The sequence below is a fragment of the Podarcis tiliguerta genome, assembly GCF_965153285.1.
Source record: "Podarcis tiliguerta genome assembly, chromosome: 2".
NCBI lineage: Eukaryota > Metazoa > Chordata > Lepidosauria > Squamata > Lacertidae > Podarcis > Podarcis tiliguerta.
Genome location: NC_139535.1, coordinates 106055863 through 106166656, shown reverse-complemented (window position 1 = coordinate 106166656; position 110794 = coordinate 106055863). Strand labels below are relative to the sequence as shown.

Genomic DNA, 110794 nt, shown 5'->3' with positions numbered 1-110794 from the left:
GGTCGGTTTTTGGATCCAGGCTCAGCTAAATGCAGTCAAGTCCCGTTGAAGCCACTGGTCCCGATTTCAGGCTTCTGTTGAAAGTGTGGCACTGAAGTTGAACTAATGGAGCCCAGAGCCAACCCTTCAGAATTGCTTGCAGCCTTGGGGATTACCGTGAACACGGATGGGAAGGAAAGCTAGGATGACAGCAAGGAATGGCGCTGACCGCTAAGTAAGAGGGACAGATGACATTTCATCCAAGAGAAGAGGTTAAAACAAGATGGACATACCTTTTTATTGCAAATTCCAAAGTAAAAAGATGTACAGTACAAAGGAAATCAAATAAGTCAGACGGTATTCATCTTTCATCCCAGCTATTTTGTTGAAGTAGGTATTTTTTTATATAAAAAAAACCACACACATGCTCTTTCTCCCCTCCCCAAAACTCCTCCTTTTCCTCATTTGCTTTGTTTTGTTTGTTTGTTTGTTTGTTTGTGTGTGTCTTAAAGCAGAATAAAATCTACTGGGTTAGGGTCTAAAGGGGCTGAAAATAAAGACATTATTGAGGGGTAGGGTGGGGAACAAGCAAAGTGCAGCAAGAAAATAGTTGCCCTGATATCTGCTGGGGGGGGGGGGGAAGAGGGAGGGAAGAAGCGATAGCAGTGACTTTCTTATTTAGCAGCATTAATGGCACCATCTCACTATGCTTTCCCCTTAGTCCATGCTCTGCCCTATACACACTTAAACAGCACTTGCAGTTGTGAATCTCAGAAAAGCATTTGAACAGACGTGAATTAAATTAAGCCTCACAACACCCCTGTGAGGTAGGTAATTACCCGTTTTACAGATGGGTAAAACTGAGGCACATAGAGAGGTTAGGTGACTCTCCCAAGTTTGGGGACACACACGCACGCACACCAGATCAGCCGTGGAGCTGAAAACAGTAATCACAATAGTTCTGTTTTTCAATATTCAGCTCTTAACACCTGAAAAGCAGTTTCTATCCCCTCCTCTACAAAATGCACTTTCTAGAGACATTCACACCCTCACACCCCTCTATATACAAATGCAACATGCATCAACCTACGGCAAAATTTGGATATATATGTATCTGCGACAACACATAATTCCAAGCCAATTTCAGCCACTTTGGATATTTGGTGAAATTTTTCTTGTTGAATTACTCTATATGTGCTTCCAGATAGGGACTTACTATTGCAGATGGGATGTTGGCAACAGATTTGTTTTTTAACATCACATTTTCCTTGGAAAGGATACACCAAAATGAAAAGGGGGTGGAGAGACCATGGGCTAGTATTGCACTGTGAAAAAATTGTCAGCATGAGGAGCGCTCATCCCATATTAAGAACCTGTCTGGAAGCGTCCTACATCACAAAAGTCCAAACTTGTTCAATAGTAGAGTCTCTCTCTCTTTCACTACTAAAGGGAGACTCACAATGTTTGGATTTATTTATTTTTTTTATTAGGGTGTGGGATCTCTTCTAATGAATGATAATCCATTCACCTTCTAGAGCTTCTTCACTCAGGGTAGCCCCCATCACCCTCACATGGAGGTAATCACTGTAACTTTTGAAACACAAAATGTTTATTTTGCTATTCATTAGTGCAGTGAATTCCTCTGCCTGCAAGTGTGCCTGATCCCATATATTCTGAACTGTGGGAGGAAAACGGGGGTAAACATGTAACCCAAACCACAAAACTATGACAGGAGAAACGAACCTGCGGCATGCACAACTATCCACAACCACAGCAAACGAGCCACTTTCTGAGCAAATTTCAATGCCCCAGCTCCACCTCACTTTTTAAAAAATAAAAACAAAACAAAACAAAGCCTCATACAACAGACAAGGAGACTGGTGCATGGGTGTGATTCCCCAAATAATCTGTGAGCTTGTAGAAACACAATAATAATACAAAATTGTTTTCCTCTTAACCACCTGGCAATCGGGGAGTCATAGCTAGCGGATGAAGGAAAGGTGTCGCATCTCAGCCCTTTAAATGGAAAGATTTAAAAGTGGGGGCGGGGAGAGAGAAATGTACAAGCAGCTGATTGGAACAAATTATTTAAAGTGCAAAGCGTAGGCATATTACTTTTGTCCGGTGGATGGATTCAGAACTGCTATAAGCCAAGGAGTGGCTTTCCACTGACCTATGTGCAGCTAAAGCCCCAGCACATACTGTTTATGGAGAGACTGTTACCGATATGCAAGAGACGGCAAAAGGAGGAGAGGACATGGAACACACAGGACCACAGAGCTACCCATTTCCTGTACCAAGGCAAGTGCAGTATCAACCTGAGAACCTTCTGGCTTGGAAGGAGTAATAACATACGTAGCAGAAGAAGGCCAAGGTTGCGGACGGAACATGATTGTGAGTGCTTACCTGCAATCCCCAGGTAAGGGCCTTTTCATGCTGGTGCATAGTCTTGAAACTGAAGTCCTCAACATGGTGATGGAGACCAGAAGGATGCAAACTACCATCTATCTACGGTCTTCATCACCATGATATCTGAGCCCTTCACTTTCATGTCATTCTCCAGTTCATAAGAGCCAGTTCAGGCTATTTTCTCCATTCATCCCCCCAGAGGTGCATGTGAACTTTCATATGTTTAGACAGGCTTTTCGAACCAGCTGGTGTTTAGGAGACTGAGCAATGCTTCGGAGCCGCATTGGCACCGCAACCTTGCATGTGTGCCGGCAAACACGTAAGAGGTCACATATGCCTCGTTTTCAAACATGGCTACGTTCATACTGAAAATACTTTACAACATGAAATATGAAGCGGCCCCTTGGTCCTGTACAGGAAGCCACCTTTCAGTTCATCAATGACGAATATCAGATCATGCTGTTGCCCTGTACTGGTTGCCATGAGGCAACCAATTTCAAGCATCAGACTCTCGGCCCAAGAAAACATTCTCATTGGGCCACATTTAGGCCTGTTCATTGTACCTGAATGTACCCTGTACGACAGGGGATTTTGTATCAGAGTAAAAAATAAAATAAAAATAAAACCGAATCTCTATTTTTCAATGCTCAAGCTGGCGTCTTAACTAAAAATTATTGGCAAGATCACTCTCAGATGCCCAAGCTATCAAGATTTTGCCTTTGCTTCCCGAACTTTGAGTTACAAAGTTTTGGAGGACAGCACTAGGTCAACAGCATTTTGCTTCAGAGAATCACCAAAGGTTTTTGCGCAGTCTATCAGTGCAAGAAACAAATGTCAACCATAATTGACGATTTCTGGATGGCCAGACCCTGCTTCTTTGATAATTGCCACAACTATCTATTTGAGAATAACTGCATGCTAATTCTCAACCTAGCAGGCCCAGTTCCCTTACATTCTTAGGAGTTAATATGATTGCTACAGAAACTTTTTAACCGCTGAAATGCAGAACACACACATCAAACCAACTTTCCCATGTGCAGTTGAACTGGGAATGTTCATTTCATGTTCTTTGGCTAGCAGCGGCAGCAACATAGTTCATTAAAGTGTGTTTTCTTATAACGACTACAATGAGCCACCAAGCTATCTAATAAGGAGCAGCCAATTTATATGAGGTCAGACTATTTGCTCATTTAGCCCAGTGTTTTCTAGTTGGGCTGGCAGTAGCTCTCCAAGACTTTAGGCAGAGGGTCTTTTACATCACATCTTACCTGATCTTTTTATGTGGAGATGTCTAGGATAAGGCTACCAGATTTTTTTCAGTGAATCCGGGGACACTTTTCAACTTCAATGGATTTTGTATCGGGACTGATTTGTACATCTGGGGACTGTCCCCGGGAAATGGGGGCGTCTGGTAACCTTAGTCTAGGACTGAACTTGTAACCTTCTGTAGGAAAATAAAGTACTTTACCACTGAATAATGGCTTCTCCCCAAGGATAATTCACTACTGGCAATCTGCACTTGCAAGACGGATTACGGCAGATATGCAAATCCTAACGGGTCTATGAATCTTGAGTTTAAGATTCCTCAGCATTTTCCCTTTATCTTAAAAGTTTAAATGGGAGGACTGGGTGTAGGGTGAAACTGGGGCAATATCATTTTTGCCCCATGTCTTTACAAAATAGAGAGAGAAAAAACAGGGATATACATATGTATCTTGATGCAACTTCCCACCTGAAGAGCAAAACATTTTTCTGCTTTCTAACTAAAGCTCCTGATTCCTCCTAGCAGAAACAATAATATAGAGATTGGATTGCACATTTTTGCACTGTTAGAAATATTTGAAGTTAGGAGTAATTTTTATTCTAAACCCTCAATAATAAAATGTGTCGAGAGTAAAAGCAGCAGGATTTCCTTACATAATACCCTCCAGAAAAATTCCACAGATAAAAGTGACAACAATGATCAGAACAATACTTCCTGTAACACTGGTATTTTGAATTCTAGATTTCCCTCTTCATGCACAAGTCAGTTTTGATTATCTTCTCAATTACATAGTTTTACTAAGCATTTCTGCATCATAAAGTTGTCTGTTGGTTAAGGAAAACTTGAATTCTTGGAGTCTTCGTAAAAACAATCCAAGTAGTTGAAGAAGGAAAACAAAGGAAGTTGGTCATATTATTTTAAAATATCCAGCATTTTTGATATAGGAACTTGTCACAACCTGACCACTGTTCTAAAGAATATTGTCCGAATTATACGTGTTCAAAAAATAAATAAATGCAGTCTTGAAATTATGTTTTCTTCCAAGGCCTATTACCATTTATACCATTCAATTGTATTAACAATAATACCCTCAAGTTCTGGTTTTGTTTTTTTGTGAGGGAGAGGATGGTTGGAGTGGCATGAGTTTGTGAGAAGTTGCAAGCCCAGCCATAGTATTTATGCCAAATGACTTGATGTATGAGTGTTTTCCCCCCTGGTTGCGACTTGATTGAAGATCTTCCATGTCAATTTCACAAAGCACCTGCCATTCATTGTTGGCTGATTAGAAATCTCCACTGCCCATTTAATCAGACAGCCCAGAAAACCAGATTGCTTTTTCTTACTAATTCTACCACTCCAAATAAATAAATAAATGAACATAAAAGCAAAAACTAATTTAAATATTCTCAGAAAAACAACATTTCAACAAAATTCTATACAGCACCTTTTCTGGTGGTGGTGGGGAGTACAAAATGTTGAGCTTAAAAATCAGCACTATCAAAATTAAATGTACGTTTTCTAACTGTTCTCAATGATTTTGAGATTTCTCTGATTTCTAATTTTCTAATGCTTTCTCGAAAAAGCATTGGCCATGCCTGTTAAACTAATAGGATTCCTTCTTTATTGCCAAATTCTTTGATTCTATATATCTTTATATGCTCTCTGTATGTATCAAACTACCTTTTTGTGATTGTTAATTTTTGAGTAAGATTTCCCCAATATTCCACGCTTTGCTTAAATTACGATGCATATAAAAATACGGAGCAAGTTCCACAATATCTGTGAAGTTTGGCCGATTGTTTGTTTAAACAACTGTCCCTAAAAAAGAAATGGAAAAAAAGAAATGTTGTGTAGCAACTAGAAAAAGCAAAAGTATTCACTTTAGTAGGACATAGCCCTCAGCTCTGAAGCTGTTTGTTAATAACTTTTATTTGTTAGTAAAGCTAGTGTAACGTAAGAAAGTTCAAGTATCGCTAAATAATGACCCAATGTAAATATAGATTGCAGGGCATTTTTACTAAAAATTGCTTAGTAAAATTTGACAGCACAAACACTACATGTACCGAGCTTTCCATATGGAACAATAGTCCAGCTAAAGAACAATTATGACATTTAGCCAAATCTTGCATAGAAGTGGTCAAAATATATTGCACCTCAGAACCAAAATATAGTCTAAATATTTCCGTTTGTTGTAAAGGTAACTTTGCAATAAAGCTTTGCTCTGTGTCTGTTTGGGAGGCTTTATCTCCTCCCCCTGTGGGGATGTACATAAGTTGACATTGTCTCAAAAGTGGAAAAAAGAAAGAGAAAAAAATGTATTATATATAGATATAAAATTAAACATGGACAGTGGCATACGCCAGAAGCCATTCTATTTAATTTTTTGTAGTCCTTTGTTATTTACAAAAAGGCATGCCAATAAAATAAAATGATATATTACAGTATTTATAATATTCTTTTAAAAAGTTCAACCACATTTTTCAGCTTTTGTTGTTGTTGTGCTGTTTACAATGTTGCCTGTACATATGCATGTATTTTTTTTATTTTTATTTTTATTATACACATTGTAGGAGTAAGTGGGGTAAGTCTAACAGGATAGAAATGTTTTGTTCCTTGTGGTATCTGGTACAGCAGAATTTTTCCACTGATTTCATGATAGCTAGACTATGCATTTAAAAAGTCCAACTTGGCACAGATGTCTATCGAATGGCTTGCTTTCTACAAGACCCTTGTTGCGGGCATCTAGGCTGCGAGATTCTATAGGTCAAGCCTCTGCCAGCTATCTAAAAGGCATTGCTATTTGTTTGTTTTGCTTTTGGAATATTTTGAGTGATTATTTTGTTTGTGTGTGTTTTTGCCCTTTTATAGATACAATTTATTTGGTCCACATTCAAACAGCTTGTTTTCTTTCATTGCGCCCTAAAAAAAAGTTCAGTACACCTCCCTTTTTGCAACCAGGCATTCTAAATGATTCATAGCAGCCTATGCCTTCTCTTTTAAGCTGCATGATGGAACAGAGTCTTGGTTATAGTGCAATACAACCTTTGGCCCATCAGTGAGAACTACTCCACAAGCCTGTGCCCTTAAAAAACAATGAAAAACCCACACAACTGAATTCTCAGTATGATCGACTCGTTGAAGGTGACACAATGAAACATTTCAATATATTGAGATGCCCAGGTACTAACTAGAAACACAAAAATTATGTTCCCACCCACCCCCAAACCCCCCAGGGTGAGGCTCCCGTCAATTTAGAGTTAAGACTAGTTGAGAGGTAGCTCTTTCATCCCTACCTGAATTTTGCAGGACTGGTTAAAATTATGACAACAATGTGGGATGAAATGCAAAGTTGGTGAAGGCACACGACATATAGGACACTTCCTCCCTCAGCGCTGCACCCATGTCACACGGCTACTTTGCTCATCAAACGTGTGATGTTCTACTTAACATTATGGTTATTGTTGCTAGCATTTTGGTTTGCTTTTCCTGTAAAAAAAATAAACAAACAAATGCAAAAAGCAAAGAAAATCGTGCAACGTCAAGACTGCAAGCTGCAGGAAATCTGCCAATGGAAGAACGCTAAGTAGAGGCCACTTTTCTGGGTATCAGCTTGTGCCCCATTGTTGAGTTCCTTGCTTCAGAACGATCCCAAAGGACGCAACCGTCAGCATGTAAATATGGCACACAGTGCTGTAAACTTCCCTATCGTAACCCTACCCTCCTCGATAAAATTGCTTTATAGATCTGCTGAAAATTGCACCTTTGAAAGATAACGTGCTGTTTCCGATAGCACTTTTTCATCTCTAACAGGGGAGGGGGGGGGAGTTACCTACACTGCGGAATGGAGGCTAAAGAGTAATTGCGAGTATTGCAGGAAACAAAACTACCGGGTGGGTTTTCTTGAAGCCCTGAAGCACTCTTTGACAGCGACCTTGTATTAAGAAACCACTGCTGCATGGTCTTTTTCCATCAGAAGGCTTTTAAGAGCAGCATTTCCCGTTTTTGCTGTTTCTTTTAAAAAGTGCAAAAAATATATGGCTGCATGGTTAATAAACATACACATAAACAGGTCTCCGTCGGTTGGTTTCACATTTTTGTTCTTCCTAGAGGAGGTGCATGGAAAGATCTAAGGATTGGTAACTTGGCAGAAGGGCATAGATATAGCTAAGAGTAACTCTCCCAATACAGTGTGCCGTAGTCAGTGGAGTGCCTCGAACATATGGCTTAACACAAGGCCTGGACAGCATATTGAGTGTCTTGTGATTTTATGATTCCTCATGCATGATTCCTGATCACAGCATGCCATCATGCAAATCATTTCTATGCATTGAAACGAGCACAATTTTATTTTATTTTATTTTATTTTTGGAATCAGCCTGAGCGAGTTTTGGCAGGCTGAAAACACCTGATTATCCCCATCTCCCAAACCATGGTGAAGCCCATATAATAAAGAAGTATGCAGATAATAAATACCAAAGGAACTATGATGATTAAATGACATGGGCTAAATATGTGTCGTTTCGTTTCAGCTTTTTGTCGTTGCTCAATTTGTTTTCCCCCTTGTTCTAATTTTTTTGTTTTTTTGTTTGTTTTTTTTGGTGCTTAAACTAAATGTCAAGTATGAAAATCTAGTTTTGCATGAGCAACCCAACCCTTCAAAGTGATGGTTTTTTTTTTTGTTTGTTTTTGTTCTGGGTTTCCTTTCAATAAAATGAGAAAAATAAAATCCATTTTGGCTGCTTCGGAAAAAATATATACGAATCCTAAAAGCAGCAGGTTTGTTTGTTTTTCCTTAAGTGTGTGTGTGTGTGTGTGTGTGTGTTTTATTTTGCTTGTTTGTCCTAAGTTGCATTGACTGATGTGGAACATGCAGTATCCACCTGCCCAAACAGTATAAAATCCTTTTTTTTTTTTTACCCCGCCTTTGCATTGTTTCCTGTTTTTTTTAATATATTTGCCTAAATGGGTCCGTTAAACAGGTGGTAGATCACTGCTTTGAGATGCAACATGGTCACACAGTAAGCAGACTATGTTTGGTATAGGATCTTCAGGTAAAGTGTCTCCACAGCTGTTCACTATTGATATATATTTGATCGGGAAGTTTGTAAACAATCTTTTCCGCTCGTACTTTTTTTCCTAGAGTTATTAATGTTACGGATCATCTCAATATTTGGGTTCCCTGGTGTCTCTTTGCCTTTTCGCTCTTTCCCGTCTCCCTTCCTCGGCTCGCTGTTTCTCCTTTTCGGGCTTAGTCACACTGTCATAGGATGGGAGGGACGCTGTGGACGGAGTACCTTCTTTTTTCTCCCTGTTTGTCCCTCCGTTTTCCATCTTATTGGAGACGTTCTTTCGGTAAATAAAGCCTCTCCGTATTAAGCGAGCCCGGTATGCCCTCTGGATGACCAATGCAGAGACCTCTTCCTGCTTGCGCCGCAGTGTGGTCGTGATAGGCTCGTAAGACACTTTGGATGGATTCGAAGCCACAAACCTCTCCTCCATCTGCTGCCTCAGGATGTCCAGCTCGCCGCTATCGCCCAGCACCCGCTTGGTAAAGGCAAACAGGATGTCCAAGCAGTGGATTCTATCCCCGCTCACCATCGGCAAGTCCATGGCAATGAGTTCAATAGTGTTGGGCTTCGGGACGCGGAGAGGGTGCTCCAAAGCGTCGGCAAAGTCTGCCAGCTTGCAGTACTCAATGAATTGCGTGGCGTCGGGGTCAAACTTCTCCCAGATCTCGTAGAAGGTCTCAAAGTCGTCTTCGCTCAGCGGGTCGGCGCTCTCCTCCGTAGCTACGCTGAAGTTCTCCAGAATGATGGCAATGTACATATTCACCACAATCAGAAAGGAGATGATGATGTAGCTAACAAAGAAGAAGATCCCCACTGAGGGATTCCCGCAGTCGCCTTTGAAACCACTCCCGGGGTGTTCCTTAGTCAAATCACAGTCCGGTGGCCTGTTGAGTATGGGCAAAAGCAAACCATCCCACCCAGCTGAGGTAGTGATCTGGAACAAGCAAATCATACTGTTGCCAAAAGTCTCAAAGTTGAACATGTCATCGATGCCAGCCTCGTGCTTGACGTAGGCAAAGTTGGACATCCCAAAGATGGAAAAGATGAACATAACCAGGAAGAGCAGGAGACCAATGTTGAACAAGGCAGGCAAAGACATCATTAAGGCAAAAAGCAGGGTGCGGATCCCTTTGGCTCCTTTGATCAGGCGCAGGATGCGGCCAATACGGGCCAGGCGGATGACTCTGAAGAGAGTAGGTGACACAAAGTATTTCTCTATGATTTCAGCCAAGAACATACCTTAAATGAGATTGGGGGAAAGAAGAAAAAATAGGGTTACAATTATTTCAAGTAATTACATGCCATTTGCCCAGAAGCAGGTAGCACTGGCCATATTTGAGAGGGAAATGCCATACTAGGTTCATTGAGACTGGCAGTCTTCCTATCTCCATATCCTTAGTATTTGAGTCTTTGCAAAATGCCCATGAGCCATATCAGCAAATTTCCTTTTACAAGGGCACCTCATCTTTTTATTATGACCATTATAAAATGATAGGCAGTGCTTGTTGCCTCATTATACCCCATGAATCATAAAATAGTATAATCTCTCTTCCCTTCTGTTTACTTTGCTCTGTTGTTTAGGATCAGGCTAGATGTAACATCCCGTTGTGTGTGTGTGTGTGTGTGTAAATCCCCCCCTTGTAACAACAACTTTTATACCTTGCTTTTCTATTCAACAATCCTCTAAATGGGTACCAATCGGTAAGACAAAAAACAAAATGTTAAAAACGGCAACAATCCAAATTTCATGTTCAAAGTAGGCGCCGGCGCTTTGGGCAATTGCCAACAGCAGCAGAAAATATGGAACAAAACTAGGTCATCCAGAGAACCCCAAATGCTCAACAGAACTACTGGCCAATTGTCTAAAAGAGAGCAAGGAAGAAGCAAGGCAATCCCTAGAAAGAGATTTTCACACCTTTGGTGCCACCACCGACAATGCCCTGCCCTGCATAAATGCCCACTGCATTAAAAATAGAGCCATCACACAGCGTGGGGCCTCTAAGGGAGCTCTTAATATGAAGGTGGGCTCATATGAGAGAAGGCTGCCCTTCAAGAACAAAGATCATTCAGGACCGTAAAGGTCAACACCAGCACTTTAAATTGGGCCCAGGAACTAATGGCATGAAGTATGATTAATTGGTGCAATATGCTCCTGATAACACTTTCCAGTTAATAAAAATCATTACCAAGGTCTTTGGTGGCTGTCTTCCTCCTGCATTGCTGTGTGCTGCTAGTTTGTTACTGTTTTGTGGTTTTGTTTTATTATGCTTACTGTATATTAATCTGCATTTGCTTTTAATCATCATATTTTTGTGATCCAGCATAGGACCATTTGGAGCAGGGCAGTTTATAGGTACAAATGAAAGCAAATTTGCAGAGTTTAAGCAGAAGAACGGGTGGGTGTGTCCGGGGGGAAAGCAGTTATTTCCCGACTCAAACTTCCTTCCCAAACTACCGTATTTTTCGCTCTATGAGACGCACCAGACCACAAAACGCACCTAGTTTTTGGAGGAGGAAAACAAGAAAAAAAATATTCCGAATCTCGGAAGCCAGAACAGCAAGAGGGATCGCTGCGCAGTGAAAGCAGCAATCCCTCTTGCTGTTCTGGCTTCTGGGACAGCTGCACAGCCTGCATTCGCTCCATAAGATGCACGCACATTTCCCCTTACTTTTTAGGAGGGAAAAAGTGAGTCTTATAGAGCAAAAAATACGGTATTTCCCCACAGAAATCTGACCAGCTCTGATTTTACAAGCTGGGAAGCAGTGATAAGTTAATGTGCAGTACAGTGATACCTCGGTTTTCGAACACAAGACCGTTCGAGTTCTGAAACGTTTGAAAACTGAAAACTCAATATGGAAGCCTCAAGACTGAAGCCACGTTTCCTGTTCGACTTCTGAGGCGCATTCGAAAACCGAAGCATTTACTTTTGGGTTTAGGGCATTTGAAAACTGAAACGTTCGTCAACGGAGACATTCGAAAACTGAGGTACCACTGTATTAATTGCACAATCCTATGCAAGTTTACTCGGAATCCGATGCACATCTACTCATTTTCTCTTCTCGCAAGCGCAGGCCTTTGCGCTGCATGTGCCCCGCAGAAAACACCCATATACTCACCCACGATGGAGAGAATGACAACCACAAAATCAAAAATGTTCCAGCCAATAGTGAAGTAGTAGTGACGCAAGGCAAACATTTTCAGCACACACTCGCATGTGAAAAAGATAACAAAGACCAGGTTGATCCAGTAGAGGATTTCTTCCATCTGTTTGCTCTGTGTGTCCGTCTCAACCATCATAGTCACCATGTTGAGGCAGATGAGCAGCATGATCAGTATGTCAAACGCTTGCTGGGTGACAAAGTCGAAAACAGCTCCTTGGACTCTATTCTGTTACACCGGACAGGAAGAACGCACAGTTAGGGAGATGCATGTATTTGTAGTATGGGACAATTCACTGCATACATCCTCTACTGCAGCTGATTTGTGTGTTTACATCATGTGGGGATGGGGGGTGGTTTGTTGGGTTGTTCTTATTATGTATTGCATGTTTTTATATTGTGTTTTTATGTTGTAACCGCTCCGAGAGTTGTGGGGACAGGCCGGTGTGCAAATTTAATAAATGACAATAAGAAACATATCTGGCCTCACAATCCCATTTTGTAGTGAAGGGTGAAACACACAGTGCAATCCTGTTCATCACCAGGTATGTGTGGAAATGTAAAGGACCCCTAGATGGTTAAGTCCAGTCAAAGGCAGCTATGGAGTGTGGTGCTCATCTCGCTTTCAGGCCAAGGGAGCCAGTGTTTGTCCACAGACAGCTTTCCGGGTCATGTGGCCAGCATGACTAAACCGCTTCTGGCACAACGGAACACTGTGACAGAAGCCAGAGCGCATGGAAACGTCGTTTGCCTTCCCTTAGCAGCGGTACCTATTTGTCTACTAGCACTGACGTGCTTTCAAACTGCTAGGTTGGCAGGAGCTGGGACAGAGCAACGGGAGCTCACCCTGTCACACATATCTGAAACGCCAACCTTCTGATGGGCAAGCCCAAGAGGCTCAGTGGTTTAGACCACAGCGCCACCCATGTCCAGGATGCAGATTAACATTAAAAGGCTCTAGCACAAGAACCTTCTTCCTAAGAACCCAAATGATTAAACCACCTTCGAAGAGTAGTCGCAGCCCTGTTATACTGCTTCAGGAGATCACTTAAATGTAACAAAAACATAATAATGCTGAGTATTCAGGGCTGGCAGTGACTTAGGCAATGTGCCATGGTCTAAGAGCCCTAGAAGGGCTGCTTGGTCCTGCCATTTGACCCTCCTGCCTGCTCCCAGTCCCTTGATTATGTAACAATGCCAGGGAAATTATCCACCATTTTGATTTTTCCACAGTGCCCTGATGTTCTTGATTTTTGTATCCACTCTGGAACACCGCAGGGAAATTTAAATGATGGGTTGCTTGAAGCTCATAACAATGTGACAAGGTGCAGTGGGGCAGTTTGAATGGGGCACTCTGAAGAAGAAGAAGAAGAGTTTGGATTTGATATCCCGCTTTATCACTACCCGAAGGAGTCTCAAAGCGGCTAACATTCTCCTTTCCCTTCCTCCCCCACAACAAACACTCTGTGAGGTGAGCGGGGCTGAGAGACTTCAAAGAAGTGTGACTAGCCCAAGGTCACCCAGCAGCTGCATGTGGAGGAGTGGAGACGCGAACCCGGTTCCCCAGATTACGAGACTACCGCTCTTAACCACCACACCACACTGGCTCTCGTAGCGGTGGGGCCTATAACCTGCTTCCAGCTCTGGATGTTATTATGCACATCACAACCATGTAAGATAGATGCATGTTGTTATTCCCACCAGCTTAGGGATGGGGAGCTGAGGCTAAGAGATTGCAGCTGGCCCAAGCCTATCTGCTGGTAGGTGAGATTTGAAGCAAGGGCTTTCTGAGGTAGCTTTGTGCCTCAGCCATGACACTACGCCAGCTCAAAATAAGAAGGGATCAAACCTCAAAGAGCAAGAGCTGGATGCTGGAAAAGTGTGAAGACTTTATTTGAGTGTACAAGGAGCAGCATATTGGGAATAAGCCCGAAAACTCACCAGAGGCCTTGGAATTGGCTTCTGAGGTTTCTTGGAGCCCAGTTTTTTCATGGCGTTGTAGTATTTCTTCTGCTCCTCTGTCATGAAGATATCCTGACCTCCAAAGTAAAGGAAGGAAAAGGAAATAAAGCTGGTTACAATCTGTTCACCTTTGCTTAAAGATGAAGTAGCCATTTCTTCTTACTCCATGAGGTAAAAAATAATAATAATGGAGAAAATTACATTGTCACTGGCAGACAATGAGAGAAGATACGCTAGTCCCTGGTAGTTCAGGACTTAGAATCTATTTAGTGGTTTTGAAGAAGCTATTGGATCTAAGTTCAAAATGTGGTACAATAATTGCTTGAAATGGAACTGTATGATGGCAGCTCCAAGTAGCAAGTCCTTTGTGTGAGACTGGTGTGAATGTTTTGTTCCAGTATGGTGAAAAATCACAGAAACATAAACATTCATTTGAGGGGACAAAAAAGTCCTCTCTGTGAAAAAGACACATTCATACAACCATGCCATGTGGCAACTGTAGTGGCAACCTGCATGTGTGAATCAGTTCTTTCGTAAGCTGCAAGTTTCAGGGAAATCCATGGGTTGTTTATTGGAAGTTAATTCAGAGAAAAGGGGGGGGGGGTTGAGGGTCCTTTACGCTAGTCAATATGAAAAGTTGACCTATCTTTTTCTTTTGCTGATTGAAATTGTCAATGATGACACCAATAAAGAGATTCAAGGTGAAGAAGGATCCGAAGATGATGAAGATGACAAAGTAGATGTACATATAGATGTTGTCCTCATACTTGGGCTGCTGATCTTGCTGTGTGTATAAGAGAAAACAATATACATATTTCAGAAGCTGCAATCTGTAAGAGGGATTTAACAAAGGCTTGAAAATCTTTGCAATTCATTCATTCATATTTTTGTTTAATCATTAAATATGCTCTCCGAAGTTATTGTCCCCCTAAGGGGCAGACTTTGGTAACCTTTTGTAATATAGTGCCCTGTGCGAGGCCAAACTTGGGCACCCCAAAATGGATATTCTTAATTATAGATCTTCTCAATTTTGTACCCTTCAGCTCTACGCCCTGGTCAGGCTGTTGCCAGGGACATACAGGGCTGGTTGCCCAGGAACATACAAAGACAAGGAATATTCTGATCGTCCTTTTTTATTTCATTCTTTACAGAGAAAGGCTATAGAACCCAGCCTCTTGGATAATGGCATTGTCCCAAGTGAATCTTCATGCCCTGTCTCTCCCACTTCCTCATTCATTATTTCTATGGGTGTTGCTACGTGCCCTCTGTCTTTGAGCTCTTTGCTCTCCTACTTTCAAGGCTTGTTGGGTTCTGGGAGATGGAGGGTCTGGAATGCTTTCTAAAGACACTGTGACCGTCAGCTGTCGCCTCCTCCCCCCCCCCCCCGGTGATTTCTCCTCCTCCTCTCCCATTATTTCCCAACTTTTCCCCCTCATCTGATTTTTGTATCCATTCTGGAACACCGCAGGGAAATTAAAATGATGGGTGGCTTGAAGCTCATAACAGTGTGACAAGGTGCAGTGGGGCAGTTTGAATGGGGCACTCTGAAGAAGAAGGAGAGTTTGGATTTGATATCCCGCTTTATCACTACCCAAAGGAGTCTCAAAGCGGCTAACATTCTCCTTTCCCTTCCTCCCCCACAACAAACACTCTGTGAGGTGAGTGGGGCTGAGAGACTTCAAAAAAGTGTGACTGGCCCAAGGTCACCCAGCAGCTGCATGTGGAGGAGCGGAGACGCGAACCCGGTTCCCCAGATTACGAGACTACCGCTCTTAACCACCACACCACACTGGCTCTCATAGCGGTGGGGCCTATAACCTGCTTCCAGCTCTGGATGTTATTATGCACATCACAACCATGTAAGATAGATGCATGTTGTTATTCCCACCAGCTTGGGGATGGGGAGCTGAGGCTAAGAGATTGCAGTTGGCCCAAGGCTATGTGCTGGTAGGTGAGATTTGAAGCAGGGTTTTCCTGAGGTAGCTTGGATAATGGTGTTGTCCCAAGTGAATCTCCACCCCCCCCGTCTCTCCCACTTCCTCATTCATCTATCTCATCGTCTCTCCTATGGGTGCTGCTAGGTGCCCTTTGTCTTTGAGCTCTTTGCTCTCCTACTTTCAAGGCTTGTCAGGTTCTGGGAGATGGAGGGTCTGGAATGCTTTCTAAAGACACTGTGTCTGTCACCAGTTGCCTCTCCCCCCCTCCATGATTCCTCCTCCTCCTCTCTCATTATTTCCCAACTTTCCCCCTCATCTGCGTCTGAGCTGTAACCTCCCTCAAACCCCTGTTGTAAATCTGTCTTCTTCTTCTCTGGAAGGGTCAGACTGAGAAGGCGGTCTCTACCATTCCTCCTCTGCCCAGTCCCTGACAGCCCTGTGCAGAGAAACCGCCCACAGCATCCTAAAATCCGATACTTGTCCCCTGACCCAAAGTTCCATAGTAACCCAGAGTGAACATAAAGCTCTGGCAGGATTGGGTTTATTCCACCCACTTCAGTGTTGCAGGATTCTGCGTCGTATATTCCTCATATACAGTAGCAGTCCTTGGGGTCCTAGGGACAGCCGGATCGCGATGATGGAGCAAATTTTTTGCAGCTATGACCTTGCAAGGTGGCATTCTTTGTACGTATAAAATGGCACGGAAAAACATTGTTTCAAATACCAGCTCTGTGATAACAGTGACAGAAGTGGATGTACTTTACCTTTCTAGAATCTACTGCTGCATACATTATGTCCATCCAGCCTTTAAAGGTTGCCTATAGAGGGAAACACACATTATTTTTAGAGGAAAATGATTTTTCCCATTAAAAAACAAAACAAAACAAAAACATCTGTATAGGAGGACTATATAAAAGAGCATCTCTTTGTAGGTCATTTGGCACAAAAAATATTCAACAATTTGTTTGGATATAGTCTGTGGGATAGTGACTGGCTCAAGGTCATCTTTCCTTTTCCACCTACGGTTTGGGTGAAGGCAAATTTAATAATATGGGCCCTCCTGTCGGCTGATGGTTCCTTCGATTGGTTATGCCATTTCTTATGAATCCATGTCGCTCAGATTGTGGTCAAGTTTCTTTTCTCCTTAGGAGGGAATTTACTAATGTGCTCGGAAACAACTGATTTCATGTGCAAATTCTCTTGGCCACCAGACTCAGTTCTTTACAACAAGAGCCTTCTCTGCAAACTGCATATAATATACCAGAACCGGCTTGCCCATTAGGCAAGCACCCTTCTTGCCGAGTTTTGGTGAGAGGGGGTGCATTTTGGTGCATGGCAGAAATGGTGGGGTGCAGTGTGTGTGTGGGAGTCCCATTCCCATTTTGCCTCGGGTGGCAAAACAGGATGTGCCACCCCTGCAATATACCGTATTTTTCGCTCTATAGGACGCACTTTTTCCCCTCCAAAAATGAAGGGGAAATGTGTGTGCGTCCTATGGAGCGAATGCAGGCTCCTTGGCTTCAGCGATAGCAATGCAAAGCCTCCGAAGCGCAGAGGGAGAGCTCCCCCTTCGCTCTGGAGGCTTCGCGTTGCTTTCACTGAAGCCGCCTGAAGCCCCCGGAGCGCAGGGAACTCCCGCTGCGCTCCGGGGGCTTCAGGCAGCTATCCGCAAGCCTTCGGCGCGCAGCAGGAGTTCACGCCATGCTCCGAAGGCTTGCGGATAGCCATCTGAAGCCTGAAGCCCTCCTATGGTCCGGTGTGTCCTATGGTCCGGTGTGTCCAATAGAGCGAAAAATACGGTACTAACTACGAATGATCAATCTATCTGATGCTCCTCTTCCATAAATCTACACAATTCAAATTGGTTTTACAGTGATTTGTCTGTAGGAAGAAAGAGCAGTAAAAAGGATTTATACGCAAAGCTGAGTTAAAGAAAGCAAAGTTCAAAAGGTTTATACATAAACATGCTTTTTTGTTTTGGACCATTTTCCTTGAAATAAATATCCAGTAAATTAATACAGCACACACCATCTCGGCTTCTTCACTCCATTGAAGTTATTACACATTGCTGTGTTGTACCTCATATATAGATCAATATTGGGAACCACCCCTTGGGAGTCTCCCTAGGCTACACCCCTTTCCCAATGTCACACACAACACACCATTCCTGTTCTGCATCCTCCCTGGGTGCTTCTGCCTGGCTGCAATGAGCGTTTGAACTGTGATAATGCCTCTTGCTTTCCTGGAAGGTGGAGGGAGAGATCAAGACATATTTCTGGTGTGTGTAGAAGCCTCTGACATTTGCCCCACTGGAGTGTAACAATAAAACAACGAACAGGGTGTTGATGCAATGACTACTGCATTGAACCACTGACATATTACAGGTGCAGGTATTTGGGGCTTATTCTTGGTTTTTTATGTGAGAAGATAAAAGAGTGAAGTTTTCTCTGCCAACTGCGGAGTTGGGTTGAGGGGATCCAGACTGGGAGGGTTTGGAATAGGTAGGTTAGTTTTAGGAGGGTGATCATTCTGATCATGGCTATTTTGTCTGAGAGAGTGAAATTCATGTTATTCCATCTCTTTAGGTCTTTGTTAATTTGTCGCCACAGGGGCTTGTAGTTGTGGAGGTATAATTTATTGAGGTTTCTGGTTATTTGTACCCCTAGGTATCTGAACTTGGTGTGGCAAAGTTTTATTTTGGTGACCTTCGTGAGTCACTGACATATTACAGGTGAACTCTTCATTTACCGCATTTGCTATTGTTTAAGATAAAACTGATTTGGGAAAGAAGCCACTTTTGCCATTTTCTTATAGACGTTTACAGATCATTGCCTTGGCGATGTTATCTTGTGTCAATCACTGGAATGTACAAAGGTCACAATTTCACATCCATTGCTTGGCCCACGTTTGCCTCTGACAAAGCCCACCAATGGCATGCAGCTCTCGGAAGGTTCTCCGTGGCCTTTAAGGCGGAGAATATTCCTCACTACTGATATATATTGGCTGGGATGTGTGAATGACTTGTTGGGCAGCACAGAGGGCTGCGGGAAGGCCTCTCCATGCATGAACTAAACTCACTTGATTGGATGGAAGGCATGCAAATGAAGTGGATAAAGGGTGACACCCAACTGTATTCTTCCACCAGCAGAATAGTCTTCCGCCCACACAAGGGGACTTTCACTTCCTCCTCTGCACTCTGCCCCCCCAACCCTATTTGGTTGACACTCTGTAGAAGATACTGGGGGCACAGCATGAAGGACACGAAACCTGAGTCTCATTGCGTGAACTGGAAATTCGCTTGCACATCTGGACATCAATCAAAATGTCTGGAACAGTACATCTAAAATGGCCAGGGGAAATTCTCAACCTGCCACAGTACACAAGTACAGTGGTACCTCAGGTTAAGTACTTAATTCATTCCAGAGGTCTGTTCTTAACCTGAAACTGTTCTTAACCTGAAGCACCACTTTAGCTAATGGGGCCTCCTGCTGCTGCTGCGCCGCCAGAGCAGGATTTCTGTTCTCATCCTGAAGCAAAGTTCTTAACCCGAGGTACTATTTCTGGGTTAGCGGAGTCTGTAACCTGAAGCGTATGTAACCTGAAGCATATGTAACCCGAGGTACCACTGTACTGTAAAGAACAACCCAGCCTCTTGAGTCCTGACTGGTAAATGGGAGAGAGGTGGTAATAGTTAAGCTTCTCTTCCCTCCTTGAAACCTAACTAGTCAAAAGATTAAAATTGGGTCTTGTTCTCTCTCCACAGGCAAGAAGATACTATTCGCTTCATGAATTTGCTGTTAGAATACCTGCTCCCTGATTGCAGTCATGGGATTTTTGTCTATCACATGACGGTGTATGTTTTGACTCCACAGAAGGGGAAGTGACGGAGACAAGATGTTTGTGTTACTGTGTTCCGTGAAGTGGGACTATTGTCCTTTGTTCTTTCTCTTTGCTGTCAGATGCTAGAGAGAGAGGGAGCCATGTTGCAGTGCTCCGTGTGTGTTTATATGTAAATAAAGTAGATTAGCCAAAATGCTGAGTTGCTAAGGTCTGTTACACAAGCTGCGAAGACTCTGCAGATTCCTAAGTGTACCGATGTCTATTGGCATCGGTCGCTGTGATGTTCGGCCTCAAGAAAGCTTTGGAAGCTCCCGAACGAACGACCAGGAGGAGAGAACATGCCAGTTGGGCATGTGTCTCTACCAGGGTCCTACCCTGACATTTGCATGGGGAAGCCAATATTTGCAACCATTAAACATTGAACAGAGATAACCCATTACTTCCAGGAGAAGTCAAGCTACAAAGGCAGAACTTACAATTTGCAGAAGGGCCAGGTACCCTGCACCAACATTGTCAAAGTTAATCTTTACGTTCTTCCACCGGATCTCCGTTTCGTTGGGATTCATGAGCTTCTCGCAGTCTGACTTGTTGTTGACTTCTTCTATCTCGAATCGATACTCGGACGTCTCATTAAAGCAGTAATGATACTTCCCAGCAAAAAGATTAACCCCCATTATGCTGAAAATCAGCCAGAAGATAAGGCAGACCAACAACACATTCATAATGGATGGTATAGCTCCCACCAAGGCATTCACAACCACCTGTATTAGAAGTGGGGAGGAAGGAGGAGAGAGTTTCAGTACAGAAGAGAGGATGAATTAGAAGCAAAACAGACATGCCTAGTTTTAATGGGAGGAATCAAAAGCTGGTTGCAATAAAAAAAAGATACCCTCTCTGTCCACTGTAATTTTTTAAAGAAAGACTTTATATTTCAAGAGATTGTTTGGCAACCTATTCTTTTGGTTTTGCCGTTCAGTAAAATATGTGGTGGACAAAGAAAGAGATTATACCTTATCTTGATAACATCAGGACCGCTGGCTGACTCCATCAGCTAAGTCAGAGAATGTGGAACTGAATAGGCTTAAAGAATTTCCGCCAGCAAAAATTTCCCCCTTTAAAACCAGACTTATGGAATTTATAGGCAAGGTGTATCCTACTCCCATGTAGAAAAGTGAGGGGTTTTGAGCCATTTATTTCAAATGGGAGTAGGAATGGGTATCAAGGTTGCTCTAAGGCTTAGCAGTGGCTTAGTGTAAAAACAATCAAGGCTATATTTATTGTTTGATAAGCAAGGCCAATCATATCTGAAGAGCTGAGCATGCATGTTTGCAAGCTCAAAAAGAAAAGCCATATTCCCTCCCCTGAAACAAAGCAAATGAAATCAATACTTTTTCAACTGGGCTTCCCTCCCATTTTTTTATTTTTTATTTTTTGGTCCCTGCCACTACAGATGATATTTGTGAAAATACGAATAAAGTCTAATGGAGAAAAGTTAAGCCATCTTTAACAGAGCCAGGTGAGTTGTCATTTATTTATTTTTATTAGGATTTCCTATGTTGGGAATGAATGAAGAGTTTAGGCTGCAATGCTATGCACACCTGGGAGAAAACCTTGTGGAACTGATTGCACTTTGAAAGACTTAGAAAGCTGACTTACATTAAAGCTGACTTACATTCAGTCAGACTGTTGGTCCATATAGTTCAGAACTACCTACTGTTGACTGGCAGTTACTCTTTTGGGTTTCAGACAAGAAGTCTTTCCCAGTTCTACGTGGCATTGCCAGGGATTGTATCTACCTCTACCACTGATCTACTTCCTCCCTTTCCATTTTTCTTTCAAAATGGTCTTCAGTCTTCTCTGGGTACTTTGGACTCAAGGCTCTTATCCTTTGATTAAGACGTATATATTGCTCCTCCCAGCATCTTAAACGGGGGATTAAAAACAACAACGCATGTCTATTCTATAATGTTTGACATGCATTTTGTCACACAGATTCTGAAAGCGTGCCATTCTGAATCTATGATTCCAAAGGATGGGGAGCTATTAAATGCTCATTTCGGGACCAAAGCATTTTTTTTGCTTCTTTTCAGTTTTACAGTTTCTGTGCAGCAGCTATCAAGTCCCCATTACCAAGCAATTACAGTGTCTTCCAAAGCCATCAACCAGCAGTCTCTGAGGCTTCTTTTGCAGTGAATTAGGATTAACGGGATAGCACTGACATTGTGCCAGCATTTATTTCCTTGCCAGCAGGTGCCACTGTTGCTTTACATACGGTATGGAAAAGGCAACCGCTTGCAGTGTCACACACCGCAATCTATATGTATGTGCAGCACTGCCTGCAGAAAAATACGTCATGTGTAAGGCAGAATGCGTAAAAAAAATCATCACACCCAATAGTCAATTGATTTCTCTGCATATACTTGCAAAGTAATAATAATAATAATACATACGCTTAAATTCAGAACCTTCAGTCTAAATCTCAGATCCTGATATGAGCTTCAGAATTTGTCCCTTCTATAGCCACAATTTATCTGGAACAGGGCAACTAGTGAAAATGTAAATCAGTGCAATTATTGGCCAGGCATTGTGACTTTAAAACTGCTTTGGCATTTGGGGTTGCTCTATTAATCATAAAATAGGACCTAAGTTTTCTCGCTCTTCTACTCATTCACTTAAATATACGTAACCAATATATATACTGTATATATGCTTTAACTAAACAAATGGTAAAAAATCATCATCAAGTATTATGAGAGGGAACATGGCTTTTTTCGTGTGATTGTGTGTTAGAAATTGTCAAGAAGTACATGCATGTTTCATAGCAATACTATCAACCTCCCTCCCCCAGGAAAATACAGCTGAGTACATTCTTTGAAATGTAAGTTATTAGAGCATAGAGGAAAGCAAAAGACCTACATTCAGTGCTTCTTAGCAAGATCATTTCAGCTCTTATTTTCTTTCATTTTGGCTCAGATTGTTCTTTTTTATTGTTTGAGGGGTATAAGATTGAATCAGTGCTAATAACCAGGATGGGGAAACGCTGCAAAATAGCCCAGTAAGCGAATTTTGATTTGCTAAACTAAGAAAACAACACCTTTCCAACTCTATATGGGTGAAAATCTTTTATTGCTATCTTCAGATTATCTGGCAGAAAATGAAAAACTAGCCTTCATCATATCTGTGATCCATCTAGTTTATTAACCTTTCTCCAAAAATGTCAAATATCCAGCAGTTGAAAGGTGACAGTGAACTGAAGGTGTTCTGGGCTCCCTGAAATTTCTCAGATTTTACATCCCTTCAGACATGGGCTACATTTGTGCTAAAGATGGGTTTTCCACTAGAGACACCTGGTCCTGCCTTGAAACATCTGAGGTACCGTATTTTTCACTCTATAAGACGCACCAGACCACAAGACACACCTAGTTTTTGGAGGAGAAAAACAAGAAAAAAAATATTCTGAATCTCAGAAGCCAGAACAGCAAGAGGGATCGCTGTGCAGTGAAAGCAGCAATCCCTCTTGCTGTTCTGGCTTCTGTGATAGCTGTGCAGCCTGCATTCACTCCATAAGACGCACACACATTTCCCCTTACTTTTTAGGAAGGAAAAAGTGAGTGTTATAGAGCAAAAAATACGGTAAGTCCCACTAAGAGGTCTTACTCCCTAGTAAATGGCACTGCAATCCTAAATGTGTACTTACTAGAGAGTAAGCCCTATTCAAAACAGCAGGACTTATTTCTGGGTAAACATGTGAAAGACTGCTCTGTAAATCTAGTTCAACTTCATGTCTAAGCGGGCATGGGGACTCAAAGCCTAAACACAATTGGTTGTATTATGGAGAAGCTTTAAGCCGTACTGTACTGAAATTCATGGCATTTATGCAACCACAACTTCCTTAGGATTGCCCACAATTCAGTGCATAGTTACATGCACAGATCTCATCCGAATCAATGGGGCTTAGGCACGATTAACCCTCTGCTGAATTATGAAGGCACAAGAACAATCTATACTAGGAAATAAAACACGTAGTACATAGTTTCTGGAAAGCCACTTCCGCCCAGTGGCGGAGCTTCATGCTCCAGCACTGGGGGGCAGAGAACAGGCGGGGACGGGGCTGGCGCACATCCCAGGGCATGGTGCGCACCCTGGGGGTGGGGCATGCATCCTGGGAGCAGCTGCGATGGCACCCCACCGGGATCGTGCTGCCGAGGGTGGTGCGCTCCCCCCCACTCCTCTTCCTCCACCAGGGCCTCTGCCTTAGGAGGAGGTGGAGTTCCGGGCACTCATGATGCCTTCACATGTGCAAGGGTGTGGTCAGCCCTGCGCGATGGGGGGGGGGGGATTCCCGGCTGCGTCACTGCCCAGGCAACCAAGCCAATTACTCTGGGAGTGTGGCCTGCTTGATTTAAGCAGGACGCAGCGGGAATCTCACCCCTTTTCGTGCTTCCAGCTGCTCCGGTTCCCCCACCCTCCTGCCCTTTAGGTTTTTTCATCTCTTGACCTTGCTATGGACTTTGGTTGGTTGCTGTTGAGGGGCCTGGTAGGACTTCTTCCACTTGGCAAACTGGCCCTGGCCACTTGGTTTTCGCCTACCTCATGGCAAATCGTCACAACTTTGTAAGGTTAGGCAGTTAGGCATTGGAATATTGCTGGAGAAGACAGGAGGGGAGGTAGTGCCATCACCTGCCCCACACATTGAAGGGTATTCCGTTAAAGGATTCTGGGGGCCTGGCCCTGTCCGAAGCCTGGGGAGGCTACGGCCTAAGGCACGACCCCTAACGATGGCCCCGGGGGAGCTCCTAGTTGATGTACGTCAGCAGGACTCCCCCTACTGGTGGTTAACCCTTCCGCGCAGATGGGAGGGAGTCAGATAGTCGGTTAGGTCCAATGCCTAAGCCAATACCGCTCACAATCTGTAGCCAATAAAGTTGTGGCTGTTTTTAGCCCATTAACCTAAAATACTGTTGTCAAGTGTGTTATTTAACCTTGTGGGGGGTCGGGGTTGGGAGCTTGCCACGCTTCCATCCAGGGAATGTTTTACGTGGGAGGCATATTACATAATATTTAGGATGAAAAATTCAAATAGAGAACATCTGTGGTTTCTCTGAATGGCCTGAGCTACCTGTTAATAACTTTTTTTCCCCTTGTAGAAGTTACCTATATTCTTTGAGGCTGCAATCCTATAAACACTTACTTGGGAGAGCAAATATTATTGAAATCAGCAGGACTTAATTTGCAACCCTAACTCCACTTACCTGGGAGTAAGCCCCACTGAATTAAAATAGTACTTACTCCTGAGCAGACATGGTAAAGATTAATGCCTTAAACATGCTGAGGATCATGCTAAACACTGCATCTTTCTAACCCCATTTTGGGTGTGAATAGCTCAGATCTTGAACTCTGAAATCAAACACATTTTTTAGGTCTTTGCATAGTAGTTGTAGTTCTTCATTACGTCATCTCCCAATTCTCTCCCCACCTTTATCCCATTTCTACTTTTAATGATATTCTTGCTTGACTTATAATACAGCAGATACCCATAATTCAAGGCATGTTTACTCAGAAGTAAGTCTCGTGTTGTTCAATGGAGCCTATTCCTTAATAAGTATGTTTAGGTTTGAAACTGTTGCATTATTTCCTTTGCATACAGACCAAGATGGGTAACCTTGGGCTGGTTTTGCATGAGATTATTTCACACACAAACATTTTGTTTTAATACAGCAACATCAAAATGGCCATTTCCCATTAAAGCCTGGAAATTACCAGATACACTCGGCAGCGGAATCTTCTAAAAATTTCAGGAAAATTCAGGCTCTGTGCTTTTACTTGTGATTTGTTGCTTACATCACCATGACAGGACAAGGGGACCATAAAGCATGGTAAAAGGGGAAAGGAGAATAGGGAGGGAAGCTGAACTACCAGTCAAGGCTGCCAGTCATTGACGACTGGACTGAGAACAACGAGGTGCAAACGAGAGGAATTAAACCAGTACTCTTTTCTTTTGGGATGGCTAAGCTCCTCCACCAACCACCAGTGCTTTCCTACCGCCATGAATAACCCCACGCAAGAGATAGAAGCTATATGGGTTTTCGACCTCTTCTGATTGAGACCTTTGGCCGTAGCCTTTTTTTTTATGGGGAAGGGGAGAAGAAAAAACAAGGGGCGGTTCAAATTCTGCTTCTTTGCACCTAGTGATTCTCCCTGTTTCAAAATTACAGCCAGAAAATGCCCCCCTCAGATGCTAGAGGTATCAGAAGCCAGGCTAAATAAGAGCAGCCAAGTGCCAACAGAGAATCTACAAATGACATGTGGTTTGGGCCAATAATGAGGCAGCTTGATATATCTCCCCCTTTTTTTTTCTTCTCTTCCAATAAACCATTTTAAAAAAAAGGGGGAGAAGTGTGCAGCAGGGGTGAAGGTGAATCATAAACAGAGGGAGGTGATCAAGTCAGCAGCTGCATTATGATTCTGTTTGTCGTTATGTCTTTCTACCAGTTTGATCAGTTCTAGCATGCTTTTAAAATAAAAACCCCGGTAATCCACAGGCATGCAGAAGGATCAGCTCGCTAATGGCATCTTACCCTCATCCCCTCAAATCGGGACAACGCTCTTAAAGGCCTCAAAGCTCTGAGTGTCCTAAGGGATTTAATGGCACCTAGTTCCGAGTAGCCAAGGGCATTAGCTACAAGGCTGACTAAAGAGACCTACACAGAAAACAGAAAAAAGAAAGAGAAAAAAAAAGGAAAAAAGGAAGAAAAAAAAAAAAAGAGGTTCCAGACTGTTAGAATAAATCCCCTAGCACTGAAGGTTTTTTTTTTTTTTTAAATCCATCCCCCAAAGTGGACTGCAGGCAGGCCCAAAGTCCACCCCCGTTTAGATTGATAGCGAAGACATGACCACACCAGCTGCCTACTTCACTTCACTGAAACGACCTGGAAGGAAATAATGCGGTTGAGAGAGGCATAAGAATAAAACAAAAGGGGGAAAAATGTGTGAGATAGAGAAAGAGAGAGAGAGAGAGGCAAAGACACACAGACGGAAACGGGGTCTGTCGGAAGGTTAGGAGCCCAAACGGATGACAAGAACCTTACCCTCGCCCTCTTAACAGTCTGCAGGATCCCAGCAGCTCCCATTAAATTAAGCCAGACAAATTTTTAAAGGTACCTATGAGAAAGAATACAGATAAATACACACACTGCACAAGCCGCCTTAGTACTCTCATTCAGACGGGGCAGACAGAGGGCCTGCCTTGCTCATTTCCACTGGCGTGACACGGCAGAGATTTGAGGGGAGAAGGGGAAGCGTCTAGGTTCTCACCTCCTCTGGGGGAAAAAAAAAGCCAACAGCGAAACACACTGAAAAGTGTGCAGCGGTTAAGGGGGGGGGGGTAAATCATTTTAAGCTCTTTATTGAGATGCTGGATTGCAATTCATTATTCTAGGGGGACCAGTCCTTCCAGTAAGATGCTATACATTATGGTGAATAAGAATGGTGGTGTACAATTAGAGAGACGTATTTCCTTGCGCCCCCAAACCCACTGCTAAAATGGTTGGGATGGAGCAAACCTTCATGCACTATGGAATCAGTAGGCAAAGCCCACGTATCTCTGCTATATCTCAAACATTATCAGAGGATGGTTTCTGACGCCCGCTTATAACAATTTTGATTAGGCAAGCCTAATGTAGAAGTTACATGTGTTTTAATCTCCTTTTAGCTATTGTTTATTTTCATTGTCTTTTGAATGTTTTAAAATACCTGTTTTAAACTGTTTCATTTTTAATGGAGCATTTTAGTGTTTTATTTTATACTTCATTAAACTGCCTAGAGAGGGGTTTTTTTTGCAGTCAAATGGTATACAAATTGTGTTGACTCAATCAATCAATAAAGTAACATATAATACTTTGAAACTGCATGCGTGTCAGTTGGGGGCCAGTGTGTAGATCACCATTTGCAGTGTGGCTGTTGCTTCCGTGTGGTTCATTCCTAAAAGGTAAAAAAGGTAAAGGACCCCTGGACGCTTATGTCCAGTCCAAGGCGAGTATGGGGTTGTAGCGTTCATCTTGCTTTCAGGCCGAGGGAGCTGGCATTTGTCCACAGACAGCTTTCCAGGTCATGTGGCCAGCATGACTAAACCGCTTATGGTGCAATGGAACACCGTGATGGAAATCAGAGTGCATGGAAACGCCGTTTATCTTCCCGCTGCAGTGGCACCTATTTATCTACTTGTGTCGGTGTGCTTTCGAACTGCTGGTTGGCAGGAGCTGGGACACAACAATGGGAGCTCACCCCGTTGCAGGGATTTGAACTGCTAATCTTCTGACTGGCAAGCCCAAGAGGCTCAGTGGTTTAGACCACAGCGCCACCCGCAGTGTTCATTCCTACACTGCTGTGGTACAGTCTAAATACAGGAACCATGAGGGATGGGCACACAATGGGGCTACTACCCATCTTAGCATTGCAACTACGGTTGCTGCGTATGAGTGTAATTGGGGTCGTTCACCTGTCCCATGAGGTCCTAATGGTCAGGGGTCCCTGTACCTTTATTAACAAGTATAGGACCTGATCATGCCGATAGAGTGACTATGTCTATATGTCATCTATGCCCTGTGGGACTGGAGTGGTTGAAGCTTGCTAGACACATCTTACTAGAGGTTAACTGGATGTTTTATTTCTGTAAATAACAGGTGTCGGGGACTGGCGGTATGCACCAGTGGAGGACCCCCCCCCCCCAAGTGAACCCCCAGGGGAAGAAGGCTGAGTGCCTGGGGATTGGTGATGGACTGCTGATGAATGGTCAGAAGGAGAAGAGGGAGCAGACTGGGAGGAGGAGATGTCAGAAGCCAAAGAGGCAACAGGGTTTAGTGAGCAGGAAGAGGCTGTGGTAGAGAGCGGTTCAGACTCAGAGGCAGACTCAGAGGTTGGAGAAGAAGGGGGGCAAAGAGGCAGAGATCAGGTGGGCTGATGATGAAGCCAGAGGGTCTCCCCCTCCTGATGTGACCAGCTCCCACCCCCCACCCTGGTCTCCCCAGAACCTGTGGAGGTATAATGAGGGTGGAACAGGCAAGGCAAAGAAGTCTCAGGTTGCTTGGGACAGACCCATGGGAGGAGGAGAGTTGTGGGAAGGCAGGGACCTTCAGTCCTCACAACTGGAGCAAGACCTGCTGGGAAGAGTTGCTGTGTGTACTAGGTCTCAGCTCTTTTGTTTATTTGAATAAAGAGCTAACTTCACCGACACCTTGCGAGTTATTGATGACCAGATCCTGACTCTTGCCTTGACAACAGATATGAGAATGAGGGGGTTTTTGGTTTTCTTTTTTAATGTAAGTGCATTTACAATGGAGAAAAGTTGATTTACTAAATCCTGTTTAAAGATGTTTTTTATGCTGTTCTATGATAGAAACAATACTTGCTCTCCTTCTCTCTCGCTCTCTTTTTAAGGTAACATAAAATGGGACTGTGTATGAACTGAGACCAATCTTGCTCTCCCATGTTTCCCTTTCACATGTTATGGTGATGCTGCAAGGTACGGGTCATTTACACACTAATTTTATTACAGTGGTACCTTGGGTTAAGTACTTAATTCGTTCTGGAGGTCCGTTCTTAACCTGAAACTGTTCTTAACCTGAAGCACCACTTTAGCTAATGGGGCCTCCTGCTTCCGCCGTGCTGCCGGAGCACGATTTCTGTTCTCATCCTGAAGCAAAGTTCTTAACCCGAGGTACTATTTCTGGGTTAGCGGAGTCTGTAACCTGAAGCATATGTAACCTGAAGCGTATGTAACCTGAAGCGTATGTAACCCGAGGTGCCACTGTACTTTATACAGGTGGTAAACACGCTAATGTTACAATTTTATACAGGTGATATAGCATAGCTGTCAACGTTTCGCTTTTTTAAAAGGGAAATTCCCTTATTCCGAATAGGATTCCTCGCAAGAAAAGGGAAAAGTTGACAGCTATGGTGATATAAACACAAATTTTATATGAAGCATCTCTAAGGGGAATATTATTTTTGCTTACTGCCCTCCCTACTTTTATCCTAGTCTGGGGAATGATAATTCAGTAGGCAAAGTATGCTTTATTAGGGAGATATTTTAAAATCCCACCTAACAATTCATTAATATTTATATTGAATTAACTGGTAGAAGAAGGAAAGAGGCCTTGGTTTTCTTCCTGTTTTGTCTCTTGATATATTAAAATAGACCTGTGGCTCTGGGGAGACAACAGTCTTCAGACGGCTGCCAAAGGGTTATACCTAAAGGCACCAGCTTATTGAGGACATGTACCGTATTTTTCGCCCTATAGGACGCACTTTTCCCCCTCCAAAAATGAAGGGGAAATGTGTGTGCGTCCTATGGGGCGAATGCAGGGGGGAGGCCGGCAGGAAAAGCTCCCAAAAGCCGCACACAAGCTCCTCAGGAGGGACAAGGGACTGACATGGCCAGTCAGTCCCTTCTCCCTCCTCGTGGAAAAGCCCACAGGAGCCGCCTGCTCCTTAAAGGGTGCACGGCTCCTGTGGGCTTTTGCGGGAGGTGGGGGTATTGCCATAGCTGCGTGCAGCCTCTCCAGGCTGGAGAGGTGACGCGCGGCGATGGCAGCAGCCTCTTTAGCCGCGTGCCACCTCTCCAGCTGGGGGAGCGTGCGCGGGGCTAAGGAATAGCCCCGCGACCCTCTCCCAGCTGGAGAGGTGACGCACGGCTATGGCAGCGAGGCACCTGTCCAGCGAAGCCGGGGAAGGAGAAGAAGGGTCTTCGCAGGAGAGGTGTTGCGCAGAGAGGGAGAACTGCACAGCGACCCTTCAGCCACACGCCTGCTTGGAAGCTGGAGGAGGAACAGAAGGGTCTCCTTCTGTCCCCCCCCCAGCCCCGCACCTGGGGGGGGGAAATAATTCCCCCCCTTTATTTCCCCCCCCAAAAAAACTAGGTGCGTCCTATGAGCCGGTGCATCCTATGGGGCGAAAAATACGGTAACTAAGTTTGGGTAAGAGTGCTTTGGAACTGAAAGAATAAGAATAATATGGGTTTTATTCAACCAATTAAGGAAAGCAGGAATGGGCTATGCAGTGTTTTGAGGGGGGATGAGTTACTGTAGAACTGTACCGTATAGTGAAGGCTAAAGTACGGGAATAAAGGAAGGATTTAGTAGAAATGAAAGCTGTTTTGAGGACCTAATGGTTGAAAAGTGTGTTACATATCTGAATCAATACAAGGCGGTGGGTTTTAAGCTTGCATAAGCACGAGTTTAATGCAAATTAAATTAGGAGCAGGCAGTTCAACGTGTATATGTGATACAGACAAAAATAGTATTTGTAAACCAGGGGTTGGCTGACCTGTGTCCCTCTAAATGTTGTTGGACTCCAACTCCCATCAGCCCAGAAACCATGATCAATGGTCAAGGATGATGGGACTTATAGTCAAGCAAAAAAACAAAACAAAAACAAAATATGGAGGGCCACTCCTGCTTTAAAAATTTCCCATGAAATTATAAAAGAAGCTCTACAGTTAAAATAGTAAGCTTCCCAGAATTATACTTCAGCAATGTTTTTGCAATGTCTTTGAAAAACATAATTGAAGCACAATATATTAATAGTCGGCCACATAAAAAATCCCTCCCCCCAAAGGTGTGTTCACATAGGGCACGGTCAAGCCAAAATTAAGCTCTTTTAAGTTCCATGGAGTTCAGTGAGTGAAGAAAACATACATTTAACTCTCGCTAGCTGAAACAAATGAGAAGTAAAAGTGCTTAATAAATGGATCATTTTTGTAATTCGTGAAAAAATTGTGTTTTAGCCAGTCCTGAATAGATACTGGCAGAAAACCAGAATCCCTCCAACACTAGCCTATACAGATTTCATTTATTAAATTATTGTTGCTATTATTATTATTGATAATAATAATTTCATTGATGAATTGCTTCCTATGAGGCATCTCAAGTGATTTACAGTAATTGTCCCTATGTACTTGACACTTACACTCTTAAAAAATGAGAAATTAGTTTAAAGGAAAGAATCTCTGCTTGACTTTTAACAGGAATTTTAGTTTTCCACTTGTCTTTTGAGACAATAGGGAGGGGAAGTGCAGTCGTGCTAGAGATATGAACTTTCCCCAACATAAAAACAGACAGTCAACATTTATTACTGAAAGGAAAAAAAACACTTTGGGGGAAGAAAAGACAAATAGCACTAAATATATCCAAGACAGTTCCTTCTAAAATTTTGAATGCTAGCAGTAAACTAACAAGAAACAAACAGATCATTTACATTGGCCTATAATGTTAATTTTCAGAATAATAATTTCAGGAAAAAATGCATAATGGATGGGTTTCTGATATGGAACTGAAAAGTAATCACATTTTTCCGAACGAATCAAAACAGAACAGTAGGAACAGAATGTATCATTGCTCAGAAAAAGAGACGCACAAATATATCCCACAACTTCAGGAATCAGAAAAGAACTATATGGAATAACTTTTTTCCAAACCTCAGAAATACCACTTGCACATGGTTTGAAAGAATGCAGCCATTTTAGAGATCTTAATATAATACTACAGTGGTACCTCGCAAGATGAATGCCTCGCAAGACGAAAAACTCGCAAGACGAAAGAGTTTTTTCTTTTTTTAGTTGCTTCGCAAGACGAATTTCCCTATGGGCTTGCTTCGCAAGATGAAAACATCTTGCGCCTTTTTCTTAAAACCGTCAATGCATTCCTATGGGAAACCGTCAATGCATTTCCTATGGGAAACCGTGCTTTGCAAGATGAAAAATTCACAAGACAAAAAAACTCGCAGAATGAATTAATTTCGTCTTGCGAGGCACCACTGTATTAGCAAAAGTGGGGAAACTTTTGGCTCACCAGATTGTTCTGAACTAGAACTCCCTTCAGTCTCTGAAAGCATTGCCAATGGCCAGGGATGATGGGAGTTGTAGTCCTGCAACATCTGGAGGACCAAAAATTTCAAACACCTGCTATTAAGACAGGATGCTCTTTGCAGATTTTTGTTTCACTTCATTTTAGCCAAATATAAAAATATTTTGGTAGATGTCTCTGAAAGTTTCATTTTCTTTCTTTCTAATCACATAGCAGTAGTGTCCATGAAAAAGGTATATGCTGTTAAAAAAAATAAATCACCTCACTTTCAGTTCTTCTTTTCCACGAAGAGAGGGAATGAGTTCACAAGAACATTTAGCAATCTTGGCCCATGGAGGTTGCAGGGTGTGGTCACAGAGACCCCTGCCATCCATTACAAGCAACAAGCCAAACTAATTGTTATATTAAATACATGTGGGTGGTTGCTTTTGTCTTTGTGTTGTTGAATGGTGCTGTGCTGTAGGTTTAAAGTTTTCCTTGCACTGCAGCCCTGAGAGGAAAATCGTCCCTGGTAGCTGCTGTTTTCCTAGGAGGGAAGTTGCAATCGACGCCAATCACAGCTACCCTTCCAGGGAAATAGCAGTGAGAAGGAGGGGGGTTGTGGGTGTTATGTACTGAAGTTCTCACCCTGGGCCAGCAGGGGGATACTGTAGATAGTTATGCAAATAAAGGATTGAAAGTGACGTTCAGTGATTGGATAGTTTTAGAAAATTGTTGCAGTTACGTTGTACTGGAGCTCTATATAAGCAGGGTGACTGAACCCTTCAGTTCAGTTCTGTTCTGGCCTGTGAATAAACAAGAGCTGTTTGAAGAATTGCTATGTTGTCTGATATGTTCACCCACAACTTAACAGTGGGAAAGGGGGAAAGGGCTTAAAAGCCTTCCACTGATGCCTTGGTCCCAATCTGGACCCCTGCCCCCACTTCAGGCATTGTGATGTGACACAGACATACTAATGCAGGTGCACATTTAATTTAAACTTGTCGTTTGATACTAAGCTTCCTCAAAGCTTACACTGCAACAGAGGAAAGAAGACAAGGACATGGCCCAGGGCAATTGAAGACTGGTGCACTCATCTCCATTGTGAGCTACCTCTGTGTGTAATCTTTGCAAGGATTCACAATTGGACCCTATTACACAGGGGGTATTTGCAAACATTATGGGACACTTAGAGATTGATTGCCAGTTTTTGGTGGTGTCCCCCCAAGTAAGCCTAATGAAAGCTCTGTCCCTCAGCCTCATTCAATGTGGGCTGGGCAGGCCAAGCAAACTTGGGTTGCTTGACACTTCTTACAAGGGAGGGAAAGAAATATTCCGTGCAGAAAGGATACCATTCCTCCACTGCCTCCCTGCCCCCACAGTACAATTAAAACATGGAGGGAGGCACATAGTTGAGCATCTTACAATACTTGAGGCAGATGGGTGGAGAGATGGAGAAGCTTTGGCGCAAGGGGAGTTTATCTATCATGTACTTGCACCTCCTCCGGCAACACTGAAAGAGAATCCTTGCTTTTGAGGAAGGTGTAATACTGAAGACGTTCAATTATGTGGTTCATTCTTGATCAGTACTGGAACTCCAAGCTCAAATTGGGCATTCTGGGGTGAAGCACAACAATATTCACCCAGTGCTTTTCCAGCTGCACTAGCTCCCGGCGGAGTACAGGGTCAGATTTAAGGTGCTGGTTTTGACCTTTAAAGCCCTTCACTGCCCAGGACCCTCATACCTACAGGACCGCCTCTCCCGGTATGCCCCACGGAGGGCCTTAAGGTCCATAAATAGCAACACCCTAGTGGTCCTGGGCCCTAAGGAAGTTAGATTAGCCTCAACCAGAGCCAGGGCCTTTTCAACACTGGCTCCGGCCTGGTGGAACGCTCTGTCTCATGAGACCGGGCCCTGCGGGATCTGATTTCTTTCCGCAGGGCCTGTAAGACAGAGCTGTTCCGCCTGGCCTTTGGATTGGAATCAGTTTGATTCCCTCCTCCTCTTTCTTTTTCCTTTCTCCTCCTGTGAAGAGAGGCTGCATCTTAATGTTTTAATGCTGTATTATAATCTTGGTTTTTTTAATTGTATTTTAATCAACTTGTTTTTATTACTGGTTGTTAGCCGCCTTGAGCCCAGTCTTGGCTGGGGAGGGCGGGGTACAAATAAATTATTATTATTATTATTCCTTGTTCTGGGTCTTTGGTTTGTTAAACTGATCAGATCGTTTAGATTTCAATTTTCTCCATTTTATTCCCTCATGTCCCCCCTGAATAATGCAGCATTATTGGGTGCTGACGATTCCAAAAGATATTGTCAACTGCACCATTCACCAATACTTCGATTATTGGATCTCTCTGGCAGCTTATTCAATTATCTCTTGGACAGCCAGTAGCAGCAGCAGGCAGATTTTCTTGCAAAACTATTTTTCTTTGTCTGCTGTTTCTGTGCCCTTTTCTCAATTTCAGTCAACATTCCGATTCCACTGAAAAAGCAGGCCTGAAAGTGAAAGTATGGAACCGTGCAATTTGAATCGCTGGAGCAGAGAGCATAGAACAATTCTATTTTGATGGATTGGTCCTGTTCACACATGTATACACATATAGGTGAACTCTCAACACTTGGTTCAGGAGTGGAGAAACTGTGGCCCTCAAGATTTTGCTAGATTACAACTCCCATCATCCCTGACCATGGGCCAAACTGGCAGGGGCTGATGGTAACTGGAGTCCAACAACAATGGGTGGGTGGGGGCATAGGTTCTCCACCCCTGTCGTTACTGGAGCCCAGATTTAGAAAGCTACAGGAATGGTATTCCCGGGCCTCATTTATCCGTGCAAAGGAATGCCCCAGTCCTGCTAAAACAACAACAACAACAACAACCAATGCATGGATTGGAAAAAGCAAAAATGATACCTACTGCTACAATGAGGAAATCTAGCCAGCACCAGGCATTAGTGAAGAACTTCACGAATCCATAGGCACACCACTTCAACAACATTTCGAGGATAAAGATGTAAGTGAAGACTTTGTCGGCATACTCCAAGACAGTCCGTATGGTCCTTCTCTGTTCTATGTAAATATCTTCAAAGGCCTAAGGAGTAACAAGGCAACAAGGATTATCACACTCTTTTCCTGGCAGCAGAGCGAGCTAGAAATAAAAAAACTGGGTCCAAAAACTTGTGGGAGACACGCAGACTTCTCAAGGAACGTACAGTTCACACATCTCCCAACGCTTGAAGCATTGTTGGAGAGGCACAGAAGCTGCTTCCATGTGGGTGGAATGCCATTTCCAGTCTATCTCTGTCTATCTCTTGGAAGGACACCAGCTGGATTATATGGGGGTTTTTTTCTTCCCATGCAAGTGTTGCCCAATCCTTGGGGAGGAGCAATATCGGCATTGGAAAGATGCAGGTAATTTGCTTGGACTTCATTGGTCCTTCGAGTAGATATTACCCTGTATGATCTGGCCATGCAAAAGTGGTTCCAATGCTTTTCTGGTTGTGTAGAAACTGGTTGTTGTTAGTATTTTCTTTTTCTTTTTAAAGTATTGTATCCAAGGCAATTCCAAATAAACGAAAGATCTGGAGTCACTTGCTCACTGTGCTTGCGTGTGTAGGTCCCCAGGCCACCCCTCAAATAACTTCACACATAACACGTAATTTAGTTTTGGGTTTTTGGGCACTATTTTGGCCACAACTTTATTAAAATACAAAATCAGTGAGTGGTTGTTTAGGCATTGGTTATGACTATCTGCCCCCCCCCCCGCCAGGGACAGAACTGACATCCCGAGGTCCGATCGGTAGCCAGTAGAAGGGAAAGTCAAACTTGGGGGTCATTTGAGCTAAGCGTCGGACCCACGCCGCTCACCCCAGCAGCTCCCCGAAAGCTTGCCGGCCCTGGTCCTATGACAAGGATTCCCATGACAGGGATTGGGCGGTCCTGGTCACATGACCAAGCAAGCCCCAGGAAATCGTGGCAAGCCCCAGGATTCCTTTAACGGAATTCCCTTCAGCGCAATAGGAGGGGCAGGCACAGCCTATTCAGACCCCTCCACCACCAGCATATTATAACCAATGCCTAACCGCAACCTTACAAGTTGTGACGAATTGCTGAGTAGTAGGCAAAAACCAAATGGCACAGCCAATCACCAAATGGCAAAATTCCTACTAGGCCCCTGCGCCAAGGCAGACGACCCCATGACAGGCAAAGCAAGGTCAACCGGAAAAGAGGGCGGGCGGGCGGGTGATCCGATGCACTCTGCAAAGAGAAAGAGAAACCAGAGTGCACCAATATTTAAAGACTATGGTCCCACCTACCCAATTTGCAACATACAATTTGCCCCAGCAACCCGGTTATCCAATCACAATGCCAAGCAACAACTATTAACCTGCCTGGCAACAAGAGGCCTGGCCCAGTGGCCCACACCGCAACACGTGCTCTCATTTATTGGAGAACACGCTTTGTCAAAGAGACCTAGGGTGTTTTCACAAGTAATATAGTAAGTGACTCCAGAGCTGGCATCAGCCCAAAGCATTCTCAGGCAGCTTTGGGGAGACCCAATACCCAATACTTACACTTGCTTTTCACCCTGTTAAAAGCAAACACCCATAGCAGCAAACACCCATAGCAGCTCCATTTTAAGTTTTTAACAAATGTTCCAGTAGCTGTGTTTACTTCGAGAACACTGTGGTGGAAAAAACAACACCACAACCGCTTCAAAAACATGATTGTTACTGGTACCACAAAAGTCCATAGGTCCCTTCATGAACACCAAGGGGCCCCCCATAGAAGAAGGGGGGAGCACTGGATGGTAAGGTAAAAGGTTAAGGTAAAGGACCCCGAATGGTTAGGTCCAGTGAAAGGCGACTATGGGGTTGCAGCGCTCATCTCGCTTTCAGGCTGAGGGAGCTGGGTGTTTGTCCACAGACAGCTTTCCGGGTCATGTGGCCAGCATGACTAAACTGCTTCTGGCGCAACAGAACACCGTGACAGAAACCAGAATGCACGGAAACACCGTTTACCTTCCCGCCACAGTGGTACCTATTTATCTACTTGCACTGGCATGCTTTCAAACTGCTAGGTTGGCAGGAGCTGGGAAAGAGCAACGAGAGCTCACTCCGTTGCGGGGATTCGAACCACTAGCCTTCTGATTGGCAAGCCCAAAAGGGTCAGTGGGTTAGACTACAGTGCTACAGAGCAACAACTGAATTTCCTGAGTTTGTAAATTGAGCAAATGCACCAATAGAAACTTCCATCCTTGGGTGACCAGCAGCTTTGGGGACGGGTAATCTTCCCCAGCATGCAGACAAAGGGATAACCTCAATGGTCCCAATCCTTTGCCACTCCTGACAGCAGCTTTTTAACTTTGAAAACAAACACACACTCAGCTGTTTGAAATGCTTTTTTACAAATTTCGTGTATTGTCTAGTTTGACCCCCAAAGTGACGCTAGGAGCATTACATAGAGAAGACTCAATATAATATAACTCTGCTCACCAGGGCTCCACTGCTTAGCAAGATCATGAAGATAATGAACGTCTCAAACCAGTTATGCTCCACAATAAGAAAGCATGTCTTTCGTAAGTTCCACCAAGACTTGCCCCACCCTTCTTCAATGCTGACTTGGCAGCACTTGAACCGCTGAACGCAGCCTGCAAATGTAAAATTAGCACAGGTTTTCCGAGAGCTGTAACATTTCCTTATTCCTTTTATTAAAAAAATATTAATTAATTCGACTTCGTTACAAAAAAATAATTTTCCCAGCGCTGTCATAATCATCAAGGACAATGCTCCACAAAATATTTTTATCTGTGCATAATACCTTAAATTTTTCATAGCTAAGACCCTGTAGAATAGTATTGCTCAGGGCAGATTTAATTCTCTAATAAAAGGTTGCAGCGAAATTTACTGCAGTTAGAACATGCACTGGTGGCTCCATATCAACTGGTCCAACAGTACCCTTCAAATTTCTTAATAAGACTTTTAAGAGATCGGCTGAAAAAATCTAATAGTTGTTATTTTTATTATATTCCTTAAGACACTGAGGTCCAGCTCCGAGGGCCTTCTGGCTGTTCCCTCACTGCAAGAACCAGGCAGAGGGCCTTCTCGGTGGTGGCCCCCACCCTGCGGAATGCCCTCCCATCAGATGTAAAGGAAATAAACAACTATCTGACTTTTAGAAGACATCTGAAGGCAACCCTGTTTAGGGAAGCTTTTAATGTTTGATGTTTTATTGTTTTTTTAATATTCTGGAAACCCAGCCAGATGGGCGGGGTATAAATAAATTATTATTATTATTAACAACAACTTCAGGAAATGTTTAGCTTGTTTTTGAAAGTAAAAAAAAAAAAGTGTAATTAGGCACAGGGGCTCCGCTTAACCCTAGTAGCTTCTTAACTCTGCTGGATCTGCGAGTTGCCATTTATATTTCCCAGAATGTCCCAGAGTGATGCCGAACTGGGGGCACTGAGATAAATTAATAGCCTATCTCACAGCGGCTGCCTAAGCAGCAGGGGTCTTAGGGGGCACTTTGCTGAAGGCCCCCTCAAACCTGAAGTCAGCCCTATCAAGGAAGGCCACTCTGCAGAGGTAACATGCTCTGAGTGGACGCCATATTGTTAAAAGGTCCATTTTGCCCCACTGTGTTCAAAATCACCTTCTGTGAAACATGCGTCCGGATCCAGGTATTCTTCTGGTGCTTCCACAGGAACCTCTTCTGCCTCAGGCTTTATATCAATGGTACTGCCCTCCGACGAACTCGTATCATCCAGTTTCTTGAACAATGGGAAAGAACATCACAAACACATATATTTTGAACCAGGAGAAATGAAGAGCTCCATTTTTTAAACAACATTGACATTCATGCCAATATGCAGCACAGAAAAGAAATAAAATAAGAATAAAACTATTTCCCGGTCTAACCCCTGCTGAATATCGGCCCATCTTAATATGGTACATCCTTTAAGACTTTTGAAATAAACGTAAAGAAGGAAACAATTGGAAGGAGCAAATATCTCCCAAGAACAGGGCCTGATTTAGGTTTGATGAGGCCCTAAGCTACTGAAGGTAACAGGGCCCTTTAAATGTCCAGCTGTCCTTTGTCAACAACAAATTTTCACTGTATTTTGTGTTGAATAGATGCTATATGGTAATTTATGGACCTAATAGGTATCTAAAGCCATTTGTACAGAACAAAATATGTACATCATAGGAGCCTACACAACACAGAACACTGTTGCTGTCTGCAGGTTTTATTTTATTTGTCTTTTATCTTATATTTTGGAAATGTACATCCAGTTTTTTTCCTTTAATTTTTTTTGGAGGGGCCCAAGAGAGTGGAGCCCTAAGCTACAGGTTGTTTATCTTATACGTAAATCCAGCACTGCCCAGGAATATATTTCCCCCTTTTTAAAAGTGGAGAAACATAGGCAGACTGATTGTGGTGTTAAGCCAAGCACACAATACAGAGGGCCTAGCATTCTGCTCCGTGTAGAAAGCTTATGAACACATGAGGAAGTGACAGACTAGAAAGAAGATTTATCCCTATCCAATCTGGTTCCCCATTACATGATATATGATGGACCTTTGGGCTGATACAACAGGGTTCTTTGTATGTTCTTATTATGAATGACTTAGTCATACATACGACCCATGAAAAGTCTGTGCCACCTTTGTTCTCATCTTGCCAAACAAAGTAAAGAGGACCTACTTTATTTGCACTGAGAAATTTGCTGGCTGCAAAGCCTCGCGCTCTGGCCAGAAGGCCAAATTTGCTTCCCTCTTGCAATGCAATGGGCCACCCAAAACAAAGGCATGAAGGTGCGGCCTATGAGCAAGTACGGCTCCATACCTCTTTGCTGCCATCGGGGTCGGTGTCACTGCTGAAATCTTCCGTGTTGAGGTTCTCAAAGTCAGACTCACCCACAGCTATGGGGACACGAACGGTGAGGTTAGGGTTGTTGATGAAAGACATGTGGTCTTCATCAATTATGTACTTTTCCACGCTGCTGCCAATGCCACTGGTGGTGCCATTGCCGTTCTTCTGGTAATCGATCTCCCGGTTGATGTCGGCGCCGGTGTGGTTGGCGATGCAGTTCATCTTCTTGTCATACAGCTCGTCCAGTGGCTTCACTTCATCCGCCTCCCGTTGCTTGAAGTGGGTCTGCACAAACTCGTGCATTCTGATCTTGGCCCAGGCAATGCCTTTCTTGATCCGGATGACTGAGATCTGCAAGTTGTTCATCTCACCATCATCATCTGTTGCTGCAAGGTTGTCTGCGCTGAAAGAGCTCAGCAACAAAGCCAAGAACAGGTTCAATACCTGCAGAAGCAGAAATGGGTCTGTAAGACAAGACTCCCTCTAGCCACTTTTTGCTCAGTGAATTGGCAATATCGTCCTCAAAGTGCATCCTTCTACTTGGTGGCAGTGGGCCTTGCTCTGCTGGCTCCTCCCATCCCAGTTGGCTCCTCCCATCCCAGAACCATTTCCTTCCGCAGCCATTCATGCCACCTGTTTAGCTATTTATTTATGGAATGTGCATACCACTTAATTGTAAAAACCTCCAAGCAATTTGCATTATAAACAATTGCAATCATTATGTAATAATCGGTACAACAATTTGCTTATTATCTCCCCTTTTCCTTTTGTATCATCTCTGTTAGATTGCAAGCCATTATTTTAAATTGCAAAACGCTGTGAATGCCTTGGCATGAATGTGATATACACATGGAGTAAATAAATAAAACGTGAGCACACATATACAGCCCTGAGCTTACAGACAGCCCTGTAGAATTCCCACGTTTGTTACAAAGAAGAAATCTGAAATGTTTTAATTAATTTGACTGCACCACATGGGCAAAGCCTTGCAAGTTTTTTGTTCTAAATATGGTAGGAAAGGGTACTGGTTAAAGAATCTCAGAAAGTAACAAGGAGGGAAGGCAAACATTGAGGATTTTGACTGAGAAAAGCAGTCTTATATTATGAATGTTGAAATGCAGCAGGCAAAATGGATCCCTGGTTTCTTTCTGATTGATGCCTGAACGTTTCATATACACTGAGCACATTAAAAGACAGATTATATACACACAATTTTCTGTAAAATAAAAGGAAATAGCACTGCATTTTTGAGTCTTATAGGGGTCAGACTTAATTTCACTCCTTATTTTAAGGCGCATCATATAATCAGATCATTTTATTCTCATGTTTCCTTTGCTTTTATGCGCAATTTATTGTATCGTTTGTGTGTTTTGTTTTGAACAGAACCGTTAAATTGGCAAATATCAAGTCAAGGTAAAAGGGAGGATATTTGAAAGAGTTAGCCAGACAAAATTAGTTTTTCTGAAGCATTTCAGCAGCATCCTTTTAAATACAGGAAAAATTGCAATGTGAGCAACAGTAAAGGAAAATTATGCTTGGATTTTTTTTTTCCTTTTAAAAAATGCTCTTAACTTTTTGGAAGTTTTATGCCAGTTTAAAAAGAGGTATTTCTTCCAAACATGCCCCGACATTCACTGATGCTATGATCTTAAAAATATGCATTGTAGTATATATGAGGGCCAACAAAGCTACAGAGCCATCCTATGTGAGATACAAAATGCATGTATTTTGATGTAATGTCAGCTGCAATTCCATTATAGAAATTTTCTTGGGTGCATCACATATGTATGCTTGTACTAACACTGTTAAGTCTCTTGTGGCTAAAATACCTGTAAGCGGTGGATCCAGGCCTGGTGTCAGAACATGGTATCCTCAGGCAGATTCCTGGGGCTCCAACATCCCAGCTGACACCCTCCATGAACCCTCTTTTTTATTTCCCAGAATGCCCTGGAATTATGCTGCTTTGAGGGCATTGTGGGAAGTTAAAACAGTGGTTTGCAGCTGCCTATTTGTAAGAACCTAACAACTCATAAATAATATTGTCAGCCTGCATAGCATAAATGATGGCAGTCTATTCTGCTATGGTGCCAGCGGCAGTCCCATTGTAACAGCTGCGGCTGCCTATTGCCATGGCAGAAAGTGCCCCACCAAAAGGGCACCGGAAGGGTTTGACACATCTTATTCTACCCCATCAATTCTGCTTCCACTTATTTTAAAGCCAGGAATGGGGACAAGTGGTGATGTTGCTATGGCAGTTCAGAGTCAGCTGCTTATACCAGCGCAATGCCATGGGTTCAGAGACAGTTGTGGGGTGGGTTACAGAGGGCTATGCTTGTGGGCTTCCCACAGGAATCTGGCATGTGGGAATAGGAGGCTGGATAAAATGGTTCTTTGATCTGATCCAATGGGGGTGTGTCTGTTCTTACATTAATCTTCTAGATCGGGGTAGCCAATATCGTGCACTGTAGAAGCTGTGGACCATGGCACCCAATAGCCCTGGTCAATGTGACTAATGGCCAGAGAGGATGGGTGTTGCAGTCCACCTCTGGAGATCATGATCAGACTACCTCTGTTCTAGATCATGATATTGCTTAGGATTGCAATACCTCAAAAACCACCTCTTTCCATATGAACCTACCTGACCCTGAGATCATCTTCTGAGGCCCTCCTTCATGTGCCTCCTCCACGAGAGGTGCGGAGGGTGGCAACATGAGAATGGGCCTTCTCTGCAGTAGCTTCCCATCTGTGGAATGCTCTCCCCAGGAAGTTCCCCTGGCGCCTTCATTGCACACCTTTAGGCGCCAGGCAAAAACGTTCCTTTTAAACCAGGCCTTTGAGTTGATCCTATACCCTTTTAGAATGTGGCTCTTTTCTGGGAGGGGGGTGTTATTGGGTTGTTGTTTTTATTCTGATTATATATGTTGTGATTTTTTTCTGTGAACCTCCCTGAGACCTCTGGGTAAAGGTAAAGGGACCCCTGACCATTAGGTCCAGTCGTGGCCGACTCTGGGGTTGTGGCGCTCATCTCGCTTTATTGGCCGACGGAGCCGGTGTACAGCTTCCGGGTCATGTGGCCAGCATGACTAAGCCGCTTCTGGCAAACCAGAGCACGGAAACACTGTTTACCTTCCCGCTGGAGCGGTACCTATTTATCTACTTGTGCTTTGACGTGCTTTCGAACTGCTAGGTTGGCAGGAGCAGGGACTGAGCAACAGGAGCTCACTCTGTTGTGGGGATTCGAACCGCCAACCTTCCAATCGGCAAGTCCTAGGCTCTGTGGTTTAACCCACAGCGCCACCCGTGTCCCTCAAGACCTCTGGGTATAGAGCAGTTAATAATAATAATAATAATAATAATAATAATAATAATAATAATGCATTTGTGCTGCAGTCATTAGTCTTAATCCTGAAAGTTTCCTGAATGTGCGGTAACCCTTAGCATTGGTATTTAAAACATCTAAGCAAATAGAGAATATTAGCTGAAGAACCTGCCACAGAATAGAAACAGTGAGTTCTTGTCCCAGCCCATTACAAGACAGCCATCCACTTCCCACTCAAAAGCAACCACAGATAGATATTTACTGACCACCAGATTTCCAATGACCATCACCATCATGAAGACAATAAGGCACATGGCCTGTCCTGCCACTTCCATACAGTCCCACATGGTTTCAATCCACTCCCCACACAGCACACGGAAGACGATAAGGAAAGAGTGGAAGAAGTCGTGCATGTGCCATCGTGGAAGCTCACACTCGGGGTTGATCTTGCAGACACATTCCTTGTAGCTCTTGCCGAAAAGCTGCATTCCCACCACGGCAAAGATGAAGACAATGATGGCTAGCACCAAGGTCAGGTTTCCTAAGGCACCCACCGAGTTGCCAATGATTTTAATCAACATGTTCAGGGTTGGCCAGGATTTTGCCAGCTTGAAGACCCTCAACTTGAAGACGTAAAAAAGAAAGAGAAATATAGATAAAACAGATTTATGATTAATAAAGCAACAGTCCTGCCAATGGGGACCCAGATTTAAAAAGAGATATTGATCACAACATACTGAAGGGGCATTTTTCATATGTGGTGGACCTGTGAAAAAGCTCAGGGATTTTGGGAAATGATGCATAATGAACTGAAGAAAATGTTAAAAGTGGTTATTCCTCAAAACCTAAAGTTTACATCTAGGGATAATAGGGATGGACATCCCAAAGAGGATGATTAAACTATTTATGTACGCAACAGCAGCAGCCAGAATCCTCTATGCGAAGAAATGGAAGGAAGGAGAAGTTCAAATCATGAAGAAACTAATGGGCTATTTGCAGAAATGGCAAAATGGACAGCAAAGATTAAGAGATCAAAGCGACAAACTTTTTATTGAGGAGTGGAAACCCCTTTGGGATTATCTGAGGAAATTTTATAGCCAAATCAAGTCGTGATCAGGATTCGAAATTTAAACAGCGGAAGGGAGACGACAACAGTTGTAGTAGAGGAAATTAGTATGAGAGATACGTATGCTACATAATGCAGCAGGAAAAAGGGGAGGGAATAAAAACATCATGAAGGTAAGGGTGGGAAGTCAAACCGTCAAGGGAAATATGTATTAAAAGTTGAAGTTAATTTGTTAAAATTTCCGAAATTTAAATAAAAATTCAGTACTGTACAGTGGTACCTCCGGTTATGAACGGGATCCGTTCTAGAGGCCCAGCCGTATCCCAAAAATTTCATAATGGGAGGACCGCTTCTACGCATGCTTGTGCCACTGCAGAACACTTCTGCGCATGCACGAAGCGTGCAGAGCATTTCTGCACACCCGAGAACGGCAAACCCACTTACGAGTTTGCCACGTTCACAACCCGAAGGTTACATTACCCGAAGGGGCCACTGTATATATAATAAAAGAAATACTGATTATGAACTAAACCCTGAATGGGAGATTTCTAGAGGCAGAGCTGTCAATCTATGGATTTTAGCTGGAAAGTCAGGATCTGCAGATTGCCACTAGCTGACTTAAGAGCATCAGGCCATTGGTCTACCTTCTACAATATTGTCTATAGAGACTGGCAGCAGCTTTCCAAAGATTTAGAGGGGCAGGGATGTATCCCAGCCCTGCCGGGAGAAGCCAGGGACATTGAACTGGAAATCTTTTGCATGCAGAGCACAACCTCTACTACTCTACTACCCAATACCCGCTTTTCAAACGGACAGTCCCTTCGTGTCCTCTTGACTAAGGCAGAAACGGTGGCAGGAACCCTGCATGTTCTTGGAAGTGACCACATAAGAGGTGGAAGCCTGACTGTGCTCTGCATTGGGCAATTCACCTGCCACAATCACTTCCACGCTCCAACCCAATAGAATCCTACTGCTAATCCCCACTGCCATTTTTAAAGAAAACCATATGCTGAGAGTGCATTTGGGATATTAACTGCTTCCTGAAATGGACTTGTTGCTAAGGTCTGCATGTAAGCTCTGCAGTCATTGCTTGCAGCAAGTAGCCTTCAGATTCTAGCTATTTAGAGGCAATTTTAGGCAGAATAAATGGCAATTGAAAGGGGATATAAACCCCAACTCTTGGACATGGAACAAGTCTTTATTTGCAATACTGGCCAGTAAGGATTTGGCAATTAGTCCTCCCGTGGACCTTTACTGTGGGTTCTGATATATAACCTTATTTAAAAAGTTGTATCGGGTGAAAGGAGAGGAAAGACAGGAAACTGTGAAAAGTGGAGTAAAATAAGCAAATAGTACCAATCGGAAAGATCGCAACACCGAAAGCCCTTCCACATCTGCCAGCATCAGCTCCAGCAAACTGAGAGAGACAATAAATCCATCAAAAATGTTCCACCCTTCTTGGAAATAATAGTAGGGGTCCATTGCTATGAGCTTTAGGAACATCTCAGCTGTGAAAATTCCAGTGAAAACCTAAAAAAGGGGAAAAGGGATCAGAATGTTCAAAGCTCTCACTGAACTTAATACTTTTTGGCTTCAATTGAATTAATGAATGAACAGGCCACAGTATATCAGCAATTTGGATGAAGAGACAGTCTCCCCCCCCCCTTTTTCCGTATAATCAGAATTTTTGCCCCACTGCTACTTTTTTCTTAGTATTTCACTGAATTACCGTATTTTTCACTCTATAAGACGCACCAGACCATAAGACGCACCTAGTTTTTGGAGGAGGAAAACAAGGAAAAAAATATTCTGAATCCCTCTTGCTGTTCTGGCTTCACAGAACAGCTGCACAGCCTGCATTCGCTCCATAAGATGCACAAACATTTCCCCTTACTTTTTAGGAGGGAAAAGGTGCGTCTTATAGAGCGAAAAATACGGTACCTCAATTCCAAAACTGGCAGTGGCACCAGCTAGAGCCCCCAGACTCTAGATACTTGTGGGCAGCAATGCTTGCCTTATTTTATTTATTTAAATATTTATAAGTAGGCCTTTCTAAGTCTATCTTGATATTCAAAAGTAGCTGGCAATAATTCAAGTCACTGTTTGACTAGAGTAATCAGTTAGCCAAGGTGAATTGTCTCTTTTTTTCAAGTTGTGTTTTCTACAGATCAGTTTGATTTGTTGTGAGACATTAGTGTTACATACAGTGTTAGGTTAGGAAGAAAAGAGGGGGGGGGAATGGTAAGTGGGGTTGGATCGGGGGCAATGCTTCTATTCTTCTACTTAGTGCATGTGTGGGGTTTTGTGTCAGCGTCGCTTGTGTGGTTCTCTTACTATTCGCTCATTATATTTCCTTGGTGGTGAGTGAGGCTGAGGGTAGCCTAGGGTGTGGTTGGTTGTCTTTGGTTGGCTGTAGTGAGATTTGTTTTTGTGTGCGAGGGTGTGTATTTTTGAATCAGGTTGGCCAAATTGATTCGTAGGCTGTTGGCGGATTCTTGTTGTTGTCTTGTTGGGCTGTGTATGTGATAAAAGGGAACCATACCGGGGTGAAGATGTCTTCTTCTATTTGTCCCCGTGTCCATTTCAGTTTATTGGCTAGTTTTTCTAATAAGGCTGTTTCCCATACATAAGGCTGAGTTCCCATAGGCATTGGGAACATTTTCATGCTTACCAGGTTCCCTACGGCCAAGACATGCTCAAACTGTGGGGTCATGGGATGGTGCTCCATTGCCATGAACAGAGTATTCAAAACAATACAGATCGTAATGGCTAAATCCACAAAGGGGTCGAAGACAATCAAGTTGACAATTTCTTTCAGCTTCATCCAGTATGGGTGGCACTCCCAAATAAGGAAGATGTTGGCAAATTTGTACCAGCAGGGAGGGCATTTTCTTTGGGATTCTTCTAGTTCTACAACAAAACAAGAAGGTGGGCAACTTTAACCGATTAATGTAGACACGCCCAATGAAATTTTATGCTAGGTTTAAGTCATTCTCAATTTGTTGGGCCTTGCAGGCTGTTATGTTTTAGGTTTAAGAGGTGGTCACATTTCACAAACAAAAGGAATCAGGACATCTGCAGTGAGACAGGAAAACAAGCTATGCATGAATAATTAATCTAAGAATCCATAAAATTAATATTTGGGGGTGGAGTGGAATAAAGAAAAAATTCTGCATCTTAAATCAAGTATATGTTACATTTTAATCCTGACCTTCCTTCAAGGGGCTCAGGGCAGCATGCAGAGTCTGAAAAGTAGGGTCTATGCAATCTTAAGAACAACAACAACAAAAATGTAAGATGGTTTTTAAAATTAAAGCATGGGAAAAGGAAGACGAATACTAACTTCTGAAGTGGGTAATCCCTTGAGCTAGTGGGCACAGGACCACAGCTTTCTAACACACATACCTTCTACAAGGGTATTTGTGATTACTGTCATTATACTGTTGGTTCGGTCCTTCCTTCCATAGGATGCATTCAGCTGGTCCATTGATACCAAGAGTGACCCAGTAGCTTTCTTTTTAATCTCCACCTCAGTGGTTCCCTGAAAAATCCATTAACATCCTGTTAGTATGGCCTCTTTCATGTTTGCGCGGGCAAATGTGATGGGCTCTCAGCTGCAAAGGCAGAATTTGTTTTGGGTCAAATCTTTATATATGTGGAAGATGGTGGTTTTGCCAGATAATAATAACCTCACTGGCCTCCCCTCCTTAAGGTGAAGAAAGGTTTTGCTGTTATAAAAAATGAGTTCTATTCTACTTAACACCTAACTTTTTAAAGTCAGGGATATTCTTAAGCGCATTTCAAAAACTATTGCAGTGCGTGGAATTCTGGTGTAAAAGGAACTTAGATGAAAGGCTGCAGAAAGCTGATTTCACATTAATGCACAGGATAGAGACACCCTGTATAATATTTTATGAGCTCTTTATTGAATATGTTCATCTACTCTCTGAATTCTTCAAGTTCTGTTGCTATTCCAGCCAAATTTGGAGTCCCTGGAAATCACATTAAACAAAAAAGTTGGAAGAACATGTCTTCTGTGCCTACCTTGATTGTCCCAAAACAGCACTAGCTAATCCTTTAATATGGTTTGTCTAAAGCTGACCATTTAATCATGACTGGTAAACATAAATAACTGAGAATCTACTCCCTTCTATGCTTCTTTGTAAATGGGAGCAGGGACAGACCTAGGGAACGACAAATGCTGTTTGCTTCAATCAAGCAAAACTCAGCATTTGCTGCTTTGGGTCTGAGCATATAGAGGTTTGAAATAAAATATTTACTCCATGAAAAGCCTGCATGGCTCATGTGGTCTCTCAGATGTGATGATGAAGATTAGGTGCTTCTCTTGTTTAACAACAGATTATAGCCACTGTCCCAAAGAACTATCGGATGACAGGCATCACGCAATACAGATATGTATCTTAGGTTGCCTTTCATGCATGCGTCATGCTAAAGTTAACAGTCTGTAACATTTCCATGCTGTTAGAGGACCAAGTCTGGAAAGAGCACAGTAGACTAGCATGCTAACTAGAGAAAGTGGTAGTAACTGAAGCTGAAAGTAACTAGGAAGGGTTTCAAACATTCTTAAGGAGGGAAAAAAAGGACTGGGAAGGAGTAGTTTCATTTAGTTTGCAAGAACCTAGACAAAGAGGGGTTTTGTTTTTTTAAGGAAAAAAAAGCTTGGAATTTAAGGACACAGGAATAAGGCTTCCCATGTGCACTTTGGCCAAAGACGGTGATGCTATTCATAAATAACGCTCACTCTGGAGCAACTTCCTTTGGCCATAATGGGAGCAAGTGTGTTTAGGATTGGTGGCAATGGTTTTGGCTTACAGGTGACCCTGTGCCTTTCGTTTGCCTTTATTCTCTGGCATAGTTCTAACCTAACTGATCCAGTAAACCTGAACCTGGGCTCTATCAGTTCAGATTAAAAATGGAGAGGGTGCGAGATGGGGGTGCAGGAGGATTTTGATTGGTCCTGTAGGAAAAACCAAGCCTCGCCCCAGCTCCTGTTCCAGCTATTCATATATGGGGAAATTCACCTCAAGACCTGTCACTCCACACAAACAACTATGCCCCATGGAGAAAACTACAGTCTCTTTGACATCTATGGTTTGTTTTTTTGGTAGTTAAGGGGTATTCAGTGACCTGAAGTCTCTGAAATGGTGCAGCTCAGTCACAGGTTTACTGCTTCTGACTCTGCGTGGAGAAAGTCTTGTTTCTCACTACCCTAGAAATTCCTAAACGATTTGGGTTGTGTGTGGGTTTTTTTTGTAACTTCTTTTTACACTAGAACTTGCCTTATTCATCTCGTTTCTAAAATACGGACTGAGATGTCCAAAATAAAAAGCAAGTAAACAGATAGGATATTAATACGTTGAGCAAGATTTATACAAAATTAATCCTAATTGCATGAGTGGGATTAAGAAATTTCTGGCCTAGCCCATTCACGCCCAGATGTTCCTGCACATTTTGAAACTTCTGAGGGATTTGATTTAACAAACAGTGTACTTGATCACTTCTCATTCCTCAAAAAGATACATAATTTTTTCCCAAGCCATTTTTTCTTAGAAGCCAGAAGAGAAAAGAGAAGGAAATATGTGATTAGGTTAATCTGGGAAAGAAGGGAAAGTGAAGAAGATTAAGAAGCAGAGGAGCCTGGGATAAGGGTTCAGACTATAACATCTGTTGGCTAGACAAACCAAGTTTCATTCCTTCAAAGGATCCATTTTGGCGGCATACAGGAAAGCAGAGAGAAGGGTGGGCCTCCATGCCTAGACTATCTACTCATTGACTTCCTTACGCTGTCATCAGTAGCTGCCTTATCTATTTTCACCTCAGGCAGAAGCCGTCCGCTGGGTATGTTGGAGTTTGGGCCACCAATCAGGGAGACCACGCCGTTGCAGTCCACGGTGCTGTTCCGCTTCATGTTCCGGCGGATGCTGGGAAAGATGCGGGATGATCTGCTCCCCTGGCTGTAGCCGCTGTAACCGCTGTAGCTGCTTTTCCTCTCGTGGCCCCGGATCGGGATGAAGAGGGAATCCCTCCGGCCCTCGCTCTCTTCCACTGTGCTGTGCTCGTCATCGGCAAATTCGTTTTCTGAAGCCGGGTCACGGAAACCTCTCTTGAAGCTAAAGATGCTGCTTTTGCTGTTGTGCCGGGAGAGATAAGGAGATCCTGGGATGCTGAGCAGCGACTGGAAGGAGAGAGGAAGCAGGAAGATGGAAGAGGAATGCGGACAGGAAGCTACAAAGCACCAGCAACAGGCAAAAACATAGAATTTACCGCGCAATCGGATGAAGAAGAAAAAAAGGGTGGTGGCGGCGAATTCTCCATCGTGAAAACGCCTGAGGTTGGTAGCAAAGGAATCAGCTGATTAGTTTCAATTAATATATGGATTTAATAGCACATGTCACCCTCCACTGCTTCGTGGTCCTCATTTACCCCTTGGATCGCCCAGAGAAACCCAAACTGCCATTTACAGTGGTACCTTGGTTTACAACCATAATCTGTTCCGGAGGTCCAGTTGTAAACCAAAACAAGTTGTAACCCAAGGTGTGCTTTTGCCAATGGGGCCTCAAAGAAAAGAAAAAAGAAAAAAGGGTTGTAATCCAAAAAAATGGGTTGTAATCCAAAAAAAGGGACACATACTTCCAGGTTTGACGTGGTTGTAATTCAAAATGGTTGTAATCCCAAATGGTTGCAAACCAAGGTACCACTGTATGTATCTCTACATATTTAGATAGATAAAAGTCTTTGGTAGAAAATGTCTACAGTTTTGATTTGACCTATACATGTCTCTCCTCCATTAAAACAACTCTTTTCAACAAGTTTTCAGCCTCACCATGGGAGCTAACTGCTCTGAACATGTCCCCTTTGGAATATTCATGGATTGTTTAAAGAGCAATAGGGACTCTCTAGAGCACTGACTACTTTCTCAAGACAAAGTAACTGAACACCTCTCCAGAATGTATTTGCTTTTTTGCAACGGCATGAAAACAAAGAGAATGCCCACCAAGAGATGCAATGATGTGGTCAGTCAGGCAACTGATTGTACCAAAATTGATCTGGAATCCATTTGATAGTTTGCAATCAAAGTTTTTCAATGGAAGGTAATAGGCAATAGCCAACTAAGTTTTGCTCAGAGTAAACCCATTAGAATTAGCAGAGCAATGTTTGACCTTATGCCTAAAGGTGCACTCCTCCATTGTCTCCCAAGACAGATGGATGCAAACAACATTAGCCATGTCTTAATTTCAGTGTGTCTACTCTGAGTATGACTAAAGTTGCATATAACCCAGTGATTTCTTTATTTTGGAGAGACTGGTGCTCGGTTTAAGCAGAGGCAGTACAAATGAAGCGGAATATGGCATTACTTCCATTCCGCTTTACAGGAAAATCTGTCTTCCTGGCATTTTGAATTACATCATTCCAACTGCACCCCCTTAGTGAGGGGTAGGAATGAAGGCTGGCGGGCAGCTTTAAGGCGCAGAGGCAGCTAGGACATATTGTGCCAAACGCTGATGTATATACATGGCTGCAATATAGCACGAGAAAGACTGAAAGGATGAAAATAGTGCTATCAGGGAAGGTGAGGAAGGACTCCAGTCCAGCCATTCCTCTGACACATTCCACCCAGCACCAAGTTTTCACTTGCAGGGCCTGCAAACTGTACCTGGTTCATGATGGAAAGTTTCCGCCCCAACCTGTTGTCTGGCAAGCGGAAGACCTTCCTCCTCATGCCATCTTCCGACTCCGACTTAAACACCTTCTCAACATCTCCCTTCTCTTCTCCTTCCGACAGCTCCTTTTGCTTCCGCTTCTTCCTCCTGTTCCGCCTCTCCTTGGCGCTCTTAGAGCTGAGCTTAGAGATCTCGGAAGAGCTCTGGGACATCCTTCCTCCGCCATCCTCTTCCACAGCATCTTCTGAAACTGTCCCTGCTGAAGTGGCCATGGCTGCAGCCTGCAGTGGGGGTGGGGGTGGGGGGGAGGATTAGGAAGAACCAAGATAACCAAATTGTAGCACCTTGCATGAATTCCTTCCAGCCTCTAAACACTGTGATTAATTAGACTCTAGCCATGGAGAGAACAGCAAACTCTCCAATTTCCAATGGAACACAGATTGGATTATGTGTTCATTATTAGGATTACATTAGCCTGTGCTCTCTATAAAATGAGAAAGCACAACATGGTGGGGCATGTTAGGGAATAACCTGAGCTTCCTCCTGTTGCTTTTTCAGCTGTTCCAACATGGCCTTGAATTCTGCCTCCTTCTGCTCCGCCTCTTCCAGTGTCGCCTGGTTTTGTTCTTCATAGGCCATGGCCACCACAGCCAAAATCAAGTTTACCAGGTAGAACGACCCAACGAAAATAACCAGGACGAAAAAGATCATGTAGGTTTTTCCCGCTGCTCGCAAAGTCTGCGAAGAAAAAGAGGTCATTGTGAGGTTTCCTATTTTGGTCGCTGAACCCAAGATTGGTTTGTGGCATGTTAGTTGTTAGAAGACCACTTGAGGTGCTGGGAACCCCATAAGGCAAGCAGAAACCCAGAGGGTTTTGAGAGAACATTTTACCAAGCAAAGGGTGATTTGAATTAAAGTACCCCCTTCCTCCTAGGTAAAGGTAAAGGACCCCTGGATGGTTAAGTCCAGTCAAAGTTGATAATGGGGTTGCAGAGCTCATCTTGCTTTCAGGCAGAGGGAGCTGGTTTTAGACCACAGACAACTTTCCAGGTCGTGTGGCCAGCATGACTATACCACTTCTGGTGCAACAGGACATCATGATGGAAATGCAGTTTACCTTCCTGCCACAGTGGTACCTATTTATCTACTTGCATTGGTGTGATTTCAAACTGCTAGGTTAGCAGAAGCTGGGACAGAGCAACGGGAGCTCACTCTGTCACGGGGATTCGAATCGCTGACCTTCTTATTGACAAGCCCAAGAGGCTCAGTGGTTTAGACCACAGCACCACCCATGTCCTCTTATGTGTATGGGAAGGTATGACACCACTGCTCATGACTGATGCAGTGTCATGGCTGGCCAGCTACAGCACTATTATGTGAAAAAGTGTGTCTTTTTTTCTGAATGCTCTTTGATTCTGTATACGTTAACCGTAACATCTCTCCTGTCATTGCTTTCCTAAGCTGAAAAGACTGCAACCACTTTTTGCCTTTCCTAATAGGAATTCTCTCTCTCTTTTGATTCTTTGGAAATATCAGGGTAACCAGAACGACAGTATTTATGATGCTGCTGCTGTATGTATAGAAACATGGAAATTCACGTATTGCTGGGCTGAAATATCTGCCCTAATTATTATTTTTGGCCCTTTGGTGGGGTAGCGTGAGGCAGAAAGGGTAGGAAAAGAACAAGCTACTTTTGTGGGAGGGTAAAATCTATTCATAATCGGTGGCAAGGGACTCCCCATTAAGAGAAGAGCCATAATGGCTGGTACTAATTGTCCTCCAAAAACAATAGGAACAATTTCCTACCTATTTGTTGGTTTGTTTATTGCCTTTATACCCCACCATTCCTCAAGGTGGAATACATGTTCCTCTTCCTGCCCATTTTATTTTCACAACAATCCCGCAAGGTAGGCTGGGTTCAGAAACTGAGACTAGCCCAAGGTCACCCAATGAGTTTCATGGCTGAGCGGAGATTTGAACCCTGGTGTTCCAACTCCTAGTCCAACGCTCTAACCACTACACCACGTTGACTCTTTACCTTACAACGTAGCATTATTTCCATGGGCCTGAAGGAGGGGGGGGGGAGAGACAGCTGTTCCCTTTGGCTAGGTAAAGGGAAATAACTAGAAACCTCTGCCGCATCTTCTCAAAATGGTAAGCCTTCCCCCCTGCCCCACCACTCTCTGAAAATGTAAAAATTACCAGAAAAAGAGCCCTGCAAAATATGGGGTGGGTGGTTTATGATTCCAAACTTACAACAAAGCAATGCAAAGCAGTCCCTGTGTACAGAGGGAATATCAGTTTCTTGCCTCCTTTCTCCATCTCTGTGTGTCATTTTTTTTTAAAAAAAACAACCCAATAACCCACATGTTCCAATCTACAACAGGAAGGTATCATTTTAACCGTTTTCGCTTTGGGTGCAAAAATGTCTAAGACCGGATATTTCAACACTGCATATAATATTCTGTCCCTTCCCTGAAAACCCTGCTGCCATACCTATGGTCCCCCCCCCTTCCACTCATTTGCCCTTTTGTGAGCAACACCATGCATATGTTTTCTATCCATCAGCACAGGACAAAGGGAATCTACAAAGCTATAGCGCAGGCAGATCCAGCTCCCAAGAGACTGTGATCTACTCCCAGTATAAAAAAGCTGGTGGTGATCTACTCATTGTCATTGGAGGGAGGAGGAGTGTGCATGGGGTAGGTGGATTCAGTGGCGTAGCGTGGGTTGTCAGCACCCGGGGCAAGGCAAGTAATTTGCGCCCCCTAACCCGTGGATTTGTGCCCCCTAACCGTGGATTTGCACCCCCTAACCCTAACCCCCAGATGTTGCGCCCGGTGCGGCCGGCCCCCCCTGCACCCCCCACGCTACGCTACTGGGTGGATTGCCCAGAGTTGTTGAGCATTTTGGGGGAGGATTGCATAGAGTTTTTTAGCTTCCCCCCATAACTTTTTGTACATGATAAGGATCCTGTGATCTACCAGGATCAGCTGGGGATCTACTGGTTGGACATCCCTGCTATAGTGCATTGGTGTCAGGGACTGGGCAGAGGAGGAATGGTGGAGACCGCCTCCCCAACCTGACCCTTCCAGGGAGGAGGAAGATAAAGACAGTATAGATTTACAACAAGGGGCTTGAGGGAGGTCACAGTCAGAGGCAGATGAGGAGAAAAGTTGGGAAATAATGGGAGAGGAGGAGGCAGAACCAGAACAACACCTGGCTGACACGTTGTCATTAGAAAGCATCCCAGACCCTCCATCTCCCAGAACCCGGTAAGCCTTAAAAATAGGAGAGCAAAGACCTCAAAGACAAAGCACCCGTAGAAGTAATGAATGAGGAAGTGGGAGAGATGGGGGGGGGGTGGAGATTCACTTGAGACAACGCCATTATCCAAGAGGCTGGGTTCTATAGCCTCTCTCTGTAAAGATTGAAAGAAAAAAGGACAGTAAGAAATCTCCCTTGTCTTTATACTTTCCTGGGCAACTAGCCACTGACAGCATCCTGACAATTGGGCTGGGCTGGTGTAGATGGTTCTGCATTCCCTATGTGCGTTGGTATTCTTTGTTTAGTCATGGCACACACAAACTTGCAGTCTCCTGGAGAAGGGAACACGGCCGCTTTGCTGCTCCTTCCATTCTGCTGCTGCCATGTTGCTGTGAGCTAAACCATGGTTTGGCTCAGTGTGTCATCTGAACCTAGGCTCGTGGTTTGCCTTGCTCCAGACACCCCACAAGCTGTAACCAAGGTTTGTTCTTGGCTTACGGTTTGTGGTTGGTACGAAGGTGACAAACCACAAACCCAGATTCGGATGACATGCAAGCCATGGTTTAGCTCCCAGCAGCGGGACTGGAGGAGCAGAGCTGCTTCAGTCTCCTCTCTGGGAGGCCATACGCCTGGGTATTTGTGTTAAGCCATAGTTTGGCTTAGTGTCACACTCAAGCTGAGCCAGTGCAAGGAATGCTTTGTACTCAGCCGAATCGCAGCTGCTGTTTTGATGCTAATTCATTTGACGCCAGAAAATGCTTCTGTCATTTTTCACAGGCATAATTACATACAACTGCGCCTTTTGGTTTTTTTGCAGACCGCTAGGTGGCCCCTGATGCAGGCTGAAGGAGGCTCATCACACATAGGTAAAGGATAGGAGATGTCATACTTACTAACTGATACAAGTTTTCCCAGAAATCCTGAGTCATGAGGCGAAATAAGGCCAGGAAAGCCCAACTGAAGGTATCAAAGCTGGTGTAGCCATAGTTTGGATTCCTCCCTGCTTTCATGCATGTAAAGCCCTCGGGGCATTGGCTGCAGACAAGATGGAAGAAATTTAAGCTAGTTGGCATGGTAGGAGCTATTAGACCAGAAAGAGGAAGACTCACGGTGAATGCTTTCGCTGCCCCCAATTCAACAGTCTGCTTTCAGCAAGCCTGATGTTACTTCTGTATTGTGTTGGTTCCTTATTTGAATTGTAAATGTTTCTCATTTAAACTCTTTTACCTTCCATCTTTGTGTGTGTGTGGGGGGGGTGTTATTAAAGATTTCTTGGTTTACAAACGTATGTGCTGTGCCTCTATTTTCAAGTTACATTTTCTGCAGCCCAGTTTCATTTGTTGAGACATTAGGGTTACATTAGGAAGAAAAGGGGGGAAGAGGTGGAGGGGAGAGTGGTGAGTGGGGGTGGGGTGGGGATGTTTCTAATTTTACTTAATGTATGTGTGGTGTTCTGTGTCAGCATCGTTTGTGCAGGTTTTCTTTGCTATTCGCTTGTGTTCCTTTGGTGGTGAGAGAAGTTGGGGTTGGCCTAAGGTGTGTTTGCTTGTTTGTGATTGGCTGTGGTGAACTTTATTTTCATGTGTGAGTGGGGTGGGTGGGTGTTTTTGAGTCAGGTTAGCCATATTGATTCGTATACTGTTGGTGGATTCTTGTCGTCTTGTTGGGCTGTGTATGTGATAAAGGGGAGCCATACCAGGGTGAAGGCATCTTCTTCTATTTGTCCCCGTGTCAGTTTCAGTTTATTGGTTAATTTTTCTGGTAAGGCTGTTTCCCATACTATTTGGTACTATTGGTCCCTGCTTACTCCTGACAGGTCTCTCCAGTGTCTGGCTATGATGCTTCTGGCTGCTGAGAGTAGGTGGGTTATGAGTTCTTTGTGATGTGAGTGAACATTATTGTCTTGGAAGATGTTTAGTAGGGCCAATTCTGGGGTTTCTAATACTTGCTTAGTTATTTTACATATTTCTCGTATGGCTGTTGTCCAGAATGGTTGGATTTTGGGGAATTCCCACCACATGTGGAGGTATGTGTCTGTGGAGGTGTGCCCTCTCCAGCATTTTGATGAGGTTCCTGGGCGTATTAGAACTAATTTTAAACTCTTTTACCTGAATTAAATGTATATTGTTGTTGGAACTTGCACTGGAAACCTTATAGTGAAGGGCAGGTCAGAAATCCCATATTAAGTAAAACAAATGTGTGATGGAAGAGTAGCCTTTCTGTATGACTTCATGGATTTTCTTTACATCCATGGAATAATTTTATTACAAGAGTGATTCATTCACCCATATACAGTCCCATCTGTGCAATTCATAGGCAAGTACACAAATGTAGCACACAAATGTGAATTTCTGGAATGCTAAAACAAAACACAAACTTGAATTGAACTGGCAGCTTCCACAGCAAAAATCAAGGGTTCACAATAGAAGCAGTTTTGATTGCACTTGTCTCTGCATAAATACTGCATAATTGTTCTGCAAGTGTTAACCTGCATATTCTCCAGCAAACAACCATACAGCATGGCATTCAACCAGTGTGGTTCATATATGGAATATTGCAGTTTAAGATGCACAGGAATAGTTACATCAGTCAGGATTGGTTCTGCCGGTGCATCTGCGCAGCCCTGACCTTGCATTCTGCCTTGCCCTCTTCCTTTCTGTTGGTTATTGCTGTAGCTCTGCCCTACAGGTTGAGCCACTCCTGGTATCAGCACTGACCTATCAATGCTGATGTGCTCACATGGTGGAAAATTGGGATTGTAATACATCCTCACATTTTAATAGGCTAAAAATCAATATATGTAGGAATGATTATACCACTTTGCCTGAGTTGGGGCAGTTATAACAATCTGGATCAGGCCTAACACGTATTGTTCCCTGTTCCAACACTGAAGTCCAATGTGTGGCTCAAGTGGACTTTGGGTGAAAAAAGAAGGTAGAGTCTCATTCCGGTATCATGTATAAGCTCTGTGCACATCTGCATGTCTGCTTAATGTATGCTTTAAGTAAGATACAGTAGGTGTCTCCATTAAAAAAAAGTTAAATAGTCGGGAAGACTTAAGGTGACAAGGTACCAGGTAAACCAATTGCTTTACAAATGAATTTATTTAAGTACTTTTGGAGTGTAATCCATGCCTATTGACTTTTTCTATCTTTCAAAAGTAGTTTGTCAAATTGAGAGAGATAGAGATAATCTGAATTGAGAACTTACCCTGCGTCAGAGCTGTTACCGCACAACAAAGGATCAAGAAACCCAGGTAATGTGTAAAAATTGGCTACAGAAGGTACGGGGGAGGAAGAAAAATAGAAGAAGGAGAAGAAGAGGAGGAAGAGGAAGAAGAAGAAGAAGAAACAAGAGCACAGTCAGTTAATGTGATCCACAAGCTGGGATATTAGCATTTCACAACCACAGTACCATGAGTGCAAGGTCATTTGGGACTTTAGTATTCCACAGCACAGGTGTTTGGGTAGGGAGGGCAGTTGTCATATGATTGAATTATCCTCCCTCTTTGCAGAGTATAATTCTGACACTCTGTATGCTAGCGCGATGACAACCTCTTATGTCAATTGCTACATGAGGCGGGTTTATTCTCTTACAGGGATATGGAATTCCTAAGTATTTCCCCCCAAGACCAATACTTTGTAAAGTCATTATTGAGACTTTAATTTTTTAAACAAAAAAAAAAACACCCTTTGCAAAACTGAACAAAAGATTATAAATATGAGAAGAAGAAGAAGAGTTTGGATTTGAGATCCCGCCTTTCACTCCCTTTAAGGAGTCTCAAAGCGGCTAACATTCTCCTTTCCCTTCCTCCCCCACAACAAACACTCTGTGAGGTGAGTGGGGCTGAGAGACTTCAGAGAAGTGTGACTGGTCCAAGGTCACCCAGCAGCTGCATGTGGAGGAGCGGAGACGCGAACCTGGTTCCCCAGATTGCGAGACTACCGCTTTTAACCACTACACCACACTGGCTCTCATGAGGCCCAATTCATAATAAACACTGGGGAGCAGTCTGCAGGGCAGGTTTTTTGAACAGATTATAAAAAAGGACTCTACACAGAACCAGATTTTAAGGATCATGGCAAAAGCAAAGGGGCTTTTCTATGAAAGGAAAAGAGGGAAGCATACAGTGCAAAAGAGAAATACTGGTCAAAATAAACACCTTTCCTCCAGAGAAGAACCATTTCTGGCTTTAGTAACATTTTAAGTCATGATGGTTAACCCAGCAAATCTCACAGCCATAATTATTTAGACATAATTATGTGCCAGGAAAAAACAGCCGCACACACTTACAAACATTGTTGGTGTATTCTTCCCAGTCAAAGCCCTTGGTGCCATTTTCCAGGTAGGTCTCATTGAGATCAATGGGCCAGATGACACACTTGTTCCTTAGATTCCCCATGAACAGCTGTAGCCCAATTAAAGCAAATACACTGAGGCAAAACACTGTCAAAATCATCACATCTGACAGCTTCTTCACAGACTGGATCAGGGCTCCCACGATGGTCTTCAGGCCTGAGGAAAGGGAAAGCAGTCTTGGAATTCCTGTGGAATCTTAGGGAAAGTAGCTACCTATGGGCTACATACTACATTTTCTTGACAACAGGGAAGTCAAGGAGTATTTTGCTATGGTCCTCTGCCCACCCATTCCACAATAAGTCGAGTGTATTGCCTTCTGAACCTTATTTACAGGATTCATACTCCTCACTATACAGGTATCGGGAATGTAAGTGGTTCATTAAACAGGGACATGTGCAGTTCCCTGGTCTGAGGGGAAATTTTTCCTAGCTTAAGGTGAGGCTGAAGGTTGGGTTACGTTAAGGGGATAGCACACAGTTAATTCACTGTCCCTGAACACAAACATCTAGCGAAGGCAGCTAGAGTTTGTGCAACTCCCTGATTTCATATGGTACCCTCACATGAAAGGGAAAATAAATTTTAAGAAAATGTCGAGCTGGGTACACTCAGTCTGCATTGCTGTGTCCCCATTCTTTCAGAATTTCCCTAATATTATATACCGATAAGAACAGACGATTCAAAATCTTTCTCCCCCCCCCACTGTACAGAAATTAAAAACAACACAAACCATATCCTTTTCACAGTTGTGGAAACTTTTAAACTATTCTCTGGTGGGGCGTTTTGATTTTTTTGTGTGTCTTAAAAAACAGGGAGGGTAGATCTTAGTAAAGAAAATAAATACCAGCTGTTCCCAGTCCTAACCCTGGACTCCTGATTCAAATCCTTACTTGGCCACCAAAGTTCACTGGAGGACTTTGGAATAATCACTGCCTCTCAGGGTAACCTATCACATGTTGCTGTGGGGAGGATAAATTGGATTCACCCAGTGAGTTTCATGGCTGAGCAGTGATTTGAACCATGGTCTCTTAGGTCCCAGTCCAACATTCTAACCACTATACCAAACTAGTTCTCACTTATTCATTATCACTGCTCTATTTCCAGCAAACATTGCTCTGGACCATTAAGGGGGGGAAAGCATAATCTTCCATAAAGATAAAATCAGTTTATGATAACGAACAAGGAAAATCTTTGAAATACACTCCGTGCTCTGCCTCATCTATGTGAAGCTTCAAGCGACATCTTTGCAAGATACAGCAAAGCACATCTACTATGAGAGCTTAGATTATAACTCAAAAGTAGAGCGTCTTTTACTGTGGGTCACAAGTTGTGATGAAAGGAAGCTTTGTCTTGTTCATGAATTTACCCAAATAGGCTTGGTACTTTGATGTTTTCAATGTGGGGGATACCAATAGGGTTAAATGATGAAAGTATCACAAAAGATACCATAGCAGCAAGCAAGCATCAGAAGTATGAGGAGGAAGTTTCAAAGAACAACATATAACATGACTCCACAATCTCAGGTACTGGGGTGTGTGTGTGGAAATCAGCCATTCTCCTAAACTATGTGGTAATAGTTTCTTAACTTATCCTGTTAATAAAGCCTTTTTGGCTTGAATGCGCAGAAATTCAGATTATGAGGCTTTGTTCCATTATTTCCCAACAGCATCCAGAGCTTTGGGGGAACCCCTCGGAACAGATTTAAGGGGTGCACAGAGAGAAGGGAAAAGGGGGAGTCCAGTTGCTCAAGTGAAAATCATTGTGCTGATGGGACAACTTACAAGTGCTGGTGACACCAGCATGTGCCTATGCTTGGAGTCCCCATAAACTACCAATGGATGAACTAGATCAGAAACAGCACTGAAGAGCACATGGAACATCGCGCCTGCTATAACCTTTCTGGGTGATTTGGTAATAGCGCTAGAAGGATGAAGTCAGATTAAGAATGCACATTATTTACACAAAATACACAAAATTCCCTGAATTAATCTAATGGATGGTGGACTCCATCAGCAGTGGTTCCTGGAAGAGATGTAAAATTTCTGGAAATTCTGAAACCATGGGTGGGAAACAGTTTTCCCCCCTCCCCTCCTCAGGGGGGGGGGAAAAGCTGAATTTTGGGGGGAAATGGAAACCAGCAAAATGAACACCAGCAACATCTGGAGAACCAAAGGTTCCACAGGCATGCTTTGCCCTTTCACACAGGTTTATTTCTCAATTTGATGTATTTCCAAACACAGAACAGTTTATTTCAGATGCTGCAAAAGATAAAGGTACGTGAATGGGCAAGAGGAATCAGAGGGTGTGTTGTGCAAAGGGCTTGCCACCATGTTGCAGGAGGAATAAACTTGGCACAATCCCAAACTGCATTCCTGGGCCAAATACCTACAGTAAATATGTTCTGAAAGCACCTTTCCTACATCAAGCCATAAATAGGATCAAAAGGTAGCATAGGAATTTTGTAGGGTTTTTTTTTGTCCAAATGCCTTCTTGAGCTCCCTCAGACTTCTCGGTTTATTTTGTTTCAAATGCTTCTATCTGTTTTCAATTGATCCATTTCTCCTAGTCAACATCATCAATGAACACCCTCCCAATCTTAACTCAACGGTTGTTCAACACTGATTTTTAAAGTAACCCTAAGATGTGGTACAGCCAGCAACCTTCTAATCAAAGTAACCAGCTGCACTGTTTTCTCCCCAGCTAATACACCAACCCATTTAACTCACTCTCCTTTCCTTTAATTTATGCCCATTAGTGGCATCTAATGAGCCATTAAATGTTCTGACTTATTAATTTCTTGCTCCCCTCAATCTACCACTTGATCCAAGCATTTCCAGACAATTTTATTACTCCCAGTTCTGAAATTTCAGCCATTTCCTGACTCAGAGCCCTGAGTCTCTTTCCCTCTCCAGCCCCTTGGTGCTTTCATGCAGCTGTAATTGATATTAACAACCCCCTCGTTGCTGCTTTCAAGCGTTCCCAAAGGGCTCCAGTTTATAAAGCTTTGGAAGGGGTGCTCATTCGTTCATTTTGTTCTAAGTTCATGACTCACCCCTTCTTCGCTAAAGGCATTCCCACAAGTGACAATAAAGAGCACCTTCTGATCTACCCAGTGGGATTAAGGTATACAAATAAATAGCTTTCGTTGCAGTGTATTTTGCAAGCACGCTGTTTTGATACTCCAGTTCTGTGATGGATACACATTTATGTCAAGCGCTCGATGCACTATCCCTGTCACTTGTAATATACATGAGGTATCTAACTTGGCCCTCCAGCTGCCATCATTCCCAAAGATCACCATACTTTATTTTATTGCAATCTGCGTATGGGCCGCTCTTTTTTTGGACGGCTCAGAGCAGCTTGCAAAAAGCTCCTTGTGAGCCGCAACCTAGGTATCGATCAGGTCCAAAATCTCTTAGCGGCAGCAATGCCACAATATCGGTGCCTCTCAGACCATTCACTCTCTGAACACACTAGCTGAGACTGGTGGTATTTGGAGCACACCAGCACTCGGAGGGCAGCAGGTTAGGGGTAGGCTGATATACAACGAGGAGGTGTAAGCAGCTGGATGAAAAGCAACAATTAAACGAAACGAAACCAGTTCGAAACCTATCTTTGTCTGGCATCCAATACATCAAAGTTGGTGCCACACAAGCCTCCTTGGTGGAGAGTATTCCATAAGCAAGGCATCCCAATTGAGATGGCTGCCCCTCCAGTTGCTACCATTGGTGGTATGGGGGAGAATATCATTAGGCATACATAGAGAAATGGGGGAAAGAATTTGTGAAGATGTTGTGAGAAGTCCTTTGCCACAAGGGCTAGAAGCACACCAAGAAGAGGAAGAGTTTGGATTTGATATCCCACTTTATCACTACTCGAAGGAGTCTCAAAGCGGCTAACATTCTCCTTTCCCTTCCTCCCCCACTACAAACACTCTGTGAGGTGAGTGGGGCTGAGAGACTTCAGGGAAGTGTGACTGGCCCAAGGTCACCCAGCAGCTGCATGTGGAGGAGCGGAGACGCGAACCCGGTTCCCCAGATTACAAGACTACCACTCTCAACCACTACACCACACTGGCTCTCCAAGAATTTGGCAATCCCAGAGTGTAATGTCTGGCCAGAAGAATCATTCCAGTGGATATACCCTGGTTCTAAATAAACACACCCGATGGCAACCTTTTGGCTTGTGTGCGGCGCAGCTAAAGAAAGCATTGTCTTATCCATTCCTAGGTTTCTGGGAACATGTTGCATGTTATCACTATGGATTTTAGGACACACAAAACTCTACACTGGCATTTTGAAAGAACCAAATCTATACTGTGCCCCTTTAGGAGAGGTCAATCGATGTGGACTGCCTTTGAATACAGTCTACAACCTAGAGGACAATTACCTTGGACTACAGCAGCAGTATATGACTAATATAAATACCGTCAATGGAACAGAGAAGAACATAACCTTTCTAAAAGCTTTTTTCCAGTGAAGTGATCATAGAACTATTCATTGTGACTGAAACGCTCACTTCTGGGAAATGGGAAAAGGTTGATCTTACAAGTATTCAGCAGGCATTAGACAATGTGAAGCAAGCTGGATGATGTGAGCCAGGCCCAAGCAAAGGCTGGAAATGTTACATCATGCACAGGATTCATATTCCAAGGCTAAGCAAAGCACATATGCTTCGATCCCAAATGTTTCCAAACATTTCCTCAAGCGAACATCGTGGTTACATAACCAGAAAGGCCCACTTTTGCCGGCTTGTTTGCATGCTCTAGACCTCGGTTAACCCATTTCAGCAAGACATTAATTTACAGTGCATTTAACATATTTCTGCATACACCTACCCACCCAAAACTATGTTAACACATGAGGCGGAGGGATTAAGCTCATTATTTTTAAACAAAGGAAAAGAACTGCTTCATATGTTACATTGGGCTGCCTTTCCATTTCCATTAATCCACGAAAATGAGTTTTGGACCATAGAAGTCGCTGCTGCAAAGAATGGGTTACTAGGGTTTTAGCCTGCTCAGTGGGTTATCCGCAGAGTTCCCATGAATAGATGAGTTGCACGAGCCAAACTTTTTTTTTTTGGGGGGGGGGCGCAATGTAACGTGTGACACAGTCCAAAATCACATAAAATATCTGGGGCAAAGCAGCCATCTGAAAGGAACAATCATATCCCAAGCAGACATCCTAGTCATTGTGGCAATCATCTTCATGAAAGGTTGCTTCCCACAGCAGAGATAAATGCAATGCAGGAAGACATACGTTTACTGTGTGGAAGTGTGATATGACTGGCTTTCATTATATCATAAGAAGACCAATCTGGATGCCAAATCAGGTACTCTAGGTCTACCTATGGGACCACCTCTCCTGGTATGCCCCACAGAGAGCCTCAAGGTCCATAGATAGCAACACCCTAGAGGTCCCGGGCCCTAAGGAAGTTAGATTAGCTTCAACCAGAGCCAGGGCCTTTTCAACATTGGCTCCAGCCTGGTGGAACGCTCTGCCTTATGAGACCAGGGCCCTGCAGGATCTGATTTCTTTCCGCAGGGCCTGTAAGACAGAGTTGTTTCGCCTGGCCTTTGGCTTGGAGACAATTTGATTCCCTCCGCCTCTTTCTTTTTTTCTTTTCCTTTCTCCTCCTGCGATGAGGCTACATTTTAATATTTTAACATTTCAATATTTTAATGTTGTATTTTAATTTTGTTTTTAAGTTGTATTCATTCAACTTGTTTTTATCATTGCTTGTTAGCCGCCCTGAGCCCGGCCTTGGCTGGGGAGGGCGGGGTATAAATAAAAATTATTATTATTATTATTATTATTATTATTAAACACTCATGCCTGAATTCCACAAATTATGGCACATGTGGGTTACTCCCTAGATGTAGGCACAACTGTACAGGGGAGGGAAAGACCAGGGATGTTTTTCAGAGCAGCAGTGATGATGGCATCACTTGGCAAGTGAATAAAGTGATAACGAACCTTTCAAGTTTGTTTGTTAGCATGGGTAGCAAACTAAGGCCTGGGGGCCGGATCCGGCCTAATCACCTTCTCAATCCGGCTCAAAGACGGTCTGGGAATCAGCGTGTTTTTACATGAGTAGAATGTGTGCTTTTATTTAAAATGCACCTCTGGGTTATTTGTGGGGCCTGCCTGGTGTTTTTACATGAGTAGAATGTGTGCTTTTATTTAAAATGCACCTCTGGGTTATTTGTGGGGCATAGGAATTCATTCACCCCCCCCCCCAAATATAGTCCAGCCCCCCACAAGGTCTGAGGGACCATGGACCGGCCCCCTGCTGAAAAAGTTTGCGGACCTCTGGATTAGCGGAAGTCAGAGAATGCCCAAGATGCTGGCTATTTCATTTTTTTAACGGGTTCCAACTTCACGCTAACAGTTTAAATGAGTTGCACTTGCAATTGTTTGCACTTGCAATTAAAAAGTTGCCCTTCAGCTGACTGAAGCTCTTTTGTTTTGAAAACAGAAACACAAAAAAGCATGTGTTTTAAGAAGTTGAAGCTATGCGGTCAGTGGTACAGCACAACCGAGCTCAGTGGAGCTCACTTCCAGGAAACTAAGCATAGTCATGCTGATCCTAATAAAATGGGGGTTATGCTGTGTACTGCTGCTATGTGTGTGTGCAATTGTAAAATGGATCAACACAGCTGCATTTTCTTCTTCTTCTTCTTCTCGGGACTGTCTTATGGGAGCTGTCATGCTAAGCTCCCACACTTCAAAATTTACATATTTAAAAACACAAGCAGTTTCGCAATGTCACCTAGTGCCATAACTGGCAACAACTGATACTTTCGTTGTATACAGACAAACGCCCCTTTTTTCTAAAAAATAAGTATAATCATGCAATTTGCACAGCGTGGGTGATGTTGGGAAATATTGTTGCAGAGTCCTCAACTGGTCTGGGTTTGAGATTTCATGGGCTATGTCCAAGTTCCCAAAAGTCGAAACGACAATGTGTACGAGTTCTGAAAGGGAAATTTAAGTTCTTTGTTTCGCACCAGTTATAGTTTTAGGGGAATGGACTGAAGTGCATTATTGCTGTATTTTTGGTCCGTCTGTTTACACTGTTGTAAACACTACACTTCATGCAGAATGCAAGGCCTATCAAAAATGTGCCAGGGCCGTTTTTGAAAAGGCAAGTGACCAGGAAGGCAAGGGAGGGGAAATGCAAGGCGCATGTATAGAAGCATTTCTCACCTGGAATGACAGAGATAGTTTTCAAAGCTCGGAGAACTCTGAAAGTTCTCAAGGCTGACACATTCCCAAGGTCCACAAACTCTGTGACATATCTGCAACGAGGGAGGTCACACACAAAGAGACACAATGACAATAACACACACGAAAAACGGGAATGGGGGAAGTAAAACAACAACTACGGACAGCAATACATCACTCACAGGGAGCTGCGACCCAACACCTAACACCAACAGCCTTACCTGGAATTACAGAAATAGTTTTCAAAGCTCTCAGTACCCTGAAGGTGCGCAGAGCTGAAACATTGCCTAGGTTTACAAACTCTGTTATATACCTGCAGAATTAAACCAGAGTTAATGGCACCGATTGGGGTTACCTAGCTTTCAAAAATAAAAATAAAATAAAAGTGTAACGTTCAGTTGGGGGCAGGGAACAGCATTCACAATGTAAACTGCTTTGGAAGTGGCATGAAAAAAGAAAAAAAAAGAAACAAATCTAAGGTTGCAAATGAAACAGTTTTAGACGTCTCCATTATCACAGGGCTTCTTCTTCAGTTATGCTTCCCATTTGTGATTTCTCTTGTGGCAAAACAAGGGTAGGGAGGAAGAAGTATCCTGAGAGAGGCACATTTTAGAGTTCCATTAAAGGGCAGGAAATTGTCAACTGGGGGGAGATGGCACTTGGATTTTCTGCTTCAATGGTACCAACATGTCCTAGGCCAAACACTGGCCTGAAAACGCTCCAATCGGGGAACAGCCTTTACCAAAGGTGTTATGGACTTTGAAGACGCTCAAACTCAGGACAAAAGGGAGAAACATGCTAAGATGATCAACTCCCGTCTTCAAACCTATGTCCCCACCGGGAAAGACACGTGGATCCAGAATTGGTCTCCGCAGTCACTTATGGACTCACTGTTAAGACCATGTTCATGGAAGACAATCTTACTCAGCTACGAGTGATCGCCAAAGAAGAAGGCCATCTCTGTCTGCTGGAAAAGTACTGCTAAGCTCTGTGATTTACCTTGAACACAGGTGAGCAACTTGCGGTCTGTGGGCTCCATGCAGCCCCCTGTGCCCCCATGCAACCCCCTCCATTTTCCTATACAGAACTTTGGCTCTATCAGCCACCACTGACATGTGCCCCCTACTTCCCCTACAAAACAATGTGGTCCTCAATCGCAAACAGGTTGCCTAACCCAAACCTCTACTTTCTTGTTTCCTCCTTCACTGCCCCACTAGAGTCAGCTCCACAGAAAAGGATACATAAGAAGTTAGTTCACAGTGTTTAAATGCTGAAATTGTTAAAAAGGACCTGGCCATAATTTCAAGGTTGACATTTGCCATCTTGATTAATTTATCCCCAGGCTGTGCAAGGACTGAAAATGACTGGAATTCTCAGGGCTCCAAGAGATTTAGCATAAAAATGATATTTGTATACCAAAAGATCATTTGCAGAACAACCCAATTTGTTGCTCCGTGTGCCTGTACAAGTGCACATAATCAATCTACTTGTGAACCTTTCCTTTCTGCTTATCATGATTCATACTATAGGCAAACACATTGTCTGAAACACTTGCCCAATGTCCAAGAATTCAGCCAGAGTTTTAGAAGGGTAGACCATCACTACTGAAATTAGGCACTCTGGACACATTGCAAAAATTGTCTCTCCAGTTCCTTTTCAGTTTTTTGAGCCAATATCATGGATGTAAATATGATAACTGCACCATGCCCAGGGGTTTTTTTTGGGGGGGGGGGATGCTTCTACTGAGTTAAGTAAAACATTTGAAAAAAACAATAGATACACCAGCTAAATGTGATATATACTTGAAAAGGCATATCTGAATTCTCTCTCTAGCTGGGCTGTTCATAGTTTATCAGATCTGAAAAGGCAAACTGTCCCAGTCGAAAGATGTAAATATAGGCTGCACAAGAGCAAGCCAACAAACTGCCTTGTATAGACAAGCCTGCTCATTCATTCCTCCTTGCTGATCAGTTGGAAAACAGTGCCCTGAGGCATAGCCAGGATTCAAGTTCCTAAGGATATTCCTAGCTTTCCATTTTGTGCCGAAACCTTCAGCTCAAGACTAATTTAGAACAATTACAAAAATGATTATCAATGGAGAGCAGTCCAAAAATGTTTAGTTGTTTTACAGGAAAGTTTTTCGGTCCTGAAGAATTTCATATCCAATGTACGATTAGTCAGTGATTAGTCAGGAATGATCAAAGGGCCCAGTTGCTTTGTCGCCTTCCTGGACTTCCTTTGCAGCCTGCTTCTCCTTCTCCTTCCAGTAACATATACAGTTATCTAGACACGAAAAGGAGCACAATACGTAACTTACGCCATCATGATGACACTGAAGTCTAGCCAGTTCCATGGGTCACGGAGAAAAGTGAAGCCGTCTATGCAGAAGCCTCTTGCAATAATTTTCACAAGTGATTCAAATGTATATATACCAGTGAATGTGTACCTATCAGAACAAGGAAAAGCAGTGGAGGAAAACAGAATACAGTTTAGAATATGCAGCAATGGCTTCATTAAGAGAGATGGCCAATGTTGCACATTAAAATATTAGATTCGGATTTATTTAAGAGTTGGTGGGATTTCTGCTCACAGTGGCTCAGTGCACAATTCATTGTGATGCATAATTAATAGCTGGCCTCACATCATGGCTTGCATGGAGTGAAACAAAAACACCTGGTTTGGATATACAGTGGTGCCTCGCAAGACGAAAAGAATCCGTTCCGCGAGTCTCTTTGTCTAGCGGTTTTTTCGTCTTGCGAAGCAACCCTATTAGCGGATTAGCGCTATTAGAGGTTTAGCAGCTATTAGCGGCTATTAGCGGCTATTAAAGGCTTAAGGGATTAGCGGATTAGCTGCTAAAAGGCTATTAGCAGCTTAGTGCCTTAGAAAAAGGGGGTGGGGAGCGGAAAAAAATCGCAAGATTCGCAAGACATTTTCGTCTTGCGAAGCAAGCCCATAGAGAAATTCGTCCTGCGAAGCGCATTGAAAAACGGAAAACCCTTTCATCTAGCGGGTTTTCCGTCTTGCGGGGCATTCATCTTGCGGGGCACCACTGTAATGCTTGCCAGGGCTTGTAGTTTGTTGCACCCACACGTGCTAGGAGCAGAGCAGAGCAGGAGCTATCTACATGCAGCATGTCCACAGTAAAACATTAAAACTACAGTTACCATGATATGGGAATGCAGTCACAGATATTCTGGCCAATCACAGACTGCACATAGATTCAGGTAGGTAGCCGTGTTGGTCTGACACAGTAGAAATATATATATATATTATAAAAATTGTCCAGTAGCACCTTAGAGACCAACTAAGTTTGTTCCTGGTATGAGCTTTTATGTGCATGCACATGGTATCTGAAGAAGTGTGCATGCACATGAAAGCTCATACCAAGAACATAGTTGGTTTCTAGACTACAGATAGGTTTTGGAATAGACTATTAGATTATTAAACATTCTAATACATATCTTCACAGGTTTTGACAGACATTTCAAAGTCTGATTGATCCAAGTTCAATTTTTAAGGAAAAACCTGAAGTGCCAACTTGCAGCAAATTATAGCACACTGTGAATTTGCTGCCTAGCATACTTTCCAAAAAGAGAGAGGCCACCATCACTTTAAAGAATTAAGCAAGATTTACACCACCACCCACAAAACAAACAAATGAATTGCTACTTACTCCACCTGTTTCGACCACTCTGGTGGGTTACTAAAAGTCATGAACACACAGTTCGTCAAAATAGTGCACATAATGATCATGCTAAATACTGTAGAATAAAGTCAAGGAAGCATGAAACGTAAGAAATCACATATTCATTTCATCCCATTAAACTCCCACTGAACCTTACTGAATTAAATCGGAAAACAATATCATCAGCAATTACCACTGCAACAGTTTTTCAGCAGGTGTTTGCGGCTGCAGTGGACTGTCCTACTATTCATCTAAATATGAGTGGTATATATACCTGGTTTAATATCCTGATTTGGAGGAAGTTCTTAAACCACAGTTTCTCAATTAGGACATAATGGGAAACTGTGGTTTAAGAAAACAAGAGATTTGCTGAAGCTGTACATGTGAGGTGAAGAGGAAAGCAGAGAGGGGAGGAAGGAGAAAGTTGGCATATAGCTCGATCTTCTCGGATGTTGCCCCTGAACTGGGTCTAACTCTAGTCAAGAGCCACACCGTTCCAAATACTGGGTGCAGATTATGGACTCTTAAGTGTTGAATCATAAAGTCTCACAGTGGATACAGGAAATTGATATTAATTAATAGTGACTGCAGTAAAGAAGATCTGAAAGAATCTAATTCAAGTCTCTGTGTGCTTATTGTAAAACATATGTATATGTTTAAAATGCTTGCATACATGAGGAATAATAAATCATCTTGAGTCTCTATTGAATGTGAATGCATGATTGAACGTTGATGTGTGGGATTTCAAACTTGATGTTTATTCTGGCCCATTTTGGTTTCACATTCGCATTCCAAGCTGATTTAAATTTTATGTGAGATTACAGCCTGAATCTACTATTAAAGCATTAAAACGAAAATATCCCCTTTCACCTTTGAACATTAGACACACATCACTACTTAGCACCTAATGTCAAGGCTGTAAAACTGTAATGCAAGCAGAGAAAAGCTGATGCATAAATAAGAGCCCGCTAGGTTCTCAATGTGGGTGGCGCTGTGGTCTAAACCACTGAGCCTAGGGCTTGCCGATCAGAAGGTCAGCAGTTCGAATCCGCGCGACGGGGTGAGCTTCCGTTGCTCAGTCCCAGCTCCTGCCAACCTAGTAGTTCAAAAGCATGTCAAAGTGCAAGTAGATAAATAGGTACGACTCCGGAGGGAAGGTAAACGGTGTTTCCATGCGCTGCTCTGGTTTTGCCAGAAGCGGCTTAGTCATGCTGGCCACATGACCCGGAAGCTGTTTGAGGACAAACGCCGGCTCCCTTGGCCAGCAAAGCAAGATGAGCAGCGCAACCCCAGAGTCGTCTGCGACTGGACTTAACGGTCAGGGGTTCCTTTGCCTTTACCTTTAGGTTTGTATTTCCTAATATTTTATAGTCAACTTTTCAGTCCAATATCCCAAGGAAGTGAAGGCAGGGGCATTAAAAAGTGCATTGGTTTGTTGAAATAGTGGTGGGGAATCACCTAAACGTGCTAATTTCAGTGCAGGAGTACAGGGCAGGAATCCGCTGGGTGCCAGCAAATGCCTCTGCAGGCACACAACTCCTGGCACACAACGAACAACCCTTAGCAACCCAAACTTTTTGTGTCACAAATGCATATACATACACCCACCCCATTTAATTCTGTAACAATGTAATTCCAAATAAAGTGTCTTTCTTTAGTTGATCGTCCAGGTATCCAGGCATTTTTTGGGTGTCCCCTGACTTTTGGGTAAAACAAAAACAAAAAACAAAAACATTGATGCGTCATGGGCCATAAACCCAATCCATATATTTTTAGTCAACACAGCAACCCTACATACCAGGAAACGTGACTACAGAAGGGACAACCGATATTACCATAAAAAAGGATATGAATGTATCAAAATTTTAATAGCTATTCTCCTAAACAGATTAAAAGGACTTAAAATGTACAAGGCAGGCGTGGCACTAAATCGGAAGAGTGTTTTGCCTCTGTTTAGTACTACAAAGGTCTGCAGAGAAAGAGAGAGAGAGAAAGAAAAAGTTATGCACATATACCTCTCAGCGGAAAACACACACACACATATACAATCTAACCATAACTTGAAACCAGTATTTAGCTTTAAAACAGCATTCATATGTCTGATGTTCATATTGTTGTGTTTCATTGTTTGTCGTAAGCAGCTTTGTGGGAATTTTTAGAGCTGAAATGTGGCAGATAAATAAATACAGAAAGTTAGTAGTACTTTTAGAACAAATACATAAATGAAGTTTGCAATCACTGTACACACTTACCTGAAAGTCAGACTCATTGATTTCAGTGGACTTACTTCTGAGTAGATGTGCAGAGAATTGTACTGGTTTTGGTTTTATATCCATGTCTTAATTTTATATTTTATGGTTTGTAGACAAAACTGTACACAGCCCAAATAACTATTTAAAACATTTTGTACATTACCTAGTCATTTATTGTTTCTAGCATTGAAAGACTACACACACACATCTAACATAAAAGCCAAATATTTATCAAATCAACAAAGAGAAAACTTCTTAATAAAGGGTTGTGTTTTCATGCTGTTTTGACTTTTCATGAAGTCAAAAAAGAAAGAATGAAAACCCAAGCCTTCGTTAAGAAGTTCTCCAAAGCGGTGCTAGTTGACTTTCATGAAAAATGTGTGAAACAACAACATGTAACATGTTGAACAGATAAAGCCCATTTTAAAATATGCATAGGATGCTACCTCTATAAGATGGACAAATGTTAGAGGCCACGAGCACCATCTGGCAAAGGCCTTTTTGCTTAAGTCTCAATGAAATGTAGCACACAAACCTAAGAAGCCGTCTTATACCACATCAGACCATCAGTTTACACTGACAAGAAAGCGATTCTCCATGAGTTTAGGAGCCTTTCCCCAGCCATATCTGGAAATGATATAATTTGCATCTGGGACCTTCTGCATGTAAACCACATGTTCTACCAGTGACTCCAGGCTCCTTCCCTGTCCATTACTTTTTCTATACAGACCACTACGTTTTTTCCCCAAAGGAAATTCAAAGGACCAACTGCATGCGAACCAACGTAACAGCGTCAAAATGGAAGTAAAATGGAAATAAAATCAAGGCAACTCATTTCAGCAGTTTCAAAACAGGTAACTGTAAAACTGTAATAAGATACTGTAATAAGAATACTGTAATAATACTGTAATAAATAAAGAATACTGTAATAAGATACTGTAATAAGATACTGTAATAAGAACTGTAATAGTTCTTATTAACAATTACTATAATAACGTCAAATGCCTGCTTAGATAGAAACCTCGGAAGCAAAACAGGTCAGGCACCAACCCTTTGCCCATTTCCTGAACGTCTACAGTAAAATAAGGAAGGTAGGAATGTGGCGGAAGAAACCAGACTTTGAAACATCTTGGAATTTCCATGTGGGTTGTTGACTGGTGCTGCAGTGCTTCCACCCCCATTTGTTCGTTCATTTTTAATTTTGACCTGTTGTCGGATATCTGTACTTTTTTTAAACAATCACCTGAAAGTCCTGAACATTTAAAAAAACCTCCCACAATAAAATCAAACAGCTAAACCCAAGAAAAGACATGGCGTGTAGCAAGCACCCCTGCTGGCTATTAAAAACATCTATTGAAACCGCAAAAGTCTTAAATGGGCTCCTACGTGCTAACAGATAGTGGGCCTAAAAGGTTTCCCTATGGAGATAATTCCAGAAAAAGGCAGCAACGCTCAAAGGACCCTGGTCCTCCTAGTCACAATCCCAGTGAGGAGACTACTGTGCTCAGAAGACAGGCTCCTTAGATGGGCCCACAGGTTAACCAAACTGTTGGTAAAGGTACCCCTGCCCGTACGGGCCAGTCTTGACAGACTCTAGGGTTGTGCGCTCATCTCACTCTAGAGGCCGGGAGCCAGCGCTGTCCGCAGACACTTCCGGGTCACATGGCCAGCGTGACAAGCTGCATCTGGCGAGCCAGCGCAGCACACGGAAAGCCGTTTACCTTCCCGCTGGTAAGCGGTCCCTATTTATCTACTTGCACCCAGGGGTGCTTTCGAACTGCTAGGTTGGCAGGCGCTGGGACTGAACGACAGGAGCGCACCCTGCCGGGGGGATTCGAACCGCCGACCACGGGATCAGCAAGTCCTAGGCGCTGAGGCTTTACCCACAGCGCCACCTGCATCCCTTGGCACTGTTGGCTCCCAGTACGTTTCCAAGCACAATTCAAAGTGTTGGTGCTGACCTTTAAAGCCCTAAACAGCCGTGGCCCAGTATACCTGAAGCAGCATCTCCACCCCCATTGTTCAGCCCAGACACTGAGGTCCAGCTCTGAGGGCCTCCTGGTGGTTCCCTCACTGCGAGAAGCGAGGTTACAGGGAACCAGGAAGAGGGCCTTCTCAGTAGTGGTGCCCGCCCTGTGGAATGCCCTCCTGTCAGATGTCAAGGAAATAAACAACTATCTGACTTTTAGATGACATCTGAAGGCAGCCCTGTTTAGGGAAGTTTATAATGTTTGATGTTTTATTGTGTTTTTCATATTCTGTTGGGAGCCGCCCAGAGTGGCTGGGGAAAGCCAGCCAGATGGGCGGGGTATAAATAAATTATTATTATTATTATTATTATTATTATTATTATTATTACCACTTCTGAAATGAACCAGGCATGGGCAGCGTGGGATCCTGAGTGACCACAAAACCAACAAACAAAACAGAGTACTCGTGCATAGGACTGCGGCTTGACTTCTGAATAAACATGCATAGGATTGCACTGTGAATCTCTTCTACAACATTTAAGAGACTTTAAAGTATGGGGACGAAGCCAGTTTAAAGCAAACAGTTCAATCCGGTTTCAAAATTGAGCTCACCCATCTCTTAGCTTTCCGTGGCTATAGAAAGCTATCTATAAGGGGGTAATATTCAAATATGCAATTCACTACTTGGGATGTGAAGTGGTGCAATCCAAGGAAGGCTGTACTCCGTACAGTTCCTGCTCATTCAGAATAGTGACAGGGAACACCAGAATAACGTCCGCCATTTTGTTCAAATGATCAAGGCCCCTTGCTTGCTTATTTCTGAAACAAAGCAAGTTTACTGGCTTCTGTTCCATTCACTCTTGGCGCAGGGTGCAAGGTGTTTCTAAGTCCTCTCCTAGCTGGCTAAGCCTTGATGGTTATGCTCAAGCTCCAGTTGCTGCACACAAGTGGGGAGAGGGCTGTTGTCCTCAACTCCTGTTTATGGGTTTCCCATAAGCACCTGGTTGGCTACTGTGAGAACAGGAAGGAAGCTGACTAGGTGAACTCTTGGCCTGATCCTGCAGATTTTTTTTATCTTATGTTATTAGTCTTTCCCACAATGACAAACCTAGACAGCATCTTAAAAAGTAGAGACATCACCTTGCCAACAAAAGTCCGTATAGTAAAAGCTATGGTTTTCCCAGTAGTGATGTATGGAAGTGAGAGCTGGACCATAAAGAAGGCTGATCGCTGAAGAATTGATGCTTTTGAATTATGGTGCTGGACGAGACTCTTGAGAGTCCCATGGACTGCAAGAAGATCAAACTTATCCATTCTGGAGGAAATCAGCCCTGAGTGCTCACTGGAAGGACAGCTGAGGCTCCAATACTTTGGCCACCTCATCAGAAGAGAAGACTCCCTGGAAAAGACCCTGATGTTGGGAAAGATGGAGGGCACAAGGAGAAGGGGACGACAGAGGATGAGATGGTTGGATAGTGTCTTCGAAGCTACCAGCATGAGTTTGACCAAACTGCGGGAGGCAGTGGAAGACAGAAGTGCCTGGCGTGCTCTGGTCCATGGGGTCACAAAGAGTTGGACAAGACTAAACGACTAAACAACAACAACAAATTAGTCTTTCTCAAGTACAGCACTGCTTCCCTTTGGCTAGGACAATAAAATTCTCCTGTGCCCTAGGGAAATTCTGTAGACACTGGGTGTCAAGATGCACTGTGCTGAGGGATGGTCTCTAACAAATTCAAAACATGAGAAAAATACAGTGGTGCCAATCATTTAACTGTTTACCTTTACCTGTAAAGGTAAAGGACCCCTGTTAGTTAAGTCCAGTCGCGAACAACTCTGGGGTTGCGGCACTCATCTCGCTTTACTGGCCGAGGGAGCCAACGTTTGTCCGCAGACAGTTTTTCTGGGTCATATGGCCAGCATGACTCAGCCGCTTCTGGCAAAACCAGAGCAGCGCACAGAAATGCCATTTGCCTTCCCGCCGGAGCGGTACCTATTTATCTTCTTGCACTTTGACGTGCTTTTGAACTGCTATGTTGGCAGGAGCTGGGACCAAACAACAGGAGCTCACCCCGTCGCGGGGATTCGAACCGCCAACCTTCTGATTAGCAAGCCCTAGGCTCAGTGGTTTAGACCACAGCTCCTAGTGAATATCACTAGTACACAGACATTCTCAACAAGACCAAGGGAAGAGACCAAGGGAAAGAATGACAATCTGAAAATCAATTATCACCCCCCAGAGAAAAATTGAAACTTGGACTGGGGACACCTCAGTTCTCAATGAGCTGGTCTATATTTAAGACTCGCATCTCCATGGCAAGTGTCTCTGTTCCACGTTATACTGAATTAGTGCAGATCACTGTCTAGAGCTGGGGCTGTCATGTAGTGAGTTTCTCTGCCAGTGGTACATATCGGGGGCATTTGCTTGGCAGGGGCAGCAATTGATGCAGTGAGTTCTAATTAAGTATTTGACCAGGGGCTGAGGAGCTCCCAATGGGGATGCCAATAACATATAGAGCAGCAGCCCAAGCAAAACCCCTGGGTTTACCAAGATGCCACTTCATCTTGCTTACTGAACCTGTAAAATGGAAGGCATATCAAAGGGAAAGGTAAAGGGAAAAGGTAAAGGCTGGGGCCGGTGAGAAGAACAGGATTCCTTGGAAGGTAGTGGACTCCCCCTTTTTAAACAAAAACTGGGTGACCACCTAACAAGGACGTTGTAGCTGTGGGGTTTTTTTGCATCAGCAGGGAAACATTCCAAAACGGAGATCTGCATTATACTAAGTCAGGACAATTGGTCCATCTAGATGAAAAGGTTGCACTGCTGGCTAAGATAGCTTGCTAGTTTCAGCAAAAGAGCTTTCCTAGGCCTATTGGGGGGTGTTATTGGGTTGTTGTTTTTATTTTGATTGTATGTTTTGTGGTTTTATATTTTGATTTTCTTCTGTGAAGTGCCCTGAGACCTCCCAGTACAGTATATAAATTCAATAAATAATAATAATAATAATCTAGAAATGCTTGAGATTGAATCTGGGACTTTCATAAAGAAGCTCTACCACTAAGCTTTGGCCTGGTTTTGGCCTTCAGTCGATGACTCTGTGTCTTACAGTTGTGATGAGGTTCACTGGAATAAAGAAACACTGCCATCTTCCCTAAGTATTGGGGGATAAGGCAGAGACAGGTGCCATCCTCCAATTCTGGTGCCAGTCAGGCCACGCCTCTGCACTTAGCTCTCTGGCTGGCATTAAAAGGAAAGAGCCAGGACTGCTTTTCATACGCTAGTAGCTGGTATTAAAAAAAACATGGCAACATTCCAGTTGTTCAAGCAGAACTGCTGCTTTGATGATTCAGAGAGGGGTGTGTGTGTGTGTGTGTGTGTGTGTGTGTGTGTGTTTTAAATGGATTTGTGGGATGATCTTGAACCACTGGTTATTTGGAGAAGTAATGCACATCCTTTCTGGTAAAACACAATGGAATCAGGAAATGTGCCATTCCAGGGTTTGTGGGAAGATGCACAAGGCGTCGCTATACAGAACAGGAAGCTGGGGGAGAAACTGTTCATCAAAAACATTTCCAGTGATGTCTGTAGCTCAGTATTTCTAAAAAGAAAAAGACCCAACCTTCTATGCAGTCATGTTGTTCTCTGCACAGCACACAAGATGCGCTGCCAGAGGCCTCCCACATATTTCTAAATGGGAAGCCTTCTCTGGGGAACATAAAGGGCTTTCTTCAGTACAGCCTTTCACACACTCGGGCTTGCACCACTGGATGGGTGGTGGGGGCACCTAAAGGTGCCCAGTGCTGTACACAAAAGAAATCCTGCATTTCCTGGTATGCGTTTGGCTTTGCAAACAGCACCTCTTAGCTCAGTTGACCCCCCGCATACCTGCCAAAACAGCCTCCAAGGCTTCTATCAAAGCCACTGTCAAGAGGTTGTGGTACTAAGTTGTTGCTGTGCTGTGTGCAGTAAAACTGCCATGCAGGCAAAAAAGAAATGCATGCCCTCCAACATTTGTCCGATGAAAATAGGAACGTCCTAGTCTTTATTACTTTTATTCTTATTTTACTGTTTATAACCCGTGAATTGCCCCAGCCACTCTGGGAAGCTCCCCACATATATGAAAACACAATAAAACATTTAAAAAAACTTCCCCCTACAGGGCTGCCTTCAGATGGGTCTGGGGTTGGATAACTCCATACCCTCCAACATTTCTCCAATGAAAATAGGGACGTCCTAAGGAAAAGTGGGACATTCTGGGATCGAATCAGAAACTGGGATGGCTTCTGTAAATCCGAGACTGTCCTAGGAAAACAGGGGTACTTGGAGGGTCTGGAAATACCTCCCAGTATTTAACTGTTTACCCAGCTCATATAAGAGCCCCGTTGCAACAGACCCACAACCCATCTCTAGCTGCCTCCACCCTGTTCTCACAACGGCCTACCAAATCCAGACATTGGTGCTCAAAAGATCCTCACAGCAGCCATGCCTCCTGCCTCCCCCTGCCACTCGCAGGCCCAACCATTCTAAACCTGAAAGCGCAAGCTTGTGTTGTCCCTGAACAGCCGTACAACTGCAGACTCAGGCAGCCTCACCTTCTGCCTGCCTGCTGTTTTCCTCCTGCTCGCTGAAAGGGACATCGCCCCCAGAGGAAATCTCCTTCCTTCCCCTCCACACTGACTGGACCCTGCAAATTCACCTCAGTCCTCAGCTAGCTACCACCCAAGGTGCCTCTTCCTCTTAAAAGCTCTTTTCCTTGCCAGCGGCCTGGGCATTCTGCTTACCGCCGAAGGCAGATCCAAATAAATCATATTTTCAAAGGGAGAACAGCCACGGAGTTTCTGAGTCCCAGAATCCCTTGGTGCGTGATGAAATCTATTTTGCACTCAGCCTAATCTAACCTAATTAAAGTCTGCACAATACCTCCTGCACTACCTCCGGTTTTGGGAGAACGGACGCTTCACTCTCAGAGGTAGCAGCAGCTAGAGACCATCAGTGGAGGAGGTGAGCTGTTCACCTGGCTCCCCTTCATAGCTGCTGGAATTGCCCTTTTTGAACCTTTGGCCAGCAGAGGGTCACCCCCTTTTTGGGGAGCAGCTTTGGGGGGGAAAGCAAGGACAAGGGCCACCCCCAGAACATCATCTTCTATGGAGATTGGCTTGCCCTAAATTGTTTAAGTGCTTTTTAACTTGTACGCTTTTAATTTGGAGTTTTCAAAATAAGGGAGGTAAAATGTGCCTGGGAAGAGAGCAACTAGGGAAAGCAGTTGGCACCCCAATTGCAGTGGTTCTGGGCAAGTGGGTGGGACATGTCTGGTAAGGGACAGGTGGCCCAGGGAGTTGGTGACTGTGCCATGTGCCAGACCTCCCTTCAACCTGAGGAATTGTGGCTGTCCTCAGACCCCAGCCAGCCCTGGGGTCTGTGGCTGTTCAATGTTAGGTTGATCACCCATGATGTGATTGTGGATAAGGAGGCTGATCTGATCTATATTACTGAGACATGGGTGGTTGAGCAGGGTGGAGTTGCTGCTGGCTCCTTGGTACAGCTCCAGGGCAGACTTGAGGGTTGGGGATGGGGAGTTGCTGTAGACCACAGAGATTCCATCTCTGTCTCCAGGCTTTCTGGCCAGTTGGGTGGGGATCCAGAGTGTTTGTTCCTGGTGTTGGTAATTGGGACATATTAGGGATTCTGCTAGGGACACGGGTGGCACTGTGGGTTAAACCACAGAGCCTAGGACTTGCCAATCAGAAGGTTGGCGGTTCGAATCCCCGCAGCGGGGTGAGCTCCCGTTGCTCGGTCCCTGCTCCTGCCAACCTAGCAGTTCAAAAGCACATCAAAGTGCAAGTAGATAAATAGGTACCACTCCAGCGAGAAGGTAAACGGCATTTCCGTGTGCTGCTCTGCCAGAAGTGGCTTAGTCATGCTGGCCACATGACCCGGAAGCTGTATGCCGGCGCCCTCGGTCAGTAAAGCGAGATGAGCGCCGCAACCCCAGAGTATGTCACGACTGGACCTAATGGTCAGGAGTCCCTTTACCTTTAGGGATTCTGCTGGTTTACCACCCACCTGACTGCCCAGAAGTATCCCTGCCTGAGCTGACAGAGCTGGTCTTGGAGGGAGTGTTGAGGACTCCCAGATTGCTAGTGTTGGGGGACTTCAACATCCATGCCAAAGCCATTAGCTCTGCCATGGCTAAAGACTTCACGGCTGCCATGATGACCCAACATGTCATTGGCCCAACATATGCGGACCTTGTTTTCTCAGCTGGGCAGGAAGAGGGTGATTTGAAAGTGGGGGTTATTGACAACAGTCCCTTGTCATGGTCAGGTCACTTCCTGTTGAGATTTAGGCTCTCAGCATCCTTCTACCTCTGCAGAGGCCGGGGACCTATGAGGGTGGTCTACCTCAGAAGCTGATGGCTCCAATTGGTTTTCAGACAACCTTGGGGGATTTCCCTACTGATATGACTGGTGCTCCTGTTGAAACCCTGGCCAACTTGTGGAACGTCTGGATGGCTTGGGCCACTGACATGATCATCTGAATGCCCTCTCCTGCTTTGTGGAGCCCACTTGGCTCCCTGGCTTGCAATAAGCATCTGAGGCCCTTCTTCATGTGCCCCCTCCATGAGAGGTCAAGAGGGACTAGATGGACTCTTGGCCTGATCTAGCAGAGTTCTTCTTATGCTCATTGGCAGGGGCTTCATAAAATGCAAAAGGCTCATGCTTTTGAGCAGGCTATTGGTTATCACACAACCACCTCCATTTATGGTACCAGTTGTACATATAGTTAAAGGAAGAACAACATAGGAGCCAGTTGTGAAACAAGCTCTTTTGCTTTCTTGACTGAGAGCATAACAATAAGAGTATATTAGGTAAAGTAAAATGGAAGGGCTTTCAATGTGCATCATTAATTTTCCAGGCAAAGCATTATGGCAAAGTTTTAAGACCCACCCCCTTCCACTTTAGAGGGAATCGGGCTGTCAAGTCCCACAACCACTTTGAGGCTTATGCTCAATATGTGATGGTGGTGATGGTCTTTTATGAGTCTAAATGGTACACTGAGGCAGTGAAAGGATGGAGGAAATGTCCCATCACTACCACAAACCCAGATCCAATAACCTTTCGGGAGCATTTGATGCAATTAAGTAAGTCAGGTTCTGGATTATATGGTGGCACACCACACCTATCTCTTTGTCAGGTCTAGATACATTTCATCTATGACCAAGACGATTTTTTAAAAGTCACCATGGATAGAAGACAAGTCTCCAAATGGTGCTAATTGGCCTGGGAGACACCGGACCTAAAACACCATGGTTTTTCTCTTTTGTGACTGAGATGGACTGATTGCCACTCCTTTTCTCAGTATCTGTTGCCACTCCCCCCTCTTATTTATCTGCCTCCTCCCTACTAGATGTGCTGACTTCCAGAATTGCTTAAGCTACGTGTCGAGCTGTGTGCAGATTTTGCAGAGCTATCAGCTACCCCAACAAACGATCAGACACATTTCTTCCCCAAACCTGAAAAAAATGAAGAGAAGATTCTTATTTGAAAAGCCCACAGAAAAAGGTCCCCTTTCACAGGCAGCAAGAGACTCTTGCCACCAAAAACCTGTAATTCCTCCTGGGGACAAAAAAGACTTGAGTTTTTAATAGGCTGGGTCTTGGTGACTCACTTTCTGCGTCAAATAGAAAGGGTCAAAGTCCTCCAGTGGCACAGCAACCAGGCCTTTTGGGATATCCCCATAGATGAAAGGCAAATTCTTCCCTGCCTCCAGGTCACTGTTTGGTTTTGGTTTGCTCTCTTCGTCGTCATCTCTGTGACTGCTGTCTTGCTTAGGGCGCTTCTTCTTCTTATCTTCTGCGATGCGCTTCTCGATGTTAGCCAGAGATTCCGGAGTGAAAGGTCGAAAACTATCAGGGCCTGGTGGTGCAAGCAGCCGCCCTGCCATTTTTTCATCCTGCAGAAACTTATTTAGTTATGATGCGCCCGGGATAGGTCAGCTCTGTAGAGGAGAGAATAGGACAGACGGTCACAAGTCAAATCCTCAACATACTGGTGGGTGAATTGAGTATTTTTGGAGGGAAGAATGAATGAGTCTTGTTGAGCCACATCCCCACTGAGATACCACAACTGTTGCATTGGTTTTACCATTCACCATTTGCATTTTCTCAAGGGGAGCGTTAAACAAAGCTGCCTGAGACAATGAGCTCAACATCTTTCCCAAGTATCTCACTTAAACCAGAGCTAGCTGACATGGTATCCACTGGATGTTGTTGAGGGTTGCCATATTCCGGGGATCAAAAACCCAGACACCCCACCATCACCACTGGGGCACCTCCGCCACCATCCTGCACCTCCCTCCCTCACCCTCCGTGCTGCTAACCCCTTCCTCACCCACCTGTTCCCCCCTCTCTCCCCTCTCTTATCATTGCTATCTTTGGCCTCCTGCTCACAAGGGGAGGATGAGCGGCCACGAGAAGGTCACACAAGGCCAGACGACCGTTGGGACTGTCTCGGGGCCTAGCGCGGTTCTGGGACTCCAACTCCCATCAGCCCCAGCCAACATGGTTAATGCTCAGAGATTATAAGAGCTGTAGTTCAAGAGCATCTTGAGGGCCACAGGTTCCCCATCCCTGTCTTAAACTACTTAAGGTTGTCAAGTTCACTGGTCCATTATAGAACTCACGTAAAATGGCAGATAACATGGATGAACTCTCTACTACTTACTGTATTTTATGATACTTAGTACTACCCTGACAACTCTACCTCTTCTGGAGACAGCCTTTTAATATTAAGACTGGCCAACCACTCCAGAACTTTTAAATCCTATGGTCCTCCTATTACTGTTTTCCTTCTGAGCAGCTTCATTTTGTGATGCCAAAAGTTCACTGGTGTTTCTCTAAGAACCGCTAATGCCTGAAGAGAAACATGGCAAAGTTTGCAAGAGCAGATTCCTTAATAAGAAGATGCCTACTGATGGACAAGTTACCCTGATCTTCCAGGACAGTGTCTAGCTACAGGGTAGGATTAGCAATGTTCTGTGTTGTAGTCCCAGTTGTATGGGCCCAACAAGCTTAACCAGAGTCCAACATGAATCAAGCATGCCCCAGAATTCACCACAATGCACAGGAGTTCCATGGCAAATGCCTGTGTGGTCCTCAATTTGGAAACACTTCCCTGAAAGCAGAAAGTCTGAGCACCACTGTGTCAGATTTAACCAAAGCTCCACACATGAACCCATCTCTTTTTAAAGTATATTAAGGAAGGCATCTTCAGCTTTGCATGCCAGTGGCCCATTACTGTAAACCACAGTTAATGATTCACTATGAATGCCCCTACATGGGTTGTTTCGCTTCTCCCTGCTAGTACACAGAGGAAACAAACCATGATCACTGGCTTAGTGTTATGTTCAAACCAATGACCATGGTTTGCTTCACTCCAACAAAGCACAATCAGTAAGCCAAAACAAGCCTTGGCTTCAGATCATGGTTTGCTGAAAATGAAACAAACCACAATCCCTCTTTCAAAAGTAACTCTAAGTCAAAGACCTTGGTTTGATTCCTTCCAGTGCTAGCAGGCAGCAAAAATCAGGGTGGGATCAACTCATACACGGTAAACCATGGTTCTGAAGGCAGCCCTGTTCAGGGAAGTTTTTAATATGTGACATTTTAGTGTATTTTTCATCTTTGTTGGAAGCCGCCCAGAGTGGCTGGGGAAACCCAGCCAGATGGGCGGGGTACAAATAATAAATTATTATTATTATTATTATTATTATTATTATTATTATTATGGCTTACCATGATGTTTGAACATGGTCAATACAACATTAGAACAATAAAACCCCAACACTATTATTTTGGCACGAATGTATGTCAATCAATGGTTTAAGTATTATTCTTATTACTTTTATGTTGAAGTAATGGCAGGAGGATGCAATTTTTGGCCCTGACACAAATGCACATGCACCACATGCTAACATCTGCATGTGATGGAGCTTTTCTGAATGCCAATGTTAAAATACATTTCAGGGATTAGTGAGTTTGATGGAGATGGGGACTGAGGAGGAACCCATATCTATATGAAGTATCTTCAAATGTTGGCTGATTTGCTCTAGTATATTTCTCCTCTTCCCTTTCCGTCAAGCTGCCTGCCTGAAATCCTATAGGCTGCTAAGCAAGAAATCAATCTCTGCCATCCACAGATTCAGCTAGCATTTTAAACTAGCAGATTATCCTAACTCAGCACCTTCTTTTTCACTTCTCCCTTGAACAGTACAATACTGTTCACACAAGGCCACAAAAAGCCACACAATCTCTTCATATTACTCATGCCATTGGAAGCCACAAGTATTGGTGTTAAGATCAGAGTATACAGGTAAAAGAAACCATGTGTCCCAGGTAAAATTTGGACCAGTAATGCTTTGATTTTTAACCTTTAAAAGATTTTACGGGTTTAGTTTGTTGGCTAGGGCAGGCATGGGGAAACTATGGTCCTCCAAACATCATTAAAGACTCCAGCTCCCACCAGCTGCAGCCAGCATGGCCAATGGCCAAGAATGTCCAACAACATCTAGAGGCCACAGGTTCCCCAGCTCTAGTCTAGGGACCTGCATCTTGCTTTGGGTGCAAGAGGGATCCTGAGTTTACAAGCCTTGGAAATCAGGGAAAGAAGGGCCATGCCAAAAAAGATGGATAGATGGCAAATAATTCTCACTATTCGGCATCCATACAGTACCAGGCAAAAGCTGAATGCAACAACCTCCTGCATTGTTGAAACCTCCTGTATTATGTATTACATGCAAGTATTTACTGGGGGGGGGGGGGAGAAGTGGCTAGCTGAATACCTTTTCTAGGGTTGCCATTAAAAAAGAATGCTTGTTTCTATGCCTTAACTGCACAGGTTGGGGTTAACAGCAGGCTGATCTTGCAGACATGAGCAGAAGATGATAATCCTTATCTTCATGCAGCAAAAAACTTCATCTGCTGCCGATTTCTGCAGATAAGGTTTCTGCTCCAAGGACAAGAGCAGTTCAGGCTTTTTACTGATCAGTTGGCAACCCTATGTCTGATCTCAATAGGGACCTATGCATATGAAGCCAAAACTACCGGTAGGTGTTTTTTAAAATCAAACTGAATTTAATGCAAACCTTCTCCTCCCCCCCCTCCAAAAGCCGACCAAATTCCATTGCCAGTAAGAAAATACGTAAGATTTTAAAAACAGAGATGCTACTAAGAAAATTTCTTCTTTTTGGCAGGCATCATGAAAAGCAAACAAAGACATATTTGTTTGAAGGATGAGTCTAGAGAAATAAGTTTGCATTCTGCAGGGACTGCACAGTGTCCCCAGCAAAGAGGCCGCCAACCAGGTATGACGTGCTGTCAGACCAAATAATAAGTGTGAGTCAGAAAAACAGTTTGTCTGCATCTGGTGCTCCTATGTAGAACAAACACACACAGAGATGCACAAGCAGAGTCCCGTCCCCCCCTTTCCCTGTAGTTTGACACCTTTGCCGGAGAAACAGGAAGGAGAATGAAACCGTGATTCAGGACTGACGATTCAGAGCTTTTCGCTCCGGAGGAAGGGGAGTGGAATTCTAGAAGCTGTGCACTGATGCAACGGCACTGCAGCACTGCAGACTGAAATACAACAGAGCACACGAGCTTTGGCACTTAAGGGAGCCGTCTAACTGCTGGATGGGCAGAGGTGTTTTTTTTTAGGTGCAGAAATAATCCCGTTGCTTCGTGCACCAGACACAGAGGGACTAACTTGTAGAAACAAACAGAGACGATACAGATATATTCAGCAAATAAGAGAAAGGCACATACAAACACAAAATGCTTTTTCACGTACACTTCTTACAGCAGAAAACAACTGGCTAGCAAGGACCCCTTGAATAAGGAATGATGACTCAACATATTCCTTGAAGCCAACGATCCCCTACGGGGCCAAATCATTACGATGCAGCTATAGCCGCATGGAGTCAGTCATCATCATCATTAAGAGGTCTAGTTTGCCTTCCGTACCCTTCTTAGCTCCGGCGCCACTGAAGACACCAAAGCTTAACACCACCTTAACAGGAGTTTATTACTGTAGTGTAGCGAGCAGACTGCTGAGATAACCCAGGCTGAAATCCCCACTCAGCCATGAAGCTCACTGGATGACCTTGGGCAAGTCACCATCTTCTAGCCTTACCTACCTCACAGGGCTGTTGTGAGGAGATGCCACACTGAGGAAGGCTGGAAGCAATACAACACCCCCATAAGCAAATGGTTGTGTGAAGAGGTGCTGCATATTGGACTGTCTGAGGACACACAACTGCAAAACGAGTAAGGCTGCCCCCTTTAACTGGCAGATCAGCTGGCTAAAGTTTTTCTTGATTCATCAGAGGGAGTAATTTTATTTGATAAGGCTGCGAAGGCATTACCTGTTTGCTTTAAGGATATCTTAGCTCTGGTTTGTTACTGTAACAGATAACAAAAAAAAAAAAAAAAAAAAAGGAAAGATGACCAGTCCCGTCTAACAAAGAATGGCAGCTTTCTTCTTCTTCTTCTTTTCCATTAGCTCCTTTGGCATATTAAAAAAGGTATCTATAATGAGGTTTTGGTAATATGCCCATGTGTTTAAATTTGCCTTATTAATAGATTAATCAGTTAAACATCATTTGATTAATCAACCAAAACTTCTTTAATTGGCTGATAGTGCTAAGCATGAGACAGTGAAATATTTACTTCTGCAGTTTATCCAGAGCAAGCATGCAATACCAGTCAGTTGAAGCACGTTTCATCTGCAATTATAGCATCACCGATAAACCTCACCTCCAACCTTATAAAGCCAACAGAGCAAGCAATCATAGAGAAAGGAAGAGCGATTTTGCCCAAGGCCACACTAGCAGAACTCTAATCAGGTCAACTATGCCCTGCAGGACCATCCCGCCACCTGAGATTCTCAATGTCTCCCAGGAGATAGGGAGGTTTAATCCTATAATCAATTTCCAACACTACACAGATACACAATGCAAGGAAATGAATGGGACAAGCCATTTTAAAAAGTGCAGGTCCTTATGAGAAATTTATGACAACAACAACAACATCACCCTTCATCCATAGATTTCAGGGCAGTTCACAACATAAAATCACAATATAAAAACCACAAAGTAAATAATAAAATTAAGAACAACCACAAACCAATAAAGCAATTGTAGCCTAGCCATCAAATTTTACAGAGACTGACTCCCACCCTCAAAATCTGCTGTCCCTATTTACTCCCAGACAGTGGATTGCTTTTGACATGGGGAAGGAGAGGTTTAAAGAGGCCTTTGCCCTTGCTGTAATCTAAATGCCCGTTCCCTGCAAAAAAACCCCAACCTCAGTCATTGACCAAAGTTTTCATCTTGTATTTTTATGTTGTGAACTGCCCCTGAGATCTATGGATGAAGGATGGTATACAAATTTAATAAACACATAATATAAATCTTGTGTGATATTATGGCACTGCATAGGGCCACTTTATGAGTCTTATAGCTGCAGGAGTCTTCAATCTACTCCACGGTTATTTTGACGGGCACAAATGAAATGGAAAGCGATGATGGAATTCTTGGGATTTACTCAAGAAAACCCCAAGTAAAGGCATAAAGTAAATACTGGAGAAGACTCACGAGGGTCCAGGGGAACTCCTTGGGCACACCCACATCATTTCCTCAATGGAGAGCTGGAATATTCCTTAACCATGGGGCAAAGATCCAACTCAATCACACAGAGATTCTTGCTACAGCCTTTGATGGGACCTCTCATGCTACCTGTGTGGAACCCACACTAGGAGGAGCTACAAATACTTGAACCACAATGCCTCTTGGTTGCTGTGAAGCAAGCGGGAATCGCTCTTACATGACAGTGTTCTTTGTGCAATTGTGGGGACTTGTCCTTTCAAACGGGGCATCTGGTTCATTCATCATGAGTGGAAGTTGCTCAACCCACAGTGAGTATCCTTTATGGCCGCACACACGCTTACAAGTTTTCCTTGGAGTGAACAGATCAAACAACCCATTGGACATAAGGAAAACAAAGGGGTTTGACACAAGGAAAATAAACCCACCAACTTCAGGATTCCCAAACTCCACAGCACCACGGACCACTTGAAAATTGCTGAGGGTCTTAGCAGATCACTAAAAGATTTCTCTGCCTGGTGTTGTGTTGTTGTTTAGTCGTTCAGTCGTGTCCGACTCTTCATGACCCCATGGACCAGAGCACGCCAGGCACTCCTGTCTTCCACTGCCACCTGCCTGGTGTAGCAATTGTAATATGCTGTACTAGATGTTGTGTGATCTTTAAATTCAGTTTTTACTGACATAGTGTGAAAGAAGCTTGCTGACCCCTGAAAGTTCATGGAGCACAGTTTGGAAACCCCTGCATTACTATGTTAAAATAAAGAGCCGTTATCCCAGGGGTCCAGTCCTAATGACATTTGAACAGCATTTTTTAATTCCAAGTAAAATGTAGCCATTTGGGTGGTGGTGACCAATGCTAGCCAAATAGGGAAGTGGCCCATAGCAGTGGTGTATGCCTGGGTTAGCGACTTTTTCTAACTGTGTCCTTCCTGGTCCTGCTCACCCAAACAGCAGCTTTGAAATGGGAACATTTTGAAAATGTGCTGCTCACATTTTAATTTATCTCACAGCTGCCCTTGCCCTGAGTCGATGGTAAGGTGTTGCATATCTCCTCCTGATAGCTACCCCAACAACCAAACTGTTCACTTAGAAAGGAAATAAAACCAACTGAATAATCAGATAATGGGGGACCAGAGGAAGACGTCTGCACCATGAATGAAGACTGTAAAATTTGGCTAAACTTCTGGGAGGTTTAAAAAGCAAACATCTGGGCACTTCAGGAAGGCTAGAAGAGAGGGAATTCTGAGGCAAGGTCTGGATGTCAGGTCCTGTGACAGCAGCCTTAAAGGAACTGGGAATCTAAGGTTTCAGTCTTGCGAAAATAAAATGGCGGAAAGAAGGACATATGCTGACGAGACATAAATATTTCAAAGGATGTCAGAAAGAAGGAGGAAAGCAAGTTGTTCACTGTTCCCACAGAGAGAAAACAATGGATTCAAAAAGGCTTAAGATGGGCTTTAAGAAGAAATGAGGAAAGGAAATTTGCCCGCAATGCTATCCAGCAAGGGAGCAAGAATGTGGAATCCCATTCCCTGGGGAGCACTGGTAGTATAAGGACAGCACATCTGGGCTAAGAGCACACGTTTCAATGACTCATGGGACCCTTAGAAGATTAGACCAGTTCATGGACAATAAAGCTATCAGACCCAATGGCTATATTCCAATTCCATGGGCGGAGGCAGTATGCCTATGGGACGCCAGAAAGCAGAAACTGAGCTGAACAGCAGTGTAATCAACCAGTTGCCTCCAGGAAGCCCAGCAGCAAGACTCAAAAGCCTCTCCTACTGTTGTAGTAGCCACATTGTATTCAATAATTTGTCTTTGTTCTCTTTTCAAACAGTCTAAACTAGTGGCCACCACATTGCACAGCTTCGATAGTTAACTAGTGCTTGTTTACACATCACCCAAAAAAAGAGAATGTGTATGTATGTGTATTTGCATAAAATTAGTATAAAATAGAAATTCAATGCATCTTTCTATATAGCATGGAAGCTGAACCTGGCACCCTGTGTGGCTCTTCAATCTGGTGTCTGTTCAGGGGCTGTTGATGGGCAAATTTAAGGCCCTCCCTGCTCTCCCTTCCTATTGCACTTTATCTTAAAACTGAACTCAGTTTTTGCAAGCAGCCTTGCAAAGACAGAAGATAGAGGGCTGCCCCCTGATAAGCCCTCCAAACTGAGGGCTTCCTTCTGCAAAGCTGGCCACCCAAACTCCCACATACACAAAGATCCACCAGCATGGGTGCCAGGTCATCAGTGGTGATCCTAACACTTTTTTTCTGGTGACCACCTGCCCCTTGATCTCAAGGATGAAGCCTCTCATCTCTTGCTCCCTGGATTTTTTTTAACATTCCTCACACACATGGAGAAATTGCCTGCTGATATCAATACCAACATCATTTGCTTCATGGCCTAAGATTTCTCTCTGTCCCCTGCAGATTCCAATAAAAGCACTTATCAGAGAACATAATATCTGGAATGCCAAAGAAATGTTGGTTGATAAAATCAGATTGTTGCAAATGTTTCATCTTGCACTGATTATCGAGTGAATCGATTTATGAATTGTAGAGTTTGACATTTAAAATTTCACTGCCCCAAGGGTGATTCTTCTTGCGCAAGCAGCTAGTGCAAGGGAAATCAAGGTGCACGCTTCTAATTGTGTGCGTGCTTATGCAAAGCTTTGCATACCTGTAAGTGGAATTATTATGTTCCTGCCAATGGATCAGCATTTTTGCGCTCTTTTTCCCACTTGACTGTACCACAAGAGAAGAAGAAGAGTTTGGATTTGATATCTCGCTTTATCACTACCCGAAGGAGTCTCAAAGCGGCTAACATTCTCCTTTCCCTTCCTCCCCCACAACAAACGCTCTGTGAGGTGAGTGGGGCTGAGAGACTTCAGAGAAGTGTGACTAGCCCAAGGTCACCCAGCAGCTGCATGTGGAGGAGCAGGGAATTGAACCCGGTTCACCAGATTACGAGTCCACCGCTCTGAACCACTACACCACACTGGCTCTTTATGTTATTTCTTTATTTCAGAAGATTTATAAACTGCTCACGCTATAAAATATCTAAGCAATGTACAAAAAGCAAAAAATAAGTATGCAACAACACCAGAAATAATACATTTAAATGACAGAACAGTCACAGTAAATGATTGGTGGAGTATTATTATTATTATCATTATTATTATTATTGGTCAGGAAAGCATTGGGCAAATTAAAAAGAAGTCTGAAAGAGTGCATCTGAACAAAAGATTGTCGGAACATGGCCTCTCTCAGAACTTGATCCAGTTCTTTAATTCCTACTCCTGCTACCTTATTCCTTGCTGTGGCCAGTAAAGCAGAGGCTGTTACAGCGCTTAGGCATAAATAGTAAGTGTTCACCTACTGCATCATTGCTCAGGACTTCCCTTCCATCTGTCTTTTGTCCTGTTGCATTTTGGTTATACACAGTACTGTGTGATCGTGATATATTATGCAGATTAAGGATATTTGCATACATCTCCTCAGTTCTTCATAATATAATCTGTTTCTATCATTCAGGTTTTCAAATATCACAGGAACTGTCAACAGCGGAAAGGCAGATAAAAAAGGGACAGATTTTTTGGGGGGGAGGGGGGATGCTTTGAGGGGTTGCAATGACAAGGACTTGCAACTTGGACATCCAAGATTCTAGAGGTGCTAATCTCTGTGCCAGATAGTACCTGGCCTTGTGCAACAAACCAACAGAGCATCTAACCTTCTAGTTACTGTATATATGACTCCAATCTGGGTGCAAACCTTTGTACTGTACTTGAACAGTTATAAGAATCATAAGAAGCTGCCTTATAGTGAGTCAGACCATCAGTCCATCTGTCTCAGTGCTGTTTACACTGATTGGGGGATGCCAGATATTGAACCTGTGACTTCCTGTACACAAAGCCGTTTCCAGCATACATCCCTAGTGCAGCAACCCTGGGACATGATATTGAGAATGCCAGGCTTTGCTGAAATCAATGAAACACTACCAATGGACAGGACCCTCTCATCTACAATGTCTCCTGGGGAGCACAGATTTGCAGGGCCAGCCCTCCCATGGGGCAGAGTATGGCAGCTGCCTCAGGCAGCAAATTCTGAGGGGCAAAAAAGGGCTAGAAAGGCATTGCTGCACTAGCATGGCTGGCACACCAAGGGGTGACCTGAGTTAACCCACCTCAAGTGACATACTACTCCACCGGGGTGTGGTCCTAGATCTGAGGAAGAGGGGAAGCATCGGTGGCACTTCTTGCCTCAGGCACCAAAGGGTCTTGGGCCGGTCCTGTGAATGTGCCACTATCATTCATAAAGGTAAAGGTAAAGGGGCCCCTGACCATTCGGTCCAGTTGTGGCCGATTCTGGGGTTGCGGCGCTCATCTCGCTTTATTGGCCGAGGGAGCTTCCGGGTCATGTGGCCAGCATGACTAAGCCGCTTCTGGCAAACCAGAGCGCACGGAAACACCATTTACTTTCCCGCCGGAGCGGTACCTATTTATCTACTTGCACTTTGAAATGCTTTGGAACTGCTAGGTTGGCAGGAGCAGGGACCGAGCAACGGGAGCTCACCCCGTCGCGGGTATCCGAACTGCCGACCTTCTGATTGGCAAGTCCTAGGCTCTGTGGTTTAACCCACAGCACCACCCACGTCCTATCATTCATACTTTATCTCTAATCAAGTGTTCAAAATCAGCCAGGCGCCAGGCACATTTTGCACCTGGCTTTCAACTACTTACGACCAAATAAGGATGCATGCCTAGGTGCCAGGGTGGTGCCGGATGCCTCCACCATCTGTGGATCATTGGATCTGGACTGTTTTCACACACTAATGCCCCTTCCTGTAGAATTCTATCAGTTATATTTTCAAAATCGCACAATGAATTTCTGGAACCCAAATGCTTTTTCTGCGCCGCATGAGCAGAAAGCATTCAGAAAAAGAGGTCGGAATAGGCCCATATATATATGTGGGCTGTCTCTGGATCAAGTGACTTTTCTTCTTTAAGTTCTCAAAGTTCCTAATCTAGTTCAAGGTTGTTGTCTGAACAAGCCAGACACTTATCTGAGAATCTGTCACAGTCAGTCCATCCTTTGAAAAATAAGACTTGAGAGCCATCTTACGCCAAAATGGCAACTAAGGATTCTGTTTTGGCAACTGCAACCTTGGTTTAAAGAGCCATGTGGCACCTAGATGATATACAGTGGTACCTTGGGTTACATACACTTCAGGTTACATACGCTTCAGGTTACAGATTCCGCTAACCCAGAAATAGTACCTCAGGTTAAGAACTTTGCTTCAGGATGAGAACAGAAATCGTGTGGCGGCGGTGCGGCAGCAGCGGGAGGCCCCATTAGCTAAAGTGGTACCTCAGGTTAAGAACAGTTTCAGGTTAAGAACGGACCTCCGGAACGAATTAAGTACTTAACCCGAGGTACCACTGTATCTGAGTTTCCAACACTGTTAACCATATAGAAGTGAAAAGTGCCTGGTGAAAAGTGCCATCGCATACCCTCTGACAGGAAAGGGGTGCATGCAGCATGTGACTTTAGTGCTCAGGACTGTCCCAACACATGTTGCTGCTTGAGGCAAAGCACAAGACCCCCCTTCCACTATTCCACATACAGTAGCAGACTGGGGTCAGCAGGCTAGTTTAGGAGGTGCATGAGAAGCTGTGCGGCACATACAGGTAAGCTCAGCAGCAACAGTTGTAGGCAGGAGGCTTCTGCTGTTTCCCCTGACATCTGCCACCTGAGGCAACTCTGCCACTCTGCCTTATGGTAGGGCCAGACCTGCCGGTGCTGTTTGCTTTTCCCTTTCAACCCCAAAAGGGCATTCAGCACAGCTTACAAGAACAGCGCACACAGGCGCACACGCAACAATCCCTCTCATTAAAATATGAACACTATAGATTCATCAATCCAATTAAATCCATCAACAGAATAATCAACAACCTCACCCAAATAAAATAAAAAGCAGTGTGTGTGTCAGAGGGAGAAACAGGGCGAGAGTGACCCTACATAATTCCAGTTAATCTAAAGATCAACCAGCGAAATACCTGTAATAATGATCTCTGAATTTAGACAAGGGCAGGTCTAAATTCTCTCCATGACAATTTCACATACTGATATACCACCTGCACATGCAATATATATATATATATATATATATATATATATATATATATATATATTCCACACAAAATTCTTTGAAAAAATATAGAGGAGCTGCTTCCTTTGAAACCCGGGAAATTTAAGGGACATCATCAATAAGGGACAGCACCGGGAAACGGCGCTGGGATAAGGGCGTTTCCTGCCAAATAAGGGACGGTTGACAGCTATCCTTGGGTTTATCAGGAGCGACACATTTCACATACAGCTTTATCCAATTTACCTAATTGTGTGTCCTCTAGGAAAGACGGTGCTGCCATTTCTCAAAGTGGTATTGCCATTATTTACCTGCAGAACGTTATTAATCAAGAAGGCCGAAAAGGATAGGTCCATCAATACCTTTCAGTGCCTGTGGAGCAATGGCAAGAGGAGGCTATTGCCTCCATACCCTGCTTAAAGTCTTCCAGATGCGCCTGGCTGGCCACTGTGGAAAACAGGATGCTGGATTTGATGGAGCTTTTGCCTAATCCAGCAGGGCTCTCCTTAAGTGCTGAGCAAGAATGTAGGAGGCTGAACGTCTCCAAATATCCTGGCTCCACACCGAAGCACCACTGGCTGAAGCTGATCCAAGACGTTATGACAAGAGGAGCTTCCAGCTGCAGTCCTATGCACATTTACTTGCAAGTATGCCCCCACTGAATACTCTGGGGTTTACTTTTGAGTAAACGGGATCAGATTGCAAGCATACAGTTGCAATAAACCCTAACAATTAAAAATATATATAAAGTAAGCAGATTAGCCGTTACTTGGATCTAACCGAAATGAATTTAGAATCTGGATGTTAAGCAAGAATTGAGTCTTGCCATACAAGTAGTGCTTTAACATCCAGAATTTGCCAAAGGACTGTTCCTAAACCCAGACAAAGCTAGTAAAAATGTTCCATTTGCAGCAATCTTTGTACCAGAGTTTGGATTCTGTATGTGTACCTATAGCTGCATACTGGGAAGTAAACGCTCTTGATTTCAGCGAGACTTACGGTACTTCTATATGGGTATTGTCAAGGACCACAACTTATTGGCTTTAAAATGTGGCCTATTGATTTGATTTTGAGAAATCGGATTTTTAGTTATCAGCGGCTAATCCGTGTAAAGGTCTATGGCAGGGATGAGGAACCTGTGGTCCACCACATGTTGTTGGACTACAGGACCCAACATCCATGACCATTTGCCATGCTGGGGCTAATGGGATTTGGAGTTCAGCAAAAACTGCAGAGCCACAGGTTTCTCACCTCTGGGGTCTATTGCAATAACCAGTGTAGAAAGCCATGCACTGCAGTACGACTGGAGTAAAGGAGATGTGTTAAGAAGCTGAGTTAGAAAACCGCTGATTAAGGTTTGATAGCTTACCTAGATGCCTCCATGATGGAATTGTGGGGTTCAGGAAAGCACTATCCATGAACAGATCTGCGTATATGCCTGCTTCAATTATTTAATTTTCAAAAGGGCACTGTAGCAAGGCCTTCCTTCCATTACCAGCATCACATTATTTTTTCAAGTGTTCCCTACAGTCCATTTAGTGCTGCATTATGAAGTTATTACCATCAATAATTAAAAGTCCATTGTTCAAAATAAATGAACAGATGAAAATTTTGAGGTCGGATCCATGCTTCAGTGAGGACACACGTGTGAGTGTGAGCGTCTGTGTATGTGTTTTACAATTCTCCCTTGGGGAGAATCTTACATATGCAATGTACATTTCACCACAGAATAAATAATGATCAAATACTCATGTCTCTAAGCTGGCTGTGTGTTTGTGTCACATTAGATGCTCATTAAACAAAATTAATACATGTAGTTTTTATGGCACCTTTGAGTAGGCAAAGCGATTTATATTCTCAGACAATTTCATTCATTCTCGCAGCATCTCTGTGTGTTGGGCAGGTCCATTTTATTACACTTCTTCAATGCAAAGACAGAGAATCCCACAAAGAAATGCTGGAATTAGATCCTGTTCCAATCCTAAGCCTCCAAGTATGTAATACTTTCTTTTCCTCCTTATTTCTCTCCTACTGCCATGTATTTCCCCCTTTTAGAAATAGCAGGCATATGATACCCCAAATGTTCTCCCCTTGTCCTCACCTGCATAGGAACAGATGACCCCTGTTGGTTCAGACCAAAGGCTCGTCTAGTTCAGCATCCGTTCTCGCAGCGGCCAACCAGATGCCACTTGGAAACCCACAAGCAAGACATGAGCACAACAGTGCTCTCCCCACCTGCGATTCCTCGCATACTGCCTCTGCATACCTAATGCACTAATTAGAAGTAGCACAGTGCTCACAGCTTCCTATCACGTAAGTTCACCTCATGTCGCCCCCACCGTTATCGCCTATTAGTGGACACATTCTTGCTTAGCCAAGGGATTTTGTGATCTGCCTTGCATCCGTGCCTCGAAGACTCATCTGCAGCAAGGGCAAGTGAAGGGGCTGGTTGGATGAGAAAACGAACTCTTGCAAAATAGGAGGGGTTTTCTACCTTCCGCCTTCTCCTCTTCCCTCTTGCCCAGGGACAGCAAACCCAGAAGCAGGCAGTTGCATACCTTGGGGTACACAAGGCAGCCAATGTTAGAAACTCAGATCTATAAGATAGGCGCCACATGGCTCCAAAAACCAAGGTTGCGGTTGCTAAAACAGAATGTCTAGTTGCCATTTGGGGGCAAGACGGCTCTCAAGTCTTATTTTTCAAATGATGGACTGACTGTGATGGATTCTCAGTTAAATGTCTGGCTCGCTCAGACGACAACCTTGAGCTAGGTTAAGAACTTTGAGAACTTACAAGAAGAACCATCACTTGATCCAGGGACAGTCCACATATATATTGGCCTCTTCCCACCTCTTTTTCTGAATGGTGTCTGCTCTTGCTCATGCTGCACAGAAAAAGGAACTGGGTTCCAGAAAATCATCCCAATTGTGCACATAAAATAGATAAAATTCTACAGGATGGGGCATTAGTGTGTGAAAACAGTCCAGATCCAACGATCCCCAGATGGTGGAGATGGCAGGCGCCATCCTGGAACCCAGGCATCTTCATTTGGTCGCAAGTGGTTGAAAGCCAGGAGCAAAATGCGCCTGGCTAATTTCAAACACTGCAAGGCACAGGAGTGACAGTGTGTACTAAAACCTAGTACACTTGCTTCTGTGCTCTGAATGCATGTGCTATGTTTTAGACTGCATGGGGATACACATACCCAAAGCCTCAATTATCAGGGTCTTGGTGCCTTCAGGATGGATGTTTAAAGGGAGGGTTTATTCCCAGCTCTATTTTGTGTGGTACAAGCACTCTGCAAACTCAGGCGTGTTGTCCTTGAACTGGAGAGGAGGAGAGCGAGTGAAGCTTGGACCTTCTGCCAATCCCACTGAGCTTAGACTCTCTCCCCTAATTGCCTGGGCATGTCTAGGAAGTGAACCCAGGACCTTTCACACCCCAAATGCCAATGATTCCCCTAAACTAGGGGAACCTGTGGCCCTGCAGGTGCAATTGGGCTACAGTCCCTGTCATTCCTGGCAACTGGCAATGTCGGCTAGGGCTGTGGAGTTGGGACGCCCAACAACTGGAAGGCTATCCCTAATCTAGTGGAATTATTTTCATGTTGGGTGGGAGATGTCCTGGGCTCTCTTCCTAAGCAAACCCATGCAAATTGGCTTGGGGAAGCAGAATGAGGGCCATAGCTCTGTGGGATTGGCCAGGAGTCCTTGCTTTACCTGCAGAATGTCCCAGATTCATTCCCTCATGTCGTCAGTTAAAAGGATCTCAAATGATACAAAAGACCTGTTCTTAATAATCCTGGAGCGTTACTGCCATTCAGAGCAGACAGTGCTGGGTTTGGTGGAAAAAATAGTCTCACCTGTGCAAGAGAAAGGGAGGTATTGGGCCTCCATTTGCAAAAGTGGATGCAGCTACTGGTGTCCAGGAAGGGATGTAAAGGGGTGTTTAATCAGGAACACTTGAGAGGTGGGGATGAGCCTTAACTTCCACTCCAGGCACAGACTGCTCATCTAACAAAAGTACGGATCCAACATCACTGTTATCACCAACTGTAGCCTGTTGCTATTGCTGTCACCATAACTGAAAATAATCTTAAAATACTGACACATGTAAGGCAGCCTTCCAAGGGTAACTGATACTGGGAGATCATCTCTTGAAATAATTGTGGTCAGCTCATCAGAAAACTCCATTCATGGTCACTCAAACATGCAAATTATACTGGGAATTTTTAAGGAAAAGAAATGAAATATTGCCAGATACCACAATCCCATTTTTATAAGTCTGCATTAAGAAGTATCTAGTGTTACAGAACTGCAAAGCAGAGAAGCAACAATAAAAAGAAAAGATTATTTATAGGCTTCTGCATGAGCAGTGGTACGTAACTTGAACCCAGATTCTAAATCATAGTATGCCTTTCCCATGGAATCCCCTACCAACCCCTTCTCCTGTAGGCTATATACAGAGCAAGAATCCCCTAATAATTCTTTCTGATAACCAGGAGCCACTCTCCAGCTTGTTCTGCAGAAAGGTTAGAAAGAGCAGAGGTAGGGGAGAAAAGAAACCTAGTTACAGCACATGGAGAGGCATTTTCTAAGAATCACATCTGTTTCTCTTGCTTGATCGAGGGTTCTGCCTCTGAGTATGCTAAAGCCCCCTGCCTGCTCCACTGTACAAAGAATTGTTTGTGCAACTTTCTTCTGTCCATGATATTCCATAACTGCTGTGCTTTGACTTTAGCAGTCATTGGTCAAGTGTATCTTCTACTATCAGCATCTCCATGGAGGAGCCATATCTCAGTGGTGCAACACACATGCTGCATGCAAATCTGGTATCTCAAGTCAAAAGAATCAGGTAGGAGAAGATCAGCAAAAACTCTTTCCAAGACCGTCTGAAGAGTTGCTGTGGGACATTCCTGGGCTAGATGGGCTGATAGTCTGACCTAGTCTTAGGCCGCTGAATGTGTTCTCAATGGTTCTCAATGGTTCTTCAAAGGTTTATATATATATTTTGCATTCTCTATAGATAGAAAACAATATGACTGGGTTGGATCAAGGCTTAGCAATCAAAAGAACTGAATTAGGTCACTGTCTTGGTCTCACTTATTTCAGTGAGTCTACTCTAAATAACCTGGATCCAACCTATAATACTTACTAGTGTTGTTGAGCCCCTGCATTCTATGGAAGACGGCAAGTGAGAAGTATGAGAGGACACCTCCCACTGCCTCAACATCCCTATGCTTGCCAGACTGGGCTTCTTGTATGTCCTACAGGAGAGGAAGAGCCCTGTGAAGCCCTGCATTTCTGCAAAACACCAGTGAGCAGAAGTCCATGTTAGGAACTGAATATGCCTTATCCCTTACTTTTAGGTTCCTATCTTTGTTGGCCAGGCAATGGTCCCACATAAGGTCCCACAACAGTTTACAGTTCTTAGGGACCGATTGTGAGGTTCCTTCTGAAAGGCTCTTCAACAATCCATGCAGAAAAAGGTCTGTCTATCAAAAACCACAGACTCGCCACTATCCATGAGATTGAGAATTCTAAGGAATCGTCAGCAAAGACTGGTGAAGCCCAGTTTTCCTTGGCAAAAGTCAAGCTGACTCTCCTTTAGCATGTTTCCTCGTGTCTTTTGCATTGGCCAAGATGCTCAATGGATGTCTCTTTTATGGGAGGCCATAGAGGGAATGCGTGAAATGTGGCAGCTATTTGGGAAAGGCAACTCATCTCATCCTTCTCTATTCCTGGAGTGGGGGAGAGGGCATGCTGACTTAAGATCTGTACGTGTAAAGGGAAGGGGAAAGCCATTTGGAACAGAGGCAGAGAAAGGGCAAGTTGAAGGTGAAAGCAGACTGGGGGTGGGGGTGGTAGTGCTGTGTCCTTGCTCTCTCTGGGGGCTTGATGTGAGGCAGCAGTTCTGTTGCCTTGTTACTAGGAGTGTTTAATAAGCTGCTTGCCTCCATCTATGCTCTGCTTGTATATTTGTAAATAACCCAAATACTACAAAACAGCCTAAGTTTCCAGTGATTTCTCCTTTCCAAAAGAAACCAGAATCCAGACAGCATTTGCCCCCGCAATATCTCAGTGACTCAGACAAGTTGGGAGCGCTTCACTTTTCTGGCCTATCACTTGCACCAACTTGGTGCATATATACTGTATTGGCCTGAATATAAGCCTCACTTTTTTTCCAAATTCTGACCGTGAAAAGTTAAAGTGCAGCTTAAATTTGCGACCTTCCAAAAATTGGCTTTTACAATATCGCTGCTGAAACAGACATACGGTAAAAGGGAACGGGTGTGAGTACCTGCGGAATTTAAGGGAGAGGCTTATATTTGGGTCTTATCTCTCCCCCCCCCCACCGCGAATTTTAAAGGTGCAGCTTATATTCGGGTGCGGTTTATATGTGGGCCAATACGGTATGTATGTTATACTAAAATAGGACCCCAACATGAGCAGGAAAAACAGATCTCACTTTTAGGGAAGAACGTCATGAAAATGTGTGCCATAGTCTTAAAAACAATAGTAGCTGAAGACTTCAGGAGGTATCTAGCAATAACTCCTGTAGCAGTTGGCTATTCAACCACTTCAAGAACAAAACCACAAGCAAAGCATTTCTAACAGCTCAATCTTAAAAACAATTGCCCTTATCAAAGGAAATCCATATACAGAGGCAACTTTCTGACCCATGTTTTCCCATCTGCATTGTATTGGCCATCCAGGCCCCCCCCCCGACCTTTGGTTAAAGAAATGCACATCTCCTGTCCTAGGCCACTTGTTGTTTTCATGCATTATAAGTTGCCTATGATGAGAACCATAAGAATCTAGAACCTTGCTCTCTTACTTTGGCAGGGAGCCCCGTTGAGTTCAATGCACCTGGCTTTCAAACAAGCAGCTTAAAAATCACACTTTGAGCATTATAACGTGCTGGGCGCTATTCTGGATGTCTCCTCCACAAATTCCATACGTCACCAGGGTGCCCATCTGCTCCCAAATGGGTATCAAAGCTGAAAAAACAATGAAAAGAAGGAGAACAAATTCTCTCCGCTCCTACATGGAAAAAATGCACCAGTTGCTCATGAGCAACCAGCAACTCCTCTTTGAGGACAATGTGGGGAGGGAGATTCTCATTGGGAGAGATATTGAGTTTGTGTATTTTAAAACTAATTTGGGCTAGACATATTTGGACAGGTCCAGACACATACATGAGTATTAAGATGGCAAATGGGGTGAAAGCTGTAGCTCAGAGAACAAGCCAGTATAAATTAAATTGAAGCCAAATCAGGGAAGGAAATAGACCTGGCACACACGTACCCTGGAATTTGTACTGGTCCCCTGAGACACATTTTGTGCGTGCACAGCTGTCCTTAAAATCAATATAGCCACTGTAGAAGTAGTTATAACGTGCACATACACATCCTAAAGCAGCAATTCTGAAATGGTGTGCAGGGTTGAGCCTTGAGAGAAATGCCAGTATGCTGCAAGAAAGAAAGAAATTAAATCAAGGCTCCTGGGAACTCAGAACACCTTGGCTGCTCGCTGGGTCTCTGGGTGAGTCACTGGCCTGGCCTGCCCTCCTTCAGAATCAACCTCAGCTAGGGCTAAGTAAATCTGCCACATCTTCATTGGGTATGATGGGACCATTTGGTCACTACCAAGGAGAAGTCCTTTGCTGTAGCAGCACCCTGACTTTGTGCCCAAGAGAGACCTACCTCACACCTTTCTTACTATCTTTTAGGAACCAGGATAAGACCTTGTCGTTTACTTGGGCTTTGGTTGGTTGATTTTGGTAGCTTACAGCAGAATCCCCTCCTTCTCTATTCAAAAGCAATTCCTATTGAGTTCAACAAGGCTTTATTTCCAGATATGTGGGTACAGAACTGCATCCTTAATTTACTGCGGTGTTTGACTTTAGTCTCAGTCATGCTGCATGCTCAGTCTGGACTGCAGACACGACCTATTGGTTTCTGAAGTTTGTAAATTTGTGGTGGTGTTTTTATTTGTTGCTATGCTCTCTTGTTTGTTGCCGTTTTTGTTTATGGTGTTTTTTAATGAAACTTTGCTAGGTAGCCTTGAATACCATTATGGCAGAAAAAGTGGCATACAATTCTTTCAAAATGAATGAACGCATATTATTGTCCAATATAATTATTCTTCCTCAGGGAAATTATTCTTTACCAGGGCTGAATGTACTCCTCAATCAATCAATAAATCCCTATTATAAAGGCAACCTTTGAAAAAGCATCTATATATTATGCAGTTTGAGCAAATGAGTATAATTTATTTTTACTTTGCATAGAGTTTTCTGAAATTATTACTGTTTTCGTTTGGGTCCAGTGCTCACAGGGCAGAGACAAGGATCTATGCAGAGCATTGAGTTTTATCAGGAAAATTATTCAGCCCTCCCTCTGTCTTCTGAGATTTTAGCAGGCTTTGCCCACAACATCTTGATACCCTATGGGGCTATAAACTTCTAAAATAAAACAAAACGAAAACAAAACCCTAAGGATGTGAAAGCTGACACTGTCATTAAGCTAGATTCTGAACACAGTCTCCCATTCTACACTTTTGCTGTGATTCTTGAGAACTGTGGCGTGTGCATGCACACAGTCCACAATATACTTTTATGCACATATGATGTTGCCCAAACTGTCTCCTGTTCCTTGTAGACAACCTTTGAAACACTTGGTAACGGTTGCTCTTTATTCCTGGATACTGGGCTAGACAGAGTGTTGCTTAAGCTGCTATGGCACTGTTGTGTATTCTTAGCACTTTACTTTATTTTGTATGTGGTCCACTACATTCTTTAGATGAGAAGAATGCTGTGAATGAGCACCTGCATCCTCCACCCATTCCTGTCCTGGTCCAGGACAGATTTTTTGCTAAAGGGCGACTGAGGCAGCAACAGGTGATGGCTGGTCTACATACCAATTGCTTTACAGATAATCTCCTCTCTAAACGAGTTTCCCTTGGCTTCCTTAAAATCATAACCATGAGACATGCCAGACTGGATTATCAAACTGAGTTTCTTCACCCTGGCGCTGGTATCATGTAAGGGTTAGACCAGTAGTTCCTAATTAGGGGTCCGCGGAAAGCACCCAGGGGGTCCACAGCCCATCCCTTGCCCTCCCCCCAACTAATTTTTTGTCATTTTTGCATGATAATATCCCACATTTTATGGTGTGTGTTGTTGTTTTTATATAGTATACCTAAACCCTTTGCTTTTTAGGGGCTACCCCACATTTTGTTCAAAAAGTTGCTTTGAAGAGGTAACTACCATAGAGTTATCACCATTTTCAAAAGTGGGGAGTCCCTGGCTTGGCTTTTGAAAAATAGGGGGTCCTCAGTAATTAGCTAATTGGGAACCACTGGGTTAGAGAAAGGTCCTAGAATCCCACAGGAAACAAATGTAAGATAACATGCCATTATCTTAGCACAAATTCTAAAGCATATTATCTCCACTGTCAGAGAAAATGTACTTCTGAATATAAGTTGCTGGAAACTGCAGAAGGTGAGAGTGCTATTGTGGTCACATCCTGTTTACAGGTTTCCCATGGGTCACTGTGAGAGCAGACCACTGGTCTGATGTTCTCTTAGGTTCTTATTCTTTATCTGGGCAGCCTTGTCATCCCCAGAGATACAAAACAAACAAAAACTTTCAGTGTACTACATATTAATCTTTAGCTAAGTAGCCACTATACTCAGGAAGTTCTTACCAATACACAAAGTTTCAAGAAATATATGTATGTGTCAGAGTGAGTGTGAGAGAGACTTACCCCTTATTTCATTACTGAGGGGTATTTGCCTAAACACCTTTAAGCCCACATATTTTTTACTTTGAGAACTGGGATGGGTTCATCAAGCTGCACCATCGGGTGCAGATTAGGCTAGTTTCCTATGCCTTCTAAACCAAGAGAAGGAAGAACTGGCTAGCAAGGAGGCTGATAATCAAAGCAGAAGACAACATGACAGAACCCCAGTTAAATGGGTGAATCAACATAAAGCTCAGGTTGTAGCCGTAAGGTGGAAAACAAGTAGTGAAGGAGGCATTTATTCCAACACTTATGAATAAGGCTCAACGTTTCAGCAGATAAAATGAACCAGGACTGAGGAAATGGCTTTGGAATAGTAAGAGCAAGAGGACAATCGCTGACATGTGATATGGTGTCAATGTGGGCGGGGGAATGGAATTGGTCAATGTTAATCTCTTTGATTATATTTAAAGTATTTTAAAGGCAGTTTACTTTCTATCTTGACACTAAAACACCTGAACCCCATCAGACCACCCAAGACCACTGTCATCGTCCCTACCATCATCTGAATGCCAATTTATGTTCATGGCTATTTGGACATAAGAAAAAATCCTTCATGATTCAGATTAGCTAGTGGCCTCAACATTTGTCTTGTTTTATCATGTTTTTGTATTAAGCAACTTATTTTCTAATGCTAGAGTAAGCTGAAACTGTATGTTTCGAAGGCATCTGTTCAAAATTGATTTCTGCTTGTGTCACAATGAGTTTGGGATCATGTGGCTTATTCTACATCGGTGGGGTCTTGCCTTGAGGCAGGACTTAATGATGACCCTGTCTTTGGTAGTTCTATGGTTCAGAAACGCCATTTATCACAGTGTCATTAACCTCACTCCTTACCTTGCAAAACTCCTCTGAGCAAACCACTGGATACGTTTATTCCAGTGTGTTCAATATATTTCAATGGTCAGGGAGTGTAACAGGAAGGTAATCAATAACGAATGGAAATTGCATGACTGGCATGGATTGTGTACTGTTAAAATGAGCCTGGTTAATTAATGGATGATTGAAACTTTAAAGTAACTGGGGAAAACCAATATATATTAGTACCATGTTATAGAAAACAATATATTAAAACAAATCAGATCATGGGGATAGAAAGTTGGCCAATTCCACAAAACATAGCTTCTCCAGTTGCTTTGGGGCACACTATGGAGGAGTTATACATGTCTCACTGAAAGCATCATTTCCCTCTAAATTGGAATGAAAGCAGAACATGTTTGTAAGCCAAATTCCTAGCTACACCAAATCACACTACCTACTTCCAAGCAACTGAAATCCAGTTCTATTTACAATGATGATTAACCATTGACAAAGCTGCCTAAGAGAAGAGGAACCAATTTATCATCATTTCCAATCAGAAATAGATTCTTTCTGAAAGAAAAAAAAATTAGTCAAACACGAGCGAGTGGATTTCATCTGGCAGTAACTGGAAGAAACTTGCCAGTTGACGTTACCAGTGATTTCAGCTGGGAGATTCTTACTGACTAAATATATCCATATATTATATCATTCAATGTGGAAATCCGACTCTAAGGAACTGGCTTAAAAGAATGGGTTTTAAAGTCTGAGGGCAGACCAAAGAAGGATTTCATTATCATGTGAGGTTTGGGTTAACCCCACACAGTCAAACATCAACATGTAAGAGAATGTCAGCATCCTGCAAACACGTGCTACTAACCATCTCCTTGAAATGTTAACCCATTGGAGAGCATTGGAAATATTAAGTCCTTGAAATAAATTTGCCACTCCCTGAAGCATGCTGCAGTAACACAAAATGATAGGTGTAAACCTGTAGTGATTTCTAGTTACAAAAGATTGGGCCATTGGCTACACATTCCACCCTAAAACCTATTCAATATGAACTGCAAATAACTTTTCAAATAATTAGAAAACTAATAAACTATGTTTACATTGTCTAGAGGGATCAAACACCAGCCTGGTCCACCAAGCAGAATGGACCAACAGACAACACAGGGCTAAGATACCATTTTAAAGGTTTAGGATGAAAGAGGAAATCATCTGGCTAGCACCACATGACAGCTGTTGACTTCCAGCTGGACAGATCAGATGCCCAGATGTCTGTTTGTCATGAAGTATACTGGTGATGGCTCTTCAGTATGACAATGATGAAGGGTCATTATATCTCTGGGGCTATAACAAGGTGCCGAATGCACCTACTTTACGACAGAAACAGTTCATTTTTCTAGATGCTTAATGCACTCCAATGAGCATTTCTCAATGTGATAGGACCACGGAGGCTATTCTGTGTGGCAGTTAACTCCACGCAGCAAACCAGGTGATGCTGGTTGCTCACTACATAATTCAGCCCTGACTGGGGCTGAAATTGTGCTGCCACTGCAATTTCCTGGGGTGGCAGCTTGCAGCGACACGGAGAGAAACTATACAGTGGGGCCTGAGCCAGGCGGCAAACCAGTACACACAGCACAGCTCACCATACAAAGTCACTGCTACCCGGAGGCATCTTCAAGAGGCCCCTACAAGGCATATTTGCACATCTATAACAAAGGTATCTGTAATTTCCATTTATTATTAATACTTTATATGGAATCTTAGGTTTGCACTGTGATTTCATATCTCACTGGCACTTACAGTAATTTTGCGAAATGGGTTATTGAATCATTTCCATTTTGCAGATGGAGTCTTGAGGCAGAGAGAGCGAGTGAGTTACTTGCTCCAGAAGGGCACCCAATGGGCCCATGGCTTTTTTCAAGTCCTCCCCTTTCATCTCTACTGGGCTTACTGGGCTTCATTATGTTTCTTCTGTGATGTAATCATGCAACCGTCTTTTACAAAGGGGGGGGGGGGGAGAGAGATTCCTATGGACATGCGGGTGTTTCCTTTTGCTACCTCCACGCTAGAATCAAACAGCCTTGAAATTCTTTCATTTGATAAAGACACTGGGATCGCTTTGAGGATGCCTTTCAAAAGCAACTGCACGCAACCACGTTACTAAATAAATAAATAAATAAATAAAGCCTGGCTTTCTTAAGGGGAATTGCTTCTCTTCCCTCATCGCCACCACCAGCAAAAGCCTAGATGATTGGCGTGAGGTCCTAATGGATAGGCCCAAGCGACACAGAGAAAACGCACAGCCCATTAAAGACAAAAACAAAAAACAAACTATAACCCCCCGCAAGAAAACCTGCCCCGTAAAAAAATCTGCGCGCTTTGTAACGAAGATCTCTTCCCCTTCCAGTCGGAGTCCAGGGAGCTGTCCGTTTCAGCACCACGTTCCTAAACCGCTCTCCCCTTTAGTCCAACGCCGCAGAAAGACAGAGCGGGTGGGGGTCGGGGGAGAGGAATAAAAACCTCAAGCAAAAGCGGATACCGAAGGAGGTGATCAATTTATGGGGGCCGGGAGAAGATCTCAAAAATAAAACACCCTAAATAACATTCCTTTTCTTCCACCGCTCCTCGATTTAACCCTTTCCCTGTAAAACACAGTAGACAAGCATTCCCCCACCCTCCAATGACTGGGAGACGCCGGCGACAGCAGAGAGCGAAAGCTAATCACCTCCCCCCCCCCACAACCCCATTCAAAAGGAAAGTCTTTTAGGGAAGCCGCTGTAACTCCTCCCTCTCCGCCTCCCATCCCCACACCCGGTAAGGTGTCTCCGATGGAGCGCAGGACGCCAGGGTCATGAGTTCGCACGGCGGAGGAGAACGCTGCAGTGTGACAAGAGGCAAGCAGCGCTTCCCTAGGAGTCGGCGCGCAAGAGACGAGAGCGCGAAGCGGCCACATCTCCAGGCCGTCCACCCCCAACCCCCTCGCCCCACACCTCCCTGTCCCACCTAAGAAACCCAGATGCATCCGTACCCATCACCCTGGGCTCTTGCAACACGCTCAGCAGATGTAGGTGGGGAAGGCAGGCGGGCGATTTCTGACTCCTGCAGTCTCTGCCCCCATCCAGAAGGGCTGCGCCGCCCGCGTTCCTTCTCAGCACCCCCCTGCCCAGCCCTTTGCAACACAATAAAACAAAACCGATGTACCTTTGATCTCCAGCAACGTGGGTCCTCTCTCTCCCCCACCGGCCTTTCCAACTTCCTCTAGTCCTCCACGCCCCCTATGTCCTCCCCACATCGGCTGAGTGGACATAAGAGGCACAGCGAGGCGGCGGCGGCGGCGGGGGTAAGGGTGGGGGAAGAGAGAGCGCCTCCCTCACCCCGGCTCCAGCCAAGGAGATTTCCAAATAAGACAACCCCCTGCTCCTCCTCTTCCTCCTCCAAACTCAGGATAAAACTTGCCGTCCTTTCACTTCGTCCACTGGGAATGCGTTGGGGGGGGGGGAGGGAGGGGAGGTAGAGAAGTGTGGGGGTGTATAATGACAGCTCTAAGTTAGTCCCCTAATGGGAGGAAGCCTCGTTCTCTGTTCCTCTCCCCCAGCCCTGGGACGAAGAAGAAAAAAAGATCAGGGGGGAAGAGATCGAGACTGGGAGCATGGGGGAGGGAGGGGGGGGTGAAGGAAGCTCTAGACCCGGAGTTTTGCGGAGGATCTGGGAGGGAGGGAGGGCTTTGGGGTTATTTGTTTTTCAATCTGGGGCTGAAATGAGCCCCGTGTGAAGGCCAATACAGACTAGAGGGCCCGGATTCAAGGATAAGGGATCCTTGCCAAGAAAAAGGTGGCCTGCTAAAGGATAGGAAAGGAGATTGGAACGGGGGGGGGGGGGAAATGCACCAGTTCCACCAGCCCCCTCACCGCCGCCACCTTCACCTCTCTCTCTCTGCCTCCCGCCCCAGATGCTGGCCTGCCTTGCCTTGCCTGCAGCAGCGGAAAGTCGGCGCCGCGTTCCTTCTCCCAATGCAGAAAAAAAAAAAAGACGCTCGAGAGGTTGCTGCTGGGCTATGGGGGAGGCGGGGGGAGGCAAGGATCGGCTTCCCTCGGCTGGGGAAAGGTAGGAGTTGGCCGGCAGCCCTGCAGAGGAGAGCGCAGGGCGAGGGGGGCGCAGCAGACCCTCCACCCAGCCTCCAAGTACCCAGGAGGAGCCCGTTCTTTGGAGGGCTTCCCAAGTGGGGAGCAAGAGCAGCACCGCTCTGAAATCCGGGGTGGGGGAGCAAGAAAACGGGGGAAAGCCTGCTATACGGCGCGGGGAGGGGGTGATGGAAAAGGAATAGCACTAGGAAGCATTCCCCCACCCCCGCGATCTGGGGAACTGCTTGAAAAGGCTGGGGGGGTGAGGGGGAGAGAGAGAACGATCTCCCACTGTTGGACTAGGGGCCATCAAGGCTCGGGCCCATGAGCCCCCTTCCCCACACTTCTTCCCCCAAGAGTGGGGAGGTGGGAAAGTGTGTGTGTCTGTTTAGGCGGGGTTGGAAGAGAAGCACCGGCCCCTGCTCCGGGGAAATCGCTCTGCGGCAAAGCCCCTGCCTGGAAGTGGAGGGCGGTGGGGTTGGGTGGGGGAATGAAGGAGGGAGGGAGAGAAGAGGCAGGTTCAGGGTTTTTTTTTGGGTGGGGGGGTTAATTCAAATCCCAACCAAGGGGAGGAAGATCTGTTGGGGGGTGGGATTCCCGAGGGGTCCCCGTCCCCCCACCGCCCACCCCCGGTCCCTGCGATCACGCTGGAGTGCCCCCCCCGGGCTGGCGGTGCAACTTACTGTGGCTTCGGCGCTAGCGCGACTCCTGCAAGGCGTTGCTGGACTGCAGAGGTGGGGAGGCTGCAGGAGAAACTGCGGTTGTCGCCATCTTGGTGCGCTGCCTCCCCTGCCTTCCCCCCAGTGCAGCGCGCCGTTCCCTTGCATAATTGATGACTCTCAGCAGAACGCTTAGGGAGCGTGGCAAAACTCCGCGCCCCCGCCTGCCCGCCTCCCACGCAGCCCCGCTCCCTAACCCAGGGTCCCTAACCCAGGGGCCGGTTCGCAGCCCCCAAGCAAAGTTGGCGGGAAGAAAAGTTGGGAGACCTCCGGAAGGAGGCAAGGGTCTCTCTCTCTCTCCCCGTCTCTAATCTCTATCTCTCTACCTCCACCCCCCCCCGCGAGAAGAGAAACTCACTCACT

The 110794-nt window shown here is 44.0% G+C and overlaps 1 protein-coding gene across 4 annotated transcripts; it reads right to left on the bottom strand.

Moving 5' to 3' along the window:
- Positions 1-247: 247 nt before the first annotated feature.
- On the bottom strand, positions 248-110528 carry SCN8A (sodium voltage-gated channel alpha subunit 8). 4 transcript variants are annotated; one of them, XM_083427183.1, is made up of 27 exons: positions 110396-110527; positions 82833-83162; positions 72793-72910; positions 70930-71020; positions 69571-69699; positions 67475-67566; positions 59962-60183; positions 58879-58942; positions 56562-56703; positions 52933-53139; positions 52395-52682; positions 50556-50915; positions 48125-48260; positions 47391-47629; positions 46076-46249; positions 43920-44276; positions 40308-40778; positions 39114-39231; positions 37955-38109; positions 35377-35550; positions 26198-26320; positions 20096-20380; positions 16544-16597; positions 14489-14626; positions 13822-13926; positions 11839-12109; positions 248-9960 (listed from the first exon to the last, which is right to left on the bottom strand). In XM_083427183.1, exons 2-27 carry the CDS (start codon positions 83106-83108, stop codon positions 8816-8818), a joined length of 5934 nt encoding a protein of 1977 aa, XP_083283309.1. In that variant the 5' UTR covers positions 83109-83162; positions 110396-110527; the 3' UTR covers positions 248-8815. The 4 variants fall into 4 exon arrangements, with proteins under 4 accessions (XP_083283309.1, XP_083283307.1, XP_083283308.1 ...); XM_083427181.1 differs by lacking the exon at positions 67475-67566 and adding an exon at positions 67236-67327; XM_083427182.1 differs by lacking the exons at positions 67475-67566; positions 110396-110527 and adding exons at positions 67236-67327; positions 108793-108944.
- Between the last annotated feature and the right edge of the window lie 266 nt (positions 110529-110794).

Coding starts and splice junctions, on each gene's coding strand:
- SCN8A (XM_083427183.1), bottom strand. CDS start 83,108: ATGGCAGGGCGGCTGCTTGCACCACCAGGCCCTGATAGTTTTCGACCT. Junction 40,779..43,919: donor TGGTCATTGGAAATCTGGTG/GTCAGTAAATAT, acceptor CTGCTTCTGCAG/GTATTGAACCTGTTCTTGGC. Junction 13,927..14,488: donor TCAATCAGCAAAAGAAAAAG/ATAGGTCAACTT, acceptor TCCTTCCTTTAC/TTTGGAGGTCAGGATATCTT.